This window comes from Dipodomys merriami, unplaced genomic scaffold (genome assembly GCF_024711535.1).
Source record: "Dipodomys merriami isolate MVZ:Mamm:240054 unplaced genomic scaffold, mDipMer1.0.p SCAF_18, whole genome shotgun sequence".
In the NCBI taxonomy this organism is placed as follows: Eukaryota; Metazoa; Chordata; class Mammalia; order Rodentia; family Heteromyidae; genus Dipodomys; species Dipodomys merriami.
This window is the reverse complement of record NW_027203159.1, coordinates 10,773,909-10,918,087: the sequence shown is the minus strand read 5'-3', so window position 1 is coordinate 10,918,087 and position 144,179 is coordinate 10,773,909.

Here is a 144,179-nt window from a genome sequence, read left to right as displayed (position 1 = left end):
GGTACCCAATTTTAAAATTTATGAAAAATACTCATTTTGTGTCATCCTAACTGATATTACACTGTAATTCTCTAAATAAATACAGGTTGTCCTAAATCCTACAGATTTTCTCATTATGAACCTAGCGTATTCCACAACATTAATTATACCCTTGATCTCAAATTCAGATATTATGAAAAAAGAATTTACGCCCATTACCCAGATTTTCCTGAATTCCTAGAACCTAAAAAATTTCAGATTTACATAACCTTTAACTCATTTCTCTTTTTTCCTTTCTTTTTACCATTTGTGGGGCTTGAACTCTGGTCCTGGTCAAGATCCCCGAGCTCTAGGCATGGGCAGTGCTTTACCACTTGAGCCACAATACCACTTTGGGTTTTTTGGTGTTTAATTGGAGATAAGAGTTTCATGGACTTTCCTGCCCTGGCTGGCTTTGAACTGTGTTCCTCAGACCTCAGCCTCCTGAGTACCTACGATATGCTTGAGCTATCAGCTTAATATATTTCTTAACTCTATCCCCAAGTAACTCACACATTAATCCAAATTATATCTGAATGTTGAAAGTAACACAGACACTGTTTTTCATTCATTCAAGACTTTGATACTATCATTCTTCTTAAAGCATGCTGCAGTTTTACACAATATCTTATATCTTTTTCTCATACTAATGCCAACTGTAACTGGAATGCCTTCCCTAATCTTAAGCCTACATATAACCAAATCATAATATTAATAGCAAGTCTTTATTTCTCATTTGTCCTAACTCTTACACAGCTTGCAGTTCTAAATTTTACTATCATTTTGAACCTAATTTCTTAAAAAGTGTTTTTGTATTTTCTGTCAGGTTTTCTTTTTTAATTTTTTTAAATTTTAATTTATTGTAAAGATTCTTTACAGAGAGATTTCAGTTACATGTGTAAGGTAATAGGTACATGTCTTGTGGAGCATTGGTACCCATTCTTTGTGGTATTCCAACTATTCCTTCCCCCACCTCTCTCACTCCTTCCTCCACTCCATGTTGTAAAGTTCATTTTCAACATAGTATTTTGTGAATATCATTGTTGCAATGAGTCCTACTGTGTTGGAACTAAATTTTCTTTCTCTAAACCTAAATCTAATTCTGTCTGAGATTCTATTCCTTGCCATAATAATAATGGTAGCTTAATTCAGAAGTTAGCAAATATATTCATCCTGCTAATGCACTGTACTTACCGAGTACTTACCCTGCAATAACATGTATTAATACATTCAGGTATTTAAAAGCAAATTTTTGACATAACGACTTGTTCATCTCATTGTTGCAATGGGTCACCTGTATCCTATTTAAACGATTTATTTTTCCCCTTCCCCTCCACAAATTATATCGACATCAAATACAGTGAAAGCAGGGGTTATTCTGTGGGGGAGGGACATACAAAGCAACAAATAAATAATCTTAAAAATGTGTTAGAAACAGTCGCATGAAGGAAAAAAAATTGCAATACACATCTTAGGGTTCATTTCCCTAACATTGGTGCGGGGGTGGGGAAACGGGGAGAGGATGGGAAGCGATGGGAAGGGGAAACAAAGAGGAGGCTACAATGCTTGATAAGAAATATACTCATTATCTTGCCCATGTAATTGTAACCCCTCTGTACAGTATTTTCACAATAAAAAAAATTTAAAACACAGGGAAAAAAGCTAAATTTTCAATGTTTGCTATTAGTTCTACATATTGAGAATGACTTTTTTTATGCTTAAATATCTAACCTCCTGGATATTGGCTTCATCAGTATAAACTATCTCATGAGGTTTTTTGACTTCATCAACATAAATTATGTCCTGAGATTGTTGTGAGGCTCCAGTAACCAGTGTGGTCAATTATATTTTCTGAATTTTATTTTAAATCTAATAATTTTTGGCCTTTGATTATATCATTTATTGTCTATTCAGAGAAAGTAAACTAAAATAAATACTACTTAAACATTTCACTCACATTGTAAATAATAGTAACATAGTTCACATACAGACATTATTTCAAGCTCATCATACGTGTTGATCTTAGTTTGAAAAAGGTAGAAAGTATAAGGCTCTTACCCCAAGAATATTTTTGGTTTGAATTAAATTCAACCATATATTTGTATTCATAATTTGGAGGTTAATCACAAGGAAACAGGAAAATAATGAAAAAAATAATTACTTTGGGACAATTTTTCTTCTTAAAATTAAAGTAAAAATTTCTCTAAGAAATAATATTTTTCAATAAAATGTTTCAAGCCTTAGATAAAATACATCATACTTCAATGTAAAGTTTAACTCAAAATAGAAATCCTGCAACTAATCTATGTTTTTATGCAAAAATTGCTGTGACTACTAGTCTTTTTGTGTGATTTTAATTATATTTTTTAGTTGTGATGTTATCTCTTCTTACACTAATTACTAATTTCTATAATTATACAATGATGCCTGTACACGCTAATTTACATACAATAATATACAAGCAAAATTATCTATTTTCCTGTCTCTAACAAGGAAGTATGAGTTGCTGAAGTATATTAAATGAAAGTATTCTAAAAGAATCTTTATGAAATGGAGACTTGCAACATGAGGATGGGATCATGAGCATTATCTACTTGGCTGCACAGGAATTCTTATTCTACAGTAACTTTTTACCTTTTAATCACACAGGGGAAAGCCACAAAATTTGTAGTTCATATGAAGAAATTGCGTTCCTGAAAGATGTGGCAACTCTGCTTACATGCTGGATCTTAATATTAGTTCTCTGTGCTTGCTGGCTAATCTTTTTCTCTATCACATTATTTCATATTATTAAGCATATTAGTAATTCAGCTGTTCGTACATTGCAGGAGACTCCTGAAAATCACAGATGTTGCTCTATATTATATTAATCTCCAATTACTCCCTTTGGCCTTCAATATGCCAATTAATTGTCAGAACACTCCAGTAAGATGTGAGTTTATTTTTCCCTTTTAAATTAAAGGTTAAAGTGGTTTTCACATAAAAAGTTTTGACAGTGGTATCAGAGCTCTGAGATGAGCATCTTCTCCCTAACAAGTAATGCTCTATAGACTGCAAATATGGAAGCGCCACTAAAATTCTCTCTACACACACACACACACACACACACACACACACACACACACATACACACAGCTTCCACTGAGAAACATCTGAGATCAGTTCCATTCTTTTGTAATGATAATTGATTTGTGTTTGCTCCATTGCTTTTTCTTTGCCTCAGGATCTTGCCTGGACTGGTAACTTTCCTAGGGATCAAGTCCCTTGTTCTTACTATACTGTTGTGTCTGTATATTCATAGCATTTCCCAGGCTGGTTCAGGCGAATTAACAGTACCCTTGATATGGTATCCTCAAATTTGACATTCAAGAGAAACTCCATTAATTTATACTACTATTCCAAATTACTGAAATTTATTGGATCTAGAAACCAAAAAATTACCCACCCTCTTATTTACTAGTAATTGACATCAAGAAAGTAGAAGTATATTGACCAGGAACTGAGGTAAGTGAACGGGAGTATGTGGGAAAATGTAGAATATTGGATATGTGTTAGAGATACAAATTCATCTTCTATAGGCTTATTTATTGAAAACTTACGATTCTATTGAAAGCTCAATTCACATGTACAGTTTTCCAGTTACTTGGCTACCTATCACTGCTGATCACAAATCCTCTCATGAATTTTATAGTATCTTTGAATAAATAACACTGTTAACTTAAGGATGTCTGTTTGCTTAGTAAATGTATTCCTGGAAACATGATATTGACAGCAAATCTGAGTGTAGTTTACATTTGTTAAATTTCCAATATAAATGTTGTTTTGACTAGTCATTTTCTAAAAAATGAGTGATATTCAGGAACAGTAATATTTTGGTTCCTTTAAGTAGATTGAGACTTGTGGTAGTTCTTGTGTCTAATGACTTAAACATTAGATTATTCACGTATGAACATATACATTCACTTTTTATTTTTATATACAAAACAGTTCCTAAGGATTTATTTTAAATGATAATAGGTATTTTATCTTCATGTTCCAAGCTTAATATTTATTTCAATAAATACTAGAAATACATGATGTTCACTAGAACAAAAAAGATAAGAACATATTTCTAAAGAGAATGGATTTATGGATTAAAACAGAAAAAAGTAAAAGTCAGATTTCTTGTTTGAGACTGCTCAAAATGAGCCTCAGATAAATTCATATTAATATTACTGAGATTTGCATCACAATATAAACAATATAGGGATTTTAAGGAATTGGTCCTTCAACGCCCCATATACCTAATAGTTGAAGAATTGAATTGAACATAGCAGAGGAAAACAATTCAGCATGCAGCTGTTATGATTGTATAATTCTAATATGAAATAACTGGATATTTTTCCTTTCTGAAGAAATATGTTCAGCCAGTAATTTCATGTAAGGCATCATGTAATGAGTCCAAAGTCTTTTCCTCCATGATATCAAAGAGTATTCATATCATTACTGTATCTTCATGCAAGCCTGAAATCAGTATTTCAAAGTAACACCAACAGAAAAACAAAAACACCTGATGGAAAAATCACAAATCCTAAATTATGTTAAAAAAATAAGAATATACAAAATCAATTTTAGGAGGAGGAAAAACAATGGTAGAATAACAACAGAAAAGTACCCTCATAAAACAGAGATTGAGTCATAGAAGCTACTCCACTCCTACAGGATCACGCCAAGTCACTATAATTATATAAAGATATAAAATTCAAAGGAAGATTTTATAATGTCTTCACTAGAAAACAGAAATCTATGAAAAGGGGCACAACCACCAAGATGACTCCTGTGACTGTGTTGGCCAATATATTCAAATGACAACTGTAGTGTGGAAATAAAAGGGACACATGGGGGAAAAAAGGCAAGAACAGAAGTTTACATCAGAGTTGGCCACATTCAGACACAGACACAATTCACTATGGCACTGGACAGTCCAGTAACTGGAACCACAAGTATTAACATCACAGAATCTCACCACATCTTATCTCTATTCATACACTTAATGGTCTAGACAAAAATGTAATTCTAGAAAAACAATCACAAATGAAGATCAAACCAAGAACTGGCAAGGCGAACAAGAACTTAGTTACCTATTATTAAGATCATAGATTTCCCGAAATTAAAAACAAGAAGTCCCCCAAGTAGGCAGAAAAATCATAAAGCTATCAGAAATTTATAAGTCAAGGTGTATAATCCCCACAATAAATAACCAGACACTATAACAGACAATCAAGGACCTAGATGATAGTTTTCAAATAACATTACAAATATTGTTGAAAATTGTGATTAATGAAAAGATACAAGACGTCTACAAGGCAATTTGTGAACAAAATGAAACCAACCAAAGATTACAAAAATAATTTATTCAGACTCCAAACACAAAGACAAATAAATTCTGAGAAGGCAAGGGTGTTCAAGGAAAACAATAGATGCCTATGAAAAGAGAAGACACGGCTAAAATCCAACCCCTCGACCCCCGATACAAAAAAAAAAAGGTGTAAAGCAAGTCAATACAAGACCTAAAACAAAACTTTAATAAAGAAATAGAAGTCAATGTTCATCAAAGAAATGGGTCTATAGTTATCTTTCTTTGATGAGTCCCTTCCTGGTTTTGGGATGAGGGTTATGATGACTTCATAGAATGTGTTCGGTAGTGAACTTTCTCTTTCAATTTCATTGAAGAGTTGGAGTAGTATTGGTGTGATCTCTGCTTTGAAGGCCTTGTAGAATTCTACTGTAAAACCATCTGGTCCTGGACTTTTCTTAGATGGGAGGTCTCTTATTGCTGTTTCTATTTCAATGCTTGATATGGTCCTGTTAAGGTGGTTTAGCTCATCTTGGTTTGGTTTTGGCATGTCAATATTTGCTAGGAAAAGGTCCATTTCTGCCAAGTTCTCAAACATATTAGCATAAAGTTTTGAGAAATATTCCCTTATAATGTTCTGAATCTTGGTTCTTTCTATGGTGATGTTTCCATTCACATCTCTGATATTATTTATTTGGGTGTGTTCTCTTCTTTTTCTGATAAAATTTGCTAAGAGTCTGTTAATTTTGTTAATTTTTTCGAAGAACCAACTCTTTGTTTTGTTGATTCTTTCTATAGTTTTTTTGGGTTCTACTTCATTTAGTTCTGATTTAATTTTCATTATTTCTTTCTGTCTACTGGATTGGGGTTTATCTTGCTGCTCTTTTTCAAGGAGGTTCAGATGTCTCATTGAATTGTTGCTTTCAGATCTCTCCAATATGTTGATATAGGAACTCATAGAAATAAACATGTCCCTGAGTACTGCCTTTGCTGTGTCCCAGAGGAGCTGGTAATTTGTGTGCTCATTTTTGTTGAATATCGTGAACATTTGAATTTCCTTTCTAATCTTCTCCATTACCCACTCGAAATTCAGCAGTGTGTATTCCAGCCTCCATGTGTTACTGGACTTTCGTTGGTAGCTTTTGGGGTTGAGTTCTAATTTTATTCCCTTATTGTCTGAGGGAATGCAAGATATAACTTCAATGTTTTTGAATTTGGACAAGTTTGCTTTGTGACCTATAATGTGGTCTAATTTTGAAAATGTTCTATGTGCTGCTGAGAAAAACGTGTATTCTGATGTTGCTTGGTAAAACATTCAGTAGATCTCTGTTAAATCTAGTTGATCGATGCAGTTGTTTAGATTTGCGGTTTCTCTGTTGAGTTTTTGCCGAGTTGATCTATCTAATGGGGATAGTGGTGTGTTAAAATCCCCAAGAATTAATTTTTTTGGATCTATGTGGGATTGGAGGGAACGTAGTGTTTCCTGCATAAATTGGGGTGCTCTGTTGTTTGGCGAATAGATATTTAGGATTGTAATATCCTCCTGAAGGAGAGAACCCTTAATTAATATGTAGCGACCTTCTTTATCTCTTGTCACAAATTCTAATTTGAAGTCTATTTTATCTTATATTAGGATCACAACTGCTTCCTGTTTATGGGGTCAGTTTGCTTGGTACATTTTGTTCAAGCCTTTAACATTGAAAATGTGTTTGTTTTTAAGAGCAAGATGTGATCTGAAGGCAGCAAATAGAAGGATCTTGCTTTTTAATCTAACTAGACAGTCTATGTCACTTGATTGGAGAGTTATGTCCGTTAATCTTGATAGATAGGACTGAGAGGTATTTGGGAGTCCCTGCCATTTAATCATCCTTCTTGGGGGCTGCAACTACTGGGTTCCTCCTATGGTTCTTGGATTCTCGGTTTGAGTGTGGTTTCTTGGCCTTTATTGTGGTCTTGTTGGTTTTCTATGTATAGGACATCTTTAAGAATCTTTTGTAGGGTTGGTTTGGTGAAGGTATATTGTTTCAATTTTTTCTTTGCTATGGAAGGTTTTTAATTTGCCTTCAGTTATGAAGGAGACTATAGCTGGATACAGTATTCTTGTTTGATACTTGTTTGTTTTTAGGGCCTGCCATACATTATTCCAGGCTCTTCTTGCTTTGATTGTCTCTTCTGAGAAATCTGAAGTGATTCTAATTGGTTTTCCTTTATAGGTGATTGATATTTTCTCCTTGACAGTTTTAAGGATCTTTTCCTTGTTCTGAATTGATCCTGTGTGGATTATAATGTGACAGTAGGATGTCCTATTCTTTTCTAGTCTACTTGGAGTTCTAAAAGTTTCTTGTACCTGAACAGGCCTATCCTTTTACTAGCTTGGGAAGTTCTCTGATGGGATCCTGTTAAACAAATTTCCTAGACCATTAATTTCTGTTTCTAGGTGCTCCTCTACACCCATTATCTTCCAAGTGTTGAATAGATCTATCATATTTTTTGGACTTGTCCTGGATAGTTATATGTTCTTTCTCTATATTATCTAAGCTGTCGTCAATCCCTAAGATTCGATCTTCTGCATGGTCTAAACTGTTGTCAAGACTTTACACTTTGTTTTTTATTGCTTTTCCTTCGAATTGGTCAGCTTTGATAGCTTCAAATTCTTTGTTGAAGCTTTGTTTTAGATCTTATATGAGCTTCTTTACTTCCTTAATTTGGTGTTCAATGTTTATTCTCAAATCACTTAGTTGATTGGTTATGGGTTCCTTGTACTCACATTCCTTCTTTTGGGTTCCATTCAGCATTCCCTTTGTGGTCTCCCTGACTTCCTTCAGCTCTTTGTAAAGGGATTCGATGAATGCCTTTAGTGATGTTTTTGTATTCTCATCCTGCTCTTTCAATTCCTGTATTACTCTTTGCTTAGCTTCCTCATGTTCATGCCATTCCTGGTGTTCTCTTTGTGTGTTCTCAGCCTGCTAACGCCATTCCTGCCTTTCTCTTTGTGTTCTCAAGCTGCTCAGGCAATTCCTGTATCAGTTTTTGAGTAGCTTCCTCATGTTCATGATATTCCTGTATTAACATTTGGTTTGCCTCCTCTCTCTCCCTATCACACTCATACAGATTCCTTTGTATGATTTCAATCTTTTTCCTGAATTGACCTTTTTTTGCCTCCTCTCTGTCTATCATGCTCATACAGTGTCCTTTGTATGTTTTCCATCTTTTCATTTACCATGTTTGCCAGTAGTGTTTGTAAACTATATGAGAACTCTCCTCTGGATTATTCATTATCTGTTCTGTCCCCTGATTATCATCAGTTGGAGTTGAGATACCTGGACTTGCCATTTTTCTTTTTCTTTTTTTGCTTACTCTGTCCATTTAGGATGAAAGTAACACCAGTTTTGTGCTAGAACACTATCTTAAGGCAAGCATCAACCAAAGTCTGTAGTTGCACAGTCAGAAGTCTGCAGATACAATGTAGTTCAACATATATATCTATTCGACATTGAACAAGCATATATTAATGGGCTATGAATTGCAAAGAAGAATTTGGCAAACCAGAAATTATTAGGAGAGATGTGGGTAAAAATAGGAATAAAGAGATGTGGGAAGGCACAGGGAGAGTTTACTTAACTAAGTCCTAATCTCAAAGCAGCAAATAGGTTGGATAGGATGAAAGTAGAGAGAGAGAAAAAAAGGAGAAAGAGAAAAGAGACTAGAAAAATAGAAAAACAAAAATTAAAATAATAAAAAGTGTAATACAAAAATTATGCAGACTGAAAAGATATATTCAGAGAAGAAGGTGGATATAATGAGAGAAGGGGAGGGATATAAAGGAAACGTGAAAAACAAAAATAAAAATACTTAAAATATAGGTATAAAGAGGTAGTACTGCTATTAAGGCATTTAAGTGTAGGAGGTTTTGAATTGAGTAATAAATTTCTGGATTATGTGTGTACACAATGGGGGAGAAGGTCTAATAATTGACTGAGGATGTGCAGAACAGCAATTAATTCACACAAAGAAGAATGAAAGAGAAAAAAAGAGAAAAGAATGAGAAAGAAAGAAAAAAGATCAGAAGTTCAGTAGAGCTAAACAAAAAACAACAAAAAATATTTTTTAAAAAGAAAGGAAAAAAAGAAAGAAAAATGCACACACACTTATACCCCTAAAATAAGAATTATAAGATGAAGAAAAAAAAGTTACTAGAAAACAATTTTAAAGGTAAAAATTAAAAATTAGAAAGGTTTTAGAAAAAAATTTATAAAAGGTACAAGAAAAAAGAAAAAAGAAAAAAAATTCTTTGATTTTTTTGGGAGGAGTGTGAAGTTCCTGTATCTCTCTTATGTCCATAACCAGCCTCTTTTTGGAGTCTTTTTTCTGCTTGTGGTGTTTGATTTTCCTGTGGCTTGGTTCGTTTCTTAAGGCAGTTTGTTTGGGCCGGCAGAAAAATGCTCTCCTTTTCCCAGGATTTTGTGTTCCTCTTCCCAAGCTAGTTCAATAGGAGGGAGATCTGCTTTGAGTATCACAAAAGAGGGAGATGGCTGTTTCCTCAAGTTTGGAGATTCTGTGATGAGGCTAAGTTCTCTGTCTCTGGTCTGCGAACTGCAGGATGAAGATGTCTGCTCCTTGAAGATGTCTGCTCCTTGTAGGTTCTTGCTGGTGTTGAGTAGAATCCACTCGTCCACCGCATCTGCATCCTTCGTCCCGGACTCTCTGTTTTGCAGGTATGGCAGCTATGGCTGCCACCACCACCGCTGCCACTGCAGCGACAGCTGCTGGCAAGTGCTCAAATCTGTGTCCTTGTCTGGATTTTCCCTCTCTGGCCTAATTCTCTGTACTGTGATGGCACACTTGGTGTGATTCTCTGGCTTAGAACTGGTCACTGGAACACTAAAACTGCTTTCTATGCGAGAGCTTGTTTAGGCTCCAGCTTCTCCTCCTCCATCTTCCTGGACCTCCGCCGGCACTATCATTTTTTTACACATTCTGCTTCAAAAAGTTTCTTTTCAAGATCAATTGATTACTATTTTTTGGAAATATGGTTAATATTTATACATACACTAGGGTGGAAGCCAGAGAGGAGGAAAAAAAATCATGGTTTTATTCTTCCATGACCTACTCTTATTTGTTTCAGCTATTACTGAAAGAATGAAGTTCTTGCTTGAATACCTTTTGCTTGATATCTACAGTGTGTCATGTTTCCTTTCTTAACAGTAGAATTTGGAGAAAAGATGAAAATTCACACTAGAAAAAGGAAAAAAAAACAGAAAGAGAAATGTAGACATTTAGTTCTTCCTCATCTCAATCACAATGTGTGGATAATTGTTTGTGGGTATTAGAGTTCTAGAGTGATTAAAATACCTATAGAAAAAGATAATCTCACATGCATGTGATCACATGGAGAATGTTTATTTATGAAAAAATGTAATAGCATCATACAGGAAATGTTATCTATTGGTTTACTTCTTGTTCATTGTTAAATTCTGCTGTGTTATAGTCAAGTATCATAAAGGTATATAAGAATGGTAAGAAACTAATATGTTACTATCAGCTTAGTTCTGCCTGTGTTATCTGTATGTGGCTATATTTGAGTTTTGCATCTATTTCACATTCTATGTGCTTCCAGAATATAAGTTGAAGGAAGACTCCCTCTGGAAATATACTATTTTTATAAGTAAGGGAAAACAATCAGCTGTTAGGTAAGGACAAAGGGATAGAAATCTTTCTCTAGAAACAGTCTTTCAAAATTTCTGGTTCATTTTTGTAAGCTGAAGTAAATCACATGACTAATCTTGACATTGCAGGTTTTACAGGCAGCTGATGCAGGTCATACAGTAATGTGCCATGATATGCAACACAAGAAAAAGAGAAAAAAGAAGAGAACTCTGATGCAATCAATAATACTTGCTATCACATGTCTCTGCAGGGAGGGAGCTATTACATACCTTTGTTTGTAAACCTACTGAGAAACTCAACTCCTGTCTTGTATGACTTGGATGTTACAGGAATTAGAGAGAATATTTTGATACTGAGACAGCAGAAAATCTCAAGGAAAGCTGGAGTAATCTTTTCAATACTACATTTTGTTCTGCTAGCAGAATTAACCATTTTATAGAGAATACTTTATGCTTTGTAATGTAGTATCTTTTCTTTTTGTAGAAATGTATTTTGTAAACTATATGTGACTATCCACCAGAGTAAATGTCTTCATTTATCTGCATCTTGTGTAAATAACATAGGCAATTAAATGTAAATGGGAGTTAATCAGTAGCACTTTTTTAAAAATGCAAAAAATGTGGAGAGGGAGGTAATATACATATTTTTCCACCATCACCTTCTACATCCACCTTCTTACTTCCTAGGAAATACACCCAAAAAAGAAAAATACTTAGATATTTGGTTCTTGACTTTGAAAGTGGAAACACAACGATATTGATTTGGAGCTGACTATTAATGGTGTTTTACATAATAAAGTCACATGCAACAGCTCTATGAGACCTGCAGGTCTAAACACTGTACTTCCTGAATGATGTGATAGGAATGACAGCCTTACTGCACACAGTTTTGTTTTCTGCATCCTTTCCTAGGACCTGGCCAAATTGTGATATGTTGAAATGGAATGAAAATGTAATACCATCTTGAAAAAGTCATTTAGGGCTCTGGAAATGTGGCTTCATTGTACAGTGATTGCCTAGCATACATAAAACCCTGAGATCAACTCCTCAGTACCACATAGACAGAAAAAGTCACACTAGAAGTGGTGCTGTCGCTCAAGTTGTGGAGTGTTAGCCTTAAGGCAAAAAAAAAGGTCAGGAACAGTACCTTGGCCTGAGTTCAAGCCCCAGGACTGTGAAAAAGTCATTTAGTTAGTGAATCCAAAATAATCTATAATTAGAATATATAATTGCTCCACCCATATTGATACCTGACAATAGTCCCTAATTCATGTTCTTTACCTATGTTAGTATACTGTGTTGAAAAAAAAAGTTTTGTTCATTAGGTCATGGCAATTAATGCCAGAAATGTGCTTATGTAACAGGTGAAGATTAATCCTGGAAATTCAAATACTCCAGGCTATTGAGTGGTCACTGCTAATCACAATGATAAGGGTAGTCTAAGTGAGATTTGGAAATATTTTTGGTCAATCATGGCACCAAAAAGGCAGAGGCTAATTAATAGTTATGACAAAAGAAAAGCAATAACTCCAGAAGGAAGGAATAAATAATAGTAAGTAAGGTATATCAGAAACTCTTCCACAAAATCATTTTGGGGTATAGAAAAATTAGTTATCCTCTAGGCTTATTCCTTTTTGCCTTTAGCATTCTAAATCTCTTAGGCTACCTCTTAAACTCTGTGTTCTGTTATAAACTCCTCTACTGTTCTTTAATACCTAATCTCCTTTGCTTTCTAAAAATCTGTCTTTCTCTATGTCTCTATGAACATTTTCTGATATGAAGTCCACCTACCCTGTAGGCAGTGGATGATAATGTAAGAGTCCAGTAGCTCATGAGTCATTAATATAACAACATGGAAAAGAAGGATGTATTTATTGCTAACTCAATTATTCTGAAAAGCTGCAATGTCATTATTTGATTCAAATTTCCATTGTCTACATAGTGTCATTAGGTGTACATAAATGCACATATGAACCGGGTGCTAGAGCTCACGCCTATAATCCTTGCTCTCGCCTATAATTTCAGTAGGCTGAGACCAGAGGATTGAAGTTCAAAGTCAGCCTGGGCAGGAAAATTCATGAGACTCTTATCTTCAATTAAGCACCAGAAAACCAGAAGTGGTGCTGTAGCTCAAGTGCTAGAATGCTCACCTTGAGCTAAAGAGCTGAGCGATAGCACCCAGCACAAGAGTTCAAACCTCATGACCCCCCAAAAAATGCAAATATGACTTTGGGTTTCCCCAAGAGGAATTATGAAGTCAACAGTAATCTTCCCAAATAATTCAAAATAATTCAGTGCACCTACTTTTGCTGAGTTAAGTTATGGCTTCTTTGGTATACATATTCTTTTAAAAAATTTCAAATATTAGTTTTATAATAAATTTCATCTAATATTTATTTGTTCAATACAGAAGCCATGATACAGAGGATGTCACTTGGCTTTCTCACTTTTTCAGCTCAAAATCAACCCAGAGCTGGGAAGGGATGTGAAGGGTAAACAAAGGAGGAGGCTGCAATGCTTGGTAAGAAATGTATGCATTATCCTGCCCATGTAATTGTAACCCCTCTGTACAATATGTTCACAAATAAAATAAAAAAAAATCAACCCAGGAAGGAGAGTGTGAAACTCTTACCTGAAATTAAAACCAAAAAAGCCAGAAGAGGATTTTGGTTCAAGCAGTAGAATACTAGCTTTTGGAGCGGGTGGGCAGAGAAGTTAACTGTTCACGGACAGAGTCCAGCATCTGAGTTCAAGCGCCAGAACCTGTACAAACTTAACAAAGAAACAATAACAACAATAAAAACCGCACTAGATATATTTTTGGGACCATCTTTAAAGTGGCACTGGTCTGAGAAGAGTGTCCTTTTGCTAATCATACTCACTGGATCCTGCTTTTTGAATCCTTATTGCTATAAAGAACCCAGGAACAGACTAAAGGAATTAATAATTGACTCCTGCAACAATAGAATCATCTCAGGAGTGAAATATCCGTCCATAGGGCACTTTAAAATCTCCATGTTTTTGTTTCTCTGCAGTAGAACACTTTAACTATTTCCTTTTTTTCTATGCTGGACTTCAAATTGCACAATATTTCCTTTTGTAATACTCTCAACTAGACGTTTACAGACAAGTTTTATATGAGTAAAGACCATACTCAAATAACTCAGGAACAGAGTTTCCTCCAATTCTTGGATTCTTTTCTTGTGCAGTAAAAAGGAAATCACAAATTGCCTTGAATTTTGTAATCCTCTATGTTCAATTCCTCTCCTTGATCAGTTTCCACTTCCAGTTCCTTCCAGTTACTTCGGGTAACAATCTACAGTGGTCCTGAAAGGTGATGAAATACAATGATAGATTTTAGGATTCATAAAAATAGCACTAGGACATCTTTGCACATGAGGTAACATGTGTTTCACAGACAACTTAGTAAATAGAAAATATGAAATTTAAATGGCTTATAAAACATTATTCAGGAGTACATTGAGTTCAAACTTTATAACTGGTCTGTAAATTAAGGCCAATTTTAAGTGGGAAGAAGGTTCTCAGAAACTTTGTTATGTGTGTGTGTGTGTGAGAGAGAGAGAGTTGTGCATTATTTTCCACGTATACATGAGTTAACAGTAAGGGAAACCATTGGAATAGGAGAAAGAGAAATTCTGTGTGTAAGTATAAGGGTTCAATATACTATAGAAGATTCTACAAATAGAACATTGAAACAATAAAGCCAAGAACATAATGTATATTTAGGGGAGTGATATAGAGAAAGCATTATTAAGTAGAATGAGAAGGATCAGTCCACTGTCTTTCATCTATTGGCTATAAATCATGGTTGCTAATCACACAAATTGGTAAAAAAGTAGAAAGGAATAATAATTATGGTTCCAAAGGAAGTCATATAGAAGAGCAAAAAAGGCCATGTTGGGAGAGCAGGGATTATACTAGCAATGAACTGGTAGCCATGATCACATTTCCTTTCTTTTCGTTTTCTTTTTTTTTCTTTTTTTTTTTTTTTTTGGTTGGGTCTGGAGCTTGTACTCTGAGCATAGAGGTTGTCCCTTAGCTCTTCAGCTAAAGGCTAGTGCCCTAGCACTTGAACCACAATGCAACTTCCAGTTTTCTGGTGGTTAATTGAAGCTAAGGGTCTCACGGACTTTCCTATTGGGGCTGGCTTTGCTCAAATCTCAGCCTCCTAAGCAGCTAGGATTACAGGCATCAGCCACCAGCATCCGGCTTAACATCACATTACTAATAGTATACACTCAGGATATGTATGTGTATGTTCATGTATATTTATATGAATTCTTGAATTAAAAATCTAGGTTTACAGTTTAGACTTCACACTCACAAAAAATGATTCCAGTTTAAAAGTTGATCCTCCTGGAAAAGTAAAACCTAAGAATGTAAAGGAGGATGGAAAGTGCAGTTTGTAGCCAGCCGAGGCATAACAGCCCTTGGATACACTATAATTAACCAGCCAAAAGATGGATTGCAAGAATGGCTCAAGTGATGGAATACTAGTCATGAGCAAGACTGCTGAGGATTTTGCTTACGTACATACAAATATACACATAACACAGCAGCACTTTAAATGTGCAAACACACACACACAAATGAAACAACTCTCAAAATGTATAGCAAAGTTAGGAAACAATAGAAAATATGTCCTAAGTAAGACTAGAATCAAGTGATAATTTTTAATATTAGAATGTCCTCAAGTGAATTCCCTCCAACAAAAAAAAAGAGAATATTGCATAGGTCGAGACCTGAGATAGTAAAGATATTGGATCCTTGGAGGAATGAAATCAGAGAGCACTGCAGGTACATCTGAAAATGTTCATATACTGTGTCAAATGTAAGAACAAATTTGAATATAGTTCATAAACAGCCTGAGCAGTCAGGCTAGTGGATAAGATTATCAGAGAAGTTCAGAATTGCTAGTCTATCTAGATAAAATGAACCAACAAACTTTGGCAGGCCAATGTGATACAAGCCTGGAATTGTAGCAGTATGCCTAAGACAGGAGATTAGAGATTGGAATTACATAGTAATACCTTCCTTGGACCAGGTAGTATAATTTTGCCTCAGTAAAATACACCAAAGAACAACAAAGGGATACAGAGTTAGAAGTTTGGGCTAATTTTGTCATTAAGTTTTGAGAAGTCAAGTTTCCTATTAAAATGCAATCCAGATGTAATGAAATGCAATCCAGATGTAATCCTCATTTGCATTTTAAATTCTCTCTTCATTAGCAAACATAGATGCAAAATGGCTTATGATTACCCACTAAAACCTGGAAAACCTAAACATTATTCTCTTATATTCCAAAGAAATGAAGGAAAACAAAAGCTTAAGCCTAGAAAGATAGCAAAACTCATCTAATGTAGGACTTTGTAGACCTTGTTAAATTAGAATTTAGATTTAAATTAAATATTTTGGCTTTGTTTGTAATTTCATGTTTTATAGGATACTACAAAATGTCAACGTCTAAGGCGTTGGGATCCCAAAATTACCAGGACACAGGGGATGCAGAGTGCAAACAGTAATTGCCACTGCATGCTGTGCTTTATTGGCCCCTCCAACACAGACCCTGAGTCTTCACAACAAAATTATTTTTAAGTAGAGGATAAAATTTACAAATTCATAAATGATTCTGGAATTCTATTTGCCTAGAATACTCTTTCAACAGAGAGAAAATTGAAAATTAGGAAATAGATTATTTAAACATGTGAGTAATCTACACAGAGTTGCTAAGAAATGGATGCTATTGATTTATAAATTTAGAAAAAAGAGCAATTTTTGATGGTTTGGTGTAACATGGTATGAAGAGTTATTGTGTGAAATATTTGTTCTTCTACCTATATATAACACAGGAAGTAATTTCCTTAAATACGTGCTTCTGCATACAATGAGAAAAATGCTAGGTATGGGGTTTGTTTTTATTTTTGGTTTTGTATTTTGGTTAGTCCTAGTCTGTCTGTGCTCAAGGCTAGTGCTCTACCACTTGAAGGGCAACACCACTTCTGTATGTTTTTTTCTGGAGATAAGAGTCTCGGGAACCTTCCTGGCTGGGTGGGCTTTGAAACATAATCTTCAAATCTTAGCCCCTGAATAACTATGACAGTTAAATTTAAAAAAATTATCAACACTTACCTTTTATAGTTGTTGTGGTTTTAATTATATATGTAAAAGGGAAAATGTCTGAAGCCTATCGTCAATAGTGATTATTTTTCTGTTATTATTCCATATAGTCCCTGGGTAGCTTGTCATCAACATCAAATTAACAAACTTAATTTTCAAGGATAAATTAAGCCTCATATTTCAACCTGTTTGGTCCATTTGTATTGGAGAAGGTACAATAGAGGTATAACTGGTATAGGGAATCATTGTTTTATCTTAATATTAGGAAAATATAACTAAAGTTTATTACTTAGTGAATTAAACACACTTGAAATAGATCAAATAGATATTCTGAGGGCAAGACCAATGCAATTGGATATGTATAATTGTTTTCATGAAAGTTCCAAATCTAACTCAAGAAAGCAGCAATTGCAATTTTAATTATTATTTTTGTAATTAAATGACGTCCTATGCATAAAATATGTCAGAAATTTTACCTTATGATAGGACTGTATGAAATATGTCAATTGAAATCTTTCCCTTGAAAATGACAGTTAAACTATTGCCATATATTAGAGTGGACACTACTCTACTATGGGATAGAATAATAATTGTGCCATCAAAATACTGAGCAAACAATATAAATACATGCAGTATTAGGAAATAAATATTCACAAAAGAGAAAAATATGTAGTTCTTCACTATTGCCATTTTTAAAGTTTTGCCTCTGAAACTTTTTATCTAATTTTTAGGTTTTAAATGTAAATAGCTAACATGTCTTCTTATTAAAATGCCCATGAAATATTTGGTCTTCTGTCTGTCGACAGGTCATATAAAAAAATCTCTGAAGAGGGTTGGGAAGGTAGCTCAGTGGTAGAGCGCTTGCCTTGCATGCATGAGGCCCTGGGTTTGATTCCTCAGCACCACATAAGCAAAAAAACAAAACAAAACAACAACAAAAAAAAAAACAGAAGTGCCGCTGTAGCTCAAGTGGTAGAGTGCTAGCCTTGAGCTAAAGAGCTGAGGGACATTGCCCGGGACCAGAGTTCAGGCCCCACAACCGTACCCCAAAGGAAAAAAAAAAAGAAGAAGAGTCTTGTACAGATAACTTTCTTACTCTTGTCTTATCTTATATCCAATATATCACCAATACAAATCTACTATAAGTCTTCATTAGTTGGGCCTTGTATTTAATACACCACATGAAGTTTAACTACAATAATTTGGTTTTTAATTTTCTATCCATGATGAAGCTCATGCTACTTTCTAAATTATTCTTTTATACCTTCTTAGCTCTCAGATCTGCTCCTCATTTTCTCAGTATCAACTGTACAATTATTCCAAGGTCATTTATCATTTAATGTTTTATATAATGAGCAGAGGATAAAAATATTTCCTAACAATATGCCTTCCAACAGCCAAATCGACAAATTTAATTAAGGCATAAGCACCAATATGTTGAGCAGTGATAGTTTCTTACATGTCTTGCCTTAATGAATATTGGAAATAAATTTTGATGATTTTTTTAATGATTATCCCATGATAATGATTACCCTCATGGCTTAGATGAGAAGTATAAGCTTATGTAAGATGCTTTTAAAGTGCAACAGCCCAGGGGTCTGTCAATCAATATTTTCCAGCAGTTTTCCGCTTAAGAAACTTATTTATTAGCTTGATGCTAATTGTTTATGCCTGCAATCTGAGCTATTCAGAAAGCTGAGATCTGGAGGATTTTTTACTCAAGGCAAGCTCAAGCAGAAATGTTTTCCAAACTGTAATCAGCAATAAAATAAAATAAAATAAAATAAAAACAAAATAGAAACATAATAAAAAAAACTAATAAAAATAAAACCGGCTGGAGTATATTTTAATGGGTAGAAGATCAGCTATTATCAAGTAAACTGAGCATTTTCAGGCCAAAAATAAATAAATTAAAGGTCAGTGCTTGGTCAGCTTGAGTAAAGCTATAAAGACAAGGTCTTTACTTCAAATTCTAATATTCTCAACATCTTTCATCTTCCTATCGTTACTAAAATGCAAACTACATTTGAAAGCAGGTAAAAGAAAAATAATGGACCAGTCTCCAGAAAGCAACAGAAATTTAGAAATTTTTGGGTTAGAATTTTATCAAAAGAATTCTGTGGGAAAGATAGAGTATTTGTGATAATATGGATTGTCTTAAAGTACAAATATGCTGGAAATAGGTTATGAGATGAGGGCTTTGAAAAGTATATTTTCCAAATAACGTGTTGATAAATAGAAGTTTTCCGTAAATTCTGAGATGCATAAAAATAATAAAATCTTAGTTCTTTTATTTTTCTTTTGTTCCAACTCTAGGACTGAACTCAGGGTCTAGGCAATGTCGCTGAGCTTTATGTACTCAAAGGCATTGATCTTCCACTTGAACCAGACATTCCCTTCTGTCATTATTGGTTGTTACTTGTAGATAATGCCTCAGAAGTTATCTGGGCCATTCTGGCATTGAATTGTAATCTCCAGATCATAGCCTCTTGAATAGCTAGCATTACAGACATGAGCCACAGGTTATTGGGTCTTAGTTCTATTTTTATTCATCTTATTTCATCTATTTTATTTCATCTTCTAAAAATAATACCATATTCTCCAAAACTTAATATTGTAATTATTTTTAAAGATTAATGTTTTAGAAAGACGAAGAATTGTGGTGATGGTTCACTGTACTCCTTATGTACATTTCTGTCTAGAAAAATATTTAAGGTTCTGGGTCCTACCTTTTTAGGATTCTGATTGAGTAGTGTTTTGTTGAGACCTAGAACCAAGAAGTTTTGCATGTACTCTATGTAGTTCTAGTGAATGATCAAGTGCAAGGACAGAAGAAGGAGAGCCAGTCACAAATTTCTACATAGTCAGTGATGACTGTGGTAATTAAAAATAAGTCAATAAACATTTAAAAATATAATAATAATAATAGACAAAGATTGGTATACTTCATCAAATAGTTATATGATTATATGAAATGAGGCTCATTATTATTTTTCTTTACTTATTGGAGAAATTAAAATTTAAATGACAATAAGATTGGATTATTAACGCATTAAGATGTTTGGGAGAAATGATTAATTCTCTTTGCTGGCTGGGATGTAAAAAATACCTGTACTCTCGTATTGTTGATAGAAATGCAATATGTTGGAGAGCATGCACTTGGCTAATAGCTTCCTTTAAAAAATTAAAAGTAAACTATACAGAACAACAGAAGAGGAATACCAATGGTCTACAAGAAGTATGCTCATCACCTTAGTCCTATAACTGTAAACCCTCTTTACATCATCTTTACAATAAATTTTTAAAAATCCCCTGAAATCTAATTTATAACAATTATATAAGAGAAATTTTCTTTGAAATAACAAATGTGTAAGTGACTGTTCAGAGCAATCATAATATTTGCCCAAAACAAAAATGTAAATAGTCCATCAGCCGATGTTCATGACAAAATCTGGTACTGTCTAATGCTACTGATTGAGCAACAGAAGTCGATGGACTGTCATTGCACACAGAAAATTACAAATCCATTAACTTGTTATGAAATCACAATCTGTTCTATATGTATGTATAATTTTATACATAACTCTCATATATTGAATTTACATATAGCTTTTTTCATAGAGTGTTTTGGAATAGGGAAAACTGTAGAGATGTAGATTAGAGTTGTAGATGTTGGAGGCATTGACTATTATGATGGTGATTAAAATACAAAAAACCACTTGTAACTCTGGTGGCAAAGTAATTTCTGTATACTCTAATGGTGTTTGATGTGTTCTTCAAACCCACAGACCTTTAAACCAAAATGTGGGTTTATATATGCTGCATATTTTTAAATGATGTCCAGACAAAATAACCCGCCTCCTTTTTTTAAGTTCAAACTGTGCTTTTGTTGATGATGGACTTAGGACTGGCACTTAGAAGTGATTAGAACTTAAGCCACAGTTATTTACTGAATACATGAGTGATTAGATGAGTTTAAAAAACTGATATGAATTTATAATTTGTTAAGTTCTATGCTATATTTAATGATAAGTTGAGATACAATCCACCAAATTAATATTCAACAGAGTAGAATAATATGTGCCAGTAAAAATAAATGGTGGTAAGTGAAATCTACTTAATCCAGAATTCATGAAACAGACAGCTACACTTAATGAGCAAAAGTATAGATTTTACATCATAAGAAAACAGTCACTCGTTATGTATTTCAAAGCTCCTAGAATTTTTTTTACATCTGTTAAGCTTCTAAATCTGACATTTTTCCTGGATACAGATAATTATATATTTTAAAGCTGCATTACTTAATCTGTCTTTTTATTTTATTTATGTAACAAATAGAAATTATTCTATTCTGCTCCGCTGTCAGTAGGTAATTGTTAGTACTACTAAGGAATAAATGGATGTGAAGAAGTTAGGTGAGGGCCTTGTGTTTGTGTGTGTGTGTGTGTGTGTGTGTGTGTGTGTGTGTGTGTGTGTGTGTGTGTGTTTGTGTATGATTGAATATATAGAGTAAATAAGTATAATAAAAGTTAGGAATGACAGCTTACCACTTAATTACCCTGCACTTTTGAGAGAATGAGAAATTTCAGTAGATCTTAATGGTATTTAGAAATTGAAAGCATAAATTGTACAGTTTTCTGCGTTATTTTTTTCTAGAATTCTCACTTGTGCCTCCTCTATAGGAAAATGTGCTCACGTGGTCAGATAAATGTAATTCATACTGTGCTCAAAATGCACATGCAAGTTCCTGTCTGTTTCATATGAGGAAGGGTGGCCTTTTTCTATCTGGTTTAATTTACAAAATCTTACCTCACTGGTAGAAGTGAATAGATCATATTTCTGTAGCACCTATAAAAGTCATACTTGCTGTCAACGAGAAATTTGGGCTTGGTGCTCATGGTTCTCTTCTCTTTCATAGAAGAATGGCAATTCTTCTCATAAGACAGACAAGATTGTGCCATGAGAAAATATGAAATATAATCCATTCCTGCCCTCAACAGATCAAGAAACGACATACTAAAAAGAAAAATCATAATTCTTCTCTGTATAATTGGCCAAGATATACATTTTAATTTTCCTTGAAATAACATGGGCTTAAGATAAAGCTGGATGATACTCTTTCAATTTCCAAAAAACAAGAATTTAAGTTTAGAGGGTTTAGATTAAAATTTAATCACAGAATAGGACTCTTTCTAATTCTACCAAAATATAATGACATAATAGATTCTTAATTTGTTTGGCTATAAAATGAATACTAACTTTGCTATTTGAAAGTAATATTTTGCTAGCATCAAGCCAAATTTACTAAAGTGAATATAACGTTACTCTTATATTTAGTAATCAGAGATCTGTAGCAATAAAAATATCATGCACAAATATATTATATAAATTATTATACATTTACCTATATAATTATGTATTCATATATGGTAGCATATACTTTTATATTTGTATACTTATATATATATATATATATAGGTACACATATGCATATAGATGTATAACAATTCATAATTCGGAAAGCTGCAAACTTATTTATCAAAAAAATTATTCAATTTGAAGTATGAAACTATGAGGTGGCAAACGTTTTTAAGATTCATCCTTTATAAATGAAGGGCTCACCTGGCTATTTGTTCTTAGCTGTCTTGACTATGTTATGCAATAAGACTGGAAGGGAATAGTGTGCCACTTGATTGAAGCACATGTAAAAACTCATCTTAACAGATGTGTTCATTAAAATGAGAATAAAATTTGAATCAACCTCTTCAAAGTTTACATGCTGCCTTGTGGTGCAAAGGTAGTAGACATGTCAATTCCTAAGGACGAGACAAAAAGTGTAAATGCTTTTGTTGTCAATGCTTGATAAGAAATATACTCATTATCTTATACATGTAATTGTAACCCCTCTGTACAGTATTTTCACAATAAAAAGAAATTATGAGAGCCAGTCACCATCTCCTTTGTTTCTTCCCCCTTTCTCACCATTGTCAGTGCTGAGTTTCCCTTGTTTGAGTTCCAAGTATATGCAGGCAGTAGATTTTGGAAATTATTTAAAATTCCAGTCGTTAGATGAAATCTATTCATGCTAGTAATCATTGTAATTCCGCACCCACTTTACTCTACCAGTAAAACCCATGGACATAGTCTTCATGATGGTAGCAAAGATTTTTCTATCTAAGTATTATTGAAAATCAATTAAATAATGAAATCATCAATTAACTTTCATCTACCCTCTGTGCAGTATCTCTGAAGCATACAATAAAAAGTTTGTTTAAATAGGGATACAGATTGACCCATTGCAAAAATGAGATGTACAAGAGCTATGTCAAAAAATGAACTTTACAATTTAGGCGCGGGGGGGGGGTGAATGTGGGAGGAGGGGAGTGTAACTGTGGAGATGGGAGGGAAGGGATAAGAGGCAAAGGAGGAGGCAAGAATGCTTGATAAGAAATGAACTCATTACCTTGCTCATGTAAGGGCAACCCCTTTGGACAGTATTTTAACAATAAAAAATTATTTTAAAAAATGAAAAATTTTTGTGTCTTTAAGAAACATAAAACCTGAGGTAAGCTCAAATTACTAGTTAACACATGACCACCCCAGTGCTCATTTAAACAAATTTGGAAGTCATTCAGAGTTAATACCATTCATTTTGCTGTTCTAAGTATGCCCCTCTTTTTTCTCAAAATTTTTAATATGTCGTCTTGATCGGTGTCACCCCTTTTATCAATCTCTCTCCATCTATCTCAACCCCACACAACCCTTCCACCTACCTGGTTCAATTTTCAAATAGGTACCTTGAACATTATTGCTGCTTCCACCTTCTTTTAAACACAATTGTTATATCATAATGACATAGAAATATTAAAATACCAGATCTAAGCTCACATTAGTTAGATTCAAATTTCTTTCTTAGTAAAATACTTTATTCCCCTTTTTACTAACTAGGAATAAGAAGATCACAAAGGCTCAATATATATGTGCATATGCTCATATAAAATGATGTTAAAAATAATGAAACAAAGGACAAAGTTTGAAACCATTCAACAACAATATTCACAAGACAATTTGTTGGAAATGATATATACTACTTGGGAGGGGGATTGGGAAGGGAAGAAAAGAGGGAGAGAAATCAGGGAGGGGGTCACAAGTTGGAAAAGAAATGTACTCACTATCTTGCATAGGTACATCACCACAGTACATCTAGTTAACAAAATTAAAATACAATAAAAATAGTGTTTATTGAAATGAACACCAAGAAATGGAAGTCAGACGTTATTTTGTTATTTTATGTTTTCCCATTAGTTACTGTTTTTTTTTAGTTCTGTACTTTTTCACTTGTTTGTTAAATAACCACATGGAAATATAAAATGTATAAATATGTGTTTAAGATATAGAAACCGATTTATAAAGTAATGTTAGAAAAATACAGATAGTCAAACAGAAACAGTATTACATTTTAGACTAGAAGTGAAAACTTGGAGAACTCAATTAACATAAGTCTGTAGAGGGTTAATTTCAACAGCATAAAATGTTAGTATTGTTTTATTTTGAAAAAATTATCTATCACAGAGCAAACGGCAATAAAATGAGTACAGATGATCATTGCCATTATACTCAAAGAGAAAAAATTTAGGGAAATTGGGTCTTAAGCCAAGTATTTCTCAAAAGTACCTGCTCACTGGTACTGTAAATATTAGCATAGGAAAAATGAGACACACTTGTTATTCAAGAATTAAATACTTAAGTTTTATTCTAGACTCTGAGATATACCTGGAAAGTTGAGTCCCCAGGATCATTCCAGATGATTTTGATCCAGAATAAAGTTAGAAACCAATTATTGATTTCTAAATTGTTGAAATCTCCAAAATGTGAAGCTTAGCTAAAAATGATTTAATTCCAGAAGAATGGGAGTTATTGGACTAGATGTAACAGTATTTCAAAGGTTACATCAAATAATGATTAAATTATCACAATTACATAATTCCTAACAGGCAACATTGTGACCCAAGGGTTTTTTACAGCTGCCTGGCCCATAAGACAAACTCTTCCCCTACACAGCTGCAATATGAGGCTAATTGAATTCCTACTTAATTTTTCCTTTTTAATGAACATATGCCAGCTGAACTAGGATGAAATTAATATTTAGTTAATTGGGTGAAGGCATTGAAAGTCATGTTACAGAATAGAACATTATTATGAAAATGAAGACTAGCCAGATTGTTTAAAAAAAAAAAAAAGTAGAGGTATCTACTGGACCACCAAATAAAATCTTCACAGGGGCAGGGGTGACAAGTCAAGAGCATGAGGAAATAGTCATGTAAAATCTAAAAATTACCTGCTAACTCTGCATCCCAATCTCAAATTTTCTTTAACTTGGCTTCCTAACCACGAATTTCACTCTTGAGATCCATCTAATGACTCAAACCATTTTATCCATTGGTTCAACTACGAAGGATTCTGAAAAGTTAGTGTCTTCTATCTATTCCTAACAAATGGAAACTAGATATGAGCTTATTTGTTTTACCTTTGGATATCTGAGTAGTGAAATTCAATAATAGACCAAAGAATACATCCACAATGCAATATTTTGGTGTGTGAGCTATAATAAGATTGAACTTAACCTTTCAGAGAATATCATTCTTAATTACTGTTTTCATCTGTGGTGAAGTCTTCCCCTCAGATATAAAGGAGAAATACCTTAACTAAAATAAAAATATATGAAACTCAAACCTATCAAATTCATTGAATAGTTATAAGTTCAACTTCAATAAAATGAAGTAACGAATTAACCTGAGTAGCAAGAAAGAAGAAGCTAAGAACATAACCTATGAATGGGATCAAAATATGGTAAAATAAGTTGCACATTAGGGGCTCACATTTCTATTTCTAACTAATCAGAAGGCTGAAATCTGCAGATTGATATTCGAAGCCAGCCGGAGCTGAAAATATGAGCATTTTATGACCAATTAACCAGCAAAAATCTAGAAGTCTTAGTTTGTCTCAAGTGGTAAGGGATGTTATCCATAGGAAACAGCCAAGCGAGAGTGCAAAACTCATGGGTCAGGGTCCAGTACTAAAACCAAAATAAATAATTAAAATTCAATCAATCAATAACTAATTTGATAATATATTGATATACAAAATTAATATACCTTACCAATTTCTATGATATAATTGTGACAAATCAAAAGCTTTGGGAAATTCTCATTCAAGGCTAACGATAAGCTGCTGGTTATTGACAAAAAGGCAGAGAAGAAAATCAAACTCAGAGTTGATTCCCATGCTATCCTTCATGTAGATTATGTTGGACAACTACACCTTGGCTCTATCTAATGTACATAGTTCTTTAGTTCTAGTCTTTTAGACAGAGCATCATAAAATCAGGGAATTTCCATTGCTCAGCTCTTTTCAGGTGAATTAACAACAATTACAGAAAAAATTGACAGAATTAGCTCTCTTCAGTAGTAAAAGTTCCATGTAAAGATTAGTCAGAATTGCAAGCCAATAATTGACTTAAGCATTAAGTCTTCACTCAGAGTTCCTTTAATAAAACGTAAAAAATATAAACAAATAATCATCCTCTAAAATAAATACATAATAATAACAGATGTTTCAAATGGATATAATTAACTTTATAAGGATAAATATCACACATTATGCAAGTCATTATTAAAATATTTCATTGTTGATTTCTTTTAGTTTGTTTTAAAAACTCATTTTAAGCTTTTATTCATTATATTTTAACTTCACGTTGATAAAACATTGAGATAACTTAATTTGTCTAAGATTAGTCACATATTTTCAAAAATGTGAATGCCCTAGCAAGCATTCGTTATATTCCTATAAAATTTACAATCAATACTTCTGAATTGGCATTCATAAGTCATGATGTAATAAGAAGAATCAAGTTCGATGCTCATTGTGTTCTAAAAGCATAAGTCACTTTATAATAATTTCCATTTTTATAATGTAGAAATTCTGAATAATTTTAATCTTGAAATGGCTTTAAAATGCAATAATATTTTGTCACCAGAGCTTAAAGAGGACACATATCATGCAGTGACAAAAATGCTCAGCTCAGGGAGAACATTTTAGTGTTCCTCCCCATTGTGCAAAACTACATAGTATATTTTCTGCTATTTTCCACAAAATGAAGGTTATTTGGACTTAATAGGTTTTATTGTATTCCGTGTATTATGGATTATCTGTTAAGTAACAGTGCATGCCCATAACTTCTAAGTAAATTATATTAGCTGAGGTATTTTATAGTACCTGTTATAGGAAGTTAAGTTCCAATTAAGCCTAGCTCCAAATTATAAGTAGCTAAAATACACAAAACTTTTCCTTGAAGTGGGAGGAAAAACTAGGATGAGATTTTCTTATGATTTTCATTTGTTACTGTGACATTACCACTCATATGAGTTTTTCGTATAGTGATCATTTGTTACTGTGATATTTACCAATCACAAACAGTTCATTCATATCTATTTTTAAAATGCTAAGAGTTAAAAAATGTGTTTTCAATGACTTTTTTAGTTTATTTACAAAGTCAGGTAATAATGGCATGAGTCTTTTTTTCTCTTAGAATGACACAAGAAAATAACCAAAAAACATACAGTAAATAACCTTAGGAAAATTCAACTGCTAATAGTATTGCTTTATCATTTGTAATAATCACTGAATAAATTCTGCCTCTAGATTAAAAGTTAATATGACAATGACAAGTAATAGAGACTTAAAAATAGTTTTTTTCTAAAATGTTTGCCTTACTGACGTTAATGAGTCTAAAATTTATTAAAATGTTAATATTCCTTCACATTTTATAGGAAGTAAATGGAAAAGTTTGTTTTCTAATAACATAGGTTTCTACTGTAACTTACAGCAGGAAACTGCATCTTTGTAATTACCAACTAAATTGGACATTTACTACCTGCTTTTCTTTTGTGGCAACAACCAAAAAAGCAAGAAAGTAAAATTGTACTTTAATTTACAGGACAATCTAAATGCTTAAATCCAGGGATTAATTAGAAGATATATGACCAACCTTGATCTTGATTCTAATCCAAATCCAATTAAACTTCCACTATAAACCAAGACTTCACACACTAGAAGGCTTATTTAATTTATTTTTTAGTCTGTTTTGTTACATCATTTTACACATTGGCTGAAAATAAATTCAAATTGAGTTATTCATTATTCACAGTGGTTAAGGAATGACTGTCCCCAAACTGTGATACACAGGCAAGCATATTCAGAGCTGTGGAGCAGTATGTTCCAGATAAGGGGACAGCCAAGGAAAAGCACTAAGGTAAATGCGCAGAGTATTCCAAAAGAGAAAATAATTTGATATTAAGGAGTGTTTCTCTGTCAGCATAACAGAATACTTGTTTTTAATGTAGCATGCTGAGAAGAGTAGAACTAATGACTTATGCAGGGCTAAAGAAACACTCATTAGGTTTTGTTGAGGGTTTGGTCTAGTGGGGAAAGATAAAGCTGCAAATCTCATGGATGTCTACGATAATAAGTAGGAAGCCACAATAGAAACTGGAGAGGAGTAGATGGTGGTAATAAAAAATTAAATATAAGATCCATACAATTATTATTTTTTATTTTTTTCTTTGTTGGTTTTGGGGCCTGGAGACGCTCCCTGAGCTTTTTCTCAAGGATAGCATTCCTCAACATTGAACAACAGCACCATTTCAGGTTTTCTGGTGGTTAATTAGAAATGAAAACCTCAAATTCTTTCCTTCCCTGTCTGTCTTTGAATCGGGATCCTCATACCTCAGCCTCTTGAGTTGCTAAGATTAGAGGCATGAGTCACCAACCCCTACACATTTTTTTGAATGTGTGCTGTCAGAGGGAAATACTAAAGAAAGTTCAAAGCCACTGCATTATACAACTAGAAAATATCCTATTTTTCCCTTCTACCACCCGAATATTGAAATAACCACTTACTTCTAAATAATTTAAAAGAAGTAATGGTTAATTTATTGTGGATTGTGGAAATTCAAAATAAAATGAGTTTTAGTACTGCTTAAAAGGTTTGAAAAAGCTAAAATATTTTATTTTATTTTTTTAATTTAATTTAATTTTATTTGTGAACATACTGTACAGAGGAGTCAATTACATGGGCAGGATAATGCATACATTTCTTACCAAGCATTGCAGCCTCCTCCTTTGTTTAACCTTCACATCCCTTCCCAGCCTCCCCCTTCCCCCCAATCCCAATCCTTCTCGTTCCCCCCTCTTCCCCCCCTCACACCGACGTTGTAAAGCTCGTTTTGGATATGACCACTTGTACTTCTCATTGTTGCAACAGGTCCACCTCTATCCTTAAACAACTGGTTTTTCCCCATCTCCTCCACAAGTTATACTGACATCAAATATAGTGAAAGCAGGGGTTATACTGTGGGGGAGGGACATACAAAGCAACAAAGAGATAATCTTATAAATGCGTTAGAAACACATGCATGAAAGAAAAAAAAACATTAAAATAGACATCTAAGGGTTCATTTTCCTGACATCACATTATCTGACCTTTTCCGCTTGACTCATACATATACTAGATATTACAAGTAAGGGAAATCATGGGACCTATGTTTCTTTGGGCCTGGCTTACTTCACTTAATATAATTTTTTCCAAGTTTTTCCATTTACTAACAAATGGGGCAATGTCATTCTTTCTGATGGAGGCATAGGAAAGACTTAAAGAGAAACTTCTCTGAAGAAGAAACAAGGATGGCCAATAGACACATGAAGAAATGTTCAACATCCCTAGCCATAAAAGAAATGCAAATCAAAACAACATTGAGATATCACCTCACTCCAGTTAGAACGGCAAAAATCAAGAACTCTAACAACAACAGATGCTGGAGGGGATGTGGACAGAAAGGAACCTTACTTCATTGTTGGTGGGAATGTAAACTTGTTCAACCACTTTGGAAAGCAGTATGGAGGTTCCTCAAAAGACTTCACATAGAACTCCCCTATGACCCAGCAATCCCACTTTTGGGCATTTACCCAAATGTTTACAAACAAGACCACACTAAAGCTACCAGCACAACTATGTTTATTGTAGCATTATTTACAATAGCTAAGATATGGAACCAACCCAGATGCCCCTCAGTAGATGAATGGATAAAATATTTTATTGTAATTTAGAAGGAAATGAAATTATGCTTGGGGCAGGTTAGAGGAATTCTGTAAGTGATAATGTAAACTTGTATTAGTTTTTTTTTAACGACTTCTTAATACACTATTTTCATCGAGCAGTGAAAAACCAGGGATGGGAGTGCTGTAATGTTGCAAAAAAATATGTCATCTAAAACTACATCCTGTATATACAGGGAACTCAAGAAACTAATCCATCCCAAACCTAACAAATCAATTACTAAATGGGCAAGGGAACTAAAGAGGGACTTCTCAAATGAAGAAATAAAAATGGCAAAGAAACACATGAGGAAATGTTCATAATCCCTGGTGGTGAAGGAAATGCAAATAAAGACACCCCTGAGATACCACCTTACCCCAGTCAGAATGTCCCACATCCACAAATCAGCCAGTGACAAATGCTTGAGGGGATGTGGAGAAAGAGGAACCCTATTACACTGCTGGTGGGAATGTACACTTATACAACCACTTTGGAAAGCAGTTTGGAGTGTCCTTAGAAAGCTAAAGATTGACCTCCTTTACGACCCAGTCATACCACTTCTAGGCATCTACCCTGAACAACAGGAACCAATATACAAGGACACGTGCACTTCCATGTTTATTGCAGCACTGTTCACAATAGCTAGGATATGGAAACAACCCAGATGCCCCACCACAGATGAATGGATCCAAAAATTGTGGTGTCTATACACAATGGAATATTATGCAGCCATTAGAAATGACAAAATAATGGCATTTGCAGGGAAATGGATGGAGCTAGAAGGAATCATGTTGAGCAAGGTAAGCCAAGAACTAAGAGACAAACTGTACATGGTCTCCCTGATAAGTGGATGCTAAATCCAAAATGTTAGGTGATACGACAAAACTAACAGGACTTAAGAAACAAAGAACTCTCACTCATCTGGTTGAACCACTACTAAATATCCCCATGCTGCTGATCACATATATGGTATATAATATGTGAACACGATTATATGTTACAGACTGTGATAGACAATTTGCTCCAGGAAAGTTAGAATGAACTTGTGACTTTAAATGAGCATCATTATTCCACAATACTGTGAATTTCTGGAAATTATGTAATCACTTAAAAACAATAAAAAAAAAGAACCTCTGGGAAGGGAGGGAGGGAGGGGATGGTAGGGGGAAAACAATGGAGGGGGTAACGATGTTCAAAAGGAAGTATAATCATTACCTCACTCATGTAACTGTAACTCTCTGTGTAGTATCTTTACAATAAAAAAATTTGAATTTTTCTTTGTTTTTTTTTTTTTTTTTGTCGGTCGTGGGGCTTGAACTCTGGGCCTGGGCATTGTCCATCAGCTCTTCAGCTCAAGGCGAGCGCTCTACCACTTGAGCTACAGCGCCACTTCCGGTTTTCTGGTGGTTTATTGGAGATAGGAGTCTCATGGTCTCTCCTGCCCGGGCTGGCTTTGAACCGTGATCCTCAGATCTCAGCCTCCTGAGTAGCTAGGATTACAGGCATGAGCCTCCAGCACCCGGCTGTGCTTTTTAATAGTTATAGATTTTACAGAAAATTTGAGTATATGTGTAAGATATATAAACTATATGTATCAAAAACTGATGTGCAGTGGAGGAAAACAGGCATTTTTTTCTTGGTAGTGAAAGCTCCAAATAGTTTTTGTGGGTAAAACTATAGTTTTGTGTGTGCTTCAGGCTTAGGATTACATTACATATGAATAAAAAGTTAGTCATTTTAAAATGCTTCTTTGGAGTAACTATGTACAGATTTAAGCATATTTTTCTGATGGTAGAAATCTAATTCATGTAGAGTTTTTTTGACTCAAAATCAGAAACAGTTCTTTCAAGTTTATGCATGTTTTCTAAACTGAAATTCGGTAAAATAAGGCAAAAAATTAAAAGCTACATTAAATACACATTGTTTTGAATCTTGGCAAAGCAAATTAATCCTAAGCATATGTAACTTAAGAAAAGTAAAAACTGTAAAATGTAAAGAATTAGAGCAAACCTTATAATAATGAATTGATTTTTATTATGATTATATTCTATAATAAATCTATTACATATTGACTGCAGTTCAACTTTGATTCTAAATTATAAAGGTAACAATCAGTGTCTGTATTTTAGCATGTCTGATTTTAGTTATTCATTTCCACCAGAAAGCAGATATTTATCCATTCCAGGAAAAGAAGACTGTGTTTTAAGTATCAACCAAATTTTAAGAAGAATGTTGACAACGGTTTTATTATACACACATTTAATCAGAGAAAGTGACAATCTACTGTAAAACTGATAAATACTAGATGATATCTCATTATAGTCACATAAAAGGCATTGACTTTTCACACCAACACAGAGAAAACAGTATGGCTAGCTAGTCACTTATTTAAAGTATAAACATTGGACTACTAAAGCGTGAATCTCTGCTATCACATGTTTGTGCTTTGAAGGTAAATTAAAATACTTTTTAAAACAGAAAAAAACACAAGAATACATATGTAAACACACAGCAAAAATCAAAATATCATTTTTTCACAATGAACAATGGACAATTATTTTCTTCAATTTCAACATAATATTTACTCAAAATTAATCATGTGTCATGTTGTTTACAAGATTTAAGATTCAAACATTGAACAAGGCTATTATTATAGTGAGGAATTACCTTGTTTAAATTAATTAAGTCTGGAAACCAACATATGATGCTAATAGAATGCTGTGTCATTAATACATATTCAATTATAATTAAAATCATCCGTTGAAATTATTCACTCCTCACTTTAAATAATTCATAAGACTTAATTTAATATTTCTGCCTCAGTACTGAGTGACTATCTTTGGGAGGACGAGGTCATAGTCTAAACTGTGGGTGTAATTGCAAAAGATTATTCCCTCAGTGGATATTAGTGCCCAATTTTTGAAGGATAATACTTATACTCAGGTACAATGTTAATTTCATCTTGACTATATATTATATGTATAATTGTAAAATCTGGCACTCTAATATTTAGATAGCTTTCATTTTCCTCTAGCTTTTGTTTTTCTTAAATGTTGCTTTGAGTAGTGAAAATAACTTTCTCAGATTCGTTTATGATGTGAGAGAGGATTTGGATGCTGTGTACATTTAGATTTTTTTCTTACCTCTTATCTTCTCTGTATTATGACTGTCCTCATCCCTTGGTTGTTCTTACAGTAGTACTCATGAGCATATAGTACCCAAGCGCAATTGTTCTGTCAAATATCACTGTTTTGAACACACTTCTGGTATTTAAAACTCAACCATTCTTTAAAAATTCTTTTGATGACATTGTTCTAACCTGGTTTCACTCCTTTGTGATAGATATATGGTTTCCTCTGCATTCTTTTCACCAAAAAAAAAGGAAAACAACAAAAAAAGGCACATAAAGATTTTGGAAGTTTCTACTTTGGGATATTTCTTCTTTCAGTCTTGTATTCATTCCCAGAGTTTCAATTATTACCTTTGAAATGAAAACATGTGTTTTTATTTATACATAATCATCATCTTTCCAATCACAATTCATGATTCAGTAGTTCAATTCTAAAAACATGTTGCTAAATTCATGTGAATTATAAATCCAGATTGAAGCCATCAAAGTGCAAACGTGTTTTTTTTATCTTTTCCATTGAATGTCTTTTTTTATCCACTATCCAATCCATATCATATTACTCATGCTTTTTTCAAAGATCTCAATTAATATTACTATAAAATACATACTTCAGCCCTATAATCCCAGATATTCAGGGGACTAAAATCTGAGGAATCTATTATAAATCAGCTTGCACAGATTAATTGTACCGTGTCTTTTCTCCACTTGGAGAAAGAAGTTGTAAGGTTTTTGTAACAAGAGTTACAGTACCAGTCTAAAGTACAATTAGATATCATCAGTGCATGCACATGTATGTGGACACATACAGACTACATTTGCCTAGAATTAGTAATTTAATCCAGTTATTTATCTTCTAGAACTATTTAAGTTTGGTTAGAATTAATATAGTCAATCATCTGAATATGTGACAAAAATTTTCAGGTTCCATACGCACATGTAGCACTCTGTGAATAAAATGAACTTCACAAGAAATCATAACTCAATTTTTGTCAAAATCAATTATCAGACTTACCTAATTTGAAAAAAATAAATTTTAATTTAGCTTTAAAGATAACTATGTTGATTTTTAATCTTTTCACTCCTTTGATTATTTTATTATTTATAAGTGTTTGCATAGATATATTCTGTATAACTTATTAAGTATATATCTGAGTATATATATGATATATTTTAGCAAAGTACAAAGGAATTTCTTATATTTTGTTCTTTATTTTTTGGTGCTGAGGATCAAACCAAGGGCCTCATGATTTCTAGACAAGCAGTCTAATATTTAGACTAAGCCCCAAGCATATAAAGATGGTACTTTCAAAAGTTAAACATAAAAACTATCGTAGTGATTTTGCATAAAATATATTCCCTTATGAATTTGGCTTTCATTACTAATTTCTAATTCAATAAATCTCATTCTACTTACCTGTTTTTGAATTTTGACCTTATCTACTTAGTACTATGGAAACTAAACAAAATATTACTAAAGATTTAAAAAAATTAAATGCCAAAATAATATTGTGTGTAGGGCTGTGAAAGTGGCTGAGTGGTAGAGTGTTTGCCTTACATGCATGAGACCCTGGGTTCCATTCTTTAGCACCACATAAATAGAAAAAATCGGAAGTGGTGTTTGGCTCAAGTGGTAGAGTGCTAGCCTTGAGCTGAGGAGCTGATGGACAGCACCCAGGCCCAGAGTTCAGGCCCCATGACTGACAAAAAAAATTGTGCAAAAATGCAAGCAGGTCTCTATATATTTATGTTATGTATATATTGGTTGACATATTCACCAAAAATGAAAAATAACAGTCCAGAGTTTAATTTCACACTGGAGACAGTAGATGGATGGGTAAAATTTAAATCGCCTGGAACACCAGGAGATTAAAAGTTCTGATTACAATGAAAATTAATTTTAAGAATACATCAAATGGTTTTTCTTTCTTGCTATTGTTTCTAACATATTTTAGATGATTTCTTTGTTGCTTTGTATGTCCCTACCCCACGGAATAACACCTGTTTTCACTGTATTGATATTGGTATAACTTGTGAAGGGGAAGGGACCAAACAAATTGTTTAAATAGGGATACAGGTGGACCCCTTGCAACAATGAGATGTACAAGATGTTATGTCGAAAAAAGAACTTTACAACTTTCGCGAAGGAGGAGGTGGGGGGGAGGAGAAGGGAGGGCAGGGATTTAAGGGGGAGCAAAGGAGGTGGCAACAATGCTTGATAAGAAATATACTCATTACCTTGCTCATGTAATTTTAACCCATCTGTACGGTGTTTTCACAACAAAAATAACACATATATACGTATATATACACACATATACACATGTAAAATATATATGTTATATTTATATATAATACATATGTATATACGTATACAGGACTTGAAACTATTTAGAAGAAAGCATCCTGCCTCCTATTTTGTAAAGAGTTATAATTAAGAAGGCTATCACTACTCTGGAGTGCCAAAACTACTTTGTCACCTGAAGTACATTCTTTGTAATTATCTTTAAGGCTTGAAGTTAAATCAGTATTAACACCAAAGAAAAAGTGTTACAATGGTTTCTGGTTTAAGAAATTATATCAAGATGTAAATTAAAGCCCATTTGGGAGTCAAATGAGATTTTTAAAAAATTGAATGTTGAAATTATATTTTCAAATGACAAAGTATAATGGTACTTAGGGAAGAAAAGGTTTTTCCTCTTTTAAATATACTTGAGATACCTTATGTACATAGAATATGATTTGAAAAATACATCAGGAGCAGGGTGCCGGTAGCTCACTCTGGTAATCCTAGCTATTCAGGAGGCTGAGATCTGAGGATGGTGATTCAAAGCCACCCCAAGTAGGAAAGTTCAAGAGACTCTTATCTCCAATAAACCATCAGAAAACCGGTGGTGGCCCTGTGGCTTAAGTGGTAGAGCACTAGTTTTTAGCTGAAGCACTGAGGGAACCACACCTAGACCCAGAGTTCAAACCCCATGACCGACAAAAAAACAGTACATCAGAGTCAGAAAATTGAAGCAATAAAAAGAAAACTCAACCATATTTTTAGCCTTTTGCCAAAGATTTCTTTTCAGCTCTTAGACAATACAAAATGAGTCAACACTTAAGTAAGCCTGAAATAATATACCAAGTCTACAAAATTGCACCTACCTACAGCTCAGATCTTCAATCAAGTAATTGTTAAAAGCTCACTTGAAGGAGGAACAAATATGTTCTCAGATGAACTCTCACAATAATTTTAACCCTATTCCCAAAGGAAAAGAGTCATAATTAACATAGCAGCATGCATGAGGCTGATAGCAACACAAATGCACCTTTTTGATGATTAGTGTTATTCCTGAGGTGCTCTCTTTTGTTGTGGATCAACGTATCCTTATGACTGTGCGGAAGCCTGTGCATCATGACACACAATCAGCAATTGTCATTCTTGGGTAATGTCCAACTAACTAAACATTGTGAAAAGCTACTTTATTTAAAATAAGTAATTCTCATCTGTAGGCAGAATAAAACCTCCATCCACATGTATTCTGTCATACTACACTGTGGATAACCAGGGGTTTAGAGGACTTATGTTTTAGAGTGGCTATTTTTTGTAAAGAAAACTTAAGAAATGGTTTCTCAATAATGACTGACATTTAGGACCATGCATTTTTTAAAATGTGTGCTGTGAATTATATGTTTGATAGTATACATAGCATTATATGAGTAAGGCCTCCCCTCAGCTGTGACAAACACACTTATCTTCTGTCATTGCCAAAATATACATTAGAAGGCAAAATTACTCCCATTAGAAAATGCTGGTAGAGGAGCCTTTGGAAATACTTTTACATGATTAGACCTACAGCTATAACTGATTTTATGTCCACATGAACAGACAAGTACAAACACATACACAGATATATACTTAGTCTTTTCTACATCTACTATTTAAGATCTATTTTTGTATCTATATTCCTTATTGTATAATATACATTTACATATAGTATGCATAATAACATTTTTAAATATAAATATATGAAAGTGTACAAATACATATATGAATCAGTTATATCTATCATTATATTTATATTGGATTGATAGTATGTTTTCCATTCTAATATTTGTAAAATGAATTATACTTGTAAATGAACATGTATACAAATGTATCTTCATACACACACATGGTATATTTGTATACTGATCGTGTGTTTGGTGGAACTTGGTTTCCAACATAAACGGATGAAAATATCCATGGCTGCTTAAGTCCCATAATAAAATATAATAATATTTGCTTAAAGACTAAACCTATCTTTGCTGTGTATTTTAAGTTGTCTCTAGATTACTAGATTACTAATGTAATTAGTAATTAATTAATTAGTTAATTACTAATAGTACTCAAATTGTGGAACTATAGTACTTAGTAAAATAATAAGAAGAGTAAGTTCACCCATGTTTAGTCTAGATGTATTTTTAGCACAGTGTCAATTTATATTTTTATTGTAGTGAGCAACCACAGTAAATCCGCTATTGAAGTTGACATTAGGAGAACTCATATGCTTTCACGGGCCATTGGAGTGATAAGATTCATTGCCACTACATGCAAAACTCTGAACTTGCAGCAACTGGTAAGGCTATTTTAGAACAATTTGTCAGGAGAAAAAGATGCATATAAAGGCATGAAACACATAACCTAATGCATGCTCTCTAATTAGCCTGAGCAATAGGAGAACTGATAATTTAAAAGATACTATCTTAGTTATAAATTGGAACAAGACAACTATCGTGAAGAGGAAGGCAGAATTTGTAGATTAGCAAAATGACATTCTACCTATTGGTACCAATTGGTGCCAGGAAATTAAAAAAATCTATATAACGTAGTATGTCAAGCACTTCCATACAAACGATTATACATATAAAATAAGGAACATTTTTTGCAAGAAAATAGAAATTCTGGTAGATCAAAATCTGGAAAGAAGGCAGAAGGAAAGAAGGAAGGAAAGAAAAAATTTAGGAAGGAAGGAAGAAGGGAAGCAAGGAGAGCCAGATCCAGATGCTGATGGTTCACACATACACATTATGTGAAAGTAACAACAACAACAAAAAAAAACATTAAAAAGCCAGGCATAGTGGTGCAGACCTTGGGAAATAGGCAGGGGAATATTGAGTTTAAGGGAATCTGATCTACTTGAAAAGTTCAAGATGAACCTGACTTATGAAATGAAGACCTTGTTACCCCCAATTATACCTGAGTTCCACTGACTGGTACCTATAATCTAGGTTTCTTTGAAGGCATAGAATGGAAGAATCAAAGTTTAATGCCAGCCCAGACAGAAAAGCCCATGAAACACTATCATGACCAAGGCCAGTTGGAAGTGATGACCTGGGACTGTCATTCCAGCAACAATAGGAAGCATATACAATATGAAATTCTGGTCTCTAGGCATGTGCCTGAAAAGCAAGAAGATTCTTCTCAAAAATAAATAGGAAAACATAGAGTGAGATCTACCTCAAAAATAACCAGTGGAAAAACAGGCTGAAGGCCTGAACACACACCTAGGAGGGAGATTGGTAGCGTACTTGCCATGTAAGTGTGAGGCTGTAATTTCAGAACCAGAAGCACCAAAACTAAACAAAAGAAAGCTGAAAGAGGCTGTAGACTATTTTATAAAATTGATTAATTTCACCATTTCGCAATGTAGTATAATTTTTTTGTATTGCTATTTCCAATGTTCCAACAAACATATTCTCAAAAATGTTCAGCATGTGTTCCCTCTTTATGTAGGTCCTTCAATATGAGTAACTACTGGAAAATAAATTTTTCATACTATTTCACTCACTTTACTCAATGATCACCCCTTATAGAATGATTCTGTCACAACTCTGGACAGTAGTGTATTCATATCTAAAAATTTTCTTGAAATGCTAATTCAATTATCTGTATGCATCTTGTGTAATGATTTATTTGTATTTAAAAATCATACAAAAATTGAAGCATACTAACTGGTAAAAACTAATCTAGTAACAACAATACAATAATTTTTATCGTACAGCAAATCATACATATATTGCAGTAGTTTTATTGCAGATTCATTACCCTTACATTGCAATTCCTATGAACAATGAATTAACTTATTGTGAAGAAAATAAAAGTAACTTGATTTTCCTTTGAGAAAATTATAAAGAGGCATTGTCTAGCTCTCTTCATATGAGAAGCATGTCCTTTCAAAAACTTGTTCAGATTGAACGGGTGGGAAACTAAATCTATTCTGATTTAAGTCAACAGCTATTTACTTACGAATACTCAGTTTTGATAATGAGAAAGGTTACAAAATTTGTGTACTTTTGGACTGGAGTGGTTTTTGTAAAGCAATACAATAAAATTGTATTTATATATTTTCTGTGCATAAGATAACTTACATTCTATAATCTGGAAATGACTAACAAGGAAACTCATAATATTGATCTAGATATCAGAATTTCAATGATGGTGCTTAGCTAATTTGCCTAAAATTCTTTTGGTCTCTCTTTGTCTTGAATATTCAAGAAGGAACTAATTGCAAAAGTAGCATTCAAAGAATTACTAATAGGTGTTATCTTTCTCATCCCTTTCAAAGGGAGTTGAATATGGGATATGTAACAGTCATTCTATCATTTCTATGACTTAGGTCTACTTTTTGTTTTTTTTAATTTTAATTTTATTGTCACGGTGAGGTAGAGAGTGTGTATAGTTACACAAGAAAGATAATGAGTATAGTTCTTGGTGAACATGTTACCCCCCTTTCCAATTTGTCTATCCCTTTCCCGTCCATAATCCCCTCCCCCAATTTTATATATCATATCCAATATGCTGTCTTGTTATTCTTGCTAATACATATGTTCCCCTGTTGTTATTTGTCTTACAATTTTCTTGTACTAATCATTACATATGTAGTATTATTATCATTACATATGTAGTATTACATATGTAGTCTACTTTTTCCAATTTAATGTAATGGTGAACACACAGTCTGCAAATTTTTATAATACTTTTGGAAATACATCTCATTTATTAAACTAAGAGTTCTTCCAGGAATTATAGACACTCAAAAACTATGACAGGATGTGATATAAAAATACAATAAAATAACTAACATTGGAAGTAGTTTACTCATGATTTTATATGAATTCATTAAATGTTCTGTCCTCTGTTGCTCCTTTCCTAAATTCTTGTATATCACAGTGTGAAGAAATATGCATTATTCTAATGAGAAGACAAATATGAATTGACTTAAGGATTATAATAGATATGTAGATTATTGTAATCAATAATCTACAATATAACTACAAAGAATTGTCATACATAGCACTGTCCCTATCTTCAAACACATTTGTAAGTGTGAAATATGCAAAAGTTTGCAAATAGCAGTCACAGTATGGAGTGTTATAAGAGAAAGATTCAGAATGATGTTGAGTAGTTAGCTATATTTTCATAAATATATGAAATTCACGTTTGTGTGAATAGTTCAATTCTACAGGACAATCTAAGAAGTTTCTAAATACTGACTCCTGTTACAAATATTCTTATCATATAGGTATCTTGAGAAATCTAGTGAAGGGGGACATCAATATTTGTCAAACGTTCAAGTGATAGAGCACTTAGTCGTTATCCAAATTAGGTGATAGGTAATTGTGTAGGAGAGAATCAGGTAAAAAATAATTTTAAATATTATTGCAAAGTTCCATATTGTAATTATATGTGTTTGGCTTACTCCTGTTAAAATAATAAGTCCATTGATGAATCCCTACTTAATCTAAGAATTTTTTTTTGTTATTGCAAGTGAGGAGGTATAAGTTGAAACAAATATTTCAGACACATGCATAAGAGAGACTTACAGAAATAAATTCTCATGAACATAGAAAGACTTAAGCGGGTGGGGGGGAGGAGAAGGTTTGGGATTAGAGGGGGGAGAGGGGAGGCTGGGAAGGGATGAGAAGGGTAAACAAAGGAGGAGGCTGCAATGCTTGGTAAGAAATATACGAATTATCCTGCCCATGTTATTGTAAACCCTCTGTAAGTATGTTCACAAATTAAATTAAATTAAATTAAAAAAAACAGAAAGTATTGATTTGACCTCTATGTTTTCAAATGTTCTATCAAGACAAATCTCTAAAATATTGTAATTCTTCCCTCCAAGAAGAATTATTATTTAAACAGCAAATCATATTCCGTATGTTTAAAGTTTTGATTTATCAAGGAGTAATAAATGAGTAATTAAACAGTATTGCCTAACTATAACTTAGAAATATCCTATTTTGACATGAAGAAAATTGCAATATCTCAGAATATAGTACATGAGTATTACTACACAATTTATTTGAAGTCGGAGTGTAGATATGAAGAATTCCCAGAATTTACTCAATATAAATTTTGACCTTAAAAGTGAGTACTATTTCCAGAATTAATCCAGTGTTTATTATTGGGTATATGAAGAATAAGCAGACAAATCCACAGATATATTCAAACGGGTTTTATAACAAATTTTTTATAAAAATTTATTTCTCTCTCTCTATTTATATTGTTTATTGAATATCATAGAGCTTTTGTACAAGATGGATCACAGTTCAATTTTATCCCTGAAAATTCTCTGGAAGCTACTGAAAATATATTGTCATAGGGAAGTTCATCTGACCAGATGTTATTTTCCAAAGCCTAGTATAATACTAACCAGCTTTCTCTTAATAACTGCTGGGAAATATTGCTAAAGAGCTTCCTAGCAAATTTTACAGTATAAATTTGGGGAGTTGATGTAATATTAGGATTTAATGATTCATACCATCATTCCATGTAGAAACAGTGCTTCAGAGTTTTGTGTCCTGGCATTTCAAATAAACCTAGAAAACTTGACATAAGAACTTGTAGGAAGACAACAGCTTATATTCAGAAAAGCTCTGAATATGAGTAATGTTTAGATCTTAGCATAAATGGAATAACATAAATGCGTAGACTCGGGCAAAATGAAAAGTAATGAGTACACATTATGGAATTTGCTACAGATAAGTAGACCCACCAAAACCAACAGGAAACCCTTCCATCTAAGAGACATTTCACTTGCAGTGGTCACTTCCAATGTCTCCGCTGTTTGAGACCATACTTAATGTGTAACAAGGACATAATCATTTCCCGTTCAGGATCTCAGGTCCCTTCACCACCACGCCATTTTTGTCAATTGAAATGCTCCCTTCTGGCCCAAAAACCGAAGGAAAAATTCCATTTCTGATTGTTTTCATAAAATTTCTTGGAATTGTGCTAGGCTTTAGTAGATGTGTGTTGCTGGTGTCTTCTAAGCATCTGACTTACCAGATCTATGAACCTACTTTTTAAACCTACATAGAAATTACTTTATATGTCTCTTGCTTCAATGGTCTGTCTGTTTGATCTAGGGAAGTATATATCATGTACTAAAAATATTCCCGGATAAAAACGTATTTGGATTATATTTCAGTCACTGAAAAAGGGTTAATTGAGGGCAATGTACTTTTCTCCCCAATGAAGGTTATCCAGAAGAAATGAAGTAACTGCTTGCAAATTTAAATATCTTAATATTACCTTTGCCTAGGAAATATTTTATACCATGTGATTTATTAAATAAAGTATGTGAAATCTGTCTTAGACTATAACACGAACAAAATGATATCAGAGCTGTGGATGTAAAACTGTACTGAAACACTAATGTATCTGGGATTTTCTCAAAGTTACTATTGAATAAGCTTATTTGAAAACAGCAAGAAAGAGGGATGCACTCAATTCAGGTTTTTATAATACAGTAAATCAAACAAAAATAGGTATGACATGGCCGTTACTTTTTATATATTTCCAGGCCTGGTATGTGTTACCTATATTTTGTAGTGCTTCTCTTAATAACCTATGACAAAGAATCAATTCACAATCATATTTCAAGTTGTTGGCACCACTTTGTGAAATATGTACTAATTTGTAATAGCTGTTATTAGTTAATGTTATCTTTTATTATTCCCATTTTTGCAACTGGCATCTTCTACTAAATACCAGAAAGACTTTTGGATAAGTCAGGTTGCTTGAACTCATGGCCCTTCTTATATGTCTAAGGACTTTTTCTTCAAGACCAGCACTCTACTAGTTTGAACCACTATGATGCTTCTGGTGCACTGGTGGTTAACTGGAGAGAAGCTTCTAAAATACTTGATTTCCCTGGTTGGATTTGACTGACTACTACTACTACCAGCACTCAGCTACTAAATATTGCACAAGAATATATTGACAAAAATTGTTAAAGGAACAAAAAGGAAAGTTTGGGGGGAAAACCCTGAAACTGTTCTTCAAACTGTTTGAAATGGAAACAATACACATGTGCAGTGATTCTGAACCACAAAAAGACGAAATATAAATATTTGCTTGTGTTAAAAACGATAAGGTGAATATCTGTGTCTTTTGCATTTATACTTGCTTGATAATGTAGCTTCCTGGCCTGATAGGAACAGAAACATTCTGCTGCTGTCGCACATATGAAGAAAGTTGCAATTTTGAAAAAATACAATGAAAACAGACATGGGAAAATGGACATAGAATGATAACATCTGTTCATTATTGCATAACCTAGAAACATCCAAGAGCCAAACAAGTAATGCATAGAAATAGTGCTTGGAAGGAGGAAACAATGGAATGTCTTGGTTAATAACTCCTAAAGTAAATTGGAGTCAGTCAAATAAAGCAAGATGCCTTCCATGGAAGCAAAAAAACAAACAAACAAACAAACATTAGTTGGGTTTTTTAACCAACATTACTGTTTCTCGAGATAAATCTTTGTTATGGTGATAGGGAAAATAATGCTTAATTCCAGTTCCTGACCCAGGACTCTCAGATCAACTTGTACTTGAGTCAACTGAAACACATAATAAGGGTACGGACTACCCGACAAGGTTTAACATCCTTCTATTATTGTATAAATTTCATTACAATTATGCTATTATTAGAAGATATGTGCCTTGGTGTAATTTTCTGTACTCTGCAAAATTCTCCAAATGGATATTATCTTCACATTATTAATTGTTTATATGCATATAACACTCTTTTAATCTCTTCCATTTTAGGGTTAGTAATAAAATCAGAGGAAATGGTTCCGTGTGTGAGTAGCGTTTCTCATAGCAAGAAAATCAGTTTGAATGTATAGTTTGGAGTCCAAAGAAGTTTATGGAGATAGACAATTAACAGGCAGATCTTTTTATGAAAATTGCCAAATGATAGTTAATTTTATTTATTTTGGATGCTACTTGAATTTGTGACATTTTCTAATGTGGGCTCAGATTGGTTTGGATCAAAACTGATTGACTAAAGGGACACAAACTTTGTTTGACTGATTGATTGTAGTATGAAATAATGAATTCAACAATTTTATAATAGGCACGAATTTAAATCTAAACATCTATATTAATATTTCAAATTCTCCTTTCAGATATTCTTCTCTATGTTTAAGGTGAGGTGATAGTCATCAGTGGCAATACTCAGATTTCTACAACCATAGAATAAAAGCATAAATAACAAAAGGAAATTGCTTAGTGAATATTTAAAAATATGTCAGTGCAAACAAATGGCATGATATGAAGGAGAAAGGGAGTCAAGGAAGGCTCTCAATTATTCTATGTCGTTAAGAGTGTGATGCGAAATATGAATAGAGGGTATTATTTTGCTTCAGATAAATGCAAGGATGCATTTCCAAAAAATTGTTTTGTCAGTTATGAGTATTGAACACTCTGTCAACGTAATCTCTCTACTACTTGTACCAAGCTGTTTTGATTACTATGGCTTTCCTCTTTGCAGATGGCATGATCTAGTAGTTAAAGAATCCCATAGAATCCACTCCAAATTACTGAAGCTGATTCAAAACTTTGGCAAAGTAGCAGGGTATAAAATTAACTCCCCAAAATCAATGGCTTTTCTGTATGCCAAGAATGAGAAAAATGTGGCTGAAATTAGCAAAGCAACTCCATTTGTAATAGCCCCATAAAAAATAAAATACCTAGGAATTAACTTAACCAAAGAAGTCAAGGAACTCTATCATGAAAACTTTAAAAACTTGAAAAATGAAATCAAAACAGAACTTAGAAAATGGGAGCGCCAGGCGCTGGTGGCTCACACCTGTAATCCTAGCTACTCAGGAGGCTGAGATCTGAGGATCGCGGTTCAAAGCCAGCCCGGGCAGGAGAGACTGTGAGACTCCTATCTCCAATAAACCACCAGAAAACCAGAAGTGTCGCTGTAGCTCAAGTGGTAGAGCGCTCGCCTTGAGCTGAAGAGCTGAGGGACAGCGCCCAGGCCCAGAGTTCAAGCCCCACGGCCGACAAAAAAAAAAAAAAAGAAAATGGGAAAAACTCCCATGCTCCTGGATTGGAAAGATTAACATCGTGAAAATGGCAATACTTCCCAAGGCTATCTACAAATTCAATGCAATACCTATCAAAATTCCAACCTCATTCTTCAAGGAAATAAAAGAGGCAATCCAAAAATTCATATGGAACAACAAAACACCCCGAATAGCAAAAATGCTCCTCAATGGAAAGAACATTGCTGGAGAAATATCAATACCAAATTTCAAACTCTACTATAAAGCCATAGTAATCAAAACAGCTTGGTACTGGCACAAGAACAGACCTCAGGACAAATGGAATAGAATTGACAACCCAGAAATGCACCTACAGATTTATAGCCATCTAATCTTCGATAAGGGAGCTAAAACAATAGAATGGAAGAAAGACAGCCTCTTCAGTAAATCGTGCTGGCCAAATTGGATAATTACGTGTAGAAAACTAAAGCTGGATCCTTATCTATCACCCTGCACCAGAATCAACTCCAAAAGTATCAAAGACCTCGGAGTCAAAGCAGACACTCTGAAAACATTACAGGATAGAATAGGAGAGACCCTAGGTCTCCTTGGCACAGGCTGAAATTTTCTTAATAGAGACCCGGAAACACAACAAATCAAAGAAAGGTTGGACAAATAGGATTGCATGAAGTTGCAGAGCTTCTGCATGGCAAAGGACATAGCTAGCAAGATCAATAGAAAGCCCACGGATTGGGAGAAGATCTTCACTAGCCATACAACGGACAAGGTTCTCATATGTAAAATATACTTGGAATTCAAAAAATTAAATCCCCCAACAACAAATCCTCCAAGAAACATCTGGTTATTGAAATATTGTACAAATAACTTCCTCGTTTGAATTATTTCTCTGTATTTGTATAAAAATATTTGAGGATCTTCTTGAGATGACAGAATTTGCAATTCACGAAGATCTATCTTAACTAAATTTATTTGGAGTAAATGTTAAACCATCTATACATGTATGTATTTCAAATTTCACATTCCTGTATGAAATATGAAAACACATTTAATATTGTGACAATAGGAAAATCAAAATAAATATAGAACTACAAAAGTTATTGTCTCTATGAAAGTATTTTTGAGATTATTTAAAGAATTGGAATTGCTAGAATGTACTTGTCCTTCTGTAGTCTGAAACACATTGTATTTTTAAATTTATAGAATGTCAAAATAAGAAGTCTCTTTTACTGACATGGTGAGGAGGCAAATACAGGAACAAATGAACAGTAATTAGGCTTGTCAGGTATGGTTTTTAAGCATTAATTCCATTTGGAATCCTGTGATTTGTGTTGCTTGTCAATATTGGTCCTCATTCTTACATAAGTGAGATGTTGGCTTCTAAATACATTGGTATTTTCAAGTATTTCCTTTGGGGTCAGTACTGAAAAAAATCAAGCTTATTCAATTTACAATCATTTTGCTTATATGTAAGATGGTCATCACAGCTGAGCCTCATGTATTCTACCACTGAAAATGAACAGTAATTAGGCTTGTCAGGTATGGTTTTTAAGCATTAATTCCATTTGGAATCCTGTGATTTGTGTTGCTTGTCAATATTGGTCCTCATTCTTACATAAGTGAGATGTTGGCTTCTAAATACATTGGTATTTTCAAGTATTTCCTTTGGGGTCAGTACTGAAAAAAATCAAGCTTATTCAATTTACAATCATTTTGCTTATATGTAAGATGGTCATCACAGCTGAGCCTCATGTATTCTACCACTGAAAAGGCAGTAAGCATTTTAGAGAAAATGTATTTGATTGTCAGCTGTATGTCAAAACTATTACAATATTATCTGAAGGAATTAATTTGCAGTTTTTATAGCAAAGAAAGTGCTACCTGAGGAGACTAAAACTATTGGAAACATTTATCCTTACAAAGGATGACAATTTTCTTATTCATGAAGATTATAGGGAGTTCCAAAACCTATACTGCTTTCAAATTGTACAGATCAATTCAGTATTTGATCAACAGAAAATATTTATTCTTGTGGTTACAGTGATTAGCCTCCTCTTTCATGCAGAGGAAAATGTGCAGGACATGGGAAATGACTTTTGTGGTCAAAAAGCACACTTGAACCAGTCCAGGTGACAATGATATTATTTCTAGCATCTCAAGCGTTTGACACAGGAAGCTCCTATTACAAATCAATAAAATCAAGGATTTTTCTCAGCTTCATTTATGGACTAAATCCCCTCAAAATGGGATACTATAGAGCATTATCCTTGAGGAAAATCATGGTTACTCATAGACTTCCAATATGCATGAAAGTCGGGGACAAACAAGCAAAAACTGCCCTCAACACAGTATGGATATCAGAGAAAAGAAGCCGAAAACAGGTCACTTAGAATCCTGCAGTAGGCTGAGATCTGAGGATCAGTTTTCATGAAAACCCATCAGTACTATATGAAGCTCTCATCACTAATTCACCACCTCAAAGTTATAAGTGGATCTGTTGACCAATTGGAAGTGAATAAGCCTTTATGTGAAGAGCTCTGAGCTTGTACCCAAGCCCAGAGTTCAAGCCCAATGACCACCACCAACAAAAAGCAGAGACAGAAATGGAATGCGATGTTTATTAATAATGCCCAATACTCATAGGTATTTCCAGACTCTCTGAATTATTTTCACCAAAATAACAGTCGTTTAAGTGTTATTCACTCACTATTTGGACCATCTTTCTTTTTTTTTTTTTTTTTTTTTGAAACTCAGTAATGTTTGATTCGTAGTGATATTTCCCTAACTTCCTCCGTTGTTAGAACACTGAATGTAACTTCGTGGTAATATTAATCCTGTTCCCTTACACTAAAATGTCTTCGTTATGGAAACATAATTATTTTGGCTTTTAAGAGTGGATGAAACTAACAACCTGTGAATTGATAAAATCTATGACAATGAAGGAGAACATGTTACTTGCTGATGTCTCTTAAAGTTTTAACCAACCCTGTCTTTGTCATTATACATATGTGAGAAGATTTATGTTCATAATCAGATATTTTTGTTACCTATCCATTTAGATGCAAATCTTTGTGCGTGTGTTTCTGTATGTGTGTGTGTGTGTGTGAGTGTGTGTACACAAACTGAAATGGTGTCATAATTTTTCTCTAGTCTGTTTCACCCCATTTAGCAGGGCACATTACTGTGATTTTTGGCATATAAAACTCAGGAGACTTGCCTGCCTTCAATTGTGATAAACTTTAATCATAAGATGTCCAATATAATTTTTTATATTTCTTCCTTTGTAATGAAGATTGAAACCTGCCTCTTACCCTGGGCTTTATCCCAGGCAAGTGTTCCAAATGTTGGTGTCCCTCTGGAATAGAATTCTCAAAGACATACATATTTGAGAAAATAGTCTTAAGAAAGAAATGTTAATGTAAGGTAATGACAATCTTTCCATATTCATATCAAAGTCCAATATTTCCATATTCATACTGACAGGTAACATGTACATGTTCTTTTGCCTGAGGAAGATATTTGCCTGATAACTCTTCACAATGTGATTGTGATTTCACAATGGTATATGTTTTGTCTACATATAAGAATGTAACAAGTTTATTTGTTTGGGTGATGTCACATTGCTTGTAATTGTGTCTGATTGTATTTACATCCTATCTCTTTATATTTTACTTGCTTAACTTTAAGCATGCATATTTGGTAGGATACATCTCATGAAAAAATCACTCTTTGTGCTTTGTTTTTATGTATTCCTTCACATATATTGAAACGGAGATCAATTTATGTTGATTTACGTTCATTGCAATAACATTATATAGTAAATCTATTTTATATTTTCTTTCCTGTAAAACCATTGAAGAATTTTCTCTAATTTTCCTGCATGCATAACATATTTTGTAAAAGACATATTTCAGAACCTGTGCCAATAAATAACTGAGCCTGAATGAAAAGTTTTGAGTAAGGTTTGAAGAAGCGGAGTATAATCATTAATGAAATAGATTGACTAATATCAGACTTCAAATGTTCAATGAACTTTCAATATGTTGAAACATAGTGTCCAAGTGTAATTTTGAGAACTTGTGTATACAGTGACAAAGTTTGAATGGAAATGAAAGTGAAAAGAAGCATGAAACTTTTGACAATATTATTAGTTTTTGCATTTCTCTCGAACCAATAGTGATTTTTGTTCTTTATAGGCATAATACAGAAATATACTTCGAGTCTTTTGCACCGAAAGGAAAATAATATTGTTTTCTATTTTTTTTTCAGGAATAATTCAGTGAACAAAACATGAGTTGAACCTATTTCTCAAATGGCTTTACCATTTATAAATTTAAAACATTTTAATTTATAAATACATTGTGAAGCTCACTAAATGGAATAAATTCAATTTATTTCTGATACCTATTTAACCTTTCATATTTTATTAGAGTAAAATTGTTTTCTTTAAATCCAGAATTAAACCCAGTTGTGTATATCTTTATTGCAATGAACCATGTGAGTTTCCACATAGACTTGGTAAGGTAGGAGTACAATAACTTAAATTATCAAGTCCAAATCTACATGCTTCCCTATAGAGAACAAATTGTACTACTTTTTTCAGCCCACAAATTTTCCTGTGAATGTCAACTTCCATTTTATTTATTGTAATAATAGTAGAGCCCAATTAATCTTTGACACAAGTGTAACTATACATTATCCCTTATTCAAATCTTATATCAATTATCTATTCCATAGAATGGCAATTAAAATTTCCACGGGATTTTTCTTTTTGTTTCTTTTTCTTTTTTCTTTTTGGTCGGTCGTGGGGCTTGAACTCGGGGCTTGAGTGCTGTCCCTCAGTTCTTCAGATCAAGGCTAGCACTCTATCACTTGAGCTCAAGGGACACTTCTGGTTTTCTGGTGGTTTAATGGCAATTAGAGTCTCACGGACTTTCCTGCCCAGGCTGGCTTTGAACCATGATCCTCAGATCTCAGTCTCCTGAGTAGCTAGGATTACAGGCATAAGCCACCGGTGCCCAGCGTCAACGGGAATTTTCAACCAAAATTCAGAAGTATATGCTTTACTATACAAGATCCTCATCCATCTCAGTGATTTCCATGTGCAATAATCACATCTGAAGAACACTGAGTTCTTTACAAAGCCTGTGGCAAGGAAAAACCAGATTCACAAAATGTTCTTTGTGAACGTATCATAGATTTGTGCATAGAATGTGATATTTATAGGGCAAGAGGATAGGCAACTTTCAGTAATTTCTATATATATTTCTACAATATTCCAAGAAGAGTGGACTGTGACTGACGAATATAACAGAAGACACTTTCATGAAACCATATTCATTGACTCTATCTTCATTTTCAACTTGTTTGTAATTTGCCACACATATATATGCCTCCCCCCACATATTTATAGTTAATTTGGCATTGTTGTCACAATATTCCTGATGCAAAATGGAATAGTATTTGATGCATATTTTAGGAAGCTCCACCTTGTCAAAAATTGTTGGGTAGATGTCTATGCAATCAGTGGAGTTCAATTATTTGGGGATAGATGAGAGAGTTACAGATTTAAGAATTTTGCTTATAATTATTATAGTGTTGAAATCTGAGAGTTTTTGATTATGGTCATAATTGTGCACCTAGTGTGTAATTTGAAATATTTATTGATTTTCCTGAAGAAATAGTCAGCAGGAATGAATTCTTCATTACCTTTTGAAAGATAATTTGGAATCTGTTGACTCAGGGAAACCTGTCCTTTTTCTATTTCAGTAGGAATGTAAAGAGAACCAAACTCTCAACATATGTCTTTATATGGAATTCAAACCAATATGTACATATCCATATGTAAATTTAAGAAAATTCAGAGAAGTGTATGTAACAACACTCTTTCATTTAGCTAAATCTTATTGTCAAGATGATGTACAGTGATTATTATGTATGTAAGGCAGTGAATTGTTTTCTTGCCATATATTACCATATCCCTCATTTTTCTCACACTTATTTTGCCTCAAATCTCTCCCTCCCCAATTGTAAATGGCATTTCCAACATGTTGCCCTGTGAGGAATATTGTGACATTGGTTAATCCAATTCCCTCTCTCTCAAGATTTTGTTGTTCCACTTCTATGACCTATGTAGCTTAAATGCTTACAACCACAGGCTACCAATATCAATTAGAGTTGAAGCAAGGAAAGTAAAAAAAAAAATACAAGAAAAAAAGAAATAGTTCTTCATGGTATTTTAAGAAAAATACCAACAATGATAGATCTCTTGTTTCCATATTTTGGAGTTTATTTTGCTTAACCTAATCTTGTATGTTTATATGTACAAAGCTATCAAGCTATTGCAATTTTCTATTAGATTGAAACTGGATATATACCAATTATTACAATAAGGGAAATCATGGTAGCTCGAATTTAAGTGTCACTAATAAAAAAAATTAGGTGCCTTCACTTGGTAAGTTCAAATTTAAGTAGGAAAAATGCTGAAAAATGAACAAGCAATATTCAATGAACACTGCTGGAAAAAATGGTTAAATACCTATAAAATAATGTTACATCCTTATATATCACTATCTGTCAGCATCAATTCCAAATGAGTCAAAGATCTAAACATAAAGGAAAATACTCTGAATGGAAGGAATATGGGAAATACTAGGCCTTCTTATAAGAGTTTGAAATTTTCTTATTATAGATGCATAAATTCATCAAGTAATAAAAAGGATAGACAAATGCCAGTGCTTTAATCTGCAGGGCTTCTTCTTAACAATTGACATAGTTAAGTAGGTAAATAGAAAACCAAAATACTAGGAGTAGTTGTTTACTATCCATGAAACAGAAAAGTATCTTACCTGGAATATAGTGAAAATTCAAAAAGTTATTTTCCCCCAAAATTCCAAACAATAAAGCCATCCTATGATAAGAAGTGTAAATATTTAGAGAGATATATCATAGATGAGGAATTGAGAATGTCCAAATGACATATATAGAAAGGCTCAACATTTCATACAGTAAAGTCATTGCAAATCATGTCACCATTGAGATTTCACTGCATCTCTTTACAATGGCAAAAACATATTCATTGCAACATTATTTACTATAGGGAAAATAAGGAACCATCCCAGATGCCTGAGAGTAGATTAATGTATCAAGAAAATGTGGTGTATAGACACAATGGATTCCTAGGATTCTATAAAAAACAATGAGATTGTTCCCATGTTAAGGAAATGGGAAGACTTGGAAACAATCATATGAATTGAAGGGGGCCAGACCAAAACAAACATAGGCTCCACGATTTCTCTTATTTGTAAAAGTTGGTGTATGTCCACTTTGGTCCCAGAAGAGCATCACAATAGCTTAATAGCAATATACATATGTACATATGACTATAGAAGATTAGGCTGAGCAAAATGAACTCCAACCTACAGAAACCATAGGTTTATCTTGTTGTTTTTTAGAATACAATATGTGAAGCTATTTCTTTTTACTTGTATTTTTCCTTTTTCCCATTTTTATTGTTTTGTTATTGTGAAAATACTGTAGAAGGGTAATAATTACATGAGCAAGGAGGTACATTTCGTATCATATACTCAGTGTATTTGATTTTGGTACACTGTGAACTATATATAAGTTAATGAGAATTAGAAATGGGAAGGGGAACATCAAAATCTGAGACAAAGGCCAAAGAGCAAACTGAGCAAGAACAACCCACACAAAACAACACGTTGGAAATAAAATTTACAACTGGTGGGAGGGGATGGGGATTTGAGGCAGAAGAAAAGTATGTGAGAAATGATCATTGGGTAAGAACATATGACCAGAAATGTACTCACTCGCTGATACATTTATAATTCTAATCCCTCTGTTCATCACCCTGATAATAAGATCCCATTAAAAAGAAGAGTATTGGTATATACACTCTTCTCAATTCTCATAAATTTCCACATAGGTACTTATATTGATACTTATACAGATATGTGGAAATGGTTCTGTTCTGTTTACATTCCTAAATGAATTAAAAAAAAAACATAGGTTTCCCTAAGTCACCAGGTTTCAAGTCAACATTGACAAATTAATGCTGAAATCATTTATGTTCAATTATTTATGTAGGAATTCCAGGACTCATGTGAAATTGCAAACCAGGAAAAGTCCTAGTGATGAAATATGCTCCAAATCAGAAACCTTACATTTGCACACCTTCACATCTTAATAAATGTGAGCAAGATTTTCACATGTGAAACTTCCTCTTCTGTAGTGAAATACTTCAACTCTATACATACAAAACCTAACTACTAATAAATACTTTTGGCATGGTAGATCTTACTAATATATGTTTCAAAAACTATTCCATTAAGCAATAGCAATATTGTGGACCAGAAATCATCCATAGAATTGTGGTACTGGGTCACATAAATATGAGGGTCAAGTGATATAAAATTTAAAAACAAAGTTAGATTAATCAGATATGGTTTCATGATCTAGTCTACAATTACATCCAAAGTTACCAATTAATCTTCTTTGAACATTTTATCAATAAACAGGAAAATTCTCAAATGATGCATGTATTCTTGTCTGATAAATGTCACATTCTTTATACAAAACTATAGTATCTTCATTGAGAGAATATTGTACCCCCAAACTAATAAAAGTTGGCGGATATTGTATGTGCACTTGCAAAAATCGGTTTTTTTCCCTGCCACTGGCATTGGGAAGAAGTCACAGGGTACTTCTACAGAAGAGAGGACACATACAAAATACAGAGATGCTTTAGAATCTTGCATCTTGAGAAATCAGTCCAAAATTGTGTGGTTTAAAACCCCTAAAATTTTCCTGTCAACTCTTCTGTTTGGATAGCAGAAGTTGATGGGAAATTTGTATTAGGGATCAATTTCATTATATTGTCTTATATTTTTATTTTCATTATATTGTCTTATATTTTATTATGTTGTGCTGCAGTCATAAATGAAATGCAACATATTATTCCCATGAAAATGTAACTATTTTGATGGGTCTACATACATTTAGAAGTTAGAAAAAATTCCTTTCTTCGGGTTTCTTTCTTCATCCAACAACTTGGGCATGATAATTAATGGGCAATTGGCTCTATCCAACGTATTGTGAGAGACCTGCTTTTGGCTTGCATGCCCTTCAATCCCACAATCTGTTTGCTTGACTGTTCTCCAGTTAGACATAATAGTTCATTAGGTACATTACTCAAGATTCTTTTCTCCTCATAATATCAGCAAAAAGCAGATACCTTTCTATCTGACTTGAAAATTCTCTGTAAGTCCTGTCACTTCATTGCAGGACAGTCATATAACTTTTGCATTCTGAGGAGAGACAGAATTCCAAATTCCATGTTGATGTGTCAATATTCCTAGATTCCTTTGTACATTGATATATATCTGCTGTCATTAAGTCATTTATGAAAGACTTTTGATAGTATGTTACACACTGATAAAAATTTAGGTATGAAAAGGATCAATCTCACACATTCTCAATCATATGAAAACTCATTTGTAATATGTGTTTGAGACTTTTTGAAGAGAATTTTTTATTATTGATTCTGAATTTTGTAACTTGGAAAAGTTTTCTATACAATTCCATCAAAAAATGGCACCTCATCATGAGGCAGTATTTGGAAGCACTTCTGACAAACACTATCCTTTAGAACTTTCAATGTTACACAGAAATGTTTTGAGTGCTTCTCTTGTTGGTATTTTTGTTTATTTGTCTATCATGGGGTGAAGAAGTGAAGGACAGAAGAAGGAATGATGGATGGAAGGGAGGAAGAAGGAAGAATGGAAGGAAGAGAGGGAAGAAAGATGGAATGAAGGGAAGAAGGAAGGAAAGAAGGCAAGAAAGAAGAGAAGACAGAGTGGGAGGAGAGAAGTTAAGAAGGTAATGAAAGGAGGGAGAAAAAAAGGAAGGAAGGAGGAAGGAAAAGGAAGAAAGTATGAAGGGAGGGAATCAAATGGGAAGGAAAGAGGGAATGAAAAACGAAAGTGAGGAAGGAAAGGAAAGGAGGAAAGAGGGTAAGAATAAGGGTGGCTGTAAGTAAGGAAAAAGGGAAGGAAGGAAGGAAGAAGGAATTGTGATCTCGGTACACTGTGGAGGGAGCTCTTTGGTTCACAGCCCTCAAACGAACCTCTGGGCTGGGGTGTCTGAACTTACTTGGTTTCCTCCCTGGGTTTCTCTGGCCATGTGGACGTCCAGTGAACTGGAATCTGACCTTCGGTCTGTGTGTGGGAGGGAGGGGAGGAAGAGTGCCTGATGCTTGGGAAAGGCCTGTAATTGGGCCCTATATTTGTGGTAGGAAATTTAAAGGCTAAAGGATCACAAGTTCAACTCTGGGCTATTCTGCTTTGCCAGTTCACAGCCAGCCAATGTTTGATCCAGCCCCAGACTCTTTTTGTGCCTGAGGGTGGGAGAGAATAAATTTGCACAAATGACAAGGAGAGGGAAGGGGAAACAAAATGGTGGTGATCAGCGTTATTGGGTTATCTTCCCCACAGTGTGTTCAGGGCTTCATCTGATTAACCCAGTTCATCGAGTGGAGGTGGGAGGGGAGTATATTGGGGGATATCATGGGTATAATGAAAATAAGGCATTAAAAGAAAAATGTCTCTGTGACCTCCAAGAGCCAAATAGATATGGAAGAAGGAAATGAGAGCATGGAACTGTAACCTGTCGTCTAAAGTTAACTAGATTCACCAAACAAGTTCAGTACCCCTTCCTCTGAATGATGGAAGATATCGCACTCTTAGGTTTTCTACAGCAATCCCTACTTCTGTGTAGTCTTCTCTTGGTGGGCCACAGTTACTGTGATGTAGCCAATAATCCTCACTTCTTTTTAACAAACTGAGGAAATTCCGCCCTATTTCCCTATATGAAAACAGAAATGCCAATGCCAGACTGAAACCAGGAGACAAAATTTGTTTCTCTTACTTGCATTGTTGGACTATAATACTTATTTTTTAATTTTATTTTATTTTATTTGAGAACATACTGCACAGAGGGGCTACAATTACATGGGCAGGATACTGCATACATTTCTTACCAAGCATTGCAGCCTCCTCCTTCGTTTACCCTTCACCTCACGTCCCCGCCTCCCCCCTCCCCCGACCCAATTATACCCCCCTCCCCCCCACACCGATATTGTAAAGGTGGTTTTGATATGACATTTTGTAATTCTCCTTGTTGCAACAGGTCCACCTGAATCCTTAAACGACTTGTTTGTCCCCATCTCCTCCACATGTTATACTGACATCAAATAAAGTGAAAGCAGGGGGTTACACTGTGGGGGAGGGACATACAAAGCAACAAAGAAATAATCTTATGAATGCTTTAGAAACACATGCATGAAAGAAACGAAAACATTAAAATACGAATTTAAGGGTTCGTTTTCCTACCATCACATTATCTGACCTTTTCCGCTTGACTCATACCTATACTAGATATTGCAAATAAGGGAAACCATGGGACCTATGTTTCTTTAGGCCTGGCTAACTTCACTTAATATAATTTTTTCCAAGGCTTTCCATTTCCTAACAAATGGGGAAATGTCATTCTTTCTGATGGAGGCATAGAATTCCATTGTGTATATATACCACATTTTCTTGATCCATTCATCTACTGAGGGGCATCTGGGTTGGTTCCATATCTTAGCTATGGTAAATAATGCTGCAATAAACATAGTTGTGCTGGTAGCTTTAGTGTGGTCTTGTTTGTATACATTTGGGTAAATGCCCAAAAGTGGGATTGCTGGATCATAGGGGAGATCTATGTGAAGTCTTTTGAGGAACCTCCATACTGCTTTCCAAAGTGGTTGAACAAGTTTACATTCCCACCAACAATGAAGTAAGGTTCCTTTCTGTCCACATCCCCTCCAGCATCTGTTGTTGTTAGAGTTCTTGATTTTTGCTGTTCTAACTGGAGTGAGGTGATATCTCAATGTTGTTTTGATTTGCATTTCTTTTATGGCTAGGGATGTTGAACATTTCTTCATGTGTCTATTGGCCATCCTTGTTTCTTCTTCAGAGAAGCTTCTCTTTAAGTCTTTCGCCCACTTATTTATTGGGCAGTGGTTTCTTTGAGGATTTGTTGTTGGGTGGTTTAATTTTTTGAGTTCCAAGTATATTTTAGATATGAGACCCTTGTCCGTTGTATGGCTAGTAAAGATCTTCTCCCAATCCGTGGGCTTTCTATTGATCTTGCTAGCTATGTCATTTGCCCTGCAGAAGCTCTGCAACCTTATGCAATCCCATTTGTTCAACCTTTCTTTGATTTGTTGTGTTTCCGGGTCTCTATTCAGAAAATTTCGGCCTGAGCCAAGGAGACCTAGGGTTTCTCCTATTCCATCCTGTAATGTTTTCAGAGTGTCTGCTTTGAGTTCAAGGTCTTTGATCCATTTGGAGTTGATTCTGGTGCAGGGTGATATATAAGGATCTAGCTTTAGTTTTCTACAAGTAGTTAACCAATTTTGCCAGCAACATTTACTGAAGAGGCTGTCTTTCTTCCATTCTATTGTTTTAGCTTCCTTATCGAAGATTAGATGGCTATAGGTCTGTAGGTTCATTTCTGGGTTTTCAATTCTATTCCATTGGTCCCGAGGTCTGTTCTTCGGCCAATACCAAGCTGTTTTGATTACTATGGCTTTATAGTAGAGTTTGAAATTTGGTATTGATATTCCTCCAGCAGTGTTCTTTCCACTGAGGAGCGTTTTTGCTATTCGGGGTTTTTTATTGTTCCATATGAATTTTTAGATTGCCTCTTCTATTTCCTTGAAGAATGAGGGTGGAATTTTGATAGGTATCGCGTTGAATTTGTAGATAGCCTTGGGAAGTATGGCCATTTTCACGATGTTAATCTTGCCAATCCAGGAGCATGGGAGGTTTTGCCATTTTTTAAGTTCTGTGTTGATTTCCTTTTTCAAGATTTTAAAGTTTTCATCATAGAGGTCCTTCACTTCTTTAGTTAAGTTAATTCCTAGGTATTTTATTTTTTGTGGGGCTAATACAAATGGAGTTGCTTTCCTAATTTCAGCCACACTTTTCTCATTGTTGGCATAAAGAAAAGCCATTGATTTTTGGGGGTTAATTTTATAACCTGCTACTTTGCCAAAGTTTTGAATCAGCTTGAGTAATTTGGAGTGGAGTCTATGGGATTCCTTAAATACAAGATCATGTCATCTGCAAAGAGGGAGAGTTTTATTTCTTCTTTCCCTATTTGGATCCCCTTTATGTCTGCATCTTGTCTTATTGCTGTAGCTAGGCATTCTAATACTAGATTGAAGAGAAGTAGAGAATGGGCATCCTTGTCTTGTTCCTGAGTTAAGAGGAAATGGCTTTAGTTTTTCACCATTGAGTATAATGCTGGCTTTAGGTTTGTCATATACATCCTTTATTGTATTGAGGAATGTTCCATGGATTACTAATTTTTCCAAAACCTTCATCATAAAGGGGTGTTTGATCTTGTCGAATGCTTTTTCTGACTCTATTGAGATAACCATGTGGTTCTTGTTCTTGCTCCTGTTGATGTGATGAATAATATTAATTGATTTGCATATATTGAACCAGCTTTGCATCCCTGAAATGAATCCTGTTTGATCGTGGTGTATGATTTTTTGGATGAATTGTTGAAGTCGATTGGCCAAAATTTTGTTGAGAAGTTTTGCATCAATGTTCATCAAAGAAATGGGCCTATAGTTCTCTTTCTTTCATGAGTCCCTGCCCGGTTTTGGGATGAGGGTTATGATGGGTTCATAGAATGTGTTCGGTAGTGAGCTTTCTCTTTCAATTTCATTGAAGAGTTGGAGGAGAATTGGTTTGATCTCTGCTTTGAAGGCCTTGTAGAATTCCACTGTAAAACCATCTGGTTCTGGACTTTTCTTAGCTGGGAGGTCTCTTATTGCTGTTTCTATTTCAATGCTTGATATGGGCCTGTTAAGATAGTTTAACTCATCTTGGTTTAGTTTTGGCATGTCAATATTTGCTAGGAAGAGGTCCATATCTGTCAAGTTGTCAAACTTATTAGCATAAAGTTTTGAGAAGTATTCCCTTATAATGTTCTGAATCTTGGTTGTTTCCGTGGTGATGTTTCCATTCTCATCTCTGAGTTTATTAATTTGGGTGCGTTCTCTTCTTTTTCTGATATGATTTGCTAAGGGTCTGTCAATTTTGTTAAGTTTTTCAAAGAACCAACTCTGTTTTGTTGATTCTTTCTATAGTTTTTTTGGATTCTAATTCATTTAATTCTGATTTAATGTTGATTATTTCTTTCCATCTACTGGATTGGGGTTTATCTTGCTGCTCTTTTTCAAGGAGGTTTAGATGTGTCATTAGATTGTTGGTTTCAGATCTCTCCAATTTGTTGATGTAGGAGCTCAGAGCTATAAACTTGCCGCTGACTACTGCCTTTGCTGTGTCCCAGAGGAGCTGGTAATTTGTGTGTTCATTTTTGTTGAATAGCATGAACATTTGAATTTCCTTTCTAATCTCTTCCATGACACACTCTTGATTCAGCAGTGTGTTGTTCAGACTCCTTGTGATACCGGACTTTCTTTGGTGGCTTTTGGTGTTGAGTTCTAATTTTATTCCCTTGTGGTCAGAGAGAATGCAAGGTATAACTTCAATGTTTCTGAATTTAGACAAGTTTGCTTTGTGGCCTAGAATGTGGTCTATTTTAGAAAACGTTCCATGTGCTGCTGAGAAGAACGTGTATTCTGATGCTGCTGGGTGAAATGTCCGGTAAATGTCTGTTAAGTCTAGTTGATCTATGCAGCTGTTTAGATCTGCGGTTTCTCTGTTGAGTTTTGGCATAGTTGATCTATCTAGTGGGAAGAGTGGTATGTTAAAATCCCCAACAATTAATGTCTTTGGATCTATATGGGATTTGAGGGAAAGTAGTGTTTCTTTGATAAATTTGGGTGCTCCATTGTTTGGCGAATAGATATTTAGAATTGTAATATCCTCCTGAAGGAGAGATCCTTTAATTAGTATGTAGCGACCTTCTTTATCTCTTCTCACGAATTTTAGTTTGAAGTCTATTTTATCTGATATTAGGATTGCAACTCCCGCCTGTTTATGAGGGCCGTTTGCTTGGTAGATTTTGTTCCAGCCTTTAACTTTGAAAATATGTTTGTTTTTACGGGCAAGATGTGACTCCTGCAGGCAGCAGATAGAAGGGTCTTATTTTTAATCCAACTAGACAGTCTATGTCGCTTAATTGGAGAGTTCAGTCCGTTAACGTTAAGAGATAGGACTGAGAGGTATTTGGGGGTTCCTGCCATGTTATCCACCTTCTTGGGGGCTGTGAAAACTGGGTTCTTCCTAAGGTTCTTGGATTCTCAGTTTGGGTGCAGTTTCTTGGCCTTTGTTGCGGTCTTGTTGGTTTTCTATGTGTAGGACATCTTTAAGAATCTTTTGCAGGGCTGGTTTGGTGGAGATGTATTGTTTCAATTTTTCTTTGCTATGGAAGGTTTTTATTTGGCCTTCAGTTATGAAGGAGAGTTTAGCTGGGTACAGTATTCTTGGTTGATAGTTGTTTGTTTTTAGGGCATGGCATACGTCATTCCAGGCTCTTCTTGCTTTGATTGTCTCTGCTGAGAAATCTGAGGTGATTCTAATTGGTTTCCCTTTATAGGTGATTAACCTTTTCTCCTTGACAGCTTTAAGGATCTTTTCCTTGGTCTGGGTTGATCCTGTGTGGATTATAATGTGACAGTGGGATGTCCTATTATGGTCTGGTCTATTTGGGGTTCTAAAAGTTTCTTGTATCTGAATAGGCCTATCTTTTTGTATGTTTGGGAAGTTCTCTGCTAGGATCCTGTTAAACAAATTTCCTAGACCATTAACTTCTGTTTCTAGGTGCTCCTCTACACCCATTATCCTTAAGTTAGGCCTTCTGATGGTGTCTTCCAGGTATTGGATAGACCTATCATATTTCTTGGACTTGTCTTGGATGGTTGTATGTTCTTTCTCTATTATATCTAGGCTGTCTTCAATCCCTGAGATTTGATCTTCTGCATGGTCTAACCTGCTGTCAAGACTCTCTACTTTGTTTTTTATCTCTTTTCCTTCTAATTGGTCAGCTTTGATGGCTTCAAGTTCTTTGTTGAAGCTCTGTTTTAGGTCTTGTATGATTTTCTTTACTTCCTTAATTTGGTGTTCAGTGTTTGTTCTCAAATCACTTAGTTGATGGGTTATGGTTTCTTTGGACTCCCATTCCTTCTGTTGGGTTCCATTCAGCATTCCCTTTGTGGTCTCCCTGACTTCCTTCAGCTCTTTGTTAATGGATTCCATGAATGTCTTTAGTGATCTTTGTGTATTCTCTACCTGGTCTCTTAATTCGTGAATTACTCTTTGATTAGTTTCCTCCCTTCTGTGCGATTCCTGCAGTTCTCTTTGAGTGTCTATGCCTGCTCACGCCATTCCTCCTTTTCTCTTTGAGTATTCTCAAGTTGATCACGCAAATCCTGTATCAGTTTTTGAGAAGCTTCCTCACGCTTATGATATTCCTGTATAAACTTCTGGGATGCCTCCTCTCTCTCCCTATCATGCTCATACAGAATCCTTTGTACATTGTCAAACTTCTCATTTATCATGTGTGCTATTAGTGTTTGTAGAGCTATTTGGGAACTCTCCTCTGGATTATTCTTTATCTGTTCTAATCCCTGATTATCAAGGTTGGGAATTGAGATACCCGAATTTGCCATTTTTCTTGTGTTTTTCCGGCTTACTCGGCCCATTTGAGATAAAGATTGCATCAGTTTTGTGCTAGAACACTATCTTAAGGCAACCATCAACCAAAGTTTGCATTTGTACAGTCAATAGTCTACAGATACAATCTAGTTCAACAGATACATCTATTATAATCACACGACTATATGTTAAAGGACTTCGAACTGCAGAAAAGAATTTGGAAAACCAGAAATTATTAGGATTAGGGAGAGATGTGGGTAAAAAATAGGAATAGATTGGTGTGGGGAGGCACAGGGAGAGTTAACTATGTCCTAATCACAGTGCAGGAAATGAGTTGGGTAGGATGCAAGTAGAGAGAGAGAGAAAAAGAAGAGACAGAAAGGGGAATAAAGAGAGACCAGAAAAAGAATAGAAACGTAAAAATTAATGTTATTATAGAGGTTAAAAGACCGTCTATTTAGAGAGGAATGTTAATATGTTCAGAGAAGGGGAGGGACATAGAGGAGATGTGAAAAGCTTTAAGGATGGGAACGGGAGAAGAAAAGATCAGAAGTTCAGTAGAGCTAGATAAAAAACAAAAAGATAATTAAGAAAGAAAGAAAAAGAGAAAGAAGACAAGAAAAGAAAGGAAAACTCTTATTCACGTATTCCTAAAATAAAAATTATAAGATAAGAAATAAAAAGGTTACTGGAAAACAATTATTTTTTCAGAAGAGGCAAAAATTAAAGATTAATAAAAGTTTTAGAAGGGAAAAAAATTTATATATATATATATATATATATATATGGTAACAAAAAACAAAAAACAAGCAAAAAAAGAAAAGAAGAAGAAGAAGAAAAAAAGAAAAAAAAAAGAAAAAAAAAAAAAGAAAAAAAAATCTTTTGATTTTTTTTTTGGGGGGGGGGAGTGGGAAGAATCCTGTATCTCCCTTTTGTCTGCAACCAGTCTCTTGTTGGAGTCTCTGGTCACCTTGAGGTCCTGTGGCTTGATTGGTTTCTTAAGTCGGTTGGTTGGAAGAGGCAGAAAAATGCTCTGCTTTACCCAAGATTTTGAGATCCCCCTCCCAGGTTAGTTTTCTGGGAGGGTGGTCTGCTTTTAGAGTCACAAAAGAGGGGGATGTGGTGATGAGGCTAGGTTCTGGGTAGAGTTGAGGCCTTTCAGCAAACAGTAGCTTTTCCCTGGGGCTATTTTGTGATAAAGCTCACAGTGCCCAGCCTGGAGCCATTCTCAGGGTTTCTGTTTTTCAATTGATTGTTGAGGCTGCTAGAGGGAGGGGCAGCCTCTGGCTCTGGTTACCCAGTGAAGCAAGGCACTCCGATGGCTGGCGCCTGAGCTGGGTGACTTTTCCCTGGATGGAGCTGAGTCTGGCAGGTCACTTCGCCGTTAAGTTCTTGTGACCTGCTAAATGACTCATTTTATTCCAAGGCCTGAGCTAGAGCTAGCAGCTCCTCCGAACTTTGTCGGTATCCAAGATGGAGATCACCGGTGCTGGGGGGGGAGGGGTGGCCTTCCCTCCTCTGCTCCCTGAGGAGTGAGGATGTCGGGCTTGTACTCACGCCGAGTCTTGGATCCTGGGTCGTCTCTGGTCTGCAAACAGCAGGATGAAGATGTTCGCTCCTTGTCGGTTCTTGTTGGTGTTGAGTAGAATCCGCTCGTCCGCTGGGTCTGGCTCCTTCGTCCCCGACTCTCTGTGTCTCAGGTATGTCTCCGCGGCAGTGGTCGCCACCGCCGCGGCCCCGCCGCCGGAGCGGCAGCTGCTGCGTTTCCTTGGCTTCCCCTCTCTTGTCTAACTCTCTCTCCTGTGATGACACACTTGGTGTGATTCTCTGGCTTAGGACTGTTCACTGGAACTCTAAAACTCCTTTCTATGTGAGAGCTTGTTCAGATTCCAGCTTCTCCTCCGCCATCTTCCCGGAACTCTCGGAAGCAGAGATTTTTAAATTTTTTGACATGACATCTAAGAAAAAGAAACCATTATTTTCAGATTTAAAACAAACACTGTCTTATTTCTTATTAATATTACTGTTTGCTGGCTATCGTGTTTGCTCTTCAAACACAGCTGTTATGCAAGCTCATATTTAATGAAGATTGGGTAAGGTGGAGCTTAAATGAGAGAGCTCGTCTCACGATTTTTAATTTGAAGTCTATTTTATCTGATATTTGGATTGCAACTCCCGCCTGTTTATGAGGGCCGTTTGCTTGGTAGATTTTGTTCCAGCGTTTAACATTGAAAATGTGTTTGTTTTTATGGGCAAGATGTGACTCCTGCAGGCCGCAGATAGAAGGGTCTTGTTTTTTAATCCAACTAGACAGTCTATGTCGCTTAATTGGAGAGTTTAATCCGTTAACGTTAAGAGATAGGATGAGAGGTATTTGGGAGTTCCTGCCATGTTATCTACCTTCTTAGGGTTTGCAAAAACTGGGTTCTTCCTAGGGTTCTTGGATTCTCAGTTTGGGTGCAATTTGCTGGCCTTTATTGTGGTCTTATTGGTTTTCTATGTGTAGGCCATCTTTAAGAATCTTTTGTAGGGCTGGTTTGGTGGAGATGTATTGTTTTAATTTTTCTTTGCTGTGTAAGGTTTTTATTTGGCCTTCAGTTATGAAGGAGAATTTAGCTGGGTACAGTATTCTTGGTTGATAGTTGTTTGTTTTTAGGGCATGGCATACATCATTCCAGGCTCTTCTTGCGTTGATTGTCTCTGCTGAGAAATCTGAGGTGATTCTAATTGGTTTCCCTTTATAGGTGATTACCCTTTTCTCCTTGACAGCTTTAAGGATCTTTTCCTTGGTCTGGGTTGATCCTGTGTGGATTATAATGTGACAGTGGGATGTCCTATTCTGGTCTGGTCTATTTGGGGTTCTAAAGGCTTCTTGTATCTGAATAAGCCTATCTTTTTGCATGTTTGGGAAGTTCTCTGCTAGGATCCTGTTAAACAAATTTCCTAGACCATTAACTTCTGTTTCTAGGTGCTCCTCTACACCCATTATCCTTAAGTTAGGCCTTCTGATGGTGTCTTCCAGGTGTTGGATAGACCTATCATATTTCTTGGACTTGTCTTGGATGGTTGTATGTTCTTTCTCTATAATATCTAGGCTGTCTTCAATCCCTGAGATTCGATCTTCTGCATGGTCTAACCTGCTGTCAAGTCTCTCTACTTTGTTTTTTATCTCTTTTCCTTCTAATTGGTCAGCTTTGATGGCTTCAAGTTCTTTGTTGAAGCTCTGTTTTAGGTCTTGTATGATTTTCTTTACTTCCTTAATTTGGTGTTCAGTGTTTGTTCTCAAATCACTTAGTTGATTGGATATGGTTTCTTTGGACTTCCATTCCTTCTGTTGGGTTCCATTCAGCATTCCCTTTGTGGTCTCCCTGACTTCCTTCAGCTCTTTGTTAATGGATTCTATAGATGCCTTTAGTGATCTTTTTGTGTTCTCTACCTGGTCTCTCAATTCCTGTATTACTCTTTGTTTAGCTTCCTCACGTTCGTGGGATTCCTGCAGTTCTCTTTGAGTGTTCTCAGCCTGCTCACGCCATTCCTCCCTTTCTCTTTGAGTATTCTCAAGTTGTTCACACAAACCCTGTATCAGTTTTTGAGTAGCTTCCTCACGCTTATGATATTCCTGTATAAACTTCTGGGATGCTCCTCTCTCTCCCTATCACGCTCATAGAGAGTCCTTTGTAAGTTGTCAAACTTCTCATTTATCATGTTGGCCACCAGTGTTTGTAGAGCTATTTGGGAACTCTCCTCTGGATTGTTCATTATCTGATCTGACCCCTGATAATCAAGATTGGGAATTGAGATACCCGAATTTGCCATTTTTCTTGTGTTTTTCTGGCTTATTCTGCCCATTTGTGATGAAGATAGCACCAGTTTTGTGCTAGAACACTATCTTAAGGCAACCATCAACCAAAGTTTGCATTTGTACATTCAATAGTCTACAGATACAATCTAGTTCAACAGATATATCTATTCAACATCAAACAACCATATTTTAAAGAATTTGGAAAACCAGAAATTATTAGGATTAGGGAGAGATGTGGGTAAAAAATAGGAATAGATTGGTGTGGGGAGGCACAGGGAGAGTTAACTATGTCCTAATCACAATGCAGGAAATGGGTTAGGTAGGATGCAAGTAGAGAGAGAGAGAAAAAGAAGAGAGGGATAGGGGAATGAAAAGAGACCAAAAAAATAGAAACGTAAAAATTATTGTTATTATAGAGATTAAAAGACCATCTATTTAGAGTGGAATGTGAATATGTTGAGAGAAAGGGAGGGACATAGAGGAGATGTGAAAAACTTTAAGGATGGGAAAGGGAGAAGAAAAGATCAGAAGTTCAGTAGAGCTAGTCAAAAAACAAAAAGATAAGAAAGAAAGAAAAAGAGAAAGAAGATAAGAAAAGAAAGGAAAACGCTCATTCACATATTCCTAAAATAAAAATTATAAGAGGAGAAAAAAAAGTTACTGAAAATCAATTATTTTTTCAGAAGAGGCAAAAATTAAAGATTAATAAAAGTTTTAGAAGAGAAAAAATTTTTTATATATACAAGGTAAGAAAAAACAAAAAACAAGCAAAAAGAAGAAAAGAAGAAAAAAAAAGAGAAAAAAAAAGTCTGATTTTTTTTGGGTGGGGGAGGGGTGGGAAGAATCCTGTATCTCCCTTTTGTCTGTAACCAGCCTTTTGTTGGAGTCTCTGGTCAGGTTGAAGTCCTGTGGCTTGATTGATTTATTAAGTCGGTTTGTTGGAAGAGGCAGAAAAATGCTCTGCTTTACCCAAGATTTTGAGATCCCCCTCCCAGGTTAGTTTTCTAGGAGGGTGATCTGCTTTGAGAATCACCAAAGAGGGTGATGCAGTGGTGAGGCTAGGTTCTGGGTAGAGTTGAGGCCTTTCAACAATCAGTAGCTTTTTCCTGGGGCTGTTTTGTGCAAAAAAAAAAAAAAAATCTCCCAGATCCCAGCCTGGAGCCGTTCTCAGGGATTCTGTTTTTCAATTGATTGTTGAGGCTGCTAGAGGGAGGGGCAGCCTCTGGCTCTGGTTACCCAGTGAAGGAAGCCACTCCAATGGCTGGCGCCTGAGCTGGGTGACTTTTCCCTGGATGGAGCCGAGTCTGGCAGGTCACTTCGCCGTTAAGTTCTTGTGACCTGCTAAATGACTCGTTTTATTCCAAGGCCTGGGTTGGAGCTGGCTGCTCCTCCGAGCTTTGTCGGTATCCAAGATGGAGATCACTGGTGCTGGGGGGGGAGGGTTGGCCTTGCCTCCTGTGCTTCCTGAGAAGGAGTGAGGACGTCGGGCTTCTACTCACGCCAAGTCTTGGATCCTGGGTTGTCTCTGGTCTGCAAGCTGCAGGATGAAGCTGTCCGCTCTTTGTTGGTTCTTGCTGGTGTTGAGTAGAATCTGCTCACCCGCTGCTTCTGGCTCCTTCTTCCCGGACTCTCTGTGTGAGCGCTCAGGTATGGCCCCGGCTTGCGACCCTGCCGCCACTGCCGCGGTGGCTGCTGGCGAGCACTCAGATGTGTCTTTTTGCCTTGGCTTCTCTCTCTTGTCTAACTCTCTGTCCTGTGATGGCACACTTGGTGTGATTCTCTGGCTTAGGACTGTTCACTGGAACTCTAAAACTGCTTTCTATGCGAGAGATTGTTCAGATTACAGCTTCTCCTCCGCCGTCTTCCCGGAACTCCCCTGGACTATAATTCTATGGAGAGAAATGCGTGAGCATTCACTAGTGATTCACTAGTGTTCACTAGTGATTTCCCACACTTTTCTTGTGTGTGTGTGTGTGTGTGTGTGTGTGTGTGTGTGTGGTTTGTGTGTTTTAAAGATACTGTACAGAGAGGTTACAGTTACATGAGAAAGGTAGAGTCCATTTCCTATCGAGCATTGTTACTCTCCTTGATTTTTCCCTACCATGCCTACCCTTCCCACCACCCCAACTGATCCCTCACCCATACAAAGTTGTAAACTTCATTTTCAACATAGCGTTTTATACATTTCATTGTTACAATGGGTCAATTTGTATCCTTATTTAAGCACATTATTTTTTCCTTCCCCTCCTCAAATTAGAGTAGTTTATATAAAATAAACAGGACACTAACATCAAATACAATGAAAATAAGGGTTATATCATGTGGAAGGAACATAGAAAGAAACAAAAATAATAACATTGTATATTATAAATACGTTAGGAACAATAGCAAGAAAGAAAACAGATATTTTGAGTCCCAATCTTGCAGTTCAGTTTGCTTAACATCATTTTAGATAGTCATATGTACATAGCTTTTGGCCTTTTCTGCTTGTCCTACACTTATACTAGTTATTGCAAATAAGGGAAACCATGGGACCTATGTTTCTTTGGACCTGGCTTACTTCACTTAATGTAATTTTTGCAATACTTTCTATTTCCTAACAAATGGGGTCTATGTGATCCTTTCTGATGTAGGTATAGAATTTATATATAACATATATATAAAAAAATGTATATATGTATATATATATCATATGAATGGATCAGGAAAATGTGATATATATGATATTTATGCATACATATATATGTCTCTCTCTATATATATATTCCATTATATAGAATAAGGTGTCTTTTCCAAATTTTATATGAACCATATTTCTTTAATTCTATTAAGATAAAGGTATTGATTAGAGAATAGCACAAAATGTTTCTACAAGTGCTTCTATATCCACATTCTATATTCAGCATGAATTAAATGAGTAAATTTTAAAACTCTTGAAGATTTTAAAATGAAGGAATATATCAATATGCCCTCTTGAAAATAGAAATTGTTGACAGAAGAATTAGATCTACATTTTAAGTTTAAAATCTTCTGGTGATAAATAATGATTATCACCCCATATATACTGGTTTTCTTCAATTTCAGAGTCCAAATTGAATAAAATATATTGCTTGTAGTTAGGAAGGAAGAAGTTTATTGTGAACAGTATCTTATTTATTCTTTCTATATTGTTTGTTCATTTTTGGTTCACATAGTTCAGAAAACGTATTCATATTTTGAAAGGTTAACCTGAATCATGCCATGTATCCAAATCTTAGCATGCTCTTCCCCCTGGCCTAAGAGGAATTACTTCAGAGTTTCTTAAGGACGATTAGAAGGATAAATGTGGACATAGAGAGGGATATTGAATGTTATAAAATAGTAATTTTGTCCAGCCCAAAGTAAATGTAATTGCTTACAAAGAAAATTTTCTTCAAAAAGTGAATCCTATTGGGAAATATTTCATTACATATAAAATTGTCTGTAGAATATTTGTCTCACCTTATAACAAAGAGGTAAATGATAACACACTTTTACAGTTAAATTTGTTCTTGTAATGCATTGGTGACACATAAAAAACACTGGCTTCTAAAATGATCTGACTTCCATAAATGAATCCAGTTCAATTCAAAAGAATTTCCTACATTATCTTCAACAATTTTTGAATATGGTTATTGGTTTTAGCTCTATATGTGTCTGAAAATTTCCATTTCCATGAATCATTGATATCTGTGTTTCATCTTCAGGAGGAAGCAACATGAAATTTGGATGGAAGTTTTTAATGCAAATATCTTTGGAAATGATATGAAATTTCTTAAGTGTTGTTTCAACATCCGAGGGTGCCTCACCCCCACCATTTTATACTTGACTTTCATTACTGGAACACAACATTCCTACTGCTAAATATAATAGCCTTTGAAGCATATTTTAGGAAATATACCTTCCAAAATATTTAATAGAGGTTAGAATTCTAATGTAATCACTAGAGTTGAAGTATTTGACTACAGAAAAGGAAGTTTGACAGTAAGAATCTTGCATTTTTAATAGGTGTTAAAATATAAGGGTTTCTGATTATGGGAATATTTGAGCAACAGGATTTCTCATTTGTAATTTCAAATGATTATTTGGATTGCTACAGAAATATTTCAAAAAATGATTTCAACATTAATTTTAAATGATGGTTTGAAATCCGGAGACATAGTATCAACTGTGTCATTTCTATTCACACTGGGCTGTAAAGAGAAGAGAACTATTCCCACATGTCTATATATGGACTGCCAACCTATTGACATGAGTATCTATGCATAAATTTATGAGAGTTGAGAAGAGTACATGTATCACTACTCTTTAAAATCAATCATTGTCAAGGTGATGTACAGAGGGATTAGACTTTCATATGTAAGGCAGTAAGAACTTTTATGGTCTTATTTTCATAACCACTCTTCATTTTTCTCACATTTTCTTTTGTTTCGATGCATCCTCTCCCACCAGATATCAAGTTTACTTCCAACATGTTTTCTGAGGTTTGTTGTTGGATTGTTTCTCCCTATGTCATTTCACTCAGATTTTGATGTTCCTTTCCCTTTCCTAATTTGGCTTAATGTACATGGATTACACAGGGTACTAAAATGAAATACAGTGATAACAATGGATAAAACATTGGAAATTAATGTACAAAGCAAGTGAAAAATAGCTTAACATATTATGTTTAGAAAAACAGCAACAAATTTCGGGAGGAAGATGAGGGAAGAGAAACTGGGGGCTCAGCTCGGCATTGAAAATTGTAATTTCAAATGATTATTTGGATTGCTACAGAAATATTTCAAAAAATGTTTTCAACATTAATTTTAAATGATGGTTTGAAATCCGGAGACATAGTATCAACTGTGTCATTTCTATTCACACTGGGCTGTAAAGAGATCTATTTCCACATGTCTGTATATGAACTGCCAACCTATTGACATGAGTATCTATGCATAAATTTATGAGAGTTGAGAAGAGTACATATATCAATACTCTTTAAAATCAATCTTATTGTCAAGGTGTTCCAGTGAAAAATGCAAGGCTAGAGAGACATACCTAGGGCTGCCATCATAGTACAGAGTTTAGCCAGAGAGGAAAAATTCAGGATGCTTGGTGAATGAGGCAGATTCAAGAATTTGCAGTGTCCACAGCCACAGCTGCCAAATCAACAGACAGAGCCTGGGCCAAAGATACAAGCAGATTCTATTCACTGCCAGAATGAACTGACAAGGAGTTGTAATCTTCTTCCTGCTGACCATGGTCTGTTGCAGACTGTGGAGGGCACAGAAACCAAGGGAAAGATCTGAGTACCACACAAGACATTCTAACTCCTCACAGAGCAAAAATGGTGGAAAGCTATCCCTTTGTCAAACACTGGAGTAAATATTAACAAAGAACAGGCCAGAGTAGTTAACACATAATTCAGGATGTGGAAGAAGACAATAGGAGCCTTCCAAAGGTCAAAGGAATCTGATCTGCGGGGCTCATCTCCACTCCCGGGGAAAGTTGCCCTTCCCAGGCAGAGGCCTCACAAAGAAATAAGTCCCAACTAAACCAAAATATAACAGAAATCATCCAATACAGGTCTTTCTGTTTTCCCTGCTCTCCCTGAAAATCCTATTCTTGTTATCCAGAATCTAGAAAACTGAGAATCTAAGCTTGTTTTACCGATTCAGCTCAATCTGTTACCTTCAGTGCTGAACAAGGAGAATGGAAGGAACAAGACAGCATATGGCTGACAGTACATATAGATTTTTAGGTGATCCACTATACTGGGCTAATAAGCACTTGATTCAAAGTCCAGGTTAACCTGTGATCCCAGGATTACTATTATTATTTTGTTAACAACAGTTGAATTACTACTTCAAGAAAAATTACTGGATTCTAAAGAGAAAAAAGTAACACCTCAAGCTCACTTGTATCTATATTTGACATCTGAATTGGGTATATTTTTGATGCATTGTTTGGAAAATTTGCAAAACAAATGAGATTTACTGATTCTAGAGATGCACTTTTATCTTTTTTTATATTAGGAAGTAGAACTAATTTTAGATTTTCAGGTTCTTGGATTTTAATTGTTTTCTCAAAGAATTTACTTTACAATTAATCTTCAAATTGGACAATAAGTTACCGTTGTATCATGTTACATTTCCAAGTTACAATGATGTAGGTGAAACCCTTCAACTGAAAGGGCAACTTTAGGGGATACATTTGATATTCAAAGAAAAATCTGGAAATACTTGGTTTTGACAGTTGTGATTCAGAAATGATCCTGGTTTACTTATTAAGTTGATTTAACGTGCAATAAAATGAGAGATGAACCAATATAATTGTTATTGTAAAGATATATATGTACGTATGCATATACATATATATGTCTATAGATAGAGAGAAATAGCGAGAGGGGGGTTACATTTACATGGACAAGGTAATGAATCCTTTTGCTATCAAGCATTGTTACCCTTCCTTCTTTATCCCCTACTATCCCCACCCCATTTCTCCCTTTTCCCCCCTCCCACAAAGTTGTAAACTTCGTTTTCAACGTAGTGTCTAGTACAACTCATTGTTACATTAGGTCATTCTATATTCTTATTTCAGCATTTCTTTATTTCTCTTCCCCTCCCCAAATTTGGAAAATGTATATACAAGATGGAGGACACCAGAATAAATACAGTGACAAAAGGAGTGGTACCATGGGGGAAGAAACAAAAAAAATGACTAAGAACATTACAAATATATTTTTAAAAACTACAAGAAAGATGAAAATTTCTTCTATACCTATCTTGGGTTTCAATTTGCTTAGCATCAGGTCAAAAGGTTATGTGAACATAGATTTTGACCTCTTCTCCTTGTCCTACACATGTATTATTTATTGCAGGTAAGCAGTATAAGGTTTCTTTGTTCTGCTTACTTAATATAATTTTTTCCAACTCTTTCCATTTCCTAATAAATGAGGCCATGTCATTCTTTCTGATGGGTACACACACACACACACACACACACACACACACACACATAATGCATATATACATATATATATATATATATATATATATATATATATACCTCATTCTCTTGATCAATTCATCTAGGGATAGCTGTGTTGGTTTGAAATCTGAGCTATGGTGAATAATGTGATAATATATGTGCTGTGGCTTTTGTATGATCTTGTATGTGATCATTTGGGTAAATGCCTAAAAGTGGGATTGTTGGGTCACAGGGGAGCTCTATATGCAGTCTTTCAGGAATCTCTATGTTGCTTTCCAAAGTGGCTCAAATTGGACATTGCCCCATTTTTTAGGAAATGGAAAGGCTTGGAAAAATTATGTTAAGTGAAGTAAGCCAGGCCCAGAGAAACATAGGTGCCATGGTTTCCCTATTTGCAATATCTAGTATATGTCTGAGTCAAGCAGAAAAGGTCAGATGTTAGGGAAATGAACCCTAAGATATTTATTCAAATGTTTTTTTTTTCTTTCATGTGATTGTTTCTAACACATTTATTTGATTATTTTTTGTTGCTTTGTATGTCCCTCCCCCACAGTATAACCCTTACTTTCACTGTATGTCATGTCGGTATAATTTGTGTAAGGGAAGGGGAAAAACAAATCATTTAAATAGGGATACAGGTGGACCCATTGCAACAATGAGTTGTACAAGTCGTTATGTCGAAAACGAACTTTACAACTATGATGCGGGGGGGGGCAGGGAGGTTTGGGCTGGGGGGGAAGGATGGGAAGGGATGGGAAGGGGAAAAAAAGGAGGAGGCTACAATGCTTGATAAGAAATGTATTCATGATCTTGCCCATGTAATTGTGACCCCTCTGTACAGTATTTTCACAATAAAAAATAAAAATTAAATAAATAAAAATAAATAAAAAATAAAGAAAATTTGGGGTCATGCCAAGGAGTCCCTGTTTTTCTCCTATTCCTTCCTGTAATGTTTCTGGATGTATGCCTTGACTTCAAGATCTTTGATCCATTTGGATTTGAATGTGGTGCAGAATGATATATGAGGATGTAACTTTATTTTTCCACAGGTGATTAATCAATTGTGCCAGCTCCAATGACTGAAGAGGCTGTCTTTTTTCCATCCTAATTTTTTAAACTTATTTGTGTAAAATTAGGCGGCTATATGTCTGTTTTTAACTTCTCTATGTAAGATTAGGTGGCTATAGGTCTGTGGGATCATTTCTAGGCCTTCATTTCTATTCCATTGATATTTAAGTATGTTCTTGTGTCAGTACCAAGCTGTTTAATTACTATGTATTTGTAGTACAGTTTGAAGTGTGATATTGATATTCCTCCAGTACTGTATTTTCTGTTAAGCCTTATTTCTGTTATACCAGGTACTTCCTAGTACTGTGCTTTTTGTTTGTTTGTTTGTTTTGTTTTGTTTGGTATTGCTTGTTTGTTTTTTGATTATGATTTTATTTCCTTGAAGAATGAGGTTGGTAGATTGATAGGAATCACATTGAATTTGTGGATAGACTTTGGAAGTATAGCCATTTTCACAATGTTAATCTTCCCAAACCAGAAGCTTGGGAAGTTTTTTCCACTTCTTTATTTCTGCTTTAATTTCCTTTTTCAAGTTTTTAAAGTTTTCATCCTAGATGTCTTTTACATTTTTAGTTAACTCCTAGATATTTCATTTTTTATGTGTCTATTAGAAAAGGAGTTGTTTTCCTGATTTCACCCATGCTTTTTCCTTATTGGAAGGAGAGGAAATACAGGAAAGGAATTGATATTTGAGGATTATTTTGTATCCTGCTAGTTTACCAAAGTTTTGAACCAGATCAAATAACTTGGGGGTGGAATTCGTGTCGTTCTTTATATACAAGATCATGCCATCTGCAATGAGGGAGAATTTAACTTTATCTTTTCCTACTTGGATCCCCTTTATATTTGCATTTTGTCTTATTACCGTTGCAGTCTAATACTAAATTGAAAAGAATGGAGAGAGTGAACATTTTCCTTTGCTCTTGAATTTAGATGAAATGGCTTTAGATATTTGTCTTTAAGTAGAATGCTGGCTGTCGATTTGTCATACACAGTGTTTATTATATTGAAGAATGTTCCATGAATTCCTAGTTTTCCAGACATTTCATCATAAAAAGCATGTTGGATCTTGTCAAATGATTTTTCTGCATCCATTGAGATAACCATGATGTTCATCCTTGCTCTTGTTGATATGATAAATTGTATTAATTGATTTGTTCATATTGAACAAGCAATGCATCCGTGAAATGAATCCTGTTTGATAATGGTGTATCATTTCTGGATGAGTTGTTTAATTCAATTGGCCAAAATTTTGTTGAAGACATAATGGTTGTCTTTTTTTTCATGAGTCCCTGGCTGCTTTTGGGATGAGGGCTACAATGGATTCATAGAAAGGGTTTTGTAGTAAACTTTCACTTTCAATTTCATTGAAGAATTGGAGTATACTTATGAGTTTGGCTTTGAAGGTCTTGTAGGTTCAGCTCTAAATCCATCTGGTCTTGGATTGTCTTCAATGGAAGGACTGTTCTTTTGGTTTCTATTTTGATGCTTGATATGGATTTGTTACTTTGGTTTAAATCATCTTAGTTAGTTTGGGCATGGCAATATTTGCAAATAATTTCATCCATTTCAACCAGATTCTCAAGCTTATTAGCGTAAAGTTTTGAGAAGTATACCTTACAATGTTCTGATTTTTGTGTGTGTGATGATGTTTCCATTCTCCTGTATGTGTTTGTATGACTGAGTTTTCTTGTTTTTGATAAGGTTTGATAATTGTCTGTCAATTTTATTTATTTTTTCAAAACAACACTGTTTTGTTTATTCTTTCTATATATTTTTAGACTCTACTTCACATACTTCTGCTTGATTTTAATTATTTCTTCCATCCACTGGTTGGGGATTAGATTGTTGCTCTTTTTCATGGGATTTCAGGTGCCTTGTTAAATTACGGGTTTCAGATCTCCCCAATTAGGTGATATTGGAACACAGAGCTACAAATTGCCTGAGTACTGCCTTTTCTGTGTCCCAAATGTGATTGGGATTTTTATGTTATTTTTGTTAAATGGTATGAACACTTGGATTTCCTTTCTATTCTCTTCTATGACCCGCTGGTGGTACAACAGTGTGTTGTTCAGCCTCCCTGTGTGGCAGAAAATTTTTTTGGTGGTTTTTGGTGTTGAATAATAATTTTATTCCCTTGTGGTGTGTGTGGAGGTCGAGCAAAATTCAACATTTCTGAATTTGGACACATTTGTTTTTTGAACTAAAATGCAGTCTATTTTGCAGATTGTTCCAACTGCTGCTAAGAAAACGTGTATTTTGATGCTGTTGGGAAAAATATTCAGTAGATATCTATTAAGCCTAGTTGATCTCTGCAGTTATTTAGGTCTGAGTTTTCTCTTGAGTTTTTGCTGGTTGATCTGTCCAGCAGGGATAATAGATTGTTAAAGCTCCGCAAAATTAATGTCTTGGGATCTATGTGTAATTTTAGGGAAGTTTTATTTCTTGGATGAATTTGTGTGCTCTGTTTTTGGTGAATAGATACTTAGAATTGAAATATCGTCCTGAAGGAGAGATCCCTTAATTAGTATATAGTAACTTTCTTCATCTGTTTTGAATAATTTTAATTTGAAGTCTATTTTATCTGATATTAGGATCTCAACTCCATCCTGTTTATGTGGGCTCTTTGCTAGGTAGATTTTATTCCAGCATTTCACTTTCAGATTATGTTCATTTTTGTGGGCAACAAGTTTCTCTTGAGGCAAGAGAGAGACGTGTCTTGCTCTTTGATGCAACTAAACAATGTATGTCACATAATTGTAGATTAAAAATCCATTAGTATTATGACTGAGAGGTGTTTGGTAGTTCCTGTAATGTAACTCATCTTCTTGGGGCAGTGCCATCTGGGTTATTCCTATGTTTCTTGGATTCTCTGATTGGGGGATTTTTCTTGGCCTTTATTGTGCTGTTGTGAGTTTTCTGTGTTTAGGACATCTTTAGCTTTTGTACGGATGGTTTTGTGGTTGATAGTTGTATGTGTTTATGCTGTGGCATATATCATTCTAGGCTCTTTGTGCTTTAATGTTCTCTGCTGAGAGATCTGAGGTTATTATGATTGTGTTCCCTTTATAGGTGATTGATCATTTGTCCTTGATGGTTAAGATCTTTCCCTTGGTCTGAACTGATCCTGTGCAGAATATATGTGACAGGGGGAATGAAGTCAAGCTGGATCACCATATGGAACTTAATCAATATAATATAATACATCAAATAAACAAGAGCAAGGAAAAGAACCACATGAATATCTCAATACATGTAAAAAAATTTGTCATGGTCCAACTCTTCATTATGAAGAAAGAAATGGACAAACTAAGAATCAGAACATTTTTGAATTTAATAAAGGCTGTGTATGACAAACCTAAAGAAAGCATTATACTTAATGGTGTAAAGCTAATGCCATTTCCTCTAAACTCTGGAAGAAGAAAGGGATGTCCACTCTTCTCCATTCCTCTTCAATATAGTATTAGAAGGCCTCTGTAGAGTAATTGGAAAAGATGCAAAAACAAAGGGGATCCAAATGCAATAAGATGAAGTAAAAATTTCCGACTTTGCAGATCTTGCATTTAAAGCACCCATTGACACCAATTCCAAGTTACTCTAGCTGAGTCTAATCTTTGGTAGAATAGCAGGGTATAAAATTAAACATTAAAAATCAATGGCTTTCTTTTATGCCAATAATGAGAACATCAAAGCTGAAATCAGGAAAACAACTACTTTTGTAATAGCCACAGAAAAAATAAAAAATCTAGGAATTAAAGAAGTGAAGGACCCTTATGAAGAAAAGTTTCAAAACATTAAAAAGGAAATTAAGGGAGAACTAAGGAAGTGGAACTACCTCCCATGCTCTGGATTTGTAAGATTAACATCGTGAAAGTCACAATAATACCAAAGACTATCTACAGATTCAATGCCCTATTCATCAATAGTCCAATCTCATTCTTCAATGGATTAGAAGCCATCCAAAAATTCATATAGAACAATAACAGTTCCGAAATAGCAATAATAATCCTTACCAGAAAAAACAGGGCTGGAGTATTTAAAATACCAGACTCCAAACTCTATGACAAGGGCATAGTAATCAAAAGAGCTTAATACTACAATAAGTACAGACTTGAAGACCGATGGAATGGAACTGAAGAAACAGAAATGAGCCCACAGACCTATAGCCACCTAATTTTCGATAAGGGAGCCAAAAAAATCAAATGGAAGCTAGATATCCTCTTCAGTAAATGTTGATGGAAAATTGTATAAGCATTATAGATAATTAAAATTACTACCTTATATATCACCCAGCATCAAAGTCGATATATAGACTATGTAGTTGGACATTAGCCTGTGGTACTTCCTAAATGCTAAATCAAACACACTGTGTTAAAGAATCCTTACCTTTTTTTCTTGTGTCAAGGCTGGAATTGTGTTGATTCATACAGAAAATTGAAGAGCAATTAAACTGAAATAAAATTTTAATGTTTACCTCATGTTAATTGATCTCTACAATGATGTAATAGTGGCAGCAAAATGTTCTTGTCAAATACATTCTGGTTTGAAAAGTGAGAACAAAAATCATAAAATTAGAGGTCTGCAGGAAAATGGTGGATGATTAGCTGAGGATTAAAAAGCTCTCGCATAGAAACCAGTTTTAGGGTTCTATTGAAAAGTCCAAGTCTAGAGAGTCACATCAAATGTGCCACCATAGTACACAAAGTTTGGATAGAGATAAAGTGCTCATATCCATATTTGAGCACTTGCATTGTGGCGGTGGTGGTAGCTGCAGCCACAGACAACATATCAACAGAGAACGCCCAGGAAAAAAGGTGCCAGGACTGGTCTGGGAGGGATTCTACTTAATGCAATCAAGAACCAACAAGGAGTAGAAATCTTCATCCTGCTGACCACAGAGAGTAGCAGATTGAGGACAGCCAAGAAACCAAGGGAAAGACGTGTGCATCCCCATGACATCCTAACTCCTTCTCATGGAGCACTGGTGGGAAAGTAGGCCTTCACCATCAGTGGAGAAGAAAATCCAAGTTTGATACTGATAAAGACTTGGCCAGAGCAGCAAGCATGTAATTCAGCCTTGGGAAGAAGAAAATAGGAGCCATTCAACAGGTCAAAGTAACTTGAACTACATGTCCCAGCTTGCCCAAAGGGAAAGTTGCCCTTTTGAGGCAGGGAAAGCTCAGCCCATGGAAGAGTGACTTTCTTTACTGGGTAAAGAAAGCCACAGGCTGCCACTCTTCCCTGCATCATAGACAGCAGACCCAGTGGTAGAAGGGGTAAAAGAAAGATAATTGAAACTCAGTAAACACATATCCTGAGAATGGCTCCAACCCAGGTTATGTGAGTGTTTCAGGAGCTAGACCATCACAGAAAAGCTACTGATTGCTGAAAGGTCTCAATCCTACCCACAATCTAGCCCCACCACAGCAACTCCGAGATAGAGGAAACAGTCATCTTCCACTTTTGTGATGATAAAAGCAGATTTACCTCTCACTCAACTAACCTTGAAGGAAGGTCATAAAGTCCCTGGGAAGGCAGAGCTTCTTTGTACCTGCTTAAACTGATTTAAGAAAAGAGTCAAGCCATGGGAAGTTCAAACAGCATAGGAAACCAAAGACTTCACCAAGAGACTGGTTACAAAGACAGGGGGAGACTCATGTACCCCCTCACTAAAAAATTCAACGAACTCTTTTCTACCTAATTTTAAAAAAAATTAATATTGTTTTCTTTTTTCTTTTCATCATTTTAATTTTAGGTGTGTTTTTAAAATTATTTTTATTTTTCTCTTTTATGCTTTTTGTGTTTATTTTTACGACTTAATTGCTTTTGTATTCATGCACAGGTATATATTCAACATCTATTATTAGGCCTTATCCTTTATTGTGTTCATACTTAATTCTGATATCAATCACTCAATTCACATACTCTTTGATTTAACTACTTTAATTGAACTATTGCTCTTTTTTTTCAGGTGGGATCCGGTCATGGGGCCTGAACTCTGGGTCTGGGCACTGTCCCTCAGCTCTTCAGCTCAAGGCTAGTGCTCTATCACTTGAGCCACCGTGCCACTTCTGGCTTTTATTTATTTTTTTCTGATTATGTGGTGCTGAGGAATCAAACATAGGGCCTCATGCATGCAAGGCAAGTGCTCTACCACTGAGCCACCTTCCCAGCCCCTGCTCATTTATATTTACATAATTTTATCTGTTTCCTTTTTAAATTTTGTAATATTAATATTTCCTTTTTTCTTTCTCTCCTCCTTTCCTTATATACATTCTGCTCTCTAAACACCTTACTCCTTTTCCTCCCACATTCCTCTAATCTTATTTTCTGACCAAAATTCTCCCTACAACTATTAATTTCTGGACTGCTGACTCCTTCTTTGACTTTCTTACGTCATGTATCCATAGTTTTTTGTTGTTCAACTAGTTTGTATCTGTTGAAATAGATTGTATCTGTATTCATTTTGACTGAATCAAAAAATCTGTACAACCACAGGTCTTCGGTTGATACTTGCCTTAAATTAGTGTACTAGCACCGAATTTATTTTCCTTTCATAACCAAAGGTGAAGAACGAGTCAGAGGAACACAAGACAAATGTCAAGTCCAGGAATCTCAATTCCCGTCATGATAATCAACAACAGAACAGTTAATGAGTAATTCAAAAGAGGGTTCCCAAATTGCTCTAAAAACACTACTGTTTACCATGCTGAATGAAAAGATTGAAAGCTTGCAAGGGATGTGAGCATAATAAGCCTAACCAAAGAGTATTATAGGAATTATGTGAGCATGATATAGCTAACTGAATACTAATAAAAGCATTTCATGAGCATGTGGAAGCTAATCAAAGATAAATAAAGGAATTGCATGAGCAGGTTGAGAATAAGCAAAGATTAATAGACATTCATAGAAACCACAAACAGAAGACTGGAGGAAACCATAGAGGCCAGAAAGGATATGCTGAATGAAGCCCAACAGAAAGAAAGTGTGTCCAATGAAACAAAAGAACTGAACTAAGGAATTGGAGAATGAACATTAAAACCAAATCAAGCAATAAAGTAGTCCATACAAGGTCTTAAAGCTCCAGCAAAAAACTCGAAGTGACAAAATCAACATTTAGAAGAAAAGAAAAAGGTATAAGCCTTGACAGTCGAGTAGCCCATGCAGAAGATAGAATTTCTGGGATTGAAAACTGCCTACACATTACAAAGAACAGACAAGAATTCAAGACAAATCCAAGAAAAGTGATAGATCTATTTTATATTGAAAAGACTCCATCACAAGGCCTAATTTATGGCTAATGTGTGTAGAGGAAAGATTATAGACAGAAGTTAAAGATCTAGGAAGTTGATTAAACAGGACCCTAGCAGTGACCTTCCCAAATTTGCAAAACGATAGGTTCATTAAGTTACAAGAAGCCATTAGACCAACAAATAGACCAGTCCAGAACAGGACATCTCACTATCACATTGTAATCTGCACAGGATCAAATGAGACCCAGGAAAAGATCCTTAAAGCTGCTACGGAGAAAAGATGAATCAACTATAAAGGAAAAACAATCAGAATAACATCAGATTTCTAACCAGAGTTAATTAAATCAAGAATAGTCTGGTATATATGCAATGTCCTACAAACAATTATCAACCAGGAATACTGTACCCAGTTAAACTATCTTTCAAACAAAAGGTCAAATAAGCTATCTTCCAAAGCAAAGAAACATTCAGTGTATCTCTACCAATCCAGCCCTACAAAAGATACTTAAAATATCCCACATCTGGAAACCCAACAAGAACATGATAAAGTCAAAGAAGTTCCTCTGAAACAGAGAATCTGAATCTAAGAATCATAAGAAGAATCCAGTTGACAAAGCTCCCAAGACAGTGAATAACATGGCAGGAACTACAAAAATCTCACAGTCCTAACTCTCTATAATAGATTATCTAGTTAGATCAAAAAGCAAGATGTTTCTATCTGCTGCCTTCAAGAGACACTTCCTTCCCCAGAAAAACAAACTTTTGTGAAAGTAAAGGCTGGAATAAAATCCATGAAGGAAACTCCGGCTCACATAAACAGACCAGCATTGCAATCCTAATAGCAGATAAAATAGATTTCAAATTAAAATAAGCAGGAAGAGATAAAAAGAAGGCAGTTACATACTAATTAATGGATTTATCTTAATATCTATTCACCAAACAATGGAACACCCAAATTTAACTAGGAAACACTACTATCTCTAAAATCAAATATAAATGCAAACACATTAATTGTTGGGAAATTAAACACATCACAATCCCCACTGGATAGATTATCCCAGCAAAAACTCAACTGAGAAAACTTGTATCTAAACAAATGTATAGATCAAATAGACTGAATAGACATCTACCAAATATTTCACTCAGCAGCACCAGAATACACATTCTTCTCAGCAGCACATGGATCATACTCAAGAATACCCTACATTTTAGGTCACAAAGCAAATTTGTCCAAATTCAGAAACACCAAATTTATGCCCTGCATTCTCTCAGACCACAAGGGAATAAAATTAGAATTCAATACCAAATGCCTCCCAAAACAATCCTGTAACACATGGAGGCTGACACACTGTTGAACTACCAATGGATCATGGATGAGATTAGAAAGGAAATGTAAATATTCAGGGTATTTATCACTGATGAACACAAAAATCACAAGGTCCTCTGGGACACAGCAAAGGCAGTAGTAAAAAGCAAGTTTATGGCTCTGAGTTCCTACATCAACTAATAGGAGAAATCTGAAACCAAAATTTAATGAGGCACCTGAACCTTATTAGAAACAGCAACAAGCTAAACCCCAAAACCCTAGATGGAAAGACATAAAAAAATTAAGTGAATTTAAGTCCAAATATAACTTAGAAAGAATCAACAAAACAAATAATTCATTCTTTTAAAAAAATAACAAAATTGACAGACTAGCAAATCTTATCAGAAATAGAAGAGAACACAGCCATATAAACAAATTCAGTGATGAAAATGTGGAAGACATGAACACATTTGTAATAAATATCGACCTGCCCGAACTAAATAAGGTTATTTATCTAAAATATTTGACCCATAACAAGCATTGAAATAGAAAGAGCAATAACAGTCCTCCCACCCAAGGAAAGCACTGGACCAGATAAATTTATAGCTTAATTCTACAAGGTCTTCATAGAACTCACATGAATACTCCAACTCTTCAATGAAATTGAAAGTGAAAGTTCAATAGCAAACTCCATAAAGCCATTGTAACTCTCATCCCCAATCCAGGCATGGACTCATCAAAGAAAGAGAAATACAGAACCATTACTTTGATGAATATTGATGACAAGGCCTCAACAAAATTTTGGCCAATGGACTTCAACAACTCACCAAAGAATGATACACCACTATCAACAGGATTCCTTTGAGGGATCCAAACCTTTTCAATATATGCAAATCATTAATATAACACATCACATCAAAAAGAGAAAAGGATTAGAACCAAATGATTATGTCAATGGACGTAGTAAAGCATTTGACACAGTCCAACACTTCTTTATGACGAGAGTTCTAGAAAAAGTAGGAATTCATTGAATATTCTTCAATATAATAAAGCCTGTATATGATAAATCTACAGCAAGCATTATACTTAGTAGCTAAAAGATAAAGTCATTTCCTATGTACTCAGGAATGAGATTTGGATGTCGACTCTCTCCACTTCTCTTTAATTTACTATTACATGATAAACAAAGATGCAAATATAAAGGTGATCCATACAGGGAAAGAAAGATGTAAAACTTTACTTCTTTGCAGATAACATGATCTTGTTTTTAAAGATTCCAATGGTATCTACTCCCAAATTACTTGAGCTGATAAGAAATTTTGGCATAGTAGCAGGATACAAAATTAACCCTCAAAATCAATGGCTTTTCTATATACCAACAATGAGAAGAGTGCAGCTGAAATCTGGGGGGAGGGGGGGAGAACCTCTGCTTTTGTAATAGCCCCACAGAAAATAAAGTACCTAGGAGGTAAGTTAAATGAAGGAGTGAAGGACCTCTACAATGTAAACTTGAAAAACCTAAAAAAGGAAAGTAAAGCAGCAATAAAGAAGTGGAATAAAACCTCCCATGCTCCAGCATTGGGAAGGTGAATGTAAAATGGGAATACTCTCAAAGGCTATCTACAAGTTAAATGCGATACTGGTCAATGTTCCAACTTCACTTCATTCTTCAATGAATTAGTAGAAGCAACCCAAAAATGCATATGGAATAATAAAAGACCCTGAATAGCAAAAATACTCCTTAGAAGAACAACAGTGCTGCAGGAATAACAATACCAAATTTCAAAAGACAACAAAGCCATAGTAATAGAAACAGCTTGATACTGGCACAAGAACCAAATAGAGGACCAACGTAATAGACCTGAAGGCCCAGAAATGAACTCACAGACCTAGAGCCAATTAAATTTCCATAAGGGAGAAATAATAGAATGAATGAAAGACAGTCTCTTCTGTAAATGGTGCTGGCAAAGTTGATTAAGCGCCTGTAGATATCTAAAGCTCGATGCCCATTTATAACCCTGCAATAACTCCAAATGAATCAAAGATGATGAAGTCAAAGCACACACTCTGAAAATATTATAATAAGAACTAGGAGAAACTCTAGGGCTCTTTGGCACAGGCTGAAATTTTCTTAATAAAAAACCAGAAACTCAAAATATCAAAGAAAGGTTGTACATGAAACTACACAGCTTCTGCATGGCAAAGGACATAATAAGAAAAATCAATAAAAAGCCCAGAACTAGAAGATCTTTACTAGTTACACAGCAGATAGAAGTCTCATACCTAAATTATACTTAGAGGCCAGCTGCCGGTGACTCAGGCTATAATCCTAGCTACTCAGGATGCCATGATTTGAGGATCACAGTTGAAAGCCGGCCTGGTCAGGAAAATCTGTGAGACACTTATCTCCAATAAACCACTAGAAAAACTGGCAGTAGCCCTGTGGCTCAAGTAGTGCAGTGCCTGCCTTGAGCTGAAGAGCACAGGGACAGCACCCAAGTCCAAAGTTAAAGCCCCATGACTGGCCAATAAATAAATACATAAATAACTTAAATATATTAGAATACAAAAAATTAAAATGCCAACAAATGATCCTCAAAGAAACAACTGTCCAATAAATAAGTGGGCTAAAGTCTGAAAGAGAAACATCTCTGAAGCAGAAATACGAATGGCCAATAGACACAGGAATAAATGCTCAACTTCTCTAAATATAAAAGAAATACAAATCAAGACAACACTAAGATTCCACCTCATCCCAGAATTTCTATAATCAAGAAGTCTAATAACAACAAATTCTGGAGGGAATGTGACCCAAAGGGAACCCTACTGCTTTGTTGTTGTGGTAAGCTTCTACAACCATTTTGGAAAGCATTATAGAGGTTCCTTGAAAGATTTCACATAAAACTCCCCTATGAACCTGCAATCCCACTTTGGGCATTTAAACAAAGGTGCACAAACAAGGATATACTAAAGCTACCAGCAAACATAGATTATCGCAGCATTTTTACCATACCTAAGATATGGAACCAACCCATATGTCCCTTACTTCTTAATAGATGAATTGATCACGAGAATAGATAGATAGATAGATAGATAGATAGATAGATAGATAGATAGATAGATAGATAGATAGATAGATAGATAGATAGATAGATAGATAGAGATAGAGATAGAGATATAGATGTGTGTGTATGCGTGTGTGTATACATATACACACACGTATACACACATATATGTGTGTGTATACATATATAGTCATTCTGCCTTCATTAGAAAGCATGACACTTTTTAATTTGTTAGAAAAATGGAAAGTCTTGGGGAAAAATATCAAATAAAGTAAGCCAAGAATAAAGAAACATAGGTCCCATGGTGTCTTCAATATAGGAAAAGCTGAAAATCTCAAAAGCTAAATACATATGACCATATAGGATGATGTTAAGAAATGAAGCCCAAGAGAGGGACAAGAGGGACAGAAGTGCTTTTTTCTTTCGTGCTATTGTTTAAGTCCAGTTTTCAGTGTATTTGATGCCAATGCTCTTCATCTTCGATATACATTTTTTCTAATTTGGGGAGGGGAAGGGGAATAACAAAATGCTTCAATAAGTTTACATGTTGATCCACTGTAACAATGAATTGTACAATACACTATGTTGAAAAGGGACTATACAACTTCGGGGGGGAGGGGAAGGAAGCAGTTGTACAAGTCAGGGGGGAAGGGATGGTAGGAGAAAAACAAAGGAGGCATTAACAATGCTCAACAGGAAATGTACACATTACCTTACTCATGCAACTGTAACCTCGCTGTACAGACTTTTTACAATGAAATACATATATAAAATTAAAATTGAAAGAGGGATTTGTACTTCCCTAATTATACTTCTCAGCAACTGTACTTGTACATCAGATTTATTGGGTGGTGTGTATAAGGAGGGTTAACTTGCCACTAGTTGAAACAGGCTGTGGCAAGAGGCTTGCAAGTTCAGAGACAGTCTGGAGTATATCAAAAGAGAGAAGGAGCAAAGGAAGGAAGGAAAGATAGAAAGAAGGAAAGAAGAAAGAAAAGAAGAAAGGAGAGAAGCAAGGAGATCCAGATCCAGATGCTGACGTCTCACACATACATGTTATGTGAAAGTAAAAACAACAACAAATATTAAAAAAAAAACAGGCATTGTGGGTATTGACTATAGTCCCAGCACTTGGGAATGAGGGAGGAGAATATTGGGTATAAGTGAATCAGGGTTACTTGAAAAGTTCAAGATGGACCTGGCATATGAAATGAAGACCTTGTTACCGCAAAATTATACCTGAATACCACTGACTGGTAACTATAAACCATGTTTCTTTGAAGACATAGAATGGAAGCATCAAGGGGATGGGAAGGTGGTTCAGTGGTAGAGCACTTGCCTTGCATGCCTGAGGCCCTGGGTTTGATTCCTCAGCACCACATAAGCAAACAGAAAAAAGCCGGAAGTAGAGCTGTGGCTAAAGTGGTAGAGCACTAGCCTTGAGCTGAAGAGCTGAGGGACAATGCCCAGGCCCAGAGTTCAGGACCCACGACCGGACCCCCCCTAAAAGAAAAGAATGGAAGAATCAAAGTTCAACACCAGCCCAGACAGAAATATCCATGAAATACTATCTTGAGCAAGGGAAACTGGAAGTGATGACCTGTGCCTGTCATCCCAGCAACAAAAGGAAGCCTGTAAAATATGAAATTGTGGTCTGTAAGGTTATGCCTCAATAACAAGCAGAATCCTCTCAATAATAAATAGGAAAGCATAGAGTGAGATCTACCTCAAAAACAACCAGTGGAAAAAGAGGCTGAGCACATACAAATTAAGGGAAAGTGGTAGAGAACTTGTGAAGTAAATGTGAGACTTTAAATCCACACACCCAAGAGCAACAAAACAAAACAAAAGAAATCTGAAACACACTGCAGAATACTTTATAAAATTGATGAATTCACCATTTCTCAATGTAGTATATTTTTTTTGTATTGCTAGCTCCAATAGAGTTTTGAACAATCACGTTCTTAAATTTTTCAGCAAATGTTTCATCTTTATATACATAGGTCCTTCAATAAGAGTAACTACTGGAAAATAAATCTTTCATACTACTTCAGTCATTTTACTTCTTCAGTCATCACCTCTTACAGAATGATTCTGTCACAAATCTGGACAGCAGCGTATTCTTGTCTAAAAATTTTCTTGAAAGTGCTGACTCAATTGTCATTGTCCATATTCATGGAGCATATATATCTGTACGAAAATTCTATATATCAAATTTTGTAATGAATTATTTGGTATTAAATAGTTATGTGTAAATAGGAACATATAATCACTAGTAACTCTAGTGATAACACTGCTATGATTTTTACCCTTTAGCAAAGCATATGTAAATCGCAGTAGATTCATTACCCTTACATTACAATCCCTATGAACAATGAATTAACTTGTGAGAAAAAAAAGTAACTTGATTTTTGCTTTGAAGCAATTATGAAAAACAATTGTCTGACTTCCTGCAAATGAGAAGAATGCCCTTTCAAAGAATTGATCAGATTGAACATGAGGGAAAAATAAAACTCTTCTAGTCTAAGTCATCACCTATTTATTTACTAAAACTGTTTTGGAAAGGAGAAATATTTCGAATGGACTAGAGGGGTTTATGAAAAGGAATATGACAAAATCCTATTTATATATTTCCTAACCAAAAGATGTTAACATATATTTTGTAATCTGGAAATAACTAACCAGGATACTCAGGATTGATCTAGATATCAGAATTTTAAAGATAGCCTTGGCTAATTAGCCTAAAATTCTTTTGGTCTTGTTTGTCTTGTATATGTAAAAGAAGCTAATTGCACCAGTAGTATTCAATTGCTAATAGATATTATCATTGTCATCTGTTTCCAAGGGAGTTGAATATGGGATATGTATCCCTAGTCATTCCATCTTTTACAGGATTTAGGCCTACCTTCTCGTTTTTATTTTAATTTTATTTTCACGGTGAGGTAGAGAGGGTGCATAGTTACAAAGATAATGAGCATAATTATTGGTGAATATGTTACCCCTTTCCTCATTTGTCTGTCTCTTTCCAATCCATAATCCCCTCCCCAAGTTTTACAGGTCATATTCAACATATTTTCTTGTTAGTATTTTTAATATATATGTTCCTCCAGTGTCATTTGTTACCATTTTCTTGTTAAGCAAATCATTGCACAAGTTCTGTAGTTTCAGTCCACTTTTTCCAATTTAATGTTATGGTGAATGCCCAGTCCCCACAAATTTTTGTAACAATTTTGGAAATACGTCTCATTTATTAACCCGAGTGTACTATCGGTAATTACAAATATTCAAAAATTTTCACAGAATATATTAAAATACAATAAAATTTACTAACTTTGGAAGTAGTTTATTCATGATTTTATATGATTTCATTACCTGTTCGGTTCTCTGTTGCTGTTTTCCTAAACTCTTGCATCTCACAATGTGATGCAATATGCCTTCTTTTGTTGTGAAGACTAACATGAATTGACTCAAAAATTACAGCCACATATGCAAAATATCATAGAGATGTAATAAATAATCTTCAATACAATTATAAAAAAAGTGTCATAGATACAACTTTCCCTATGTTCAAACACAGAATAGTTTTGATTCTATTAGGAAGTGTGAAAAATGCAAATGTTCATAACATAATAACAATCACATTATGTAGTGTTATTATGGACAGATTCAGAATGATGTGGAATAATTAGCTATCTTTTCATAATTTTATGAATGATTCATGTCTGTGTGAATAGTTCAATTCTATACATCAGTCATAACAAATTCTAAAGACTGACTCCTGTTAAAAATTGTTTTATCATATCTCTATCTTGAGAACTCTAGTGTTGCAGGACATCAGTATTTGCCATTCGTGCAGATGATAGAGCACTTAGAGGTTATCCAGGAAAGCAATAGTGTAGGATGGAGTCTGGTAAAATAATATATTTTAAATAGTATTTTAAGGTGCCATATTGCACTTACCTGTGATTGGTTTAATCCCGTTAAAATAATGGGACTATTGATGATTTCCTAATTAATATAAGAAAAAATTCGTTTTTGCAATGTGGAGGTATAAAGTGAAACAAGACTGCACCATGTCAAAACAAATATTTCAGACACATACATATGAGAGATAAAGAAATTGGCATGAACATAGAAAGGCTTAAACATACACATATTAATGAAGTTCATCACTAAGAAGCAAAACAATGAATTAAACAGTATTTGGAGACAAAATGGAAACTATTCATTTGACCTCTATTTTTTCAAGTGTTCTCTCAAGAAAAATCCCTAGAATATTATAATTCTTCCCTACCTGAAGAATTATAATTTAAACAGTAAATCATATTCAGTATGAGTTTTAAAGCTTTGAGTAAACATGGAATAATTAATGGTGTTTCCTAAGTTTATAACTTGGAAATATCCTATGTTGGCATGAAGAAAATTGCAATATTATTCAGGATATAGTCTATGAGTATAACTACTAAATGTATTTGATGTCAGAATTAACAGAATTTCCTCAATATATATTTTGATCTTAAAAGTGAGTAGTGTTTCTAGCATTAATTCAGTGATATTAAGTGTGTATATGAAAGATAAGCAGACAAATTCACAGAAATATTCAGATGGCGTTTACAACCAAAATTTTGTATAAAAAATTATTTCAATATGTATTTTTTGTTTACTGAATTTCATAGTGCTTTTATACATTGTGGATCACAGTTTAAAATTATGCCTGAAAATTCCCTAGAAGCTACTGAAAATATATTGTTATAGGAAATTTCATTTGACCGGATAATGTCATTTTTCCAAAATATACTTTAATACTTACCTGCCTTCTATTAAGAACTGCTAGGAAATATTGCTAATGACCATACTAGCAAAGACTACAGTGTTAATTTGGAGAGTTGATAGAATATTCTGATAGAAATTTAGTGATTGGTGCTATCATTCCATGATACAAAAAATTACTTCAGAGCAAAGTGTTCTGGCATTTCAATTAAATCTAGAAAACTAGACATGACAAAGAACTTGTAGGAGTACAACAGCTGATATTCAGAAAAGCTCTGAATATGAGTACTATTTAGATCTAAGAATAAAAGGAATAACAAACAGGAAGAGTGAAAAGTATTATATGCACAGTAGGGTATCTGCTAAAGATAAGTAGACCCACCAAAGACAACAGGAAGCCATTCAATAAAATAGACATATCATTTGCAGTGGTCTCTGCCAATGTCTCCAGTTTGGGACCATACTTAATGTAACAATGACCCAATTATTTCACAGTCAGGATCCCGAGTCCTTCATCACCGTGCCAGCTGTCGCAATTTAAATGCTCCCTTCTGGCCCAAAGACCAAAGGGAAGATTCCATTTCTGAGTGCTATGATTTTCATCGTAGAATTCATTGGAATTATGCTAGGATTTGGGAGAAGTGTGCTGTTGGTGTCTTCTTATTATCTAATTCACCAGAACTAAGATTGTATTTTTGAAACCTACATGGGAGGTACTTTATATTACTCTTGTTTCTAAGGTTTGATCTACGGAAGTATATATCCCTGTGCTAAAAATATTCCTAGCAAAAAATAATAACTGTATTATATTTTAGCCACTGAAATGGCTAAAATGGCTAATGAAGTTTATCCAGCAAGGAATGAAGTAAATGTTTGCAAATATAAATATCTTAAAATGACCTTTACCTAGGACATATACCACACTGTGTAATGTATTAAACAACAGAAACCTGTGTCTTAAAATATGACATGAGAAAAAAAAAATCCAAGACCTATGGAGGTAAAACTGTGTTCTGAAACAACACTAAGTCGTCTTGGATTTTCTCACAGCTACTACTGAATAAGCATATTTAAAAACAATAAGAAAAAGCAAAGCACTCAATATAGCTTTTTATAATATAGTAAATCAAACAAAAATAGATATGAAGTGGTGTGACTTTTTATATATTTCCAAGCATAGAATTTGTTACTCATACTTTTAGTGCTGGTCTTAATAACATATGACAGGAAGGTTCAGTAAACAATTATATTTCAAATTGTTGTAAACACTGAAATATTTACTAATGTTTAATATCTGTTAACAGTTAATGTCATCTTTTATTATTCCCGTTTTTGCCACTGGCATCTTCTAATGAGTACCAGAAAGTCTTTTGGATGGGTTATTTTGCTTGAATTTAGGGCCCTTCCTATATCTCTAAGGTCTTTTTGTTCAAGGCCAGAGCTCTACTAGTTTGAACCACTGCAAAGCTTCTGGTGTTCCAAAATTCTTGAGTTCCACTTGAGTGGATCTGATGGACTAATCAAAAGTCTCAGCCACTTAGGATAGGAGGTGTGAGCCACCAGCACTCAGCTATGAAATTTTGCACAAGAATACCATAATGAAAATTGTTAAAGAAACAAAAAGGAAACTTTGGGAAAATAACGCTAAAAACTGTTCTAAGAACTCTGTTTTAAATTGAAGCAAAACTCCTAATACACATGTGCAGTGATTCTAAACTACAAAAGAGAAGAAACATAAATATTTTCTGGTGTTCAAAACTATAACATGAATATCAGTAACTTTTGCATTCATACTTACTTGATACTGTAGTTTTCTAAACTGATAGTAACAGCAGCATTCTGATGCTGTTGCACATACAACAAAATTTTGAGAAAATACGATGAATACACATGGGAAAGTGGCGAGAGAACGGTATTGTCTGTTCCATTGCATAATCTAGAAACATAGAAGAGCCAAACCTACAGAATGTTTTTGGCAGATGGGAAAAAAGGTATATCTTGCTATATTTTCTAAACTAAATCAGAGTCAGTAAAATAACGCAGATTCCATTCAATAAGAAGAAAGAAAACATCCCCACTACTTAGGTTTTTAACCAACATTGTCACTATTTAGAATGTCTCCGTTGATATAGGTCACTATTAATATGATAGGGCAAAGAATGCTCAATTTCAATGCCTGACACCAGTACTCTCAGATCAACTTGTGCTTGTGTCAACTGAAACAAATAATAATGGTACACAATACCCAGCAGGTTTAACATCCATCTACTACTCTTTTATATAATAAATTTCATGAAAATTAGCTTAGTATTAGAAGATATGTGCCTTGATGTAATTTTCTCTATTCTGCAAAATTCTCCAAACGGATATTATATCTTTGTTCTCATTATTCTTTGCTAATGCATATATAACAGTTTTATTCTCTGCCATTTTATGTGTAGTAATACAATCAGAGGTAATGGTACAGTATGTTTGTAATATTTCTCAAAGCAAGAAATACAAAATAAGTTTGAATATAGTTTAGAGTCCAAAAGTATGTATAGAAATAGACATTTAATAGACAGTTCTTTTTATAATTGTCAAATGACAGAGTCAAAAGATAATAGTGCCTAAAGTTTTATGTACGCTGGGTGCTACTTGAAGTCGTGAATTCTCTAACATTGGTTGAAATCTGTTTTGTTCAAAACAAATTGACGAAAGGGACACAATGTTGCTTGACTGATTGTAGTATGAAATACTGAATTTGACAATGTAATAATAGGAACTATTTTGCATCTAAGCTTCTTTATTAATATTTCAAATTTCCTTTCAGATATTATCTATGTTTATATAAAGCAAAAGTCATCAGTGCCAATATGTTCATATTTCTAATACCATTGTAATAAAATCATAAATAACAAGTGGAAATTACTTATATCATATTAACAAAATATGCAAACAAAGATGGCATGAAATATCAAGGAGAAAGGGAGTCAAGGAAGGCTATAATTCTATGTCTTTCAGAATGAGACAAGACATATGAATATATGATACTATTTTGCTTCAGGCAAATGCAAAGATGCATTTTCAAAAATGTTTCTTCCTGAGACTATTTTTTCGTTGTTTTGGGATATTGAATTCTATTCCGGCACTGCTCAGCTGAAGGAAATCCCTTCACTACTTGAGGCATAGTGCAACTTTGTGTTTCTAGTAGGTAATTGGAGTTGAGTCACATGAGTTTTCCTGCATTGGATGGCTTTGGACTGCAATCCTCAGATCTCATGCGCTAGAATAGCTAGGATTACAGTTGTGAGTCCCTGGCACCTGAATTTCATGAGAATTTTAAATAATGGATGCAATCATTTTTCTTGAATTTCTAACATAACATTGGGATTGACACTAAGCCATCTATTAACTTCACATTTTGCAAACACTCATGTGCTATAACCACATAATACTAAAGTTCATACCAATTTTAGTAATCAATTTTACACAATAGTGCAATCATCAATTAATATTTGTTTTTCCCAGAAAGTCTTTCATCATTGTTCATACAAACTGGTATTATTTATCACATTCTTTCTGAAAATACAATTTATTTTCAGACAGTATTTCACATGAATGAATAATACACTAAAAACATTTCTGCTACAAATTGGCCTGCTGGTTAAAGCACATTTTTTGATGGACAACCTTTGGAAAGAAAGTTGTAACAATGTAGTTAGGATGTAAGTTAGATATGTGAATTTAGAAGATCATCAGCAGATATGGTGGTTTTGAAACCAGGTTGTATCTGGTGATGTGCATGTTTAGACAGCAGTATTTTTGTTATTGAATGATATAAAATATTATGTGCAATGCTTGCAGAAACATTTGAATGTAAGTATAATTCTTGGGATTGATTCAACATGAATATTTACATGAAATCCTGGTAAAGAGAGTCTACCTGTGAATCTCAGCATTTTCTATTCATATTGGATTGTGTAGAGACTGTAGAATTTTCAAGGAACAATGTAGGAAGGAGCAATCTATCACACGGCATAGTATAGTGGAAATATCTGACAATAAAGAAATTATTTCTGCCCTTCCAGATAGTGACAAAGGCAAATAAGGAAAGAAATCCTTTCTTTTAAATTTCTACATTTTTCCAATAGGGTTCATAGCAGGAAAGTGGGAATCTAGAGGAATTACCAATGACTATATTTTGTGACTCTGTGTTATGCTAGTGTTCAGGCACAAAACTACTCTCCAAGACACTGAATGTCAGTATAGTCATTGAGAATTATTTGCATGCCTCCATTTTAGCGGGACTATAATTTCTCTAACAGCTATCAATTCATGGATGTTTACCTCAGAAAATTGTGATTGGTGAGAATACAGTGTAGGCCAGTGAATCATATAGCTCTCTGTCATTTTTTTTTTTTTTTTTGCTCTCTGTCATTTTGAGTGTAGTATTGCCACAAAGGAAAAGGTTCATTAATTCATTTTCCCTGTTACTAAGCCTGTGTGCATTTTTGGCCCAAATATTCTTAGTTCATACTGAAAATGTTCATAAATGCTTAAATCTCAATGGCTAGAATACAAATTCAGTGACTGTTTACTATTTCTTTAATAGCATACTACAATTTCAAGTTTATTTTTACAAATTCATGCAATGTGTATTATTTGTAATTGTCACTATCATTAGGCAAATTCTATGAACAAAACCAGTCAAAGTCTACTCTATCTGTACAATGTACTTAATTCCTTCATACCTGTTGTCTAAATTTATCTCTATTATTTGTACTTGAACATGTGTTTAGTAAAAGTGTCTTGTAGATAGTAGCCTCTTGGAACACATGGAAAGCAGAGGAAACACTGCTGGCTTAATAGAAGGAATTCCAATGGGGATCACAGTGTATGCTGTTCAATAACAGGAAGAATTCCATGTAGAAAACAAATGTACTGAATTTTAGTACAGTTAAAATGAATTGTAGTTCATTTAAACATAAAAAGAAGTTGGATGATGTCTTAGACTTTGATTCAATTGACAGATGCACAAGATTTTCTTAGAATCCTAAGATAATGATTCTTATGTGAACAATGTCATAATCCAAATGTGATGAACATACACATAATAGACACTTACAAAATCTGATCATTACTTTTGAGAAGACTTCTGATAGAAATCATTTCTATCTACTTCAGAGAGGGTTTTAGCTTTGCTTTGGTGTGTCTGATTAAATTCATGAGATATCAGGCACTGCCACACCATCCTTTCTTTTATCCGTACGTATGTGTCCATGTTTTTTGTTTCACTTAGAGATGTTTCCAGATTCTCCATTTAATGACAAATCATGGTCTTTTATTTCTTCTCTCCCATGTTGGTTTGTTTCAATTATCTTAAACCACATTTTATTTTCTACCGATAGAAATACTGAAATGTGGGCTGGGAAGGTGGCTCAGTGGTAGAGCGCTTGCCTTGCATGCCTGAGGCCCTGGGCTCGATTCCTCAGCACTACATAAACAAAAAGGAAAAAAGCCAGAAGTAGCGCTGTGGCTCAAGTGGTAGAGCAGTAGCTTTGAGCTGAAGAGCTGAGGGACAGCGCCGAGGCCCAGAGTTCAGGCCCACGACCGGACCCCCCCCCCCAAAAAAAAAGAAATACTGAAATGCCTCAGTTCCTTGGGATTCATAAAGCAGCTATTCGAAACAGACAAATCCTGTCTTCATTATTGTATCATCAAATAGTTTAGTTTACAGTAGTTTGTTCATATAAACTAGTTATTTAATGAAGAATCTTGCCACCGAGAATACATAATTCAGTGTAGATATTTAAGTCTCAATACTCTTAAAGTTTCCTTTATACCCACAATCTTCGGCATATTTTTAAACAAAATTACTTGGTGTTAATGAAAAATAATGATATGAAATCTACATAACACTAAAAAATGTGACATATAATATGTCCCACATTTTATATATCAGAATAACTTCATCTTTCCAAAAGTTTGCATAATAACTTCCTACTTTATTAAAACCTAATTGAACTTCATGTGTTCTACATCAACGTGTCCGTAGACTTGAGTTGTAAATTCTATAATCGTAAATTATATTGCAGGGAATTTGCATGTATCTTATATTATTGGTGATTAAATAATGCAAAGGCCTCTATATATGCATATATGTATATTTAATGTACATAAAGCCATACATTCACAGTTATTTTATAGCTTTTATATGTGCATTTTATAGTATATAGTAATATTAATGTTTGTATAAGTAAAAATATATGCTATATAAATGAAAAATTCATCTAGTAACGTCTCTTTCTTGCTGTTTTCATTTAATATTTGTAAGTAATATCTTTGAGAAATCCTAGAGTACATTAAACTTATTTTACATGAATAGTAATAAAAATGTGAATTAAAAAGATATGTACAAAGATCAATCATATCTATAAGGAAGGCTAAGGAAAGTTTTGGGCAGAAGAAACATTGATGAGTAAAGAAACTAAACAGAGAAAGAATAATACGTAAAGATTGGCTTATTGTGGATATATAGACCAGAGAAAGTGTGCAGGTATCTACGCAGAACCATTTAGGAAGACTCAGTAGTGATGTGTAGATTAAAAGTGTGACACATCCATTCACATTATTCCTCTACTGAATATGCACACATTTCTCTTCTACTGAATTGGAGTCCACCAATTCATACTAAAAGAAAATGGGACTTGGTCTTCCTGGTTCAGGCCAGAAGTCAGCACTTCCGTTGTCATATGCGGAAGTGTGACTGATTTCCCTCAGTTTGTAAAACGGAAGTGAGGTTTATGAGCTACATCACAATAACGGTGACCCCACCCAGAGAAGTAATTATACAGGAAGTAGCTGTTGCTGTGGAAAACCTACTAGTGGAACATCGTCGGTCGTGGGGAGGAAGAGATCCTGACTTGTTTGGTGAATACAGTTAACTGAAGGAGACAGGTAACAGTCCCTTGCCCTCTTCCTTCTTCTACATATTGTATGTGAAAATAATCTTTTTGGCTTGTGTATGTTATGGAACATTTCTCGCTTTCTATCCCTGCCATCCCAAACGTAGTTCTTATAATTTGCTCCAACTAGGCAAGATTGTTTCATGGGTAAAAGAATGAAAATTCTTTACTCCCTCAAACTTCAGAAAATAGCTGTTTCCATTCTTGGGAGCTTGAAATTTACTTTTATTTCCATAACTTTTATGTGTGTCAAAGCAATCATATGTTTAATGTCTTCTGGCTCTGCCTTATGGCCACTAGACATGTACTACTGCAATTTACTACCTGTTGAACTACAGCACCAATCTCAATTTTGGACTTTAACGAGTCTCAATGATTCCTTGCTTTGTGATACATATCTTCTCTAAGAAGCTGTTACTTGAATAATACTCCATACTGATCTTATAATTTGAATAGGAATCATGATATATCTATGAGAATAAGTGCATATTTTCAATAGGTATTAGATATTTGTAAAATAGATTTCAGAGTTTGTTAATCCAAACACCCATAATTTAGAAAAACTTTTCCAAATTGGCTTAAAAGTTCTCATGATGAATCAGCCTCTCTTTGATGTGATGAAGAAAAAATATGTCTGAAAAATATGAAATGTTTTGAGTTCAAATTTTATATATTTCTATAGCTCGTTATAAGTGGCCCTTATCTGTGAAGTAGACTATATTTAAATTTACCTGTCTCGAGCAACAAAAAATATTAGAGATGAATAGGTTCTACCCCGTTGTTTTTCATATTGCTGAGGAAATCACAAGACTTAAGACGTGTTTTTGAAGTATTTATTCATGTTTTCTCTCACAGATTTTTTTTTTTTTTTTTTTTTTTTTTTTTTTTTTGTCGGTCGTGGGGCTTGAACTCCGGGCCTGGGCGCTGTACCTCAGCTCTTCAGCTCAAAGCGACCGCTCTACCACTTGAGCTATAGCGCCACTTCCGGTTTTCTGGTGGTTTATTGGAGATAGGAGTCTCATGGTCTCTCCTGCCCGGGCTGGCTTTGAACCGTGATCCTCAGATCTCAGCCTCCTGAGTAGCTAGGATTACAGGCGTGAGCCACCAGCGCCCGGCTTCTCACAGATTTTTTTTATCCACAGGACTTGCTGATATTTATCTGCCTGTCACAATGGAAAAAGGTAAACATGTTTATGCATTTGTTTGGGGGAAATTATATTAAATGGTGTATCTCATGCTTTTTTCTTCTTCTTCTTTTTTTGGAATCACAGAAAGTATATTGACAGGAGCTGAGAGAACAGGATAGTAGGATTTCTCCTGAATCTGAAGCTTTAGACATTTTGATAATTATAACTTTGTCTTTTGATGTGTTATATTGAAAGGTGGAAAAGAATGTAAATTATGGGCACATTCTAGATTGAAATGTAAGAAAGCAATTAAATCGAGGACATACAATATAAGTATGTTCTCTGAAGATTAAACAAGCTAATAGTTCCATTTGACTCAAATCAATTTTTAACTAGAATAAATATTTTTCATAATACAAAAAGCAAAAACTAATACAAACTGAGAATACATCAGAAGTTATATTCCAGAGTAATACTGTCATATTTTGAATCTATATTCTTCAAATAGGGATTCCTGAGTTAAGGTATAGTTCATAAGGGAAATAACATTGAAGACTTGCATGTTGCCCAATATATTGAATTTCCTGAGGTATTTTTTTCTTTCAGAGGAATCTGTGGATCCTGAGAGGTTACTGCAGTGTCCCTATGATAAAAATCACAAAATCCGATCATGCAGGTTCCCATACCATCTTGTGAAATGTAGAAAGGTAATGTTTCATTGGAACATGTTGATATCCATAATTTCTTTAGTTCAGGGATAAATTTGAGTATTGTTTTTAATATAAATTGTGGGAAATATATATGAAAATGTGAGAGAGACTGTGGGCAGAAATGTTATAGTGAAATTTTTGTATTACTTCTGAAATCTCTGCAGCATATAATGAAAAGTAAGACAATTGAAGTCAAACATATTTATTTCTACAGATGTATTTGTAGATCTGTATTCAAAGCAGAACAAAGGCAAGATGTTTTGTATGGGCAAGTATGTCAAACTATGCCATATTTCACAAATATTAGTGGTGGATTCCTTTTCCTCACCATTGCCTAATGACCAAAATGTAAATTAAACGTTAAGTTATTTTGTTAAAACATCCACTGTATTATCATATGGCCTAGAATTCAGTTTGGAAACTTTAGTGTCCATGTTTATGAACATAACATGCGAGACGCATTGCATCTCTTTTACGTATTTAGGGTTTTGATTACAAAAATGCTCTTAGTTTCATCAAAAAATTCACAATACTTGAATGTTCACAGAACTGTGAATAGAAAATTATTTTTTTTCTCCATGTAACACTGTGACAATAAGTTCCAGAGCCGTAGGGGAAACACAGTTTATACTGTTGTGTTTTATAAAGAAGACACATGTGATAACCCACATTTTGGATATTTTCAAATATATTTTCATTCACCATATCTTTGCATTTGTAAATTGTATATAAATGACCCACATCTGAGTAAACATAGGCCAAAATTGAGTGTGTGTATATATATATATATATATATATATATATATATATATATGTTTCTAAAGTTTGATATATAAGTTATGGATCCTGGACTGGTTCCTCATGAAAGAAATAATATCAATCCAAAAGTTTGATATCACTATATAATTTTTAATGCCATGGAGGAGAGAGATAAATATTATTTCCACTATCAAGTAAGAATACAGAGAAAGGTTTTGGCTAAAATTGTAGAAGGCTAGCCCTCTGAAAAAGGATGCACTAGTTTTTTTTTTCCCTTCCCCTCCCCAAATTAGAAAAATGTATGTACACAATTCAGGTCACTTGAATCAAATTCAGTGAAGAGCAGCGGTTTTACCATGGGAGAGGAATACACCAAAGGAAAAAAAATCACATAGTACATTATAAATACATTAAAAACCATAGCAAGAAAGAATAAAAAACACTTAATTTCATTTAACATCATTTTTTACATAAGTATTTTATTGGGAAAAAATTGTACAGAGGGTTTACAGTTACATGAGCAAGGTAATGAGTACATTTCTTTTTTTCACATAGAACATTTTATTATTTTTTGTTTTTTTATTGTGAAAATGCTATACAGAAGGCTTACATTTACATGAGCAAGGTAATGGTCGGTCATGGGGCTTGCACTCTGGGCTTGGACACTGTCCCTGCACTCTTCAGCTCAAGGAGAGCATTCTAACACTTGAACCACAGTGCCACTTCCGGTTTTCTAGTCGTTTATTGGAGATAAGAGTCTTATGGATATTTCTCCCCGGGCTTGTGTTGAACCATGATCCTCAGGTCTCAGCCCCCTGAATAGCTAGGATTACAGACATGAGCCATTGGCACCAGGCTGGTAATGCGTACTTTTCTTACCAAGCATTGTTGCCTCCTCTTTTGGCTTTCCCCGGCCATCCCTTTCCTCCCATCTCCAGAACTAAACTCCTCTGCCCACCCTAAATTGTAAAGTTCATTTTTTGACTTAGTCTTTTTTAAAAAGATATTTTTATTGTAAAAATACCATATAGAGGGGTTACAATTACATAGGCAAGATAATGAGTACATTTCTTATCAATCATTGTTGCCTCCTCCTTTGTTTCCCCTTCCAATCCCTTCCCAACCAAAGTTGTAAAGTTTGTATTTTGACATAACTATTTATATATCTCATTGCTGCACTGGGTCCACCTGTATCCCTATTTAAACAATTTGTTTTTGCCCTTCTCCTCCACAAATTATACCAGCATCAAATACAATAAAAGCAAGGGTGATGCCTTTGTGGAGTTCATGCACTCAAAGAGTAATAAAGGAATTGTGTGAGTAGGCTGTGAACAGTCAAAGATATAAGAATGGCATGAGAAGGCTGAGAACACTCCAAGAGAAAGTCAGTAATGGCATGAGCAGGCTGAGAACACTTAAAGAGAACTACCAGAATTGCATGAACATTAGGAAGCTCATCAAAGAGTAATACAGGAATTTCGAGAGCGAAATGAGAATAGAGAAAGATCAATAGAGGTATTCATGGAATACATAAACAGACAGCTGAAAGAATTCAGGGAGAATACAAAGGGAATGCTGAATGGAGCCCAACAGAAGGAATGGGTGGCTAAGGAAGCCATAACCAATCAACTAAGTGATTTGAGAATAAACACAACACCAAATTAAGGAAATAAAGAAGTTCATACAAGATCTAAAACAAAGCTCCAACAAAGAATTTGAAGCCATCAAAGCTGACCAATTAGAAGGAAAAGAAATAAAAAAACAAAGTAGAAAGTCTTGACAGTAGGTTAGTCCATGCAGAATATTGAATCTCTGTGATTGAAGACAGTCTAGATATTATAGAGAAAGAACATACAACTATCCAAGACAAATCCAAGAAATACGATAGATCTATTCAACATTTGGAACACAAAATCAGAAGGCCTAATGTGAGGATAATGGGTGTAGAGGAGAAGTTAATGGTCTAGAAATTTGTTTAACAGGATCGCAGCAGAGAACTTCCCAAACATGCAAAAAGACAGGCTTATTCAGATACATGAGTACATTTCTTATCCAACCTTGTTGCCTCCTCCATTGTTTTTCCCTTACCATCCTGTCCTTCTCACCTCCTCAAGTATACCCCCTCACTCCTATCCCCAACCCTGCTAAATTGTAAAGTTTGTTTTTCAAAATAGCTTCTTGAAAATCTCATTGTTTTAACGGGTCAATTTGATCCCTAATTAAACCTTTTGTTATTTTCCTTTCCCTCAAATTTTACCAGTACCATACAGTGAAAACAGGGGTTACACCAGTGGGGAGGGATAAACAAAATAAAAAAAATCACATGGTACCTTATAAATAAGTTAAAAAAAAATAGCAAGGAAGAAAACACCACTTGTGATCCCAATCTTGGGGTTCATTTCATTTAACATCATCTTATCTGAGCTTTTCTGCTTGTCTCAGACATATATTAGTTACTACAAATAAAGGAAACCGTGGAACCTATATTTGCTTGGGATTGACTTACTTCACTTAATATAATTTTTTCCAACTCTTTTCATTTCCTAACAAATGGGATGAAATCATTCTGATGAAGGTATAGAATTCCATTGTGTATATATACCACATTTTCTTGATCCATTCATCTACTGAGGGGCATCTGGGTTGGTTCCATATCTTAGGTATGGTAAATAATGCTGCAATAAACAGTTACACTGGTAGCTTTACTATGTTCTTGTTTGTGATTATTTGGATAAATGCCCAAAAGTAGGGTTGCTGGGTCATAGGGGACCTCTATGAGGAGTTTTTTGAGGATCCTCCATATTACTTTCCAAAGTGACTGAACACTCCCAACAACAGTGCAGTAGGTTTCATTTCTGGCCACATCCCCTACAGCATCTGTTGTTACGAGAATTCTTGATTATAGCTATTCTTACTCGGGTAAGGTGAAATCTCAATGTTGTTTTGATTTCCATTTCTTTTATGGCAAGAGAGGGTGAGCATTTCTTCATGTGTCTATTTGCCATTCATATTTCCTCTTCAGACAAGATTCTCTTTCAGTCTTTAGCCCAATTATTTATGGGGCAGTTGCTTCTTTGAGGATTTGTTGTTGGGGGATTTAAATTTTTGATTTCCATGTATATTTTATATATGAGCCCCTTATCCCTTGTATGTCTTGTGAAGATCTTCTCCCAGTCTGTGGACTTTCTATTGATCTTGCTAGGTATGTCCTTTGCCTTGCAAAAGCTCTGCAGCTTCATGCAATCCCATTTGTCCAAACTTTCTTGAATTTCTTGTATTTCTGAGTCTCTATAAGAAAATTTTGGTCTTTGCCAGAGACCTAAGGTTTCTACTATTCCATCCTGTAATGTTCTCAATCCCTGAGATTCGATATTGTGCATGGTCTAACCTACAGTCAAGACATTCTACTTTGCTTTTTATTTCTTTTGGAGTTGATTCTGGTGCAGGATGTTATATAAGGATCTAGCTTTAGTTTTCTACAGGAGATTAACCAATTTTGCCAGCACCAATTACTGAAAAGTCTATCTTTCTTCCATTGGGAAGTTTTGCCTCAATGTTCATCAAATAAATGGATCTATAGTTGTCTTTCTCTGATGAGTCCTTGCCTGGTTTTGAGATGAGGATTTTGATGACCTCATAGAGAGTTTCATAGTAAACTTTCTCTTTCATTTTCATTGAAGAGTTGGAGGACTATTGATGTGAGTTCTGCTTTAAAGGCCTTGTAGCATTCCACTGGAAATCTATTCGGTCCTGGACTTTTCTGAGAGGGGAGGTCTCTTATTGCTGTTTCTATTTCAATGTTTGATATAGATTTGTTAACATGGTTTAACTCATCTTGGTTTAGGTTTGGCATGGAAAAATGTTCATTTATTCCAGATTCTCAAAGGTATTAGCATAAATCTTTAAGAAGTATTGCCTTATAATGTTCTGATTCTTGGTTCTTTCTGTGGTGATGTTTCCATTCTCATCTCTGAGTTTGTGTGTGTTCTCTTTTTTTCTCCTAAGATTTGCTAAGGGTCTGTCAATTTTATTAATGTTTTTAAAGAACCAACTCTGTGTTGTTAATTGTTCCTATAACTTTTGATTCGAATTCATTTAATTCTAATTTAATTTTGATTATTTTTTTCCATCTAGTGGATTGGGGTTTAGCTTGCCGCTCTTTTTCAAGGAGGTTCAGATGTCTCATTAAATTGTTGGTTTCAGGGCTAGGATGTAGCTCAGTGGCAAAGCACTTGCCTAGCAAGTGCAACGTCCTGGGTTTGATCCTCACCACCAAAAAAGCAAAGACAAAAAAATACAGTTACATTGTTTGTTGGTTTAGTTATCTCCAATTTGTTGATGTAGGAACTTAGAGCTTAAATTTACCACTGAGTATTACTTTGCTTTGTCGCAGAGGAGCTAGTGATTTGTGTGCTAATTTTTGTTAAATATCATGAATATTTGAATATCCTTTTAATCTCTTCCATGACATACTGGTGATTCAACAGTGTGTTGTTCAACCTCCATATGTTACAGGACCTTTTTTTTGTTGGCTTTGGTATTGAGTTCTAATTTTATTCCCTGAGAGAATGCAGGGCATAATTTCAATGTGTCTGAATTTGGACGTTTGCTTTGTCACCTAAATTGTGTTCTATTTTGGAAAATGTTCAATGTGCTACTGAGAAAAATGTGTATTCTGATGCTGCTGGGTGAAATATTCTGTAGATGTTTTTTAAATCTAGTTGATCTAAGCATTTTTTTAGATATGTGGTTTCTCTGTAGAGTTTTACAGAATTGATCAGTCTAGTGGGGTTAGTGTTGTTTTAAAGTCCCCAGCAATTAATGACTTTGGATCTATGTGAGATTTGAGGGAAAGTAGTGTTTCTTGGATACATTTAGTTGCTCTGTTGTTTGGTGAATAGAAATTTAGAGTTATATCATCCTGAAGGAGATATCCCTTAATTAGTATGTACCAATATTATTTACCTTTTCTCACTAATTTTAATTTGAAGTCTTTTTAGTTAGGACTGAGAGGTGTTTGGTAGTTCCTGCCCTGTTATCCACCTTCTTGGGGGTTGCAACAACTGGGTACTTCCTCAGGTTGTTGGATTCTCATTTTGAGTGCAGTTTCTTTGTCTTTATTGTGGTCTTGTTGGTTTTTTTATGTGTAGGACAATTTTAAGTATCTTTTGTAGGACTGGTTTGGTTGGGATATATTGTTTCACTTTTTCTTTGCTATAGAAGTTTGTTAGTTGACCTGTTAAGAAGGAGAGTTTAGCTGAATACAGTATTCTTGGTTGATAGTTTGTCTTTAGGTCATGGCATACATCATTCCAGGTTCTTCTTGCTTTAATTGTCCCTGCTGAGAAATCTGAGGTGATTCTAATTGGGTTTACTTTAAAGGTGATTGATCTTTTCTCCTTGACAGCTTTAAGGATCTTTTCCTTGGTCTGAATTGGTCCTGTGTGGATTATAATGGGACGGTGGGATATCCTGTTCTAGTCTGGTCTATTTGGGTTTTTAAAAGCTTCTTGTATCTGAATAGTCCTATCTTTTAGCATATTTGGGAAGTTCTCTGCTAGGATCCTTTTAAATAAATTTTGTAGACAATTAACTTGTGTCTCTAGATGCTTCGTAACACACATTATCCTCAGATTAGGACTTCTGATGGTGTCTTCCAAATATTGAATAGATCTATCATATTTCTTGGGTTTGTATTGGACAGTTGTATGGTTTGTTTTTTGTTTTGTTTTGTTTTTTGTCGGTTGTGGTTTTGAACTCTTGGCATGGGCACTATCTCTGCACTCTTCAGCTCAAGGCAAGTGCTGTACCACTTGAGCCACAGCACCATTTCCGGTTTTCTACTGGTTTATTGGAGATAAGAGTCTCACAGATTTTCTTGCTGGAGCTGGCTTTGAACCACAATGCTCAGATCTCAGCCTCCTGTGTAGCAAGGATTACAGGCCTGAGCCACCTGTGCCCATTTTTGCGAAGTTGTACGTTTTTATCTTTGTTATTTAGGTTGTCTTCAGTCCCTCAGATTTGATCTTCTGCATGCCTTAACCTACTGTCAAGATTTTCTACTTTGTTTTTTATTGCCTTTCCTTCTAATTAGTCGACTTTGATGGCTTAAAATTCTTTGTTGGATCTTTGTTTTAGATCTTGTATGAACTTCTTCCCTTCCTTAAATTGGTGTTCAGTTTTTTCTCTCAAATCAATTAATTGTTTTGTTATGGTTTCCTTGGACTCTCTTTCCTTCTGATGGGCTCTTTTCTTTCCATCTGATGGACACCATTCAGCATTCCCTTTGTAGTATCCCTGGATTCCTTCAGCTGTCTGTTTATGGATTCTATGATCTTTGTCTGTTTTCATCGCACTCATGCAGTTTATATATTACTCTTTGATTAGCTTCCTCACACTCAAGCAATTGCTATATTAATCTTTGAATAGCTTACTAATGCTCTCAAGATTTCTGTATTAATTTTTCGTTTGCCTCCTCTCATTCCCTATTATGCTCACACTGAGTTCGTAGCAGGTTTTCAGTCTTTTCATTCACCATGTTTACCAGTAGTGTTTGTAGAGCTTTTTGGGAAATCTCCTCTGGTTTATTCATGAACTGTTCTCAAACATGATTTTCATGAGTGGGAGTTGAGATATCCACACTTGCCATTTTTCTTCTTTTTCTCCAGCTTGTTCTGCCGATTTGTTATGATAGTAACACCAATTTTGTGGTAAAACACTATTTTAAGACAAGCATCAACCAGAGTTCTATAGTTGCACAGCCAAATGGCAACAAAAGCAATTTATCTCAACAGATACAATCCATTCAAGATTAAGCAACTATGGATTAATGGGCTAAGAAAATTACAGAGGGATACAGCAAACCATAAATTATTAGGTTTGGGGAAAATTGTGGGGAAAATAGGATTAAAGGGATGTGGATAGGTAAAAGGAGAGAAATGGATTGAACAGAATGATAGGAGAGAGATAAAAAACAAGAAAAATGGAAAGACAAAAATTTAAATTTAAAAATGAAACACTTAAAATTATGTAAGTATAAAGAAATGACATTGAGAGAAGAACAGGATAGGATGAGAGGAGGGGAGAAATAAAAAGGAACACAAAAAGCTAAAATCTAAAAATTCTTTAAATTGGAATATTTGAAGATTATATAGATATAAAGACATAATACTGCTATTGAATTTAAGCCTAAGAAGTTGCTAATTGAGTAATACATTTCTGCATTTAGTATGTACACAATGGGGGATAAGGTCTAATAATAATGGGCATATATCTGGGGATAAATAGAACAGTAATTAAGTCAGAGAAAATAGTAATTAAGTAGAGAAAAGAGTTCTTTGATTTTTTTTTTGGTGTGGGGGAGATCTTGTCTCCCCTTTGTCCATAACCAGTCTCTTGGTGGATACTCTTGTCTGCTTGGTTTTCCTCTGACTTGATTGGTTCTTAAGTCAGTTTGTTCGAGCAGGCAGAAAAATGCTGTGAGTTACCCAGGATTTTGTGATCCTCTCCCAGTCTATTTCATGGAAGAGCGAGCTACTTTGAGTATCACAAAAGAGTATCTTGGAGTTGATGTTATGAGGTAGGTTCTGAGTAGGGTTGAGGCCTGTCAGCATTTAGTAGTTTTCCCATGAGAGGCTAGGTCCTGAAATATTCACAGAGCCCAGCCTGGAGCCATTCTCAGGGTTTATGTTTAATGTTTCAATTGTTTGTCTGGGCTGATGTAGAGAGGGGAAGTCTCTGGTTCTGTATACTCAGTGAAGAAAGTCACTCCTTCAGGGGCAGAACTCCCTCTTCTTGGGCAGAATGACTTTCCTCTGGGTGGAGTTGAGACAGGCAGGTCAGGTCAGGTTCATATGACCTGCTAAGTGGCTCTTTTTGTTTTCTTCCAAGGCTGAGTTGGAGCTAGCTGCTCAGCCAAGGCCTTTGTCAGTATCAAAGATGGAATTCTCTGGTCATGGAGGAGGGGTGGCCTTCCAACAGCTGCTTCATGAGAAGGAGTGAGGATATCAGGGTTCTACTCATGCCAGACTCTTCATTCCTGGCCCATCCCTGGTCTGTGATCCTCAGAATGAAGATTTCTGCTCCTTGTCAGTTCTTGCTGTTGGTGAATAGAGTCCACTCAAATGCAGCATCTGGCACCATTGTCCCAGACTTTGTCTGTTGGTATGGTGTCCAAAGCTGCCAGCTCTACCAGAGCTGCCACAGCCACAGCTACCAAGAAGTGCTCAGATCTGTCTCCTTGCTGGGTTTTCCCTCTCTGGCCAAACTCTCTGTACTATGTTGGCACACTTTATGTGATTCTCTAGCCTAGTACTGTGAGAACATGTTTAGACTCCAGCTTTTCTTCCACCAACTTCTTCAGGTCTTCCAACATACAGGGGTTATACCGTGGGGGGGGGGGGGGAGAGAACTTACAAGGCAACAAAAAATCACTTGGTACCTCATAGATACTTTAGAATCAATAGAAAGAAAAACTACTTCTGTCCTTATCTTGGGGTTGATTTCACTTAACATCATATTATCTGACCTTTTCTGCTTGTCTCAGACAATCAAATAAGGGAAACCATGAGACCTATGATTCTTTGGGCATGGCTTTCTTCATTTTACTTCATTTAATATAATTTTTTCCAAGTCTTTCCATTTCCTAACAAATGGGGCAATGCCATTCTTTCTGATGGAGGCATGGAATTCACACACAGACACACACACAGACACACAGACACACACACACACACACACACACACACACACACACACACACACACACGTCAATTAATCCACATTTCCTTAATCCATTTATCTGTGTTGGTTCCATATCTTAGCTATGGTAAATAATGGTGGTAGCTTTAATATGGTCTTGTATGTGATCATTTGCTTTAATGCACAAAAATGGTATTGCTGGATCATAGAGGAGGCCTATGTGAGTCTTTTGAGGAACCTCCATACTGCTTTGGGATACAGGTTGACCCATTGTAACTATGAGATATACAATATATTATGTTGAAAATGAACTTTACAACTTTATTTGCGTGGGGGGGGATGGAGAAGAGGGAGGGAGGATTTGGGGAGATGGGAAGGAAAGAGTGATAGAAAAAACAAAGGAGGGGGTAACAATGCTCTATAGGAAATGTACTCATTACCTTATACATATAACTGTAAACCCTCTGTACCATATCTTTACAATTAAAAGAAGGATGCACTAAGACTATACCCAAACTGTTGGTAGGCATCCTGCCCAAAGAAATCTAAAAGAAGTAAATTTGAAAATATTTCTTCATATTTGAACTTTTGTTACACAGAATCATCCTGATATTGCTGCCAAATTAGCTACTTGTCCCTTTAATGCTCGACATCTAGTTCCACGAGATCAACTCAGTAAACATATTGCAACTTGTATGGACAAAACTTCCATTGAAGATGATGTAGGTAAGCCTAATAACTAAAACACAATCTAAATCAATGTAGGCCATTTGAACCTGAATGCTACTCTGATGGTATATTTCTGGTTTTGTAGATAACATTATATGGAATGAGAAACAAGACAAGAGTTCTGAAAACACATGGCAATATGTTTCCTCTGAGGAAGACTGGGATAAAGGTAAAAATTTTGTTGGATATTCTGCATTTTCCGTTTTGAGTCTCAGCTTATCTTGTAGTGTTGTACGATTTCTTCCTTTAGGAATGAAATTAAATTTTTTTCAACATGGATTGTTTCATATGCAACTATCAGTAACATGTATGAAGATATGCAGTCCTAAATGGTCAAAAACCATGTCAAACATTTAAATGATTTGTTTTTGTATATGGTTAAGAACTCATTCTTTTTTTTTTCATATCACAGTATTTATTTATTTATTATTGTGAAAATACTGTACAGAGGGGTTACAATTACATGGGCAAGATAATGTGTACATTTCTTATCAAGCATTGTAGACTCCTCTTTTCAATCTTCATTATCCAACTAAAAGTTTCTTGTAAGGCTCTAAAGGCACCAACCTTCTTGTTTTCTTTATCAATGTATAAGGTTAGAGCCAATCTAATACCTCAATCAAGTATGTATTTCTCCCTTTGGCAGAATCCTTGGAAGATCCTAGCCCAAGTTTTGTTTGGGGCACAATCAAATCTTCTGGCAACAACAGGTAAAGAAGGTGCTGTTTTGTGACGGACTAATATCTGTCAAAATTCAAACTGAAGAAATAGGATAAATGAATAACAAACAAAGTTTTTTATTCATATATTTTGCTCACTACCAACAAAGTTTTGGATTGCTCTCTGAACTGGGAACCTGTGATTGGTGGTAAAAGTCAAGTATAGTTTCACCAGGACGGATAAAAAACGCCCAAATTGCATCACTCAATTTACTTCAAATGAGAATTACCTTAACTGAATGTTCATCTCACTCTCTTATAATCAATTTAAAACAGTGAAGCCATAGATAAAAATATTATGTTGGACCAATCGGGTTTTTTTTCCATTTTCATGGTTTCAGGACTCACTCATCACATCAATTAGGATAGTGTAATGGCAGCACCTTCAACTGGTAATTGATAAGTATACAGACTTGCGGTTGGGTTACCATGACTTCGTTCTGAAATTGAGTAATGAATATTATAGGAATGAATATCTGATTTAAATTTTTTCCACAAATTAGTATAAAATATTTGAGGCGATTCTTGAGATTATTTACAATTTTCACTTTGCAAAGATACATATTAATAAAATGTATTTAGAGCTATTTTTAGCAGCAATACATACATGAATTTCAACTTTCACATTACTGTATAAAGTATAAATACACACTGGATATGGTAAAGATTGGAAACTCAAAATTAGATGTGTAACTACAAAAGTTATTTTATTCTTAGTATTTATGAGATTTTTTAAAGAATTGTAATTGCTAGAATGAACTTGTCTTTCTAGAGTCACAAAATAGATAGTATTTTTAATTTTATGGAATGTCAAAACATCAAGTCTCTCAGACATGGTAAGGTGTGAAATACAGGAAAAAGTGAACAGTAATTAGGTTTATTAGGAATTCATTGGAAGCATTTTTCAATTCGAAATCACGTAATTTGTCTTGCTTGCAAATATGAGACCTCATTCATTCTATAAGTGAGACAATAGATTCTAGATGTATTGATATTGTCAAGTATTCTCTTCTCTGATCAGTAAGAAAAATCATGCGTATTCAACATAAGACCAAGATGAATTAATGTAAACCTGTTATCACGGTAGGGCCTCATATATTCTTCAAGCCCAATGACCAACAAGAACAATAACCAAAGACAGGAATGTAATGCAATATTCATCAACAATGTCCCAACTCATTGGTATTTCCAAAATATTTGAAGTTTTTAGTTCCACATAAGAGCCAATTAAATTTTATTCACTCCTTACTTGTACTATCATGTATTTTCCGTCTGAATTTCAAAAAGAAGTATTTGATGTGGTAGTGATATTTCCTTACTTCATTGGTTATTAGAACACTTACTGTGACTCAATGGGATTGCTAATTCTGTTCCTTTATGCTAATATATCTTACTTATTGAATCATAATTTTTCTGGCATCTACAAAGTGGGTGATACTAAAGAAGCTGTAAATTCATGAGGGAATCTGTGACAACGTAGAAGACTGTGCTACTTGCTGAATTGTCTCTTAAAATTTATCCAAACCTAGCTTTGTAATGTGTGTGTGTGTGTGTGTGTGTGTGTGTGTGTGTGTGTGTGTGTACTGATTTTGTGTTTGTGATCAGATATTTCTGTTACCTATCCCTTTGTAGATGCACATTTGTGTCCTGTGTACAAAATTAAGTGTACATTTTTCCCTACTCTGTTTCAACACCCATAAGTTGATGCAGGGCAGATTACTATCAGTATTGGAATTGAGAAGTGAGGATATTTTTCCTGCTTTCAATTCTTGATTTTACTCAATCATGGATAAAATTAATCACAGGTTATCAAGGATATTTTATGTGTCTTCATTCGTAATGAGTATTGAATCCTTGATTAGGCCATTGATATTTAAGCCTCTTACACTGGCTCGATCCCAGTAATATATTCTAAGTGTTGGTATGCCTCTGGCATAGAATTCTCATAACCATACATATTTGAGAAAACAATGTTAATGTAGAAATGTTACCCTAAGTTAATGGAAATTTTCTATGTTCATTTCAAAGTCCAATATTTCCGTGTTCATACTGAGAGGTGACATGCATATGTTTCTCCAAATTGCTGAATATATTTTCCTGATACCACTTCACAATGTTATTGTGACTTCACTATAGTATTTGTTTGTCCACACATAAGAATGGAAAAGCCATCTATTTGTTTGAGCCATGGAATATTTCTTGTAATTTTACGTGAACGTATTTGCATGATATCTCTTCATATTTTACTTACCTACCATAAAGCATGCATCCTTTGGTAGGATACATCTCATGAAAAAAATCACTCTGTGGTTTGTTTTTATGGATCTGTTCATAAATATTGAAATGGAGATCAAGTTATGTTGATGTAAGTTCATTTCAATAACTTTATATAGTAAAACCACTATAGATTCTCTTTTCTATACAACCAAATGTACTATTTCTTCCTATTTACCTGGATGCATGGTCCATCCATGAGTATTTTACAAGAGAATTCAGAAACTGTTCCAAGACATGGCTGAATCTGAATGGGTGACATAAAGTAAATTTTGAAGAACTGGACAATAATCACTCAAGTAGATTGACTAGGCTCACAATTCAAATATTGAACAAGGTTTGAATGTGTTGAGACAGTATCCAAGTGAAATTTGTGAGGTTTGTGTATAGTCATCAAATTTCAGTGGAAATGGAAGTGGAAGCAAGCATGAATATTTTTGAAAATAACTGATGATGTACTCTCATTAGCTTTTTAATATCTCTTAAACTACTAGTGAAGTTCTTGTTCATATGCAGAATACAGAAATATGTATTCAAATGTTTTCCACAGAAAATGAAATAATATTTTTTCTCTTATTTCTTTGCAGGAATCATTCTATGAACAAACCATGAGTTCAAACAGTTTCTCATTGTTTCATCTACATCTTACATTTATTAATGTATTGTCATGCTCATTCAACCAAATAAATTTATTTTGATTTCTACTACCTATTCACTACCTATTCATCCATACCTTGAATTGAGAAGTAAACCCTGGTTTTTATGACCTGATTAGAATTCACCATGTCACTTTCCACGTAGACATGGTAAGGTTGGAATATAGAAACTTCAATAATCAAATCAAAATCTAGATTTGTTGTCCAATAGAGAACAAATCATACTTCATTATTCACTGTTCTTGTTTGCCTGTGAATATCATCTTCCATTTCAATATATTGTTATACTTGCAGAGCCTAATAAATATATAATAAATAAATAAATAAAACTGTAATGATATGAGACCTCTTAAAAAAATCTTACATCAATAATGTATCCCATACAGAATAACCATTAAAATTTCAATGGAATTGTTCAACCAAAATTCTGAAGTTTATTTCTTACTATACATGCTTCTCATCCATCTCAATGTTTTCCACGTGTAATCTCATCTAAAGAAGGAATCTGGGACTTCTTTCCAAAACCTGTGGCAGAAAAAAAAAACAGGTTAATATATGTGTACACAAAATAACTTTCAAAACATTCTTTTGAGGGAGGAAATCTCAATTTGTGAAGATAGCATGATTTTTGTGCTAAAAGTGTGATATTTTTAGGGCAAGAGGGTATGCATCTTTTGGCAATTTCTCAATATATTTCTAAAATGTTCCAAGAAGAGTGGATTGTAACTGTCGAGTGTAACAAAAACACTTTTATGGAACCATGTTCGTTGACTATCTTCATATTCAATTTGTGTGTAATTTGCCCCACATATATATGGCCCCACATAGTCATAGTTGATTTTCACTGTGTTCCAAAATATTCCTGATGCAAAATGGAATAGTTTTTTTTAAATTTTATTTTATTTGTGAACATACTGTACAGAGGAGTTACAATTACATGGGCAGGATAATATGTACATTTCTTACCAAGCATTGCAGCCTCCTCCTTTGTTTACCCTTCACATCCCTTCCTAGCCTCCTCCCTCCCCCATCCCAATCCTTCTCCTTCCCCCCTTCCCACCCTCCCCCGCACCGACGTTGTAAAGCTCGTTTTGGACATGACAACTTGTACTTCTCATTGTTGGAACAGGTCCACCTATATCCTTAAACAACTGGTTTTTCCCCATCTCCTCCACAAGTTATACTGACATCAAATATAGTGAAAGCAGGGGTTATACTGTGGCGAAGGGACATACAAAGCAACAAAGAGATAATTTTGAAGCATATTTTAGGGAGATCCACCTTGTCAAAATTGTTGGTAGGACTCCTATGCAATAAAGATAGTTGAAACTTCTGGGTACAGATGAAGAAGTTAAAGATGTGAGAATGTGGCTGTACTTATTATTGGTGTTGAAATCGGAGAATTTCTGATTATGGGCATATTTGTGCACCTACTGTATAATTTCAAATGTTTCTTGGTTTTCCTACAGAAATTGTGAGCAAGAATGAATTCAACATGAATTAGTGAAGGATAGTTTAGTACGTATAGACAGGGAGGCCTGTGCCTTGTATAGTCCATTAGGCTTTTGAAGAGAACAGATCTATCAACACATGTATATAGACTAAAAACCAATCTACATATGTATCTATATGTAAATTTATGAAAATAAAAATAAATGTATGTATCAACACTTTTTTGTTTGTTAAATTTATTGTCAATGTGATGTACAGAGTGATTATAATTATGTAGGTAAGACAGATTCGTTTTCTTGTCATGTTACCCTATCACTCTTTTTCTTATACTTTATTCTGCTTCAAATCTATCCTGCCTCTGTTGTAAATGCAATTTCTAACATTTTGTCTTGTGAGGAATTTTGTGGCAATGGTTCTCTTTCTCAAAATTTTTTGATTCCTCCTTTGCCCCATTCAGATTAAAGTTTATACATTCCACAGGCTACCAAAATCAAATATAGTGACAAGGGAAAAACCCTGTGAAATATAAAGGGAAAAAGCAAGAAAAAATAAATAGTTTTTCATAGAATTTTTAAAAAAACACCAATAATGATAAATCTCATATTTCTTGGTGTTCATTTTGCTTACCCTAATTTTCTTGTTCATATATACATATCAATTAAGTTCTTGCAATCCTTTTCTAGGATGAAACTGGACATACACCAATTAAGAGAAAAAGAGAAAGTAGGACACATATTTTAAATGACAACTCTGAAGAAAAACTTATGACCCTTCATTAGGTAAGTTTAAATAGAAACAGGATTAATGCAATAAAACAAAAGCAATATTCAATAAATACTATTGTAATACTCGTTAAATGCTTTTAAAACTTAAAGTTAGATTATACATCACCCTGTGTCAAAACACTTTCCAAATGAATCAGACCTCGAGGTTAAAAAAAATACCCAGAATGAAAGCAATAGAGAAATACTAGGTCTCTTAGAACAGGTTGAAACTTTTTTATTAAAGATGCACAAATGCATCGTCAAAGAAACATTAGACAAACTATTGCTTGAACCTGCAGAGCTTTTTCATATCAAAGGACATAGCAAAATAAGTAAATAGAAAGCCAAAAGACTGGAAGAAGATCTTCACTATTCAAGAAACAGAAAAGGGTCTGAGAGCTGAAATATAATCAAAATTCAACAAGTCAAAGCCCCTCCCAAAAAATCCTGAACAATAAACCCCCTCTATGAAAATAAGTCTAAATATTTAAAGAGAGACTTCACTGATGGCTAATTGAGAATGGCCCAAAGGACGTAAGAAGAAATGCTCAATATCTCTGACAATAACATCAAGCCAAATCAAGTCAACATTGAAATTCCACCACATTCCATTAGAATGACAAAGTTATGTTCATTCTATCAGGAACCACCCCAGATGCCTGAGAGGGGATTAATGCATCAGAAAATGTGGTTTATAAACACAATGGAATTTTATTTTCCATTAGAAAGAATGACATGCTGTCATTTGTAAGGAAATGGAAAGACAAAAATTATAACATGAATTTAAGGGAGCCAGACCCAAACAAACATAGGCTCCACTGTTTCTCTTATTTCTAAAAATTGGTATATATGTCTGTCCATTTAGTCCTAGAAGAGGATTACAATAGCTTAATAGTAATATATGTATATATGTATATATATATATATATATATATGACTATAGAATATTAAGCTAAACAAATAAGCTCTGAAATACTAAATCAGTGGTTTCTCTTCCTTGTGTTTTCAAAATATACTGTATTTCCTATGTTACTGATTTTGGTACACGCTGGATGTATTATATATAAGTTAATGAGCATTAGGCACAGGAAGGGTAACATCTAAATCTGAGACAAAGGACAATGGGAGAACCATACAAGAACAATCCCAACAAAACTACATGTTGGGAATAAACATTACACCTGGTAAGGAGGACATAGATATTTTAGGTGGAAAAAACAATAAAAATGAATAATGGGTTAAATCATATGACAAGTACTCATTCATTGTTACATATGTAATTCTAATCTCTCTGAACATCACCTTGACAAGATTCCATTAAAAAGAAGAGCATTGATACAAACACACCTCAATTCTCATAAATTTTCATGTAGATATTTAGTCAATGGGTGTGTATTACATATACAGACAAGTGGAAATAGTTCTGATCTCTGAAAGGTCCTAAAAGCATAGAAAAGACACAGGATTCCCTAAGTCAACAGGTTCCAAGCCAACATTGACAAATTAATGTTGAAATCATTTTTGTTTAAATATTTCTGTAGTAATCCCAATACTCATTTGAAATTGCAAACCAGGAGTGATCCTGATGCTCAAATATGCCCCAAGTCAGAAACCCTCATATTTTCACACCTATCATAAATGTCAGCAAGATTCTCACATATGAAACTTCCTCATCCATGATCAAATACTTCAACTCTCTTGATTACACAGGAATCTACCCACTAATAAATATTTTTTGACAAGGGAGGTCTTCCTAAAATCTACTTCAAAAGCTATTCCATTTAGCAGTAGAAATGTTGTGGACCAGGAATGCCTAATGAATTATGAAACTGAGGTTGTGGGTGTATAAATATGAGAGAAAATTTACACACAAGTTGAAAACAAATATTCATCTGATATTGTTTTGTCAACTGGTCGTGAATTACAATCCAAACTTACAGATTAATCTCAGAATATTTTAGAAATATAGCAGAAAATTTCTCAAATGATGCACATATTCTTGTCTGATAAATCACAGATTCTCTGTACAAAATATGGTATCTTCAAAGAGTGTACATTGTCCCCTAAAACTAATAAATGTCCGCTGATATTGTTTATACTCCTGCAAGAATATATTTTTTCCCTGCCACAGGCAATTGGAAGAAGTCACAGATTTTTTCTGCATATTAGATGACACATCAAAAATATTCAGATGATTTAGAATCTTGTATCTTGAGAAATACGTTGCAAAATTAGGTGGTTAAAAAAATCTGTAAAATTTTCCTATCCCATTCCCCATTTGGAACACAGAAGTTGATGGGAAATTTGTATTAGGGACCAAATATTATTATACTTTTCTTACATTTTCATTATATTAATTATTATTAGATGAGACAGAAGATATTATTCCCAGACAAACGTAACTATTGTGAGGGGTCAACTTACATTTAGAAGTTATGAAACAGTCCTTTCCTCAGGCTTCTTTCTTCGCCCAACAACCTAGGCATGCTAATTAATAGGCATTTGGCTAAAGCCAAGGTGTCCCTGAAGGACTTGCTTATGGCTTGTATGCCCTTCAATTCCACATTTTATTTGATTGAATGTTCTCCAATTAGGCACAATTATTCATTATGTAAAATAGTCTATTTTTGACTCCCCCTAAGATCAGAAAAAAAGCTGATTCTTTTATATTTGCCTTGACAATTCCCTGGAACTCATTTTCCTGTCTTTGCAGGAAGAAACACACATATAACTTTTGCATTCTCAAGAGAGACATAATTTCCATATTCCATGTTGGGGTATCAATATTCTCAGATTCCTTTGTACATTGGTAAATATCTGCTGTGAGTAAGACATTCATGGGAGACTCTTGATAGTACATAATACATTGTTAAACATCAAGGTTTGTGTAGGAAAAGTCTATTAATACCACACATTTCCCCTCATATGGAAACCCCTTTGTAAATGAGTTTGAGCTTTTTTGAAGGAAATTTTTGAATTGATTGATTCTGACTATGTAATTTGGCAAAGCTCTCTCTACCATTCCTACAAAAATGCCATCTCATCATAAGGCAATAAATAATTTGAAACACTTCGGCCGAACACTAAGCTTTCTAGACTTTCAATGTTACACAGAAATATTGTAAATGCTTCTCTTATTGCTTCTTTGTCTACTTGAACTTTGTATTATGGGCTTGGGAGTTGTCCCTACACATTTTAGCTCAAGGCTTGAGCTCTGCCCATTGAGAGAGAGAGCGTGCCACCTTCCGTTTTCTGGTGGTCATTTGGAGACAAAAGTCTCATGGACTTTCCTGCCCATGCTGGCTTTGAACTGCCATCCTCAGAACTCAGCTTCCTAAGTACCAAGGATTGCAGACCTGACTCACTGGCGCTCAGCTGTTCGTACTCTTCTCTAATAAAATACCATAGTAGTAACTTAAAAATTATGCAGTTATTTAAGCAACATTGAAGAAATTTCGCATCATTTCCGAAGGGAAAATTTGCAATGAAGTGTTCCAGTCCACTTTGATGTTGCTTCTTCCTGGAGAGGAAAACCAGATATGATGAAGGAAAATAAAAATTATCAGAGACATGTAGATCTAAAGCCAATAATCACGTTTGGAAAATATTGAAGATATTGTAGGAAAATCATCTTTCAGTTGACTAGAATTTATTCATTGAAGTGACATTACATTAATAGCCAGTGTTTTCATTTTTAACCATTGTATTATGAGAAAAGATATACCTCTTAAAGGGTACTAGCATTTACCTGTTATAAGATTAGACACAGTTTCTACACACTATTTACTATCTACCCAGTGAAATATATTTCTCATCTAATACATCCTTTCTGAAGAGCAATTACTTTGTAAACAGTTACTTTTTTTCAAGGATGGGCAAAAGTCATTAGTTCACAATATTCACTATTCCTCATTATCCCCACATTTATCCTTCTAATCCTCTTAGAAACGAATCCAATGCCTCCATCAGAAAGAATAACATCGCCCATTTGTTAGGAAATGAAGACTTGGAAAAAAATTTTATTAAGTGAAGTAAGCCAGGCCCAAAGAAACGTAGTTTCCATGGTTTCCCTTTCTTGCAATAAATGGTATAAGTCGAAAAGAAGCAGAAAAGTTCAAAAGCTATATACATATAACGATACAAGAATATGTTAAATGAAATGAACCCGTAGATAGGGACACAACTTGTTTCTACTTTCTTGCTGTTGTTTTTAATTATTCTAAACTGTTCTATGTGATTTATTTGTTTCTCTCGTATATTCTTCTGCCGAGTTATAACCCCTCTTTTCACTATATTTGATGACAGTGCCCTGCGTCTTTTATATATTTTTCTCTAATTTGTGGAGGGAAGGGAAATAACAAATGCTGAAACAGGATACTGGTTCATGCATTGTAACAATGAGATGTATAAGACATTATATTGAAAGCCAACTTTATAATTTGTGGGAATGGAGGAGTGGACAGGACAGGTGGAGTGGAGAGGGATCGTAGGGGAAAAACAAAGAAGGAGACAATAACGCTCGATAGGAAATGTACTCATTACCTTACTCATGTAATTGAAACACCTCTATACACTATGTTTAAAATAAAATAAATTAAAAAGGAACTGAAGTAGTCCTGCTGCCTTATAGTCCAGGTGGAAGAGCATGGTATGTTTTGATAAATGACAATAGTGATAAAAGCTCCTTCATATGAGTACATGTCTTCAGTAGGTAATCAAGAATTTTGAGGGGTCATTATGAAGAAAGGTCTACTGCCCTATTTACACACATTTTTAGGACTAATTTATAATATATGAATTTCTGATTTCCTGTTCTTATGGAAAATGGCATAAATAAGAATAAAACCTGCACTGCCAATTAGTGCACCAATCAAACCAGACAGAAGGGTAGGCACAAGCAAAAAGATATAAGCAGTATGATCTTATTATAAATGAGTTAGAAAAAGGGTAGGAAAGCCACCAAATGTTCAAGTCTACTGAGCAATTGCAGAGTTCTCAGGAAATCTAAAATGGATAAAATAGAGCATGCTGTGCGACCTTTGCTTTTGCATTTGTTCTCACAGGGAACTATTGAGTTGACATAAGGTGGAGTGATGTTCAATAAACTGAGTAATCATGAAAAGATATTCTGATTTTATCAATGATAGAATAACTGTAGCCCCATCCTGAAGGCACACTGCAAGCAAGTGACCACTGATGTTGCGATACCTACTTGATGTTAGTCCTTATCTCTCCAGAGGGTAAAGTTTCTTGCTCTGCTTGGTTGTTCACTTTACTTTGACACACAGCAGACAGGCTGGTTTATTTCCAATCTCCAAGAATGTACAAATTTATGTTTTTCACCACCCTCTCATTCAAAATAGCATAATTTGCCCTCAGTTTCTCTAAAGTCAGTAGTTTGGCTTCACACAACTTCCGTGTCTTATTTCCTATATTTTACTGTAACTCTAATCAACTAACTACACAATTAAAATGTTTTCTCCCTGTGGAAGTACAGTTAAAATCTCTGAAATTGAGTCCTAATATTCCTCACTCTACTCACATTTATACTTTATATCTTTCATAAGACTCTGATACGTTAACTTCTTGCTGTTAATCAAGTTACAAGACTGGGCTATAGTTTGAATAAATGACATGATAGTCATAAAGGGACCTTCATAGGTCTACTGGTCCACAGTGTGTGATTGAGAATTTTGTGGAGTAATTTTCAACTTTTTAATACTGTAATCCATAACCTAGAAATGTTCTACAAACTTCAGTGATCGAAATAAAAAATGTTCAATTTTTTTCTCTATATGAAAAAATTGGTTGCATAGAATCATGTGCCATTTCTGCAAATTTGACTGTGTCCTCTCAGTGTTCACCATTGAGTTCCATGGAATCAAACAATAAGCATATATTATATTCAATAGAACAAATGTTTAAGCTTCATTTCTAGCACAAATCCTATAATAACGTAGCCCCTTTAGACCTTAGCAATGCTTGTTGTATTATTTCCCTGCTTGTATAGTCAACAATACTTGGTATCATGGCAATGTCCTTTCTATTAGTATAAAGAGCTCGTTTAGTTTTCCATTCCTTCATATAAAAATCTCCCTTTAAATAATGATGAAACCTTTAGCTGTCATGTTCACTCAATAAATATTTTGCTCAACAATTTTATCCTTACAAGTGCAAATCTATAAATCCTCTCCATCCTATTATTAAAAGTCTGGCAATCCTAACCAAAGTGAACAAAACAAGTCTAAAAGAGGCATTTAAAAATTTTTCTTCTTGAAGCTTTACAATTATTTGCAATTACTTTTTAGTTCACTGTTTTGTGGTAATAGTTTAGTTTCTTCAAAACACTTGCTCATATCTTGCTCAAAGTAAAATATGACAGCCTGAACTCAGAACTCATCTAGCACCTAAAATGAGTTATCTGAATCTCACATAGCAATTATATCTTAGCCCCAAAATTTGAGGACAGGCAACAGAAATTCAACTTTCATATGGATCTCATGTACCTGGGTGAGAAGAAAGTAAACAAACCAAATAAATGATTAACAAGTGTACTGTTCTCAATAAACTTTTTCCTTCCTATCAGCACCATTTTGGATTAAACTCTGATTCTCTCAAAAAAATTCTATGTGGGGTAGTAATTACTATCACCAGAAGATTTTAAAGGGAATGAGTAGACCAAAACTCCTTCTCATTCTTGGCTGAACAATTTCTATTTTCAATAAGGAATGTCAGCATATTCCTACATTTTAAACTTTTTACTCTTTTCAAATTTACTCATCAACTCATGCATAACACAGAAATGGAATAATCAAGTAAACATGGAAATATTTTTCTGGTTTTCTCTGATAAATCTAATACTATTAGAATCAATGCAATATTTTTTTATATATTTTTGAAAAGAATTATTGTGTATTTCATATAAATTTCTATGCTTTATTATATAAATGATAAAAATTGCATTGAATGACAAAATATTCACATGAACATGATCACCTTGCAGAAATATACTATTTTCAATTCTGTAATGTGAGAAAAAGAGTCTAAGTGGAACTGTATAATAGAAACAATGGAATTTAAATAACTATATGATGATTGGAATCGTTTTTTTAAAATTTTCTCTATTAAATCTATCCAATTTACTATGAATAAATATTTTATATGTAATTATACACACTGCAAAGGAATGAGATTACTGATTGATACAGGAGCTCTGTTTTTAATAAATGAGGAACATCCAAAATGTTTTCCTGGATCTCTTCAAGACTAGCAGCCTTCCCATTTGGTCACATATGTGCCAGCTTCTGATATGATTTCTTTTCTAAATATGTCCTATTTTAACAGCAATCAGTAGGAATCTGTGTAGTTTTCATTTGCATTCCTTTATTCCTAGAATTTGTTTCAAATTTGCAGTCAAATTTCATGGTAATGCAAGGAAGCTCCTTTGCTCTATATTAACAATGCTGTAGCTTAAAAATGATGCATTTGCTACATGAGCAACCTAATAGTTATCCATTATTATTAACAACATTTGGTTCTTTTGTCCTTAGTAGGAATTTGTATATCAATAGTCACATTCAAGGATAAAAGACTATATCAACAGATAGGATAATAGTATATCAACAGATAGGATAATAGATTAAAATTAAAAGACATCAATAATATAAAAATATTAAATTCAGTACAAAGTGCAACAAAGAGGACAAACAAATTAAAATTACATTCACAAAATCAGCTGAGGATAGAATAATTATCAGCCATTGTATTAAAAAAAGTACACTTGAATTTTGGATAGAAAAATACCTTACCAAAACTAAAAGTAAATTATCTAGAGAGTAGAAGATGTGTCACTATAACAATGTGTATTACAGCTGTAAAAGAAACTCACATTTCTTATCAGATTTCATGTATTGAAATTCATGGTGATTGAAACTCCAGGGCTTCTGCATGGCAAAGTACATAGCAAGATCATTATAAAGCCCATGGATTGTGAGATCTTTACTAGCCATACAATGGACAAGAGTTTCATATCTAAAATATACTTAGAACCCAAAAAATTAAATCCTCAAAAACAAAAAACAAATCCCAAAGAAACAACTGCCTGATCAATAAGTGGTCCCCAGACTTAAAGAGAAATTTTACTGAAAGAAAATAAGAAAGACAACTAAACAAATGAAGAAATGCCCAACTTCTCTAGCCATAAAAGAAATGCAAATCAAAACAACATTGAGATTCCACCTCACCCAGTTATAATGGCTATAACAAAAAAATCTAACAACAACAGATACTGACGGGGATGTGAGAAAATGGGAACTCGACTGCATTGTTGATGGGAATGTAAACTTGTTCAACCCTTGGAAAGTAGTATGGAGTTTCCTGAAAAGACTCCATTTAGAGTTCCCCTATGACCCAGCAATCCCATTTTTGGGGATTTACCATAATGATCACAAACAAGACCGTACTATATCATCACAACTATGTTTATTGTAGCATTATTTACCATAGCTAAGATATGGAACCAACCCAGATAATTCTCAGTAGATGAATGGATCAAGAAAAAGATGTTGTTATAATTTGTGGAGGTTAAAGGAAAAAACAAATCGTTTAAATAGGGAGACAGGGGTACCCATTGCAACAATGAGACATACAAGTTATTAGGGCGAAAAAAACTTTACAACTTTAGTGGGGGGTGGGCGGGGGGGGGCAAGGGGAGGATGGGAAACGAAAGAGGAGGCTACATGTTTGATAAGAAATATACTCACTATCTTGCCATGTAATTGTAACCCCTCTGTACAGTATTTTCACAATAAAAAAATTTAAAAAAGAAAATGTGATATATATGAATTCTATGCCTTCCTCAGAAAGAATGACATCACCCCATTTGTTATGAAATACAAAGCCTTGGAAAAAATTATATTAAGTGAAATAAGCCAGGCCCAAAGAAACATAGATCCCATGATTTCCTTTATTTGCAATAACTAGTATAAGTTTAAAACAAGCAAAAATGTCAGAATCTCTCTCTCTGCCTCTCTCTCTCTGGCTGTGTATATATACATATATATATATATATCTGTACATATCTATCTATCTATCTATCTATCTATCTATCTATTTATCTATCTATCTATCTATCTATCTATCTATCTATCTATCTATCTATCTATCTACACATACCATGATGTTAAGAGAAATGAACCCGAATATAGGGACACAGATATTTTTCCTTGCTATTATTTTTATTTGCTATGCCCCTCCCCCACTCTATAACTCTTGTTTTCAATGTATTTGATTCCAGTGTCCTGCCTCTTGTATATATATTTTTCTAATTTGGGAAGGGGAAGGGAAAAAACAAAATGCTTAATTTGCTTATAGTTTAACCTATTGTACAGATATGTCCAAGTATTTTCACAATTAAAACATATATAAAAATAAATTCATGCTGATGATAAGCACAATCCTTTTGATGTACACGAGATATTTGCATTTCTATTTTTGCCAGTGATACTAAATATTTCTGCATGCATTTATTGAGCATTCTTATTTCAGATCCAGCGGAATCTCTCCCATAATTGAGACAAGATACAAATGGGCTGGTTGTTTCTTAATGAATTTGGTTTTTTAAAAGATTTTCATTGTTGGGTCATAGGGGAACTCTATGTGGAGTCTTTTGAGGAACCTCCATACTATTTTCTAAAGTGGTTGAATGAGTTTACACTCCCACGAACAATGAAGTAAGGTTCCCTTCTTTCCACATCCCCTCCAGCATCTGTTGTTATTAGAGTTCTTGATTATAGCCACTCTAACAGGGCTGAGGTGGTATCTTAATGTTGTTTTGATCTGCATTTCTTTTATGGCTAGGGAGGTTGAGCATTTCTTCATGTGTCTATTGGCCATCCTTCTTTCTTCTTCAGAGAAGTTTCTCTTTAAGTCATTATCCCACTTATTTATTGGGCAATTGTTTCTTTGAGGATTTGTTGTTGGGGGATTTAATTTTTTGAGGTCCAAGTATATTTTAGATATGAGACCCTTGTCCGTTGTATGTCTAGTGAAGATCTTCTCCCAATCCATGGGCTTTCTATTGATCTTGCTAGCTATGTTCTTTGCCATGCAGAAGCTCTGCAGCTTCATGCAATCCCATTTGTCCAACCTTTCTTTGATTTGTTGTGTTTCTGGGTCTCTATTAAGAAAATTTCGGCCTGTGCCAAGGAGACCTAGGGTTTCTCCTATTCCATCCTGTAATGTTTTCAGAGTGTATGCTTTTATTCAGAGGTCTTTGATCCATTTGGAGTTGATTCTGGTGCAGGGTGATAGATAAAGATCTAGCTTTCGATGTTAATCTTTCTAATACAGGAGCATGGGAGTTTTTTTGCCATTTTCTAAGTTCTGTTTTGATTTCCTTTTTCAAGTTTTTCAAGTTTTCATCGTAGATATCTTTCACTTCTTTGGTTAAGTTAATTCCTAGGTATTTTATTTTTTATCGGGCTATTACAAATGGTGTTACTTTCCTAATTTCAGGCACATTTTTCTCATTGTTGGCATACAGAAAAGCCATCGATTTATGTATATGTGTATATGTACATCTGTATGTATATATGTATGTATATGTATATATTATATATGAGACAAATATTCTGGGAACTTGTTTCTTTTCTGCTCTTTTTATTTTACATTTGGAAGTAGTTGCTTAACCCAGAATCTTAACCCAGAAATCTTAACCCATTTTACTTGTACTTTACATGAATATGAATTTAAGATGTGAATTTAAAAGGTATATGAAAAGTTGAAGCATATCAAGGAAGACAAACGAACGTTTTTGACATAAGTTGACTATGTTCTGAAAATGTCTTGCTTTTCTTTCTAATAAACATATTGATAATTGGCATTCCTGCTTATCAAAATAAACACTGTCATTCTGAGACAAATTCTATGCTTACAACAATATGATCAATTTCATGTCAGAATGGAAACACAGAATTAACATGAAAGTGTTATGTATAAACAATTGAAACTTAACCTTAGTCAATTTGCTTTAGTAAACTTGCATCAGTAAGATTTATTCTTGTGATGTATTATCAATGTTGTTCATCAGGCCCCATTTATGACCATGAGAATTTTCCTCATGCTCAAATGATTCAGCCTGTTTGTTTACCAATGATAGCAATTTCCACTCTTTCATAGATCTCAGTAGGAAAATAGAGAATTTAAGAAGTGAAGAAAATAATAATATTTAAAGATTGATTCATTGTGGATATATGAACCATAGAATGTATAATGTTGTCTAGGCAAGAGACATAACAAATGGCCTTGAATATGAGGTTGGGCATAACTTGGGGACCGGTCCTTGAATTGCAGTTCTGGGACATGAACTAATGGCTTAAAACCTGTATTCAAGGCCTGGGACCAGATCTTATTGCCTGGGCCTTGAACCACTGGCCAGGCCCTTGAACTCAGGTTGGGCCTTGAAAGTAGGGCCTGGGTTTTGAATTCACCTCCTAGAAATTGAAATCACAACAGAGCCTGAAACTGGTCCTGTTCTTAAACTCAGGATCCAGGAGTTGAACTGGGGTCCTGGACGTTGATCTCAGTGCCTGGGACATGAACTGGGTTCCTGGGACTTGAACTCACATTTTGGCCAGAAACTCTTGACTGGGGCTTTAAACTCACAGAGCAGTACTTGAACACATGGCCTGGTATTTGAACTGGGCCCCTGGACCTTGAACTCATGGGCTGGGTATTCAAATTGAGGTCTTGGCCTTAAACTCCGAGCCTACAATTATAATTTGGGACCAGGAATTTTTACTTATGAGGTGAGACTTGACCTCTTGGCCTGGGCCTAAATTCAAGGCCTTGGCCTAGCATTCAAAACTGGTCTTTGAACTGGGATCCAGGGCCTTGAACTGGGGCCTGTGACTTGAACATACAGTGTGGGCATGAAATTATAAGCTTAGGTATTGAAGTCACAAACTGATCCTTGAAATCATGGCCTAGGCCTTCATCTTAAAATATGGTATTTGTACTGGGGCCCTCGACCTTGAGTTACAGGAGTAAGAACGGACCTGGAAACTCATACCCTTGAACTTGTGCTTGAGCCTTGAAATCAGGGCCTTGGACTTGGATTTAGAAGGAAATTTCTGTTTGGGGCCTGGGATTTAACCTTTGGCCCTAAGCCTTGAACTCAGGGCCTAGGTCTTGAATTCAGGTCTGGGAAATGAATTCCCAGACTGAGATTTGAACTCAGGTCCTAGGCCTTCAACTTTCTGCCTGGTTTTGAATGTAGGATTAGGAATTAAACTTTCAACATGGGACTTGAACTCATGGACTGAGACTTGCACTCAGTGCCTGGGTGTTGAATTTCCAGCCTTAGCTTTTAACTCAGGATCAGAACCTTGAACTTTTGACCTGGTCCTTGAACTCAGTGACCAAGCCTTGAACTCAGCACCTGGGAATTAATTTGCAGCATGAGCATTGAACTTGGGCTTGGGCCTCTATCAGCCTGGGAATTGAATTTGGGGCCAGGGAATTAAAGTCACATCCCTGGCATTTAATTTGGGACTTGGGCCTTGAACTTGGGACATGGAATTTGAATTTGGAGCTTAGTAGTTGAAATCAGGCTTTGGGCTGGTACTCGCATGTTGGGCCTTGAACTCACAACCTGGGATCTGAAGTGGGCTCCTGGACCTTGTACTCAGTTTTGTGCCCTGAACTCACAGCCTGGGACATGAATCCTGCCTGGAAGTTGTACTTGGAACTTGGGAGTTGAACTCAGACTTGGGAATGGAACTGACATGCTGAGCCCTGAACTCACAAACTGGGATTTGAACTGGTCCCTGGACCTTGTACTTAGTGTCCAGGACTTGAACTCACAGTGTGCACGTTGAACATGGGGCTGGGAATATTAACAAAGCCTGGGAAATGAACTTGGTCTGGGCTTTGAGCTCAGGATCTGGGCTTTGACTTCATGGTCTAGGCTTAAATTCAGAGCCTGTAACTAGAACTCACAGGTTGGGGTTTGATCTCATGGGTGGTACTTGCAATGTTGTCCTGGACCTTGAACTCTGATCATGGGGCTTGAATTCACAACCCAGGTCCTGAACTGAGTGCCTGGGCCATGAACTTGGAGCCTGGGAAAAGAACTCATGTTAGGGGCTGAAACTCTGGGCCTGGCCATTGAACTCACAACCTGGGCCTTGAATTTGCAGCCTGGGCTTTGAACTCACAGCCTGTGCCTTAAACTCAGGGTCTGGGCCTTGAACTCACAGCCTGGGCTTTGTTCTTATGGCATGGTTCTTGAACTGGGTCCCTGGACCTTAAACTCGACAAGAGGTGAGTACTGACACTTCATTTGAGGCCTGGGCTTCGAACTCATGGTCTGAGCCTTAGTCTCCTGGTCTGGTCCTTGAATTGAAAGCCTGGGATTTGATCTCTGGGTCTGGACCTTGAATTCAATTTTATTGGTAACATGGGCCATGAACTGTGTGCCTCAGCCTTGAATTGGGACCTGGAACTTGAACTCATAGACTTTGCCTGGAACTCTGAGCCTGGGTCTTGAACTCAGTGAGTAGTCCTTGAAGTAAGCTTGGCCCTTCATCTCACAATGTAGAACTACAGGAGGAAGTGGGGGACCTGGGACTCCAACATGGGGCCTAGGACTTAAACTCACAGCCTGGGCCTTAAACTTGCACCAGGACATTGAAATCCATGCCTGGGAATTACATTGCAGCCTGAGCCTTGAACTCTGGTCCTGGGCCTTGAACTTTCATCCTTGTACTGGAACTCGGACAGGGGCCTTGAACTCAGGGCCTTGGACTTGAATTTGCAGGCTCTGACTTGAAGTCTTGGCCTGGGCTTTGATCTATCAGACTGAGACTTCAATTTGGGGCCTGGAAATGGACCTCCTAACCTAGGACTTCAATTCAGGGATTGGCCTTAAACTCGTGTGTAGGAGTTGAACTGTTGGCATTGGCATTGAATTATCAGCCTGAGACTTTAATTCTGGGCTTAGAAATGGAACTCACAACCTGGGCATTAAACTCAGGACTTGGGCCCTGAATTCATGATCTGGAATTTTAACAGTGGCCATGGACACTCAACTCAAGGGCTGGCCCTTGAAATCAGGGCCTGTGACTTGAACTCTTTGCCTGGAATTTTTATTCATGATCTGGTATTTAAAATCTTGGTTGAGTATTTAAACTCGGGGCCTAGACTTTGAATCTTTGGCATAGGATCTGAACTTCCTGGACCTTAAACTCATACCTGGGGTATTTAAATCAATGTTTATGTCTTGACCTCATACATTGAGCCTTGAACTCAGGGACTCAGACTTGAATTCAGGTCCTGGGCCTTGAACTCACCACTCTGGCCTTGAACTGTGGTTTGGGACTTGAATTCATAGCCTGATTCTAATACTCTGGGCTTGGGCATTGAACTCCCAGACTGGGGCTAAGATACACAACCTGGGCATTGAATTCATGAACTTGAACTGGGGCCCTGGATCTGAAACTCAATGGGAAAGGGGGCACTGAGACTTCAAATTGGGGCTTGGGCCTTAAGCTGATGAGTTGGGCCTTAAACTCATGGAACCTAGTATTAACTTCTGGAACTGGAATGCAAAGTTTGTGATTTAAACTCCGTGCCTGAGTATTGAACTTGTGTCCTGGGCCTTGAATTTGGGGCTTGGACCTTGAACTCAAGCCTAGAACTTAAACTCAGAGACTGAGCCATGAACTCTCAGTCTGGCATTTTTACAGCATCCTTGGACCATGAATTCAGGGTCTGTGACTTATAACTCAGGTCTTGGACATTGAACATAAAATCCAGGCCTCAAACTGCTGTTTGGACCTTGAACAGTTTGCTTGGGACTTGAACTTATAGTTGGGCCTGATACTCTGGGCCTGGGCCTTGAACTCATAGCTTGGCTAGGCCTTGAACTCAAAGCCTGGGGCAAGAATGCATGGGCAGATAGTTTAACTTCAGCCCAGGACCTTCAAATTAGGAACTGAGCATTGAAATCATAGTCTGGGCCTTGAACTCATAGTGTGGGCCTGCAACTTGATGTACAGCCCTGGCATTTTTACTCTGGAATCCTTGGGTCCTTAGCTTGGACAGGCTTGCGCAGGTCTAAGTGTCATCTATTCTGTGAGCTCCTAGTGCTGTGCATACATATCCTGGGGTCCTTGGTTCTGATAGTGCTGGTGATCATGCTATTGCACACGCAGCATCGGTATTGAAGGCTCCAAGTACTGGGCATGTGTACTCTGAAATCCATGTGTCTATTAGTATCAGTGAACCTGCTGAGGCACAAGATGCTCTGGATGCTGGGGCATGTTGTTTAATCACATGTTCTTTTGCTATGACACACTATTGTATGTCAAAGTCGAAAGAAAGTAAATAGGATAAATGAATAACAAATTTTCTGTTCTCCAAACCCATAAAATTTCCTCACTACAAAGTAAATTTTTAATTGCTTTCTGACATGGTGACCAAGTGATTGGTTATAAAATTCAAGTATGATTTCAATATGACCAATAAAAAATGTCATCACCCAAACTACTTCAAACCAGAATTACCTTCTCATTCTCATTTTTATTTGTTTATTTTTTTTCTTTTTATATCTTTTTTTCTCATTTTTTTGTAATCAATTTTAATCAGCCTAGGAGTATCATTTATAAGAGTATTTCTTTGTTGCTTTATATGTCCCTCCCCCACAGTATAACCTTTGCTTTCACTGTATTTGATGTCGGTACAATTTGTGGAGGGGAAAGAGAAAAACAAGTCGTTTAAATAAGGATCCAGGTGGACCTGTTGCAACAATGAGAAGTACAAGTTGTCATGTCGAAAACGAACTTTACAACTTAGGTGGGTGGGGGGTGGAGTGGGTGGGGCACGGGGGGTGGCTGGGAAGGGTTGTGAAGGGTAAACAAAGGAGGAGGCTACAATGCTTGATAAGAAATGTACTCATTATCTTGCCCATGTAATTGTAATCCCTCTGTACAGTTTGTTCACAATAAAAATAAATTAATAAATAAAATGCCTAGCACAAGAAAAAAAAAAGAAATTTTCAATGCTTCAAGTAATGTGTTTAATAATTTGTTATAAGTACATAGTCAAGTTATTAGATATGATTTAGTTTTTTGTTTCTTTGTTTATTCAAAATTTTAGCATGGATACATGCACAGTGGTAACATTAAAATTATTAGTCAAATAAAAAATAGCAAAATCATAGACATATGTCGGACTTTCAATAAATGGCACTTATAATGCTAATAATAATTTTGATTAAGGTGATGATGACCACAGTGACTATCCTAACAAGTCAATGTTGTGATTGATAAAGAAAAAATTTTTAGACATCTTTGAATCTAGATTTCCCACATTGAATACATGATATCAAACAGCTTTGGAATGAACACAGTAAGAATAACTAAAGAAGAGTTTCACTATCAAGAAATACATTCACATGAGAAAGTAGAGACAGTAAAATCTCTAATGCTACTCCTGCAATCTCTTTAATGGATACTTTATATTATACATTATATTAAACATTATATATTATACATTACACATTATAGTATACATTATATTAAATTTATTGTAAATAAAACGGTTTATTTCCACATGTTGATTATCCCAAATGAATAAAATATAATAATAATCTGAATGCTTTCTGCTTTAAAATGATCATTTGTTCTATTGTTGTCAACTTAGGAGAAAGGCTTTCAACAACTATAAAGCCAGTGGCTTTGTTATATATCCCTAGATTGTTACCACACGTGCCTAAGGCCTGCTTCACTCATTTGGCAGAAATACTTGTCAGTATTAATTTCTATCCATCACTGGAGAAAATCAATGTATAAAAATGTATTTAAGAATGTAAAAGAACAATTGGCAACAAGAAAAATTTTATGGTCTAAGATTTAGTTTTCAACTAAATATCATTAATTCAAATAATATTCCCATATAGATACTATGCAATAACCAATGTTTTCAAAGGGTGTAATCGTATATTGAGTAAGTTCTTCAATACAGTGGTAACCACATGATACAATTTACAAAATGTCACTTAAATATCTGTAGTTTCCTTAAAAGGACAATAGCCTTAGAACCAAGAAGTAACATTTATTTTTGTTTCTGCATGAAACAATTTCTGACGTTGTACCAACAAACAATTTCACTCTTTCCTTATTTGTAAGTTAAAGTGGAAAATGGAAGAACTCTTCACTTTTCTTTTCCTTGCTCTAGAAGTCAACAAATATATTCTTCAATATTTCTGGTAGATTATATCCATTTACAAATGAGAAAGGTATGGTCAACAGTTGATGCAGTGAATAAGTAATGAAACTAAGAATTGTCTCTGAGCTCTTCACTCAGTGTGCTTACAAGCACACAATATAAAAAGATTGTGGGGAAAAAAACAATGTGCAGACGGTTATTTTAGGTCTAGCTGACTAGTGATTAGTACTTGAAACAGGTTGGTGTCAGGAGCATAGAAAGGAGTACATACAAATCAAATTAGAATCTGAGAAAATCTTGATCATCCATCTTATCTAATGACAGGAGTAGAAGGTTAAGAAGAATCTAAAGTCCTTCTACATCTCTGGTCAGGCACCTGTATTAATGAGATTCTTGGTGGTAAGAATTACAGGTGGAAATGATGGATTTAGGGTGCAAAACTCTCTAATAATTCAAAGTTTATATTAAACAGATGCAAAGATTAGTTTGTATAGACATCATCAAAATATTCAAGACCATGAATATGAAAAAATAATGAGAGGGATCATTACCAAAGGGAAGAGGAAAAGGAAAGTTCTGAAATCATGGTGAGCACTGTGAGCACCAGTGTGCACATGATTGGAAGAAAGAGGTAAATATGGAAACTGGGAAGTAATAATAACAAATTCATAGAAGTAAAGAAAGGAAAGAATTTGAAGAAAGCAAAGATCAAAACTGTTACCGTGATATGAAGAAAATATGCTGACACAAGCAGAAACGGTCAGATAAGTTGATTGTATGTGAAATCAACCCTAACATAAGGACTCAAATGTTCTTTTTGTTCTCTCTTGCTATTGTTTCTAACATATTTATAAGATATTTCTTTATTGCTTTGTATGTCCCTCCACCACAGTATAATCCCAGTTTTTGATGTTGGTATAATTTATGGAGGAGAAGGGAAAAACATAATCGTTTAAATAGGGATAAATTTGGACCTATTGCAATAATGAGATGTACAAGACATTCTGTCGAAAAAATGAACTTTACAACTTTTGCACAGGAGAAGGGGGGTGGAGGGACAGGGTTGTGTGGAGATGGGAAGGGATGGTAAGGGGAAACAAAGGAGGAGGCTAAAATGCTTGATAAGAAATGTACTCATTACCTTGCTCATGTAATTGTTACCCCTCTCCACAGTATTTTCACAATAGATAGATAGATAGATAGATAGATAGATAGATAGATAGATAGATAGATAGATAGATAGATACTCGCTATTTGGATTTGGAAACTAAAAGGACATAGACAAGGTCAATAAGAAAAGTGTTTTGGTGAACTGGTAGAAATGTAATTCACATTGATAAAATTTTGGTATGTGAAAATGAAGCCATAAAATTCTGAATTCATGAATTCATTAGGCCCTGTTGATTATAAATGTTGGGAACAAATGCTTTTATCCTGACCTTAGAACCATTATACAGATATAATTGTAATGAACTTATAGTTATTCTGAGAATATTTCTGAAAGCTCTGTTTAGCCAGGAAATTATAGATTGATCTACAGCACAGACAAGTCTAATTTATCTTACAGTTCCAAAGAATGTCCAATCTAACCACAACACTTTGGGATTATATTGAAATATCTTTAGATACAGTTGGATATCTTATCAGCCTATCCATTATAAATGTAGGACAAGTAACACAAAGTATTAGGTTGAACATACAGCTTTACTGATGTTACTGAAGACTCCAAGAATTCATTCTTCTTTAGATTTGAAAATGCCTCATTAGTCATTAACACATATAATTCCATTAAAATCTATTTAAGTCTAGTTCCTCTAAGGGATTTCTCCATTATGTAATAACCATGTCAATCAACTTGTCACAAATTCTTTATTTTTTACTGTTTACTTTTTTATTATTTTATTTTTTTATTGTGCTAATACTATACAGAGGGGTTACAATTACATGGGCAAGATAATGAGTACATTTCTTTTTTGGATGGGGGTTCCGCTCGTGGGCCTGAATTCTGGGCCTGGGCGCTATCCCTCAGCTCTTCAGCTCAAGGCTAATGCTCTACCACTTGAGCCACAGTGCCACTTCCGGCTTTTTTTTTCTGCTAATGTGGTGCTGAGGAATCAAATCCAGGGCCTCATGCATGCAAGGCAAGCGCTCTACCACTGAGTCACCTTCCCAGCCCAAGTACACTTCTTATCAAGCATTGTAGCCTCCTCCTTTGTTCCCTCTTCCCGTCCCTTCCCATCCTCCCCCGGCACCCCCTCTCGATTCTTATATGTAGGAATTTCTCTTACAAATTTCAAGCTTTTCCTGAATGGAAGAATTCAGTCATCAGCCTCATGAATAGGATTAAATGCGTAAAAAGATAAGACATTTTGCCTTAATGCTTTTCTTTTATTTTCTCATACATATTTGCAAGTAGGGAAGGATTCGTATGTAACAATAATAGAGTAGTGATTGTAATAACACAACATTTAGATCCAGTGTTAATTCTGTTATTTACTAATTAGCTCCAAAATTTGTCGATATTTATATTTCTCCTGGGTAAACTAATAAGCTCCAAGAAAAAGTCCCTAAGGAAACTTTCAATTCTAATATTACTGTTTGTCTCAAAATTCTTTAAATTCTACATCCTCTAGTGTGAGCCTAGAGATATAATGTGGAATTTTCCTCCTCAGATAGTGAGTGCAACCCTATTGCTTAAAATTGACAAAGTGCCTTAATAGATAGATATGGCAGGTCAAACAGAAGTGGTAGTTGAACAATGTTCTTAGCAGTTTGTACAGATTAAATGGAAATAGAATAACTGTGATCTCAAAAATAACATGCAAAAAAGACAACAGTACAAAGTAGAATGTGCCGAGGAAATGCTGAAGTATAATTTCAAATAATGTGCTCTGGTATGAGGATGAATTAAAAGTACAGCGTCAGACAACATAGTTGAAAACCTTGTGGGAAAAACTACTTCAAAATGTCCTGGGATAAACTTACAAGTAGAAACCCCCTAACTCAGAGAGTGTCAGGAAGTTGGTGGAGGAGAAGCTGGAGGCTAAAAAAGCTCTTGAATAGAAAGCAGTTTTAGTGTTCCAGTGAAAAGTCCTAGGCCAGAGACTTACACCAAGTGTGCCATCACAGTACAGAGAGTTTGGCCAGAGAGGGAAAATCCAGGGAAGAGGACAGATCTGAGCACTTTCTGGCAACCACATCGGCAGCAGCAGTGGCAGCCATAACCCCCATACCTGCAACACAGGGAGGCCAGGACAAAGGCACCAGACATGGCCGGGAAGCAGATCCTACTAAACACCAGAAAGAACTGACAAGGAGCAGATATCTTCATCCTGCAGATGGCAGGCAGAGATGACCCAGGAACCAACATTCCGGTGGCATGAGAAGCCTGACATCCTCACTCCTTCTCATGGAGCAGAGGAGGGAAGGCCACTCATTCCCCACCCCACTACCAGAGATCTCCATCTTTGATACTGACAAAGCCCCACTGAGCTGCTAGCAGGCCTTGGGAGAAAACAAAAGAGTTACTAAGTAGGTCACAGGAACCTACCCAGAACTGCCAGGCTCAACTCCACTAAGGAAAAAGTCATCCAGCCCAGGCAGAGGAAAATACGCCCCAGGAGTGGCTTTCTTCACTGGGTAAACAGAGACAGAGGCTGCCACTCCCTACAGTAGCCTAGATAATCAATTGAAATTCAATAAACATAAACCCTGAGAATGGCTCCAGGCTAGGCTCTGTGAGTTTCTCAGACATTATCCCCTCAGGGAAAAGCTACTGTTTGCTGAAAGGCCTCAACTCTACCCAGAAACTAGTATCATCACAGAATCTCCAAACTAGAAGAAACAGCCATTTCCCTCTTTTGCAATACTCAAAACAGATCTCCCTCCCACTGAACTAGCCTGGGAGGAGGATCACAAAATCCTGGATAAAGCAGAGCATTTTTCTGCTTGCCTGAACAAACTAATCAATCAAGCCACAGGAAAACCAAATACCACAAGCAGACTAGAGACTCCACCAAGAGACTACTTACAGACATAAGACAGAAAGAGAATCTTCCCATCACCCCCCAAAAAATCAAAGAACTTTCTTTTTTTTGAACCATATTTTTATTTTTTTATTTTTTTATTTTTTTAAATTTTATTTTATTTTATTTGAGAACATACTGTACAGAGGGGCTACAATTACATGGGCAGGACAATGCATACATTTCTTACCAAGCATTGCAGCCTCCTCCTTTACCCTTCACCTCCCTTCCCAGCCTCCCCTCTCCCCCCACCCAATTATACCCCCCTGCCCCCCCACACCGACATTGTAAAGCTGGTTTTGACATGACATTTTGTACTTCTCATTGTTGCAACGGGTCCACCTGAATCCTTAAACGACTTGTTTGTCCCCATCTCCTCCACATGTTATACTGACATCAAATATAGTGAAAGCGGGGGTTACACTGTGGGGGAGGGACATACAAAGCAACAAAGAAATAATCTTATAAATGCGTTAGAAACACATGCATGAAAGAAACGAAAACATTAAAATACATATTTAGGGGTTCATTTTCCTAACATCACATTATCTGACCTTTTCCGCTTGACTCATACCTATACTATATATTGCAAATAAGGGAAACCATGGGACCTATGCTTCTTTGGGCCTGGCTTACTTCACTTAATATAATTTTTTCCAAACCTTTCCATTTCCTAACAAATGGGGAAATGTCATTCTTTCTGATGGAGGCATAGAATTCCATTGTGTATATATACCACATTTTCTTGATCCATTCATCTACTGAGGGGCATCTGGGTTAAAAAAATTTTTAACATTTTTTGGTTTTCTATTGTTTTTTTTCTTTTCTTCCCCATATACTTTAATTTTAGGTGTATATGTGTGTGTGCTTTTTATGTTTTTATCTCTACTGACCTATTGATTCTTTTTTTTCTTTCTTTTCTCATTCTTTTCACTTCTTCTCTTTCATTTTTTTTCTGCTGTTCTAGCTGTTCTGCTCATCCTCAGATATACCGGTTGTCTATTAGTAGATCTTATCCCCCAATGTGTACACACGTAACCCAGAAATTTATTATTCAAATCAAAACCTCATAGCCTTAAGTTCCTTAATAGCAGTATTACTTCTTTATACCCATATAATATTTTAAAACATTTTTATTTTCTAGTTTTTAATGTCTCCTATCTATCCCTCCCCTCTTCTGATCCCATCTCCATTCGTCTCTGAATACTACTTCTTCAAACTTGCAGTTTTTAAGGGTTTCATTTTAATTTTTAATTTTTGTTTTTCCATTTTTTCTTTTCTTTTCTTCTTATTCTTTTTTTCTTTTTCTTTTTTTTTTTATTTCTCTCTTTGCTATCATTCTGTCCAATCCATTTCCCACTTTAAGATTATAACTTGGTTAATTCCAGTCTCCCTCACCTTCCTACATCCCTCTAATATTATTTTTCCCCACATTCTCCCTAAACCTAATAATTTCTGGTTGCCAAATTTTCCTTTGCTGTTCTTAGACCATTAAGACATAGTTGTTTGATGTTGAATAGATTGTATCTCTTGAACTAGATTGTATCTGCAGACTTTTGACTGTGCCATTAGGACTTTGATTGATGCTTACCTTATAATAGTGTTTTAGCACAAAACTGGTGTTATTCTCATCCCAAATGGGCAGAACAAGCTGGAAAACATGAGAAAAATGGCAAGTCCAGGGATCTCAACTCCCACTCATGACAACCAGGGTACAGAACAGATAATGAATAATACAGAGGAGAGTTTCCAAAGAGCTCTATCAGGACTACAGGTAAACAGGGTAAATGAAAAGAGTGAAAACCTACAAAGGTCTTGGTGTGAGCATGATAGGGAGCGAGAAGAAGCAAACCAAATATGAAAACAAAAACAAGAAACTCATGAGCATAAGGAAGCTACTCAAAGATTGATACAGGAATTTCGTGAACAGATTGAGAACACTCAAAGAGAAACAAAGGAATTGCGTGAGCAGGTTGAGATCAGTCAAAGAGATAGACAGAAATTGCATCAGCTGGCTGAGAACAGACAAAGAGAAAGTCAGGAATGGCCTGAGCAGGCTGAGAAGACTGAAAGCCAACTACAGGAATTGAGTGAATGTGTGGAATCTAATCAAAGTGAAATACAGGAACTGAGTGATCAGGATGAGAATAGACAAAGATCAATGGAGGCATTCATGGAAACCATAAACAGAGAGCTGAAAGAAATCAGGGAGACCGCAAATGTAATGATGAATGGAGACCAACGGAAGTTCTGGCAGTCCAAGGAAACAATAACCAATCAACTAAGTGATTTGAAAATAATCACAGAGCACCAAATTAAGGAAGTAAAGAAGTTCTTACAACATCTAGAACAAAGTTCCAAGAATTTGAAACCATCAAAGCCAACCAATTACAAGGAAAAGCAATTAAAAATTGAAACAATAAAGCTCCACCGAACCAGCCCTAGGACAGATTCTTAAAAATGTCCTACACATAGAATACCAAAAAGACCACAATAAAGGCCAAGAAACCACACCCAATCTGAGAATTTAAAGAACCATACATAGAACCCAGTTGCCCCAGCCCCCAAGATAGTGGACAAAATGGCAGGAAATCCTCTCAGTCCTATCTCTCAACATTAATGGACTTAACTCTCCAATTATGAGACATAGACTGTCTAGTTGGATTAAAAAGCAAGATCCTTCTACCTGCTGCCTTCAGGAATCACATTTTGCCCATAAAAACAAATATATTTTCAATGTGAAAGGCTGGAACAAAATCTACCACGCAAACGGCCCCATAAACAGGAAGGAGTTGCAATCCTAATATCAGGTAAAATAGACTTCATAATAAAATTAGTTAGAAGAGATAAAGAAGGTCACTACATACTGATTAAAGGATCTCTTCTTCAGGAAGATATTACAATTCTAAATATCTATTCAACAAATAACGAAGCACTCAAATTTGCCCAAGAAACAATACTTTCCCTCAAATCCCACATAGATCCAAAGATATTAATTGTTGGGGACTTTAATACACCACTTTCCCTGCTAGATAGATCAACTCGACAAAAACTGAACAGAGAAACCATAGATCTAAACAACTGCACAGATCAACTAGATTTAACACACATCTGTAGAATATTTCACTCAGCAGCATCAACACGTTTTGCTCAGCAGCACATAGAACATTTTCCAAAATAGACCACGTTTTAGGCCACAAAGCAAACTTGTCCAAATTTAGAAACATTGAATTTATACCTTGCATTCTCTCAGACCACAAGGGAATAAAATTAGACCTCAACAACAAAAGCCGCTAAAGAAAATCCTGTATCACATGGAGGCTGAACAACACACTGCTAATCACGAGTGGGTCATGGAAGAGATTAGACAGGAAATTCAAATGTTCATGCTATTCAACAAAAATGAGCTCCTTTGGGTGGGGGGAGGGGGGAGGCTGGGAAGGGAGGTGAAGGGTAAACAAAGGAGGAGGCTGCAATGCTTGGTAAGAATTGTATGCATTATCCTGCCCATGTAATTGTAGCCCCTCTGTACAGTATGTTCTCAAATAAAATAAAATTAAATAAAAAAAAATGAGCTCCTCTGGGACATAGCAAACGCAGTACTCAGGGGCAAGTTTATAACTCTGAGATCCTACATCAACAAATTGGAGAGATGTGAAACTAACAATTTAATGAGACATCTGAGCCTCCTTGGAAAAGAGCATCAAGATAAACCCCAATCCAGTAGATGGAAAGAAATCGTTAAAATTAAATCAGAATTAAATGAATTAGAATTAAAAAAACAGAGAAAGAATCAACAAAACAAAGAGTTGGTTCTTCGAAAAAATTAACAAAATTGACAGACCATTAGCAAATCTTATCAGAAAAAGAAGAGAACAAACCCAAATAAATAAACTCAGAGATGAGAATGGAAACATCACCCCGGAAACAACCTGCATGTTCTTTCACTAAATATCTAGGCTGTCTTCAATACCTGAGATTAAATCTTCCTCAAGTTCTAACCTACTGTCAAGACATTCTACTTTGCTTTTTATTTCATTTCCTTCTAATTGGTTGGCTTTGATGGCTTTAAATTCTTTGTTGTAGATGAACTTTGTTTAGATGAACTTCTCTACTTCCTTAATTTGGTGTTCATTGTTTATTCTTCATCGATTGATTATGCTTTCCTTCGACTCCCATTCCTTCTGTCAGGCTCCATTCAGCATTCCATTTGTGGTCTCCCTGAATTCTTTCAGCTCTTTATGGATTCCATGAATGCCTCTATTGATCTTTGTCTATTCTCATCCCACTCTCACAATTCCTGTATTACTCTTTGATTCCTGATTACTCTTTCTCAAGTTAACATAATTCCTGTCGTTCTTTGACTATTCTCAGCCTGCTCAGACCATTCCTGTTTTTCTCTTTGACTGTTCTCAGCCTGCTCATGCAAGTTCTGTATCAATCTTTTAGTAGCTTCCTCAAGCTCACTAGATTCCTGTATTATACTTTGGTTTGCCTCCTCTCTCTCCCTATAATGCTCACACTGAGACTTTGCAGGTTTTCAATCTTTTCATTCACCATATTTACCAGTAGTGTTTGTAGAGCTTTTTTGGAACTCTTCTCTGTATTATTCATTAGCTGTTCTATCACCAGATTATCACGAGTGGCAGTTGAGATACCCGGACTTGCCATTTTTCTTGTGTTTTTTTTCCAGCTTGTTCTGCCCAATATTGTGCTAGAACACTATTTTAAGGAAAGCATCAACCAAGTACTGTAGTTGCACAGTCAAAATGGCTGCAGATATAATCTATGTCAACAGATACAATTTATTAAACATCAAACAAGTATGAATTAATGGGCTAAGAACAGCAAAGAAGAATTTGGCAGATCAGAAATTATTAGGTTTAGGGAGAAATCTGGGGGAAGTAGGATTAGAGAGTTGTGGATAAGTAAAAGGAGTGTGAATTTAGCTAAGTCCTAATCTCAGAGAGGGAAATGGATTGGACAGATGATGGGAGATAGATTTTTTAAAAAAGAAAAGAAAAATGGAAAAACAAAATTTTAAATTTAAAAAGTGGAACGCTTATAATTATGTAACTTTAAAGAAGAAACATTGAGATTAGAAGGGTAGATTGAGAGTAAGGAAGGGATAAAAATGAGATATGAAAATCTAAAAAGTAAAAATTCTTAAAATTAGTCACTTGAAAATTATATAGGTATAATGATATAATACAGCTATTAAAGAAGTTAAGCCTAAGAGGTTGTGAATTGAGAAATAAATTTCTGGATTAAGTATGTACATAGTGGGGATAAAATTTAATAATCAATGACGGGTATATATCTGGGGATGAGCAGAATAGCAATTAAGTCATGCAAAAAAGGAAGAAAAACAAAAAAGAAAAGAATAAAAAAAAATTAAAAAGGAGCAAAAGGACAAAAAAGATTTTTAAAAAGCAATACACACACACACCTAAAATAGAAATTATGAGAAGAAAGAAGAGATTAAAAAAAGATTAATAGAAAATTTTTTAAAATAAAAAATAAAAATTTAAAAAGGGTTCTTTGATTTTTTTGGGGGGGGATGTAATGGGAAGATCCTGTATCTCCCCTGTGTCTTTAACCAGTCTCTTGGTGGAGTCTCTAGTCTGCTTGTGGTGTTTGGTTTTTCTGTGGCTTGTTTGGTTTCTTAAGTAAGTTTGTTTGAGCACCCAGAAAAATGCTCTGCTTTACCCAGAATTTTGTGATCCTCCTCCCAGGCTAGTTCAGTGGGAGGGAGATCTCCTTTGAGTATCACCAAAGAGGGAGATGTCTCCTTCCTCTAGTTTGGAGATTCTATGATTAGGCTAGGTTCTGGGTAGGGTTGAGGCCTTTCAGCAAACAGTAGCATTTCCCTGAGAGGCTAGCTCCTGGGACACTCACAGAGCCTAGCCTGGAGCCATTCTCAGGATTTATGTTTACTGAATTTCAATTGATTGTCTAAGCTGCTTTATGGAGGGGCCACCTCTGTCTCTCTTTACCTAGTGAAGAAAGTCTCTCCTCTGGGGGTGAAGCTTCTCTGCCTGGGCTGGGTGACTTTTCCCTGGGTGGAGCTGAGCCTGGCAGGTCAGGTCAGGTTCCTGTGATCTGCTAAATGACTCTTTTGCTTTCTTCCAAAAACTAAGTTGAAGCTATCTGCTCTTCCAAGACCTGAGTTGAAGCTAGCTGCTCAGCCAGGCCTTTGTCAGTATCAAAAAATGGAGATCTCCAGTGGTAAGGGAGGTTCGACCTTCTCTCCTCTACTCCCTGAGAATGAGTGAGGATGTCAGGGTTCTACTCACGTCAGATTCTTGGTTCCTGGGCTGTCTGGTCTGCAATCTGCAGGATGAAGATATCTGCTCCTTGTCAGTTCTTGCAGGTGTTGAGTAGAATCCGCTCACACAATGCGTTTGACACCTTTGTCCCGGGCTCTCTCTGTTGAAGGTATGGTGGCTACGGCCACTTCCACTGCTGCCACAGCTATTGGCAAGTGCTCAGATCTGTCTCCTTGCTTGGATTGTCCCTCTCTGGCCAAACTCTCTGTAATTTGATGGCCCACTGGTGTGATTCTCTAGGCTAGGACTGTTCAATGGAACACTAAAACTGCTTTCTATCCTAGAGCTTATTTAGCTTCCAGCTTTTCCTCCTCCATCTTCCTCCGACTCCCTGTAAGATTTTTTTCTTCACCCAACAACCTAGTCATGCTAATTAATGGGCAATTGGCTATGTCTAAGGTGTCACAGAAAGACATGCATATGGCTTGCATGCCATTAAATCCCACATTTTTTTGATTGAATGTTCTCCAATTAGGCACAATTATTCATTGTTTAAAATAGTGAAAATTCTGGACTTCCCCTAAGATCAGAAAAAAAGCTGATTCTTTTCTTTCTGACTTGACAGTTCCCTGTAACTCTTGTCCTTGTCATTGCAGGAAAAAGTCATATAACCCCACTGCTACGTGGGGGTCTCAATATTCCCAAATTTCCTTTGTACATCGGTAAATATCTGCTGTCAGTAAGACATTCATGATAGTACGTAACACATTGTTAAGAATCAAGTTGAATGTCGGAAAAATCAATGTATATATGAAAACCCCTTTGTAATGTGTTTGAGATTTTTTTGAAGGAAAATTTTGAATTGATTCTGAACTTTATAATTTGGCAAAGGTCTCTATATAAATTCCTACAAAAAATGCCGTCTCACATAAAGCAGTGAGTAATTTGAAACACTTCTGCCAAAAACTATGCTTTGCAGACCGTCCATGTTACACAGGAATATTGTGAATGCTTCGCTTCTTGCTTTTGTTTTTTTGTGTGTCTTGGAGTTTGTTCTATGGGCTTGGACGCTGTCCCTGCAAACTTTAGCTGAAAG